We start from the raw sequence: 144,179 nt of genomic DNA on the forward strand, positions 1-144,179 counted from the left end.
CCCTAACCCCCCCAAACCTAACCCTAAACCTAACCCTAAACCTAACCCTTAACCTAACCCTAAACCTAACCCTAAACCTAACCCTTAAAGTAATGAAAAACGTAACGCTAACCCTTAACCTAACGCTAAACGTAACGCTAACGCTCTAACCCTAACCCTAACCCTTAACCTAACCCTAACCCTAACCCTTAACCTAACCCTTACCTTTATGTGAATCGGCTTGCTGTAATTTAATTTTTATTTCAATTTTTCGATTTTTCGTTGCGTTGTGATGACGTCACATACGCGATTTCGTCGACCGCGCTTTTGTGGAACGCGCTTTTGACGGGTCACGGCCAAAACACTAGACACAATGAGTCCTCCCCTCCCGTCCCTGTGCCATCACTCTGCTGAAAACCTAATTCCCACAGCACTGTCTTACACCTTGTTGTTGCTAGTTGCCAAGTTGTGTCCAACCCATCGCAACCCCACGGACAATGTTCCTCCAGAACTTCCTGTCCTCTATCGTCCTCTGGAGTCCATTTAAGCTCACGTTGACTGCTTCGGTGACTCCATCCAGCCAATTCATTCTCTGTTGTCCCCTTCTTCTTTTGCCCTCAATCTTTCCCAGCATTAGGTCTTACACCAGGGGTGGGTTCCTGCCAGTTCTAACCTCTTCTAGAGAAGAGGTTTCACAAATCTACAGTTCCGTTTAGAACTGGTTTCAGCTCCCTCCCCCGCCTGTCCGTACATCATCAAGCTGAAAGACGAGAGGAGGAATTCAGGGAGTTGAAGTCCACAAGTCTTAAAGCTGTCAAGTTGAACACCTCTGGGGTTTTTTTTCTAAAGGGTTAGGGGTGCAAGGGTCTTGTAACTTGACAGCTTTAAGACTTGCGTGCTTCAAATGCCAGAGTTTCTGAGCCAACATTTTGGTTGCTAAGCAAGAGCTTTGTTAAGTGAGTTTCACCACATTTTACAAGTTGGGCCATGCCCACCCAGTCACATGATTGTTAAGCCACTCCCACCAGGTCACATGGCCAGCAAGCCACTCCCACCCAATCACATGGCCGGCAAGCCACTCCCACAAAGCAGGCCGCACCTCCAGAAGAGGTTCTAAATTTTTTGAAACCCACCACTCTCTACACCTAAGGATATCTAATGTAGTAGGACTGTATTAATATTACCTTCTCATCCTTCTCATCTTCTCATGTTTACCTTTTCAACATTCCTACTAGCTTCTCCAATTGGTATTGATTAACAATTAATCAATGGAATAGATTAATTCCATTAATCTAAATTAATGGAATTGTGGAATACTAAATTGTGGAATGCTAAATTAATGGAATTGTGAGTGCTCCATCACTGGAGGTTTTCAAAAACAGATGGGACAATCATTTGACTGGGGTGGTATAAGCCACGTCTCCGGCCATGAGAAAAAGGTTGGACTGGGAGCTCTTTAAGATCCCTTCCAGCTCTATGATTCTGTTCTAAGTGAAGGATATCCATAGGATATGATAAAACATTTCAAGATGGGGGTCACAAGTGGGTTGCTACCAGTTCGCACTGGTTCAAGCGAACCAGTGGTGGAAATTGGAACTGGGTTGCAGAACCGGTAAGGACAACAGGCTGGCCACGCCCCTGAACCAGTTCCTGGTCACCCATGTCATTGCTGGCATGTTTTTTAGTCTTTTTATAACATTCTGCTCATGCACAAAACAATTTGCAGGCAACTGCGCATGCACCCACGCACGCATGCAAAGCACAAGCAAAGCCAACCGGCAGTAACGTTAGCAGCAAACCGTCGATGATGCCATCAAAACTCCTGTTTTTTATGCATGTTGATGTGTACATACAAGTTTTATTGGAAGTCTTTGAAAAGAAACATTGCAGAAAAAGGCGGTGGCAAACCGCTTAGGTATCATGCCAAAAACATTGCTTGAAGACACAGGGAAGCTGGACTCACCTTTAAACCAATTTTAAATCAGGTGTTTAGACGTTTTGGCCAGAGAAGGACAGGGATCTGTTCCTCTTGGGGGGTGGGCACCTTGGAAAAGATGCCCCCCCTTTAGTTTTGCACTCACCTTCCTGATAAAATTCTTTCATTTCCCCTCCCATCCAGCCCACCTAGTCTTCAGGGGCAAAGCCATAAATAAATATAATTATAGGCGAATCCTGAGCGGCAGGAGTGGGGTTATTAAAATTACAGTGTCTTTTGCTCTGATGATATGTGGTGAATTTTCCTTTAAGAGATTCCTGGCAGGAGAAGGCAATCCAGCGAGAGAGCTGGAGGTGGGGATGAGTCACCCAAATGAAAGGGGAAGAGAGAGAGGGGGGAAAAAAGAGAGGAGGCAGGAAAAATTATTCCCGAAGAAAATATGCAGCCGTCCAACCTGACGTCAGATGTCTTTAATAAAGCTTCCCCGGAGTCAAAGAGAATCAACTCCCATCTCCTGTCAACTCAGCAGCTGGTAGCTGGACTCCGCAAAGGGACTTGGATGCTGTCTTCCTCCAAGAGCTGCGTTCAATCCATGTCTTTCGCCCTGGCTCCCAGTGATGAGGTGGATTTTGCCTTGGCTTTTCGTAATCAGCAGTGGTTTGCAGGTAAGCACCCGACCTTGGTTCGGTTCGGTTTGGCAACTCGGGAGAAAGCGAGAGAAGAAAGCTCATTGCAAAAGTTTGAAGAGGGGAGGAGTGAAGGAAAAAAAAAGAACTTTCTCCAGGCATTTAGCTAACTGCAAGACAGAGGGATATTACAACAGAGGAAAAGACATTCCCGCTTGTAATGCCTTGGTAAGGACACAGTGTGGGATATTGCATCCAGTTTTGGTTACTACCAGAGTACTAAAAAGATGTCGGGACTCTGGAAAGAGTGCAGAGAAGAGTGACAAAGATGACGACAGGGCTGGAGGCTAGAATGTACGAAGAACTGTGGAGGAATTGGGTTTGTCTTGTCTAGGGAAAAGAAGGACGAGGAGGAGACAAAGCAATGTTCCAATATTTGAGGGGCTTCCACCAAGAAGAAGGGGTCAACCCATTCTCCAAAGCACCTGAAGGCAGGAGACAAAAAGGGAAGGAAATTAATCAAGAAGAAAGCTCATCTAGAACTAAGGAGACTTCTGACGATGAGATCGAGAACAAATAACCAGTGGAATGACTTGCCTTCAGAAGCTGTGGGTGCTCCATCACTGGAGATTTTAAAGAGGAGATCGGACAACCATTTGCTTGAAGTAATACAGGGTCTCCCGCTTGAGCAGGAGGCTTGGAGTAGAAGACCTCCAAGGTCCCTTCCAACTCTGTTATTTGAATTAATGACAAGGTGATCAGGTGAGGGCTGGAGACCTTGAAGTACAGTGTCCATATGGAAGTTATCCAACTGTTTGACTCAGTGGGACAATTGCAGAGTTGAGTAATGGGCTGGATGGTGGGGGCGAGGGGCGGGGGCAGAAAGAACCTGGAGAAGAGAATGAGGCTAGACATAAGGAACCACTTCATCTTGATTACCCCAGGTAGAGCTTCTGGTCTTGAAAATAAATGTGGGACGGCTTGGCTGAGGGACCAAGAAAGAAGAAGAGGCTGGGGGACCAAGGCAAGAAGAGATATTTAGAATAGAATAACAGAGTTGGAAGGGACCTTGAAGGTCTTCTAGTCCAAGCAGGAAACCCTATATCATTTCAGCACAAATGGTTGTCCAATCTCTTCTTAAAAACTTCCACTGTTGGAGCATTCATAACTTCTGGAGGCAAGTTGTTCCACTGATTAATTGTTCTCACTGTCAGGAAATTCCTCCCTAGTTCTAGGTTGCTTCTCTCCTTGTTAGTTTCCATCCATTGCTTCTTGTCCTTCTTCCGGTGCTGTGGAGAATAGCTTGACTCCCTCTTCTTTGTGGCAACCCCTGAGATATTGGAATATTTACAGATATTGAGATATTTACCAAGTGATAGATCAGCATCTCAAAGAAGTGGGGAGTCATGATATTCTATGACTGCTGAGGGATGAATCAGTAACTTAGGAGAAGTCACATGCAGCCGAACTGTCGGGATGAGGCCCTGGAAAATGCAAGCTTGGGAGAAAGATTGTGCTGCAAAGCTGGAGGTGCCCAAAAGAAAGACTGCTTTTCCAGTGGCAAAACAATCAGGGCCATAAAATGTATGGGCTTCCTGATTTTCTGTAGGCTGATCCCAGTAGGGTCCCAGAACTCAGCTCAGAAAGTGACCCATTGAAAGGGGGCTGGTTGGAAAGCTTGCATAAAGGAAATAAAAGTTAAGGGAAAAAATTCAGCAGAATTTTAAGCTGAGGCTTTTAAATCAGGAGTTGCCTCATTTGGAAGCTGAGTAGGTAAAGAAGATAAGATTTCGTAATTGCAGTATCCTCAACATTTGGATGTCATTGGCAGGAAGAGAAGGTGGGCAATGACTTCTAGGTGGCTATCACCATTCATACAGATCAACCTACATGGAAGGTTCAAATTATAAAAAAGGAAGGAAGGAAGGAAGGAAGGAAGGAAGGAGAGAAAGATATGGAAAGAAAGAAAGAAGAAAGAGAAGAAGGAAGGAAAGAAGGAGGGAGGGTGGAAGGAAGGAGAAAGATAGATGGAAAGAAAGGAAGAAAGAGGAAGGAAGGAAGGAAGGAAGAGGAGGAAGGAAGGAGGGAGGGGGGGAAGGAGCGTGGAAGGAAGGAAAAAAGGAAGGAAGGAGGGTGGGAGAGAGGGAGGTGGAAGGGAGGGTTTGAAGGGAGGGTGGAAGAAGGGAAGGAAGGAAGGATGAGGAAGGAAGGAAAGAAGGAAGGAAGGATGAAGGAAGGAAGGGAGGAAAGAAAGAGAGGGGGGAGGGAGGAAGGAAGACAGAAATGAGGAAGGAGGAAAGAAAGAAGAAGGATAAAGGAAGAAAGAAGAGAGAGGAAGGAAGGAAGGAAGGAAGGAAGGAAGGAAGGAAGGAAGGAAGGAAGGAAGGAAGGAGAAAGATCAATCTGAATCAATTTACTGCAGAATTAATTCAAGGTACTGATCAACCTTGTGAGACCAGACAAGGTATACCAACATGAGTTCCAGCTCTATCTTTATGATAAAGTTACAATAACAGCATCTTGCAAGTCTGAATGCGTTTCTCCCCATCCTCACCTTCACTTTCCAGAAAATGAAAGGTGAAGGTAAAAGTTTCCCTGTCCAGTTGTGTCCGACTCTAGGGACACCATCTCATCTCATCCCTCATCTCCATTTCTTGACCAAGGGAGTTAGCATTGTCCAAAGACATTTTCCATGGTCATGTGGCCAGCATGGCCATACACCAAAGGCACACAGGATGCTGTTACCTTCCCACTAAAGTGGTACCTATTCATCTACTCTCATTTGAGCGTTTTCGAACTGCCAGATGGGCAGAGAGCTGGGGTAGGTAAGGAAGAACAGGAGTTCACTCCATTGCGTGGAGCTCAGAATTTCAAACCCGGGCTGTCAGCTCTCCATCTGATAAGCTCCCAGTCTTTAACCCTTGAGTCACTGCACCCCTTCCAGAAAATTAGGGGGGGGTCAATTCCGAGATGCTTCCTACACCCCTTTTCCTTCTGTGGGCTCAGATACCTTTTCTCTGAAGGTTCTCCAACTCTTCTCCTGTCTCCCAAGGTTATTTCCAATACTATTATGACACGTGACCCAGTGCAGTTCGCAGAGATGGGTTCCTAAAGTTTGAACCAGTTCGGCCGAACTGGTAGTAACCTGGCAGCTGGGTTGCTGGAACGGCAGTGACCCAGGCCTGCCACGCCCCCAAACCGGTTCTCCCGGCAGTGCCTATGGTGCCGCCATCTTGTTTTTCCCTTCTGCACATGCACAAAGCAATTTTTATTGCACTGCACCAGGGGTGGGTTTCTCGCCCTGTTCCAACCGGTTCGGTTGGAACGGGGCCGGAGGCGTCCTCGTGCACGCGTGCGGCGCACGCATGCGTACTAGCATCTGTGCGATGCTCCAGCTGCTCCTGGAGGATCGCGCAGGTGCTGTATGCGTCCTGCGCATGCGGGAAGCACAGAACTCGTCAAAACCGGGTAAGGAGCGCGGCGGGTGGGTGGGCCCTTCGCCGTTCCCGGAAGTTACTTACTTCCGGGTTCGCCAACCAACCAGTTCGCAGGGACCGCCGCGAACCGGTTGAAACCCACCCCTGCACTGCAAATGCACGCACAGCATGCATCGAGTGTGCAGGGCACATCCCTGAGCGAACTGGCAGTAGCAGCAGCCGGAACCCACCCTGGCAATTTGGTATATTGATGTTGTTCCATTTTTCTACTTGAGAGAGAAAGTGACTACTCAAAGTTATCCAGCCAGCTTCTAGGTTTCTGCAAAGGCTGGGATCGTTTTTCCGACTCAGCCTTAACCGTTGGCCTGCTCTCATCCTTGCACTCACACAGAGGGAAAATCACCGGTTGATGGTATAAAGAAAAAAATATATTAGAGAGAAAATGCCTGGATTCTTTTCGCTCTTGTCTGCATGGCTATAATTGTTTAGCTTTAATTCCTGAGCAAGGCGATGATTGTGTGCTTAAAATGGGCTGGCACAGGGCTTCTCACTCTGTGTTTACACACTCTGGTTATAACGTGGTCTGTGATTTTTATGACCCCTTTGGACGTCTGCAAAGTACTTCTAGAAAGGGCACCATCGACTTGCACCTCCTGTTAGGAAGGGTCAGTTTCTTTTCCACTCAAGGGTGAAGGTGAACCTTCCATGATCAACAGTATCACTGTTCTGGGGAAATGCACAATTGTGCTCTTGTTCGGCAAATGCGTGTGACGCTGTGATTCTCCTGGTCGTTTTGGTTTGATTGTCTTCATGGTGCACCTGCTTTAGCTTGTGGTACATGTCCGGTCCATTGATCAGTGATGGTTCAAAGATTCCTGCCAGTCTTGAGAATCAATTACTCAGTGCCCTGGATAAGTTTGTTGCATGAACAGAAATAAAAGCTGGAAAGAACCTTTGAGATTATTATGTCCAACCCTCTGCTCATTGCAGAAATTTGGACTACAGCATCCCTGAGAGATAGATGATAGATAGATAGATAGATAGATAGATAGATAGATAGATAGATAGATAGATAGATAAGATGAATTGATAGATGATAGATGATAAAGAGATAGAAGATAGATGATAGATAGATGAATTGATAGATGATAGATGATAAAGAGATGATAGATGATGATAGATAGATAGACAGACAGACAGACAGACAGACAGGCAGATAATAGATAGACAGATAGATAGATAGATAGATAGATAGATAGATAGATAGATGAATTGATAGATGATAGATGATAAAGATAAAAGATAGATATAGATAGATAGATAGATAGATAGATAGATGATAGATAGATAGACAGATAAATAATAGATAAATGATAGATTGATAAATGACAGATGATACATTGATAGATGATAGGTAATGGATATATGGATAGAAGACAGATGTGATATATGATTGATAGATAAATGGATAGATAGATGATAGGTGGATGAGATAGATAGATGGATGGATGGATGGATGGATGGATGGATGGATGGATAGATGCTAGGTAGATGCTAGGTGATAGATGAGATTGATTGATTGATAGATAGATAGATAGATAGACAGACAGACAGACAGACAGACAGACAGACATCTACCTCTTTCCGTATAGATTATCTGTACTATTGAATTGTTCTTCCTTTCAGGAAACTTTTCCTAATTTTTGAATTAGACCAGCCATAAAACAGGAAAAAAAGAGCATTAAAAACAATATGTTATAAGAAGCTACAATGAGGAAAAGAAGTTCCAAGTTCCAGCCAGGAATATAAAATATGGAATGTGATTTCATACCCAAGATTTATGATTTGTTAACAATTTACAGTTTAGTCAACTGAGCGAGCAGGCTTATTCTTGCAAAAATAAAAACAAAATTCCCAGATGAAGTTGCTCCCAGCCTGTAGAACCCCGGTGATTTAAGCAAACTAAACAATTCCAACCAAAAATATGCAAAGGGTGGGAACTCAGTAAAACCAGGCTGAGACATAAATTAACCAAGGCCCCAAATCTTTCACCTAAAGATTTTAAGGGTTAAGTGCAGTCTTGAGCACCCACACCCAATTGCGCACATGCCTAAACAGGTAGTCCTTACAACCTGAACAGATTCACAGCTGTTCATTTAATAGCAATAGCACTTAGACTCATATGCCGCTTTACAGCCTTCTCTAAGTTTACAGAGTCAGCCTATTACCCCCAACAATCTGGGTCCTCATTTTACCCACCTTGGAAGGATGGAAGGCTGAGTCAACCTTAAGTTGGTCAGGAACTGATCAGTGGCAGTCAGCCCCTGCAATACTGTGTCCTAACCACTGCACCACCAGGCCTCTTAAGGACAGTTCAACGTTATAAAGGCCTCAGAAAATGTCACTCGCAACCCGTATTTGCACTTATAACTGTCACAAACTGTGGCATCAACCTCCTGGTTACACGCTCGCAATTCAGGTCCTTCAAACCAACTCCAAAATTTATGACCAGTTGCAGTGGTCATCCTGCAATCACATAATTGCGATTTGTGAGAGTTTTTTGCCATTTCCAGCAAAATAATAATAATAGCAATAGCATTTAGACTTATATACCGCTTCACAGTGCTTTACAGCCCTCTCTAAGCAGTTTACAGAGTCAGCCAATTGTCCCCAACAATCTGGGTCCTCATTTTACCCACCTCGGAAGGATGGAAGGCTGAGTCACCCTTGAGATGGTCAGGATCGAACTGCTGGCAGTGGGCAGAGTTTAACCTGCAACACTGCATTCTAACCACTCCGCCACCACGATTCTTGGTGGTGTAGTGGTGGCCAAAATCCACCATTGATGAAGCTGAGCCAAGGTGGCGCAGTGGTTAAATGCAGCACTGCAGGCTACTGCTAGATCAGCAGTTCAGCGGTTCAAATTTCACCGGCTCAGGGTTGACTCAGCCTTCCATCCTTCCGAGGTGGGTAAAATGAGGACCCAGATTGTTGGGGGCAATATGCTGACTCTCTGTAAAAACCGCTTAGAGAGGGCTGAAAGCCCTATGAAGCGGTATATAAGTCTACTGCTATTGCTATTGCTATTTAATAACTGTGTGATTCGCTGAACGACTGTGAGGACTTTAGGACCATTGTAAAAATGGTGGTAAAATTGGGTCTGAGCACGAGATGATTCCACTTATGAGGGCAACAGTTTATAATGGAAATTCCGGTCCCAATTGTGATAAGTAAGTTTAGGATTGCCGGTATGTGTAATTGTTTTGTGTTGATGATGGAGATGGCAAAGAGGAAGGAGGAAATGGCATGGATGATCAAAAGAAAAACTTGCAAAAAAAGTCCCTCTTTCTAATGTGAAAAAAGATGTGGAGACTCTAGAAAGAGTGCAGAAAAGAGCAACAAAGTCGATTAGAGGCCTGGAGACTAAAATATATGAAGAACAGATGCAGGAACTGGGTATTCTAGTTTAATGAAAAGAAGGACTAGGGAAGACATGATAGCAGTGTTCCAATATCTCAGGGGTTGCCACAAAGAAGAGGGAGTCAAACTATTCTCCAAAACACCTGAGGGTAGAACAAGAAGCAATGGGGGGAAACTAATCAAGGAGAGAAGCAATTTAGAACTAAGGAGAAATTTCCTGACAGTTAGAATAATTAATCAATGGAAGAACTTGCCTCCAGAAGTTGTAAATGCTCCAACACTAGAAGATTTAAAGAGGAGATTGGATAACAATTTGTCTGAAGTGGTCTAAGTTTTCCTGCCTGATCAGGAGGTTGGACTAGAAGACTTCCAAGGTCCCTTCCAATTCTCTTATTATGTTATTTGGTTAAACGTTAAGACTTTTATTTTCTCCCAAAATTGCTCTCTTTGTTAGTGGCAAAGTTTGGCTGGAACATGTGAGCTTGTAAATGTAAAACTCTGTTATTAAGTTGCAGCTATGGCTTTTGCCAGAATTGAGAAGACTTCTGTTTTTTAAAAAAAAAATATTAAAGTTCTTAATAAGTTTGGTAAAAAAGATGAATACAAACTAAAAAAGGAAAAGAAAAGTACAGAAAGTTAAGGGGAAAAAGAGAAAAGTAGAAGGCAACAAGGTAATACTGAAGAGGGGTCTCTCTCTTTCATCATTGCAATTATGAGCTAAAATAGAAACTTTTTGCTCTCTTGTAAAGTTACAAGCTTTATCTATATGGAATACAGGAACCATCATCTATTTAGTTTTAGTTTACAAAAATAAAAGTGAACTTATTTTGATTATTATCAGAGATAATAATAATAATAATAATAATAATAATAATATAATAATAATCGCAATGATTATCATCGCAATGATCCCACTATCAGTAATCTTAAAAAAAAATGAAATTAGGCTACCAAACAGCCAAAAGCTGAAAAAATTTCGTATTTACTATATATGGATGATTTGAAACTCTATGGAAAGTCAGAAATAGAAATCCAATCATTGACAAACACAGTCCGAGTATTCAGCACCAATATTTCAATGCAGTTTGGCATGGAAAAATGCACCACTCTATCCATAAAAAGGGGCAAAATCACTGCATGTGAGGGAATTGAAATGGCCAATGGCCAACTAATTAAATGCAACGAAAATGAAGCCTACAAACACTTAGGCATTCTGTAGTTGATAACATCAAGCATGGAGAAGTAAAAACTATTGTCAGGCGAGAGTACACCAACAGAGTTAGGAAAATTTTGAAATCTAAATTGAATGGTGGAAATACAATCAAGGCCATAAATACTGTACCTGGGCAATACCAGTTATAAGATACACAGCTGGTATAGTTAACTGGACACAAGCTGATTTGGACATTTTGGACTGAAAAACCAGGAAACTAATGACAATGCACTACAGTTTACATCCACGTGGTGAAACTGATAGACTATATCTGCCCCGAAAATCAGATGGCAGAGGATTATTACAAGTGAAGCAAACAGTTGAAGAAGAAAAACATGCACTGGCTGATTATTTAAAAGAAAGTCAAGAACATCTATTAATCGAAGTAAAGAACAAAAATCTACTGAAGGCCCAACAGACGAAACAAGAATACAGAAAAGATGTGATAAAATCAAGAATGGAGAGTTGGCAGAACAAAGCACTGCATGGCCAATTTCTGGAAAAATAAAAGATAAAGTGGACAGTGAACAAATTTGGTTATGGTTAACAGCAGGTACATTAAAGAAAGAAACAGAGTCACTAATCCTGGCTGCGCAAGAACAAGCTATCCGCACGAATGCCATTAAGGCCAAAATCGAAAAATCCTCTGATGATGCCAAATGCAGACTTTGCAAAGAAGCTGATGAAACTGTGATCACATACTCAGCTGCTGTAAAAAAATCGCGCAGACTGATTATAAATTGCGGTACAATTCAGTAGCACAAATGATCCATTGGAATTTGTGCAAAAATTATAATATTAAAACAGCAACAAACTGGTGGGAACATCAACCTGAAAAAGTCACCGAAAATCAGATGGTCAAGATCTTGTGGGATTTTCGTATACAAACGGACAAAATACTGGTGCATAATACACCAGACATCACATTGGTTGAGAAAAAGGTCACAATCATAGACATCGCAATACCAGGTGATAGCAGGGTCGCCGAGAAGGAACATGAAAAAATAGCAAAATACCAGGACTTAAAAATCAAAATTCAATGACTATGGCACAAACCAGCAGTGGTAATTCCAGTGGTAATTGGCACACTGGGTGCTATTCCAAAAGCACTGGAATTACATTTAAAACAATTAAAAATTGACAAAATCACCATCAGTCAAATGCAAAAAGCCGCACTGCTTGGATCTGCACGCATATTACGAAAATACATTATGACATCCTAGGCCCCTGGGTGGGGCCCGACTAGTAACCAATGCCAAATCCGGCGAAACAACTGGCCGCTGTGATACAATTGTATAATAAACACATAGTTTATTTTATAATAATAAACACTAATAGTCAGAATCAGAATAGAATGCAATCAATCAGAATAGAGCTGGAAGGGACAGATAACAGATTAACAGAATTGGAAGGGACCTTATAAGCCATCTGTCCATCCCTCGCTCAAGCAAGACACCCCACACCATTTCTAACAGATAGCAGTCCAGTCTCTTCTTGAAAGCTTCCAGTGGAAGCTCCCACAACTTCCAAAGGCAACTTCTGTTCCATGGGTTGATTGCTCTTACTGTCAGAAAATTTCTCCTTATTTCCAGTTTGAATCTCTCCTTGATCTGCTTCCATCCATTATTCCTTGTCTGACCTTCAGGTGCTTTGGAAAATAGCTTGACCCCCCTCTGTCCTCCGTGGCAGCCCTTCAAATATTGGAAGACTGCTATCATGTCTCTCCTGGTCCTTCTCTTCACTAGACTAGCCATGCCAGTTTCTGTAACCGTTCTTCATATGTTTTACTCTCCAGTCTCCTAATCATCCTGGTTGCTCTTCTCTGCACTTTTTCTAGAGTCTCCACATCTTTTTTTATAGTGTGGTGACCAAAACTGGATGCAGTACTTTATCTGTGGTCTTACTAGGGCTTTATAGAATGGTATTAGTACTTCACTTGATCTTGATTGTATCCCTCTGTTCAGAGGTGGGTTCCTACCAGTTCACACCTATTTGGTAGAACCAGCTCGTCAAATCTACCGAACTGATTAGAAGAGGTTCCACCAGTAGACCCAGAAAGCAGGTCACACCTACAGAAGAGGTTCCAAAATTTTTTGAAACCCACCACTGCTTCTGTTAATGCAGTTTAGGATTGCACTGGCTTTTTTTGAAGAAGCCTTGGAAATCTTCTAGTCTCATCTTCTGCTCAGGCAGGAAGCCTTATACCATTTCAGACAAAGGATTGTCCAGTCTCTTCTTAAAACCCTCCAGTGATGGAGCACCCACAGCAGAGGTGGGTTCCTACCAGTTCGCACCAGTTCGGTAGAACTGGTTTGTCAAATCTACCGAACCGGTTGGAAGAGGTTCTACCAGTGGACCGGAAAGCAGGCCACACCTACAGAAGAGGTTCCAAATTTTTTTGAAACAACCCACCAACACACACACAGAGAAGAGAGAGAGAGAGAGACTCACACAGAGAGAGAAAGAGAAAGAAAGGAAGAAAGAATAAAAAAAGAAAAAAGAAGAAAAAAGTGAGAGAGAGATGAAAGAAAAAAAAGGAAAAAGGGACAGAGAGACAAAAGGAAGGAGAGAGAGAGGGGGGGGACACATGGCCGGCAAGCCACTCCCACCAGTCACATGGCCGGCAAGCCACTCCCACAAAGGAGGCCACACCCACAGAGTAGTTCGAAAAATTTTTGAAAACCCCCACTGACCCCAGGTTCTGAAGGCAAGCTGTTCCACAGTTTAATTGTCCTTACGGTGACTTATGTCCCCACCATGACCCTGAGGAATTCTTCCATCCTCCACCATTCTGTTAGAATTGGGGAAAAAACCCTTCTTGGATGAGAAGTGAAACATCTTTGAGGGAAAACCAAGTCTGGCTGTCTTTTGAAAAAGCACCATTGGGACAGGCACTTTTGTGGGGCAAACAAAGGCCTTAACCAAGTCTAGTTTTGCATCCTCAACTCTTGACAGGACTGTGATCTTCCCCAGACAGAGACTTCAAAGGGAAAAAAAAGCCTCAGCTCTTAGACGGTGGTGGGATGATCAATCAGGAATGAGAACAATGCAAATGAAGATAGTGTGATTCAATGCATGTCTCTGTAGGGACAGATAATTAGGCTGGGTGTGGGAGATGTTTACCAAGGGAACTAGACCAGTCAATGTCTGATGTTCCATTTTGTGCCATTCCTTCCGAGCATGAGAATACAGTCATGACCAATTCTGAGACTCTCTGGACAAGTGCCATGGACAAGGTTTTTCAGAAGTGGTTTGTTCTTGCCTGCTTCCTTGGGCTGGGAAAGAGTGACTAGCCCGAGGTCACCCTGCTGGTTTTGTATCTAAAGCAGGACTAGAACTCACTATCTCCTAGTGATTGTCCCAAAGTCACCCAGCTGGCTTCATGCCTAAGGCAGAACTAGAACTCACCATCTCCTGGTGATTGTCCCAAAGTCATCCAGCTGCTTTTTATACCTAAGATCAATTTCTAATTTGATGCATTAATTACTACACCAAACTGGCTTTAAAAAGAAAGACCCCCCCAATATATTATATATATATATATATATATATATATATATATATATATATATATATATATATATATATATATAATAGATATATATATATATATATATATATATATATATATATATATATATAGTATATATATATATAGATATAGTCAGAATAACAGTTGGAAGGACCTTGGAGGTCTTCTAGTCCAACCCGCAGCTCAGGCAGGAGACCCTATATCATTTTACACAAATGGTTGTCCAATCTCGTTAAAAACCTCCATTGTTGGAGCACCCACACTTCTGGAAGTAAGTCGTTCACTTGGACATCTTCTAGGTCTAACTCCCTGCTCAGCAGATCTTATACCATTTCAAACAATTGGCTGTCCAATCTCTTCTTAAAAACTTCCAGTGTTGGAGCATCCACAACTTCTGGAGGCAACTTCTGTGTCCACTGATTAATTGTTCTCACTGTCAGGGAATTTCTCCTCAGTTCTAAGTTGCTTCTCTCCTTGATTAGTTTCCACCCATTGCTTCTTGTTCTGCCCTCAGGTGCTTTGGAGAATAGCTTGACCTCCCTCTTCTTTGTGGCAACCCCTGAGATATTGGAACACTGCTGTCATGTCACCCCTATCATGTCCAGCTACAGAACATGTGACTCTGAATGTCTATTTACTGCAAGATACCACATTTATGTCTTCTATCCTAATTATGGCTGGCGAAATGGAAACTTCAGGAAGTTTTCGGAACCCAGCAAACATCCTGAGAAGCTTGGAGTTTCCTTCCGAGTCTCTTGCTCTTCCATGGAATATGCTGCCTCTTCGCGGGTGCTGTCAGGCACCCTCGGAAGGCATTTTCCCCCATCTCCAAAGGTCATTCTCATGTACCATTTACACCTCAGCTTGCAAAAGAAAGCCAAAAAATGCAAGCCAACCCCAGTTGTAGCCATCTCCATTTGGCAAAACCATCTTGTTTAATGTAAATTGTGCTATCACCAAAATGCTTGAGAGGGTGAACATCCTGTCCACATTGGTGTTACTGCCCTGGAGCAGTTCAATACCACCTAACACCTAAGTTTCACATCCCAAAGGTGTTTTTTCAAGAGGCACCTGGACTTTCTGCTTTTTCTTTGGAAATGTTTCACTTCTCATCCAAGAAGCTTCTTTAGCAGTAACCAGATGGTGAGGAATGGAAGGATGTATACTCTTGCAGACAGCTGGTCCGTTTCATCTCTTTAGAGAGTCCTTGGGGTCACCTGGAGGTTTATCTGTGTCCTCAGGGTCTCCTGAGTGGTGCAAATGGATGTGGAGCCTTCTTGGAACTGTTGAAAGGACTGTGTTGTAGACTGGAGATAGATGATGTCATATCCCTCCCCCTCGGTTGAGAGACAGCTGCTCAATTTTGACATAGATGCAGGGGTGGGTTCCTGCCAGTTCTAACCTCTTCTAGGTTCCACAAATCTCCAGTGCCGTTTAGATCCGGTTCCAGCTCCCTCCCTGGCGCCCGTCGCACATCATCAAGATGAAGAGCGAGAGGGGAATTCTGGGAGTTGAGTCCACAAGTCTTAAAGCTGTCAAGTTTGAACACCCCTGGGGTTTTTTTTTCCTAAAGGGTTAGGGGTGCAAGGGTCCTGTAGCTTGAGAGCTTTAAGACTTGCACACTTCAATGCCAGAGTTCCTGAGCCAACATGACTGGAGGAGGATTCTGGAGGTTGAAGTCCACAAGTCTTAAAGCTGTCAAGTTTTGAACACCCCTGGGGGTTTCTTTTCTAAAGGGTTAGGGGTGCAAGGACCTTGTAACTTGACAGCTTTAAGACCTGCGTGCTTCAAATGCCAGAGTTTCTGAGCCAATGTTTTTGTTGCTAAGCAAGAGCGTTGTTAAGTGAGTTCACCACATTTTACAAGTTGACCACGCCCACTCAGTCACATGACTTCCAAGCCACTCCCACTCGGTCACATGGCTGGCAAGCCACTCCCACCCAGTTACATGGCTGGCAAGCCACTCCCACAAAGCAGGCCGCACCTACAGAAGAGGTTCTAAAAAAATTTGAAGCCCACCACTGCAAACCAGCAATCCTCTCTGTCCAAAATGTGGACTTTGCATCTTCAAGTAGTGGGTTTTGTCTTTAAATGCAGATGGGCTGCTGAATCTAGTTCCTTATGGCTTTATTGCATGCAGTTATGAAGTTTATGAAAAGAATGCAAATGACCAGGTGCCTGCAAGGATAAAAATCCTTCCATTCCCCACTATCCAGTCCGACCTGAAGAAGTTTCTTGGATGCGAATTCCTTCAAAGTAAAAATAGCAAGTCCAGTTGTCATTGAAAAGCACCTTTGAGAAAACCATGACCTGGATGACTGGAATCTCCATAGACTAAGCCAGTGGTCCCCAAACCCCGGTCCACGGGACCGGTGCCGGACCGTGGAGTACCTGGCAACCGGGCCCGCGCAGCGACCGGGGCCATGATCGCTGCAGCGGCCGGGGGCCATGATCGCTGCAGCGGCCGGGGGACATGATCGCTGCAGCACAAAGGCTCCTGGGCCCGTGCGCAAAAGCTCCTGGGCCATGCGCAAAGGCTTCCAGGGAAGAGAGCCCCGCGCAGGTACGCACAACGTGTGTGCCCAAAGCTGTCGTCGCGAACAACGCCCCCCACCCCTGCGCGCGTCTCAGCGGGCCACGGTAAAATTATCAAGGCTGACTGGTCCGCGGCGATAAAAAGGTTGGGGACCACTGGACTAAGCCTTCAAAATTTTATATTTTTCTACAGTATAATGTTCACAATAGAACTATTGCATTATAATTGTGAGGACTGGAGATAGTGTGCATCGACTATGTACTTTTGAGAACTTTACACACCCTGACTTCAAGATAAAAGGTGGCCAAGAGTACATATTTAAATCATATTCTTTTGGATCTCACAAGTAAAATTGGTGTGATTCCTGTTTCAATGCTGCCCCCTGATCTCTGATTTTAGATTACAAATAGGTTGAGAGACTGTGTTACCAACAACTGGATTTTAATTGTGAAATTCAGCTGTTGATAAACCCTTAGTCGTCTTCTCACACATCCCTCTTATAGCAGAGTTGGAAGGAACCTTAGAGGTCTTCTAGTCCAACCCCTATTCCATCAGGAGACCTAAACCATTTCAGACAAATGGTTTTGGGTGCACCGATACTGGAGGTTTTAAAAGAAGGGATTGGACATCTCTTCTTAAAACCTCCAGTATTGGAGCACCCACAACTTCTGGAGGAAAAGTTACTCTGCTGATCAATTGTTCTAACTGTCAGGATTTTAATTTTAATTCATTTTGGCATTCTCAAGAAATTGGCGGAGAAGTTTAAATGAGCTACATTCCTCAAAGACGGTTAGCATCCCTATTTGAGTATAAAGGAACAAAATGAAAATACATGTTATTTTATGAAGGAAGATCTATATAAATTCTTTTTTTTTGATAAATTTTTATTTTTATTACACAAACAATACATATAGACAACAAATAAAAAAGAAAAAAAAGAAAACACAGACACACACACACACACCACACAAAGCATCATTACATACAACATGTCGTTTGGTTATAGGTGTTTTAACATCCATATTCTCGAATAACATTTACCATCACAGATTTTCATCTAGGATAACTAAAACCTCACTTTCATTGTACAGTATACATTCAATTACGAAGTATTATTTTTTTTCCCAATAAATCATAGTTCCTTACATTCTTATTATCTATTTAATAACAGTATATCTTTATATTATCCCCATGTGGAAGAAAAAAAAAAGGATTTCTTTTTCCCCCCCTTCTTTTACCAACCATTTATATTTATATCACTATTTTCCTTTATACATAATTCCACCAATCAACTACGGGTATGCTTATGTTCATTGTTATCCTTGTACCTCATACCTTCAAATGGAAATCTTATTCCTTCATTTTTCAACAATTCTTAATGAAGATATTAACACCGGTTATAATATGATTTGCTTATTTATTGAAATCAGAAGTTTGATTAGATTTGATAATGCCAAATGTGATATTAATCTAAACTCAGTTATTTGACTTCTAGTGACCACAACAATATATTTTTTATGATACAAGAATAACAGAGTAGGAAGGGACCTTGGAGAGCTTCTAGTCCAACTTCCTGCTTAGGCAGGAAACCTTATACCCGTGGATGGCAAACCTATGCACATGACATGTGCCACATGGAGCCATTTGTCAGGGCAGGAGAGGCATTGCCCTGTCAGCTGGTCAGCATGCATACTGACTTCGGCCTTCTTTTGAGGCCATTTTTCGCCCTCTGGAAGCCTCCGGAGTGTGAAAAACTGACCCTACAGCAAACCTGAATTTTGTTTTGTCTCTCCGGAGCCTTCAGGGAAGCCTCCTGAAGTCCCTGAAGGCTCCGGAGGACTAAAAACGGCCCTATGGACAAACAGGAGTGACTTCCGGGTTTGCTCGTAGGGTCGTTTTTCCATCCTCCATAGCCTTCAGGGAAGCCTCCGGAAGGCCCCTGAAGGCTCCGGAAGGCTAAAACCAGCCCCACAAAGCAATCCGGAAGTCCATTCCTGAACTTCTGTTTTTTCCATAGGGTTTTTTTCGTGCTCCAGAGGCTTCAGGGAAGCTCCTGAGCCTCCGGAGGGCCTCTGGCGGGGGTGGGGGAAGCTGTTTTTTTGCCTCCCCAGGCTCCTATAAAGCCTCTTGAGCCTGGTGAGGGTGAAAAAAGTGTGCCAAAAATGGGGGGGGGGAGTGCTGGTCATGCATGCATATGTGCTGGGTGTTGTGCACATTGATTATGGGGTGTGGCACGCCCATGCACGACCCCTCTGCACGCCCCCACTTTTGGCACGGGAGCCAAACAAGGTTCGTCATCACTGCCCTGCACCACTTCAGACAAATGGCTATCCAATCTCTTCTAAAATCCTCCAGTGTTGGAGCCTCCACAACTTCTGGAGGCAAATTGTTCCACTGATTAATTGTTCTCATTGTCAGGAAATTTTTCCTTCGCTCCAGGTTGAGTCTCTCTTTAACTATGACCTGTCCCTAATTTGGTGTCCCAACAATGCACTCGTAATGACTTTGACTGAGAAAAACCAGGCGCCTGTAACTTCCAGATGTGGATAACTGAACACCAGAGCTACAAAGACCAGCACGGTGCAAATCATACGACAGTTTGTGGAAGTGGAACATTGGACTTTGAAGAAAAGAGGGTAGGAAAAGCATTGATGCTTTTGAACTTTGATCTTGGAGAAGACTCCCTAAAATGAGAGAAATCCGTGGCTCATCAAACAAATGACACCAGAATTCTCATTTCAGGAACAATAATACAATACAATAATACAATAGCAGGGTATGGAAGGGACCTTGGAGGTCTTCTAGTCCAACCCCCTGCCTAGGCAGGAAACCCTATACCGTTTCAGACAAATGGCTATCCAACATCTTCTTAAAGACTTCCAGTGTTGGGGCATTCACAACTTCTGGAGGCAACTTCTGTTCCACTGATTAATTGTTCTCCCTGTCAGGAAATTTCTCCTCAGTTCTAAGTTGCTTCTCTCCTTGATTAATTTCACCCATTGCTTCTTGTTCTGCCCTCAGGTGCCTTGGAGAATAGTTTGACTCCCTCTTCTTTGTAGCAACCCCTGAGATATTGGAACACTGCTATCCTGTCTCCCCTAGTCCTTCTTTTCAGTAAACAAATTGCATTGAAACTGGTGTCAATGGTTTCCATTGTTTTATAACCTTGGTAGCTTTAAGATATGTGAGTGTTATCTCCCAGAGTACCCCAGTCAGCCCTTTGGCTAGGGAATTCTGGGATTTGGGAGTCCACACATCTCAGTGTCACTAAGTTGAGAAACACTGTTCTTTTTTTAATATTTTTTTTATTTTATTACATAGACAACACATACACGACAATAATAGAAAACAAAACAAACAAAAAACAAAAAAAACACACAAAAAACCCCATCATCACATACAGCATGTCGTTTGGTTACAGGTGTTTTAACATTATCATTCCTATACATTTATTATTTCATTTAATAGGTTATAATATACTGTTTGGGTTGCTTTATTTACCATCCTTTCTTCCTGTTGTAACTGTAACAGCACCTAACTTTCCCTTTCTTTTCTCCCCCCCTTCCCTTCTCTACTTTCTTCCTTCCTCTTCTCCTGTCCCTTCCTTCTTGCCTGTACCTTTCTCCTACTTCCACTCTTCCTCTTCCCCTTCCTACCCTCTCTCCTCCTCTTTCTCTCCTTTCCATCCTCCTCTCCTTACCTCTTTCTTTTCACCCTTTTTCCCTTCTCTACTTTCTTCCTTCCTCTTCTCCTTTCCCTTCCTTCTTCCTGTACCTTTCTCCTACTCCTGCTCTTCCTCTTCCCCTTCCTAACCTCTCTCCTCCTCGTTCTCTTCCCTTCCATCCCCTCTCCGTACCTCTTTCTTTTCACCCTCTCTCCCTTCTCTACTTTCTTCCTTCCTCCTCTCCTTCCCCTTCCTTCTTCCCTTACCTCTCCTTTGCTCCTGCTCTTCCTCTTTCCCTTCCTACCCTTTCTCTTTCCTTTTCTCTCCCTTCTATCCTCCTTTTCTTTTCCCTTTCCCTTTCTTCCTCCCTCCCTTCTCTACTTTCCTCCTTCCTCCTCTCCTTCCCCTTCTTTCTTTCCCGTACCTTTCTCCTACTCCTGCTCTTCCTCTTCCCCTTCCTACCCTCTCTCCTCCTCCTTTCCATCCTCCTCTCCTTACCTCTTTCTTTTCACCCTCTCTCCCTTCTCTACTTTCTTCCTTCCTCCTCTCCTTCCCCTTCCTTCTTCCCTTACCTCTCCTTTGCTCCTCTGCATAAATTAATTTGCTGGAATATTGCCTTTAATATAGAAGATCACTCCTCTTTTCTTGCAGTTCGCCAGGAGAAACACTGTTCTATAGCTATTGCAATACAGGTAACTGGTCCTCAGCCATTTCAACTCTGAACATTGAGAGCCGACTTTTACCACCTGAACTCGCACTTTAAATTAATCAATTGCGCAATTTTTTAATTTCTCTCTCCCTTTCTTTCATCTTTCTCTTCTTTCTTTGTATGGATATGTTATGAGATATGTGTGAGATGAATGAATGGCCCACTTTATAACCATATTGTTGTAAAATTTTGTGTTTTTTTTAACTTTCACGTGGGGACTGCTTGGAAGAGTGTATGAGTACGCATGATTCGGAGGACCTGCCGGGAGATGCGGGGGCCAACGGGGGTGGTTGAGGGGACTAGAGACACGGGAGAGGGTCGGGGTATTACGGTCGTAACAGGGAGAGGCAGATACGGCGGGGACTTTAGGCAGGCCATTACCGGGGAAGGAGGGTTCGCTACATACAGAGATCCCTCCTTCCGGCCCTAGGAGTCCCACTCCGAGACCAGATGGCGTAAGCAGTCAGGACCCTGGTCTCAGGCTGTTTGTCGCTAATGCCAGGTCTGTTGTACATAAAGCTCCTCTCGTCCGGGACTTAATTTTAGACGAGAGGGCAGACCTGGCATGTATGTACTGAAACCTGGCTGGGCCCAGAGGGAGGAGTCCCCCTTGTAGAACTGTGCCCAGAAGGATTTCAGGTGCTACATCAGCCGAGAGCCCAGGGAAGGGGTGGGGGTGTGGCCGCTGTTATCTGAGAGTCGTTAGTTCCTCGTAGGGTCCCTGCTCCGGAGATTGTCGGGTGTGAGTCTTTGCTGTTAAAGTTGGACCTCAAGGGTCAAGTGGGTCTGCTGTTAATGTACCTGCCTCCCAACAGCGTTGCAGCAGCCCTCCCCTCGCTCCTCGAGTCGGTAGCCGAGCTGGCAGTTGAGTTCCCTAGGTTGATGGTCCTGGGGGACTTTAATTTGCCGTCGCTCGGTGAAAACTCGGAGGGGCGCAGGAGTTCATGGCTTCCATGACAGCCATGGGCTTGACCCAAGTAATTCGAGGCCCAACCCATTCGGCGGGACACATGCTTGACCTTGTATTTCTCTCGGAGCAGTGGATTTGTGATCTTGGTCTGAGGGGGAACGACATCATACCCCTGTCGTGGTCAGACCACTGCCTACTGAGGCTCGACTTTCGGAGACCAAAACCCCCACTGTAGGGAGGAGGAACCGACCAGGTGTTCCGCCCCAGGCGTCTTATGGAACCGTCAAGGTTCCAGACAGAGCTTGGGGTTATTCCTGACACTTTCGCCCACAGTCCGGTGGAGACTCTGGTTGCTGCGTGGCACTCGGCAGCATCGGAGACCCTCGACCGGATTGCGCCACTGCGGCCCCTCCGAGGCGGCGGATCCCGGAGACCTCCTTGGTTCACCGGGAACTCCGGGAGATGAAGCGCCGGAGGAGATGCCTAGAGCACCGTTGGAGGTCCGATAAGTCCGAAGCGAACCGAGCAATGGTAACCACCTGCACCAAGGAATACACCAGGGCACTTAGGGCTGCAAAAAAGATCCCATATAGCCACCTTGGTTGCGTCCGCTGAGTCCCGCCCGGCCGCCCTGTTTAGGATAACCCGCTCCCTACTGAACAAAAGGGAAGCGGGGGAACCCTTGCAGGGCAGAGCCGAAGAGTATGCCCAATTCTTAGCGGACAAAATTGCTCGGTTTCGGTCGGACTTGGACTCCACCCCTGCAGCTCCAGCCGAGGCACAGGAGGATCAATTTGAACAACTCTGGGTTGAGTTTCACGACGTTACCCCCGGGGATGTGGACAAGGCCATGAGGGCTGTAAGTACCTCCACCTGTGTACTGGATCCGTGTCCCTCATGGTTAGTTACTAACTGCAGTGAGGTGACACGAGGCTGGATCCAGGCGGTTGTCACCGCCTCACTTCGGGAGGGGAACTTCCCCGCCGCACTGAAAGCGGCGGTGGTGAGACCCCTCCTGAAGAAGCCATCTTTGGATCCAGCTATCCTTAATAATTATCGTCCAGTCTCCAACCTCCCCTTTCTGGGGAAGGTTGTTGAGAAGGTGGTGGCCTTCCAGCTCCAGCGGTCCTTGGAGGAAGCAAACTATCTAGACCCCCTTCCAGTCAGGCTTCAGACCCGTTACAGCACAGAAACCGCTTTGGTCGCATTGACCGATGATCTCTGGAGGGCCAGAGATGGAGGACATTCCTCCATCCTGTTCTCCTCGACCTCTCAGCGGCTTTCGATACCATCGACCATGGTATCCTTCTGCGACGACTGCGGGAGGTGGGAGTGGGAGGCGCCGTGTTGCGGTGGTTCTCCTCCTACCTCTCGGACAGGTCGCAGTCGGTGTTAGTGGGGGGGCAGAGATCGTCCCCTAGGCCCCTAACTTATGGGGTGCCTCAGGCTCGGTCTTATCCCCCCTACTATTCACATCTACATGAAACCGCTGGGTGAGATCATTCGCAGGCACGGGATTAGATACCATCAATATGTGGACGATACTCAACTGTATCTGTCCGCCCCGTGCCAACTCAATGAAGCGGCAGACGTGATGAACCGCGGCCATCGAAGCTGTTATGGACTGGATGAGGGTTAACAGCTCGTGCTCAACCCAGAAAAGACCGAGTGGCTGTTATGTTTCCCTCCCAGAGATTCGACCAATATTCCATCACTCAGGCTGGGGGGTCAAATCCTACACCCCTCAGAGAGGGTTCGCAACTTGGGAGTCCTCCTGGACTCACAGCTATCGTTTGACCACCATTTAATGGCTGTGACCAGGGGGGCATTCGCCCAGGTTCGCCTGGTGCGCCAGTTGCGACCCTACCTGAATCGGGAGGCTCTCACAACAGTCACCCGGGCCCTTGTGACCTCTAGGCTGGAATACTGCAACGTGCTCTACATGGGGCTGCCCTTGAAGAGCATCCGGCGACTTCAGCTAGTACAGAATGCGGCCGCGCGAGTGATTGTGGGTGCACCTCGGTTCACCCGCATAACACCTATCCTCCGCGAGCTGCGCTGGCTACCTGTCGATCTCCGGATGCGCTTCAAGGTGCTATTAGTCACCCATAAAGCCCTACATGGCAGTGGATCTGGATACTTGAGAGACCGCCTTCTGCCAATTACATCCCTGCGACCAATAAGATCACATAGATTAGGCCTCCTCCGTATACCATCGGCCAGCCAGTGTCGGCTGGCAACTACAAGGAGGAGGGCCTTCTCAGTAGTAGCCCCGACCCTTTGGAACGAGCTCCCCATAGAGATTCGCACCCTCGCCACCGTCCAGGCCTTCCGCACAGCCTTGAAGAACTGGCTCGCCCGTCAGGCCTGGGGACAAGGATAGTTCCCCTCCCGAATGATGAATGTATGTTGTTTACTATTTTATTATATGTCTTATCTTAATGTCTGTATTCCCCTTCCCCGATTTTATGTGAGCCGCCCTGAGTCCCCTCAGGGAAAAGGGCGGCCTACAAATATTATAAAATCAAAATCAAATCAAATCAAGGTAGCCCTTGACTTACAACAGTCCATTTAGTGACCGTAAGAAGGGCACTGAAAAAAGTGACTTATGATCATTTTCCACCCTTACGATGGCCCGTGTTCATGTTATTTCCATTCGGATGCTTGGCTACTGACTCACATTTATGACGGATGGAGTGTCTCAGAGTCACGTGATTCCCTTTTGTGACCTTCTGACAAGCAAAGTCAGATTTACTTAACAGCCGTGTTGCTAACTTAACAACTGTGGTTATTCACTTAAGAATGTGGCTAGAAAAGTTGTGAAGTGATTCAAAAGTCATTTAATAAATTTCTCACTTAACCACATACATTTTGGGCTCAATTGTGGTGGTAAGTTGAGGACTACCAAGAGCTGTAGGACAGTGTTTTTCAACCTTTTTTGTGCAAAGGCACACTTTTTTCATGAAAAAAAATCACGAGGCATACCACCATTAGAAAATGTTAAAAAAATTTAACTCTGTGCCTATATTGACTATATATAAAGTAATTTTCCCACGGCACACCTTACACTATGTCACGGCACACTAGTGTGCCGCGGCACAGTGGTTGAAAAACACTGCTGTAGGATACCAGTGGGCTGTTATTTTTTTTTTCTTACTACCATATTTTCAGAATATAAGATGCACCTTTTTCCGTCAAAAAAGAGGCTGAAAATCTGGGGCGTCTTATACACTGAATACAGCATTTTCTGCCTCCCGAAACCCCGCCCCCTTCACCAAAATGGTCATGCATAGCTTTTAGGAGGCTTGCAGAGTGCTGCTGGGGGCTGGGGAGGGCAGAAATGAGCAAAAAACAAGACTTTTTTTGCTCGTTTTTGCCCCTCCCAGCCCACAGTAGCACTGTACAAGCCGCCTAAAGGTTATGCATGCCATTTTTTGACAAAAAGCACGCCCATTTTTGCGAAAAAAAAAGGCTGTTTTTGGGAGGTCTGCAGAGTGCAATAACTTTTTTTTAATTTGCTTCTTCAAAATCTTGGTACGTCTTATACTCTGAAAAAAACGGTACTTTCCCCTTTTATTCATCTGTTTCAAAAGAGGACTAGAAACAACCTTAACGCAACAATGAAACAAAACAAAAAAAAACCCTTCAAAGGAATAATTCAAAACGAGACTACTTTTACAAAGAAAGGCAATTTGAAAAGCAAACTAGATTCTCCAATCCATCTGTTGGTTGAATTGGGAAGCTTGGTGCAGAAAGCTGTCAATAGTCTGATGACACACAGCAATGTTTTTTTCAGTCTCACCAAAAGAATACAATGCTTATTTATTTTATTTATTTTTGTCACGCATGCATAAGAACAACAGATATAAGTATAATCATGATTATGAATACATGAAATAGATACGAATAAGTGGGGACGGTAGGCACGTTGGTGGGCTTATGCACGCCCCCTTAAAGACCTCTTTGGAATGAGGGGAGGTCGACAGTAGACAGTTTGAGATTAAAGTTTTGGGGGTTTGGGGAAGAAACCACAGAGTCAAGTAGGGCATTCCAGGTCAGGTAGTTGCTCTCATTTCATTTCATTTCATTTCATTTATTAAAATTTATAGGCCGCCCTTTTCCCTGAGGGGACTCAGGGCGGCTTACAATCACAAGGGAGGGGGGTGCAGTATCAAAAAACAAAACAAAATGTGAACAAAGAAAAATAATAAAACACAACTTTCGTTCAGCAATCAAACACTCGGGCGGGTGAATTGGGAACCTATCCCCAGGCCTGCTGGGAGAGCCAGGTCTTGAGGGCTGCGCGGAAGGTCTGGATGGTGGTGAGGGTACGGATCTCAACGGGGAGATCGTTCCACAGGGTCGGAGCTGCAACAGAAAAGGCTCTCCTCCGTGTGGTCGCCAGTCGGCATTGACTGGCAGATGGGATCCGGAGGAGGCCCAGTCTGTGCGATCTGTGTCTCTGTCTCTCTGTGTCTCTGTCTCTCTGTCTCTGTCTCTGTCTCTGTCTCTCTCTCTCTCTCTCTCTCTCTCTCTCTCTCCCTCTCTCTGTTTCTCTCTCTCTCTCTCCCCCTCTCCTTTCTCTCCTCTGTCTCTGTCTCTCTCCCCCTTTGTCTTCTTGTCCCCATTTTGCTACTTAACTTTTAAAAATGTTTCCTGATGTTTAATAAATAAAAAGCAAGATACATTTGTTCTAGCATCATCGGAAGGGTGCGATAGGGTGATCTGATCTGGGCAAGGGACTATGGTCGTTGCCATCTAAACTGGAAATTATGCAGAGTAATCTTCCATCGATATTATGACTTCGATTAGGAAATTATGCAGAGTCATTTTCCATTCCCGTGATGACTTTGATTCCCCATATTCAAAAAAGAGGGCTGCAGTTGAAATGAAAATGGCACTCAACTTTTCACCCACTAGGTGGCTGCATAGGAAGGTGGAAAGGATGTACAGTACTGTCTTTTAGCTTTTTAATATATACATATACATATACATATACATATACATATACATATACATATACATATACATATACATATACATATACATATACATATACATATACATATACATATACATATACATATACATATACATATACATATACATATTTAATGATATATTTTTTTATTTTAAACACATAAGAACATCAACAAAAACAAACACATAACTTAAAAACAACATAGGAACAATAAGTTCCATCGTATATCATACCGCAGTTCCGAATCGGTTTCTTTGCAGTTAGTGTTTTCCCTACTATACATTTCTATCTTTCATTCATAATCTCCTTATTCGTTATCCATTTGTATGTACATTTCTTTATTTATTTAAACTTAGCTACTTATGACCAAATATTATTTACCTATATTATGCTTTATATTTTTACTGTCATTTATTCTCTTACATGCAGATTATAGATATACATTCACATAATTATTCTTTTTCTTTGCCATTCTTATATTATTATTATCCCATTTGGAAGGTTATAAGGTATAGTTTAGAACGCTTTGTTTACCATCCTTCGCACCTGCTAAGACACCACCTTGTTTTCTCTTTCTTTTCTTTTCTCCCTCCCTTCCTTCTCTACTTCCTTCCTTGCTCCTCTCCATCCCCTTCTTCCTTCCCTTACCTCTTCCCTACTCCTACCCTTTTTCTTCTCCTTCCTACCTTCTCTCCTTCTCTTTCTTTCTCTTCCTCCCTCCTCTTCCACTCTTAACTGCAATTCTTTCATCTCACCCTGGGAAATAGATTCCTGCTCTTCTTCCCGAACTGCTTGAAATTGGCTTTCAAACTACTTTTGGGGAGAATGGGTTGAGCTTGGGAGGCAGCAGAATGTGGGCTGGACTAGAAGACCTCCAAGGTCCCTTCCAGCTCTATTCCATTCATTTTAACACTTGCACTCAGCAGATGCTTGGGCCACAGAAAATTGTTCTGCTGGTCTTCTGAAGACGCCCCCCCCCCACACATTTTACAGTCAAAAACAAATTGAAAGGAATTTCTATTTGGGAATTCATGGAGGGCGCAATATAAGATCACTACACAGCAACATTTCCATGCATGCAAGGATGTAGAGCTGTTCCCCCCCCCCAACTTTGGCATCTTTAAGATTTCTGGACTTCAACTGCCAGAATTCCCCTGCCACCATGACAGGATAACAGATGTGACATATTTATTTATTTATTATTTTATTTATTTCGTCAAGCATGTATTAGATAACATATATAAGTCTAAACATGATTATGAATGCATGAAATGAATATGAATACAAGGGAATATTAGGACAGGGATGGTAGGCAGCAGGGGTGGGTTTCTCGCCCCGTTCCAACCGTCCTCATGCACGCGCGCGGTGCACGCATGCGTACTAGCGTCTGCGCGACGCTCCAGCTGCTCCTGGAGGATCACGCAGGGGCTGTATGCGTCCTGCACATGCGTGGAAGCGCAGAACTCGTCAAAACCGGGTAAGAACCGCGGGCGGGCGGGCGCGCCCTTCGCCGTTCCCGGAAGTTACTTACTTCCGGGTTCGCCGACCAACCGGTTCGCAGGGACCGCCGCGAACCGGTTGAAACCCACCCCTGGTAGGCACGCTAGTGCGCTTAGGCACGCCCCATACAGACCTCTTAGGAATGGGGTGAAGTTGACAGTAGACAGTTTAAGGTTAAAGTTTGGAGGGTTTGGGGAAGAAACCACAGAGTCAAGTAGGGTATTCCAGGCCTTGACCACTCTGATGCTGAAGTCGTACTTTCTGCAATCGAGTTTGGAGCGGTTTACCTTGAGTTTGTATCCATTGTGTGTTGTTGTGGTTGAAGCTGAAGTAGTCATTGACGGATAGGACATTGTAGCGGATAATTTTACATACTACGCTTAGGTCAAACCGAAGGCGGCATAGTTTTAAGTTGTCTAAGCCCAAAATTTCAAGCCTGTTGGCATAACAGAGGAGCAGAGGACACTTCTCGTGAATTATCTCTGGACTCGCTTGTGTTAAGGTCCGATATGAAGTGCGGGTTCCAGGCAAACGAGCTGTATTCGAGAATTGGTCTGGCAAAGGTTTTGTATGCAGTACAATATCACCAGATTACAATATTTACAATATTAAATGTTATGTTAGCTGTACAATATTACCAGAGAAGAAGCTACACAAGATTAGGTTAACAACTCTTAATGCCCTTTTTGGCAATGTTATTACAGCGGGCAATAACAATGTTATTACAATGTTATTATAGTGGGCTTGCACTGGGCATCGTCTCCTATGTGAAGAGCAAGGGTGGGTTCCTGCCAGTTTTAACCTCTTCTATAGAAGAGATTTAGAGAGATTTATTAATATTTGTAGGCCGCCCTTTTCCCTGAGGGGACTCAGGGCGGCTCACATAAAATAGGGGAAGGGGAGATACAGACATTAAGATAAGACATATAATAAAATAATAAACAACATACATTCATCATTCGGGAGGGGAATTATCCTTGTCCCCAGGCCTGACGGGCGAGCCAGTTCTTCAAGGCTGTGCGGAAGGCCTGGACGGTGGCGAGGGTGCGAATCTCTACGGGGAGCTCGTTCCAAAGGGTCGGGGCTACTACTGAGAAGGCCCTCCTCCTTGTAGTTGCCAGCCGACACTGGCTGGCCGATGGTATACGGAGGAGGCCTAATCTATGTGATCTTATTGGTCGCAGGGATGTAATTGGCAGAAGGCGGTCTCTCAAGTATCCAGATCCACTGCCATGTAGGGCTTTATGGGTGACTAATAGCACCTTGAAGCGCATCCGGAGATCGACAGGTAGCCAGCGCAGCTCGCGGAGGATAGGTGTTATGCGGGTGAACCGAGGTGCACCCACAATCACTCGCGCGGCCGCATTCTGTACTAGCTGAAGTCGCCGGATGCTCTTCAAGGGCAGCCCCATGTAGAGCACGTTGCAGTATTCCAGCCTAGAGGTCACAAGGGCCCGGGTGACTGTTGTGAGAGCCTCCCGATTCAGGTAGGGTCGCAACTGGCGCACCAGGCGAACCTGGGCGAATGCCCCCCTGGTCACAGCCATTAAATGGTGGTCAAACGATAGCTGTGAGTCCAGGAGGACTCCCAAGTTGCGAACCCTCTCTGAGGGGTGTAGAATTTGACCCCCCAGCCTGAGTGATGGAATATTGGTCGAATCTCTGGGAGGGAAACACAACAGCCACTCGGTCTTTTCTGGGTTGAGCACGAGCTTGTTAACCCTCATCCAGTCCATAACAGCTTCGAGGCCGCGGTTCATCACGTCTGCCGCTTCATTGAGTTGGCACGGGGCGGACAGATACAGTTGAGTATCGTCCGCATATTGATGGTATCTAATCCCGTGCCTGCGAATGATCTCACCCAGCGGTTTCATGTAGATGTTGAATAGTAGGGGGGATAAGACCGAGCCCTGAGGCACCCCATAAGTTAGGGGCCTAGGGGACGATCTCTGCCCCCCCACTAACACCGACTGCGACCTGTCCGAGAGGTAGGAGGAGAACCACCGCAACACGGCGCCTCCCACTCCCACCTCCCGCAGTCGTCGCAGAAGGATACCATGGTCGATGGTATCGAAAGCCGCTGAGAGGTCGAGGAGAACCAGGATGGAGGAATGTCCTCCATCTCTGGCCCTCCAGAGATCATCGGTCAATGCGACCAAAGCGGTTTCTGTGCTGTAACCGGGTCTGAAGCCTGACTGGAAGGGGTCTAGATGTTCCACAAATCTACAGTGCCCTTTAGAACCGGTTCCAGCTCCCTCCACCCGCATGTCTGCACATCATGAAGTTGAAGAGTGTAGCAAGAAGAAGCTAAGATCAATGTAGAGATGTTATTAACCCTTTTTTTAAACTACTTTTTTCTCAATATATTTTAGACTGTGTTTGTTAAAAATCTATACCATGTACGGGCTCTGGGAAGTCGGGGGGGGAGGTGGGGTGTTGGGGGGGAGGGTGGGGGGAGGGAGGGATATATACTAGGTTAGAGACGATGTGTTAGATTTCAATGTAATGCGACTTCACATGTATACCGTTTTTCTTTAATTTCTCGGTAAAAATAGGATAAGTTAAGTACATTGACATATAGTGGAAATACACCAAGGGGAGGAGGAGTGGGATAGAAGAAAGATGGGTAGAGAGGGCGGGAGAGAGGATGCGAGGGAGGGTGAGAAGGAAGGGAGGGAGTGGATCGGGAGAGAGGAGTGGTAGAGGGGGAGGGGAAGTAGGGTAGAGGGGGATGACGGAGGGAAGATAGAAAGTTAGAGTGATGGGCCCAAAACCACCCATTCCGCCTAAGGGGGAACTAGAACTCCCAATCTCCTGGTTTCTAGCCTGGAGTCTTAACTACTAGACCAAACTGGTTCTGATGAATCTCACATACATGAATATGAGATTGGGATGGAGCGAATATTGGGATGGAGCAAATATTGTGATGGCGTTGACACTACGTTCATGGTTTTGAGGGAATCATTGGATCCCAGAAATAGCTATGGCTCAACATTGTGTCAAAAGTCAAGATGGCGGTCACGACAGTGTATCCAAAGCTGCCATCTTGACTTTTTTGACACAAAGACAGACAGACACAAACACACACACACACACACACACACTCACGTCCCTGCTCTGAAAAGAATAAATAAATGTTAAGACTACAGAGTCTGTTTGGGCCAAAATGCTGTCTTCCTTTTAATCCAGCGCTCAGGATATTATCTAATGTTTTATCCTCAAATCACCCCATTCCTCTTGAAGGGAAGGTCGGCCATCTTGCTTTTATTCAAGCCAAAGACAGGCTAATGATTAGCCCAAAATATGGGACTGATCAAAAGAAACGGAATCGAATTGCACGGCGGTGGTGTGGTTTTTTTAAAAAACCTTTTTTTGCTTGACCTTAGCTTCCCTTTGGGCTTTCAAAGCTTTGATAAAATCCAGGGACTATGGCAAATTGGTTTTAAATGCCACGGACAAAGAGAATGGGCTGACCAGGCAGTGGGAAGTTTGGCCTCCTAAAACAGAAGAATAAAAACTTCTTTTCTTTGCCATTTGAAAGTAAACCAATTAACTTCCATTCCTGCTTGAAATGGAAACCGGTAAAGTAATTACGGCATTGTAGGTAGCCGGGACATTTTGAGGAAGAAAAAGCCAGTTGTTGACCCCCTTTTCAAAAAGGAGGATGAGAAAATGAGAAAGGGGCAGACAAAGTCTCTTCTGTAGGGCCTTGAAGAAGGGACATTTTAACTCAAAGCAGCAAAAGTTCTTGTTGTTCAGGCTGGGTTGAAATTTCATGAACGTTTCAATGGACGCATTATTATTATTTATTTCCAATCAAATTTTTATTTTTTTATATTCTTTATACACATCAATGTGTGAATGGTGCAGTAACTGGGTAACGTACATTTCGATATACATAAACATAGTCTTATTATTCCTAAATGTTACATTTCATTTCCATTATTTCATATTATTTATACATGCCTTTTATTATCACCCTTCCATTCTGAACCGTCTTTCTATCCTTTTTGGATACATATTATGTTAATATATAATTAATATGTTATTATATATTAACATATTAATATATAATTATTATTCCCCCCCCCACTATTTTCTATACCTATTTTAACTTAGCAGTTAGCAATAGCAGTTAAACATATACTTTCAGCCCTCTCTAAGCGGTTTACAGAGTCAGCATATTGCCCCCAACAACAATCCGGGTCCTCATTTTACCCACCTTGGAAGGATGGAAGGCTGAGTCAACCCTGAGCCGAACTGCAGAACTGCAGTCAGCTGAAGTAGCCTGCAGTGCTGCATTTAACCACTGCGCCACCTCGGCTCCCCACTTTCATATCACTATAATATTCAAAGATGTTTAATTCCACCTATTTTGTTGTTCATATTTCCTTAGTTCCATCCTTCATTCTTCTTCCATTATTCACTATCTCCTTATACAGTTTTAGTATCAATCGCAATCATTTATACAGTTAGGGTTCATATTCATATTCTTTCCAGTTCTTCAAGCCATACAATTCTACTATTAATACATATGTTTAGATTAAAATATATTTATATATATTTCCCTAATCGCCCCAATGGATGTATTATTGTAAAGCTTAGAAGAGCTAGCAAAGATTTGTAATGAAATAAATGCAGAAAAGTTATATGACATCATACAGGTGTTTACAGGGTTGAAATATTCAAGATGGTTGGCTCATTTTGGCAAAAATCTGATCTTCTGTTTGTGAAACTTGACATTGTTTGGATTGCCACAATGATGCAATCAACCAGAATACAGCTGGAAGGGACCTTGGAGGTCTTCTAGTCCAACCCCCTGCTCAAGCAACAGACCCTATACCATTACAGATAGGTGGCAGTCGAGTCTTTTCTTAAAAACCTCCAGTGATGATGCATCTACAATTTCTGGAGGCAAGCTGTTCCACTGGTTAATTTTCCTTAATGTTAGGCAGTTTCTCCTTAATTCCAAGTTGCTTCTCTCCTTGATTAGTTTCCTTCCATTGTTTCTTGTCTTGCCTTCTGATGCTTTGGAAAATAAGTTCATTTCCTCTTCTATGTGGCAGCCCCTCAAATAATGGAACACTGCTATAATGCCCCCCTTAGTCCATCTTTGCTCTAGACTGGCCATACCCAAATCCTGCCACCATCCTTCATATCTTTTAATCATGTCTCCAGGCCTTTAATCATCTTAGTTCCTCTTCCTTGCACTTTTCCCAAAGTCTCAACATCTTTTTTGTAACGTGGTGACCAAAACGGGATGCAGCATTCCAGGTGTGACCTTACTAAGGCTTTATAATGCAGTTACATTGTTATATTTGTATTTTTTCTTTGGATCAGAAATTGTTTCTTGACTTGTTAACTTGCAGCATGAATGCAGAACATGCAGAATTCACGTTCAATGAATTCAGTGAAGAATTAATTCTCCTCCAGTTCAAGGTTTTGGGTGTAGTTAGATGCTGGAAGAACTTGCCCCCTTTTTAGATATTTTGTAAGAAATATCCTTGTAAGAAAATGATCGAATAGAAGAAACTATAAGTAGCTTAGGGCTGAACCAGAGGTGGTTTCAGCTGTTTTTCTCCGGTTCGGGTGAACTGGTAGCGTGACTGCAGGAGGCTCTGCCAACCCACCCCAATGTAATGCACAAGGACTGCACATGTGCAGAAGGTGATGTGCATGCGCAGACACAGCACATACGAGTGAAGCGAGTGCATGCATAAGCACGCTCACATTTGCAAATGGTTAGGGAGAGTAAATGAATCCCATCGCTGGGCTGAACTGTGGAGACTTTGATATATGAAGCAACAAACCTTGGTTATTTCATTGCCCAACTAATGTTGGGAAGGGAGGAAGGAAGGAAAGAAGGAAGGGAGGGAGGGAGGGAGGAAGGAAGGGAGAGAAAGCGAGGGAGGAAGTGAAGGATGAAGGAGGGAAGGGAGAGAGGGAGGGAAGGAGGGAAGGGAAGGGAAGGGAAGGGAGGGAAGGAAGGAAGGAAGGAAGGAAGGAAGGAAGGAAGGAAGGAAGGAAGGAAGGGAGTTTCATTACCCAACTAGGATAACATCTTGACAACTGATGATGTTACATAGTTGGGCAATGAAATGTCTGCAAGAAAACAAACACATTCAGAAAGCATCAAAGACTCCACAAAAAAGTATCTATGCTAAAAAGGAGCAGAGTTTCAGTCATCATGGATGGTTTGGACATCTCACACAGCCCAGCAGCCCCCCCCCCCTGCCTACATGGTAACTGACTCTGTGTAGAAACTCCTGTTTTTCAATTTTTCCCTCCCATCAGCTGGCCTTTAACTAACCTATGTTGTAATTTAGGTAACTGATCCTTCATGGATTTATGCTATCATTTTTTTTACACCGTGAAGATGTGGTGGGACATAATCTGGAATTGTAGGGGGGAGGGCCTTTTCCCCCCCGAGGACAAAGAGTTCACAGAATATATCTAACAGTTATGTAGGTAAATGCTTTAATCTGGCAAGATTCTGTCTGTAGGTGAAAGGACAAAGAGTTCACAGAATATATCTAACAGTTATGTAGGTAAATGCTTTAATCTGGCAAGATTCTGTCTGTAGGTGAAAGGACAAAGAGTTCACAGAATATATCTAACAGTTATGTAGGTAAATGCTTTAATCTGGCAAGATTCTGTCTGTAGGTGAACAACTCCTCAGAAATAACTCCATGTGTCATTCTTGGCTTTTGGGGGGTCTGACAATTCAGTGTTTTTCAATCTTTCTCAACCTGGCAACTTTAAGAGGTGTCTCTTTGTCTCTTTGTTGCATAGGTCTTTCCCCAGAATGCCATCACCACTGTTACTACCACATCACCACCTGTCATCTCTTCAGTGACCGAAGTCTACACACGAACACAGTACTGTAAATGGCCATGCGAATGTCCAGCGACGGCACCTCTGTGTCCCTCTGGCGTCAGTCTGCTCACAGATGGATGTGAGTGTTGTAAGATGTGTGCCAAGCAAATCGGGGAGAATTGCACCGAGGTGGACATCTGTGATACTCACAGGGGGCTGTACTGTGACTACAGCAGAGATGCACCTAGGTACGAAATAGGAGTGTGTGCACGTAAGTGAAGTAAATATCTTCGTTTTGTTTCGAAAGGGCAAAGTGTTGGCTCACATACTAATCCAGTTCTGCTACTCCTTCTTTCGGGGAGTGACTCTGTGCTATAGCTCATCTATCGCCTCCATTTCTGCTCTTGTTTTGTTCTTCTAAACTCCTAAGCTACATCAAGAGCTACATAAGACCCGAGGTGGCTCAGTGGTTAGGGTGCAGTACTGCAGGCCACCTCAGCTGACTGTTATCTGCAGTTCGGCGGTTCAAATCTCACCGGCTCAAGGTTGACTCAGCCTTCCATCCTTCCGAGGTGGGTGAAATGAGGACCCAGACTGTGGGGGCGATATGCTGACTCTGTAAACCGCTTAGAGAGGGCTGAAAGCCCTATGAAGTGGTATATAAGTCTAACTGCTATTGCTATTGCTATCAACAAAGGGAGCAGTATCAAGATCACATAAAGTATTAGCACTTACCGTATTTTTCAGAGTATAAAATGCACCAAGATTTTGAAGAGGCAAATTAAAAAAAAAGGTCTTGGCACTCTGCACACCTCCCCAAAACGGCCCATTTTTAATGAAAACGGGTCCATTTTTTTGTCAAAAAAAGGGCATGCATAGCCTTTAGGAGGCTTATAGAGTGCCCCTGGAGACTTGGGGGGGGGCAGAAACAAGCAAAAAACAACCCATTTTCCACTCATTTTTACCCTCCTCAGCCCCCAGGAGCACTCTGGAAGCCTCCTAAAGCCTATGCATGGCCACTTCGGTGAAGGGGGCATGGTTTCAGGAGGTCCAAAATGCTGTATTCAATGTATAAGATGCATCCAGATTTTCATCCACATTTTTGAGGGAAAAGGTGCGTCTTATACTCTGAAAAATACGGTATTTATACTACACTGGTAAGACCATACTTGCAATACTATCTTTTTTTTTCTTTTTAAGTATATTTTAGATTGTTTTTGTTAAAGATTTACACCCTGTATTGGTTCTGGGAAGTCGGGGGGGGGGGGGGGCGGAAGGTTGGGGGGATTGGGGGGAGGGTGGGGGCAGGGAATTAAATATTTGTAAAAGTGTGTTTTTCAAAATTCTCATTAAAAAAAAAGACCATACTTGCAATACTATGCCCAGTTTATTTCATTTCAATAATTAATTTAATAATTAATAGTTAATCTAGTCCAGATGTCAGCAACCTGTGGCTCTGGAGCCGCATGTGGCTCTTTCATCCCTCTGCTGCGGCTCCCTATATATGTCACAACCACCAAAGTGCGATACCTGCTGGCACACAATTTATTGAGCTTTTCGAACCTCGTTAGGTCAACCATGGATAAATGCAAGAAAAGGACATTTTCAGAAGAAAACAGAATGTTTAATTCAACTACATATGCTAGTTTTGTGCCCACTCAGGAAATAGTCAGACATGGGGAAGGGTTTTGTAGCTCCGTGTGTTTTCTTTTCTGCGGGAAACGGGTCCAAATGCCTCTCTGAGTATTTAAGGTTGCTGACTCATGATCTAGTCCAACCTCCTGCTCAAGCATGAGATGTTAATGGGAGCATGCTCAAAATTGCGAACTGGTAGGGAAGGTAAGTGAATCCCACCTCTGGATGGGTGGCATGTAAGTTTAGTAAATAAATAATATTATAGTCCTTCCGTGGATAAAGCATCTCCCTGCCATTCATTAAAACTGCCACGTCATAATTCAGCCTTTTTCAGGAGCCTGCACAAAGATGCAGCTGCATTAATGAACTAAACAATGAAAGCAGGGCTGTTTTAATGAGACTTTTTAAAACAGCTGCAGCTTTTTCCAGATTCACATGCAGGTATTGTGCCTTTTATGTGCCAGCCCCAAACTACATCTGAATTATGTTTACTTCAATAATATATTATTCTTCATCGGGGCGATCATGAACGCGAGAGGTGTGGTGGCCTGGAGGTGGAGCTCTTACCTCACAATCAGGAGACTGTGAGTTCGATCCTAGGTAGAGGCAGATATTTCTCTCTCTAGGCACAATGAGAATATATCTGCTGAACAAAACTCCGCATTGGCAACAGGAAGGGCATCTGGCCAGTAAATACTCGCCTCCATATAGTTGCTCTGACTCCACCCCGCAAGGGATTAAAGGGTCATTAAACAACAAAGAAGACGATGGTTTTTATGAATGAAATATATTAACACCTAAAGCACAAAGCTTTCTAGATCGAGTGCGTTTCCAAGCAAGCCAAAGCATCGTCCTTCTCACCAACCCTTTTGCTGATGCTCCTTGTTGTCCTTGTAGAAATAGGCGGTGTGGGCTGTCTTCTCAATGGAATCAGGTACAACAACGGGGAGAGCTTCCAGCCCAATTGCAAATATAACTGCACCTGCATCAACGGGGATGTGGGTTGCATCCCCCTGTGTACTGACTCCAAGCCACCCCTCGTTTGGTGCCCAAACCCGAAGCAGATTAAGGTCAAGGGCGAATGCTGTGAAGAATGGGCCTGCGACTATTCAAAGAAACCCAGGAAGACATCTGCACGACATATCTCTTCGGCAGGTAAGGTGGGGTGAGGGAAGCCAAGCAACGAGCAAACTGGCTTGAGGCCTGGATGTGTTTGTCGACCATGGCAACGTGAAGAGGGGTGGACTTCAACTCCCAGAATTCCACCCATCTTCACGTTGCCAGGGTTGAGAAATACTGTCCCAAAGGATAGAATTATAGGCGGCATAAAAAGTGAGAATGGGTTGGTTGTAATTCGTATAAAATATTTTATTCAATTTTCACATTCCATTTGCAATCATTTATATACAGGGTATTTACTATAAGAAAAGAAAAAAAAAAAGAAAAGGGGAATAAAACGAACAAATAAAAAGGAAACACAACTCATCATTCACAACCCCACCTAACCCTTGCATCCTCCATACACCCCATCTACCCCCTCCAACTTTCCTTTCTCCCTCTAACACTCCCCTCCTACTTCCCTTTCCCCTCAAACCTTCCTTCTCCCCTTATTCCCCTTACTCCTTCCTTACTCCTCCCTCTTCCTTCCCTCTACCTCCCTCCTTGGTGTATGCCTTTATTCGAGTGTTGTTTGATCTGATAAAAGTAAAGTGAACCAAGGAAAATAATAATAATAATAATAAAAAAAAAAGAACCACCGTATATAAATACATTCTTGTTCTTATTAAAACTATATTAACACCCCCCACCCCACCCCCCACAATCCCCATCCCTAATCCTCCCGACTTCCCAGGGCCCACACCTGGCACTACCTTCTGTCTAAAATATCTTGTATACATATGGATTAAAAAATAAAAGTAATATATCAAAAAAAAAAAAAAAAAAAAAAAAAAAAAAACAAATAAAAAAAAAAAAAAAAAAGCAAAAAAAAAAAAAATAAAAAAAAAAAAATAAAAAAAAAAAAAGAAACCACTCTTTGTGTTGATCTCAGCCCCCCATCTTTATCTATGCTTAAATAGTATAAATCATTCTATCTATGTTTTATTCTCATCTCTTACTTCTTTGCTATTTACCCCGACCTTCTGTAGGCTCTCCCGTTCCCTTCCTAAACCTCATGATCCCTTCCAATAAGATTTAAGCAGCGTGGATCATGCCATATATTCAAATATAACTTTACAGACAAGTAATCAAACTTTCACTTCTAGTAAAATTTAAACAGCGTAAATGATCTTTCTTTACCCCTTTTTCAAACAGTAATTCAAAATAATCTAACCAGATTTCCCCTTCTTAGTAAAGTTAAGCAGCGTAGATCAGATATTACTTTACACAGGAATCAATTTCTATCTTAAGATAATTCCAACCGACTTCCCCTTCTAATAGAATTTAAATAACTTAGTTCATTCCACATGTATTTTACCCTCATCCCCCACTTGTCTGATATTTACCACTATCAAATTTATACTACCATTTGTTTAAAATATAACTCAGAGCGATTTGTAGCATAAATCATTCCACATATTCCAATAATACTTTCAGCAAGAATCAGTTAACCTTCTATTTTAAGGTAGTCGCTTCTAACAAAGTTTAAACAACATAAATCATTCCGCATTCTTTTTACAGTTATCTTAAAATAATCCCAAGCGGCTTCTTATTCTAATAAGCTTTAAACAACATAAATTTTGCCCTCTTCCCTTGCTTGTCTGGTATTTACCTCAAATAACGTAGTTCATTCCACATGCATTTTACCCTCATCTCTTGCTTGTCTAATATTTACCACTATCAAATTTATACTAGCGTTTATTTGAAATGTAACTCAAAACTATTACAACCAACTTTCCCTTCAAATAAAAGTTAAATAGCATGGATCATATTCAAATAATACTTTCAGCAGGAGTCAGTTAACCTTCTATTTTAAAATAGTCCCATCTAACAAAGTTTAAACAACATAAATCATTCCGCATTCTTTTAACCACTATCAAATTTATGCTAACGTTACTTTAGAATCTAGCTCAAAGTAGTTTCACCCAGCTTTCCCTTCTGATAAAAATTAGTCCACTTTTTCTACCGGAGAGAGGTCTCAAACCCCCATTCAGTCCTCAACTTTAGGAAGTCTTTTGAAGTATCTAAATTCTCGATCTGCGTTCTTCTGCTTCTCCGAGGGAGGAGGGGCTGCCCCCTCCATCTTGCAGCCGCATGGCCAGCCGTTTGCTTTCTCCTTCCGCTTGTCTCTCCTCTCTTCCAAGCGCGTTAGGAAGTCCCGCCTTCAGAATCCTAGAATAGAAATCTTGAGCCTCCGAAACAGAGTTAAGACGAAATCTTTGATTCTCAAATGTAACCGTGATGCCGGCAGGGGCCTCCCATCTGTATCGAATCTGTTGACTCCTAAGCTCTTTAGTTAAAAAAGTATATTCCCTTCTTGCTTTCAACATGTGGAAAGGTATATCTTTGAAGACAATCACGTCTTGGTCATCAACTCGGAGACTGTTATTATAAAACTTTTGCACAATCGCGTTTCTAGATTCTTTTGTAGAGAAATGTATAATTATGTCCCTCGGGAGCTGTCGCTGTTCCGCTATCAATGAGTTCTGGCGATAGATTTTCCGAATCTGCCAATCAAAGTTAAGTCCCGGGCTTCCCAGCGCATGGCTGAAGGCTTCAGCAAAGGTCTGTTTCAAATTCTCTTGCTCCTTTTCACGGAATCCTCTGACTCTTATTGAAAATGCCTTCCTATCAAAATTTAGCATCATAAGCTGTTCTTCGTTATTTCTAATTTTTTCTTGTAAAATTTGAATATTGGTAGTCAAATCAAAATTAGCCTTCTCCAGACTTTCCAATTTGTTCTCTATTTCAGCAGAGTAATCCGACAGGGCAGACACGGCTGCAAACGTATTCGCCTTCATTTGATTAACTTTAGATTTTAGATCATCATAAAGTTGCAATACAAATTCCTTAAGTTCTTGCTTAAAGGCATCAAAAATTTTAAAGAGATATTCCTGTGTTAAAACTTCTCCAGTAGAGGGCGTAGGAGACAAAGGCTGTATTTCCAAAAAAGATTCTTTAAATTCTTTAGATACATTTGTAGCAAGACGCTTCTTTGATCTGGGTGCCATAATAAATAAACAAGTAAGCAGCGCTTCGCTCCCCTCTATTTCCAAAGAAAAAGAATTTATTTTGTTAAGGAGCGGTCTGCAGGAAGATAAGCCCGGCTAAGTACATCCAGTAATCATCCACGGAGAGAAATCGCCATTTTGAAGTCTATTTAAACAAAGAAGTCTTTAAGACGAATGGTGCTGGTATTTAAGATAGTAATAAAAGCATAAATCTCACAGGGGTGGTACCCTCCCGTATCAAATCTAGCTTGAAAAAAACTTTGTTTTGTCCTGGGGGGGGCTAGCCTGTCTGGGGCTGCCAAAAAAAAAAAAAGGCAGCTGAGAAGAACTGGCCGGAGATAAAAGCTCCGCTTCGGCTGGATCTAATCTCTTCCACAGCCAAAAAAAGAAAAAGGCTGTGGCTTACGAATAGACCCTAGTCTACAGAGCTACCCTCCCTGCCCCTTTCTTAGCCAAAAAGGGGTGCTATCTATGATGTTATTTAGATATACAGACCAGATCTCTGAGGAGCTCGGTGGAGCCCTCCTCGGCAACAGGCCACGCCCCCAGGAAGCCCGGGTTGGTTGTAATTCATCACATTGTGAGAACTCAGACCTTGTTGTAGCACCTTTAGCGAACCAGATGATGCCATTAAGCCTTTGTAACAGCCACAGCAATAGCACTTAGACTTACTGTATTTTTCAGACTATAAGATGCACCGGAGTATAAGATGCACCATGATTTTGAAGAGGTAAATTTAAAAAAAAAAACGTTTTTGCACTCTGCAGGCCTCCCAAACCCTCTGCATGCCTTGTTTCCCCCCCCCCAAAAAAAACACCACGCAGAGCTTTGGGGTACTTGTAGAGTGCTCCTGAGGGCTGAGGGAGGGGGTGGCAAAAGCGAGCAAAAAATGGCTCATTTTCCGCAAAAACGGGCCATTTTTTGCAAAAAAAAAAGGGGGGGCATGAAGAGGTTTTGGGAGGCTTGTAGAATGCTCCTGGGGCTCGGGGGGGGCACAAACAAGTTCACCCCATTTTGGATGAGAAGCGAAAGGTCTTCACGCAAAAAGGAAGTCCAGTTGCCTCCTGGAAAAAGCACCTTTGGGGCAACCATGTCCTGGATGACTGAGATTCTTATTTATTTATTTTTATTATTTAATTAGTTTGTATGCCGCCCACTCTCAAAGAGACTCAGGGTGGCTTACAGGTAAAAAGGAAGGGGGGAACATACAAAACATTAAAGAACAACATTAAAAATTCTACAACATTCATAGCTTAGGATGAGGGCTGGATAAATCAACAGCCCCAGGCCTGCCGGAACAGCCAAGTCTTGGTCGCTTTGCTGAAGGCCGGAAGGGTAGTAAGGGTCCGGATCTCAACGGGAAGATTGTTCCATAGGGCCGGAGCAGCTGCAGAGAAGGCCCTCCCCTGGGGGGTCGCCAGCCAACATTGACTGGCAGATGGAATCCGGAGGAGGCCTAGTCTGTGCGATCTGGGAGGTAACTGGCAGGAGGTGATCTCTCAGGTAGCCAGGTCCGATACCATGTAGGGCTTTGTAGAACTTCTTGTAGACCTCGTCATAAGACCGGTAACGAAACTTCAACTAATCTCATCAATGCCTTTGCTTCTCAGTTTATGGAGGAGAAATTGACACATGGCAGAAGAACTGTATCCTGCAAACATCTTCCTGGAGCCCTTGCTCCAAGACTTGTGGAATGGGCATTTCCACAAGGATCTCAAATGATAATGCCCAGTGCCAGTTTATGAAAGAGAGCCGGCTCTGCAATCTGCGCCCATGCGAGGTGGACCTCACCAGGCACATTAAGGTACCTCCTATGTAAGACTAGGTCAACTGGGGGAATCGCATGCGACTTTTGGAGAGGAGAGGTCAGGGCTGCAGTGGGAGTTTGATCAGGGTTGGGAAACCCACCCAACCCCATGGGAAAGGTGGAGGAATCTGAAGGGACCCTGGAGGTCTTCCGGTCCAACCCACAGCTCAAGCAGGAAACTCTATACCAGTGATGGCTAACCTTTTTTGCGTTGCTTGCTAAACGGATGCATGCGTGCGACAACGGGAATGCGTGTCTGCACCCATAATGCAATGCATGCATGCAATTACCTTGCACCCCTTTGCGCATGTGCGTGAACCTTCCCCCCCAAGCTCCCCACGCCCTCCACACATGCATGCATGAACCCCCGCACCCCATTTGGGGACTAATAGGCCTCCCTGCAGCCTCCTGGGAGGAAAAGTGGGCCAAGGGGGGCATGCCCCCCCGCATGCATGCTTGACCCCACCCCTGTGCATGAATGCATGGCCCCATCCCCATGCATGCACATGTGACCCCCTTCCTCATGCATGTGCACATGTCTCTTGCATGCACCCCCCCATGCATACGCAGCAGGGACCCAAAAATCAGTGGCACAGTGGAGTTGAGCTAGAGAGAGTCTCTAGTCTCTTCTGTGTTCTGTTCTGTTCTATTCTTTTTTCTTTTCTTTTCTGTTGTTCTTTTCTTTTCTTCTATTCCTTTTCCTTTCCTGTTCTGTGTTCTGTTTTGTTCCATTCTGTTCTGTTCCTCTATTCTATTCTATTCTATTCTATTCTATTCTATTCTATTCTATTCTATTCTATTCTCCTCTATTCTATTCCATTCCCCTCTCCTCTCCTCTATTCTATGTTATGCTATTCTATTCCCTTTTAGAAAAGCTTGGTCCATTTTGGTCAACTTGATCAAATTTGCACCATGTCTGATCAATTCTCTTTCTGTCTCTTTCTCCCCTTCTTGTAGCCTGGGAAGAAATGCTTGGCGGTGTACAGAGAGGAGGCTCCCATGAACTATACGCTCTCTGGGTGCACAAGTAAGATCCGCTACAGGCCCAAGTACTGCGGCCTGTGCCTGGATGAGCGTTGCTGCAGCCCGTACAAATCAAAGACCATTGAAGTCAACTTCCACTGTCCGGATGGGACTGACTTTTCCAGGAAAATCATGTGGATCAATGCCTGTTTCTGCAACCTGAGTTGCAAGAACCCCAATGACATCTTTGCTGACTTAGCTCATTTTCACGATTACTCTGAAATTGCTAATTAACTTGATAGGAGTTGATGGGAGGGAGGGAGAGGAGAAGATCAAGAGGGAAACGGAGATACAGTGGCCTACAATGTATTACTACTCTGATTTTACAGAGGGTTAAAAATTAATAAAAGGTAGTTGTTGTTGTTGTCATTGCAATTGTTTCACCTGGGGCAGGTGAGAAGGAAGCTCCCAGCAGGCTTTGTTGATCTGTCTGTGTATGTTCCAGCATAACTGTGCAATGCCTCAAGCAATTTCAACCATACTTGGTAGACAGCTTACTTACCCTCTGGAAACTAATACTGTGGGGGTAAAACACCCCTAACACCTTTTGGGATGTGTGTGTTCTGCTAAGATACAGCCTGTTGGGCCTTACAGTGGCTTCTACTGTACTACCGTAAAATGGCTTCTACTGTGCAGCGCAGTCACCATGCTAACGGCTTCACAGTACTCCACAAGGGGGCTCCCTCTGGTAAGGGGGAAAATCCAACATTAGAAATTAAGGTGATATCACTTTTCTTAACACTTTTGGGGGCACAGGGAAAACATTTGGAACTAATTTAATTGTTGCTGAGATGCGGGCTTTTCCTGTCTATTACAGGATTCGGATTAAAAAAACACCTGGGCAATGCAGGGTTATCGACTGTCTTCACACGTTGTCCACAGCTGCGTGAAAGAGACATCATGTCAGGGTTCCAAATATCATCCAGAATTAAATCAGAGTTCAAGGCAGAGCTTTCCTCAAAGTTCCAATTTAATAAGAGAGACATGTTGGTACATCTGTGGGAATCCCGAATCTGAAAGCTTCCGGGGTTTCCCACCCAGTTGAAAGTTCATGATCTTGTCCCCACATCCACAAGTCCATTACATGGTCCAATCTTCCTCCGCCACGCTGGCATTTCCACCCATCTAGTTCTGGCCAGGTGCAGAGGTGCGGAGACAAAGAATGACCTTGGGCTTCTAGAAAGGAATGTTTTATTTTGACAACAACACATTCTACAATTCTACTCCTTACTATTTCCCCTCCCAATTACCCCACTAATGAAGCAGCATAGTAAAGAAAGAGAAAGAGTGTGGCAGGCCAAAGATCCTAAAAGGAATATGATTGCAGGCCTGACACGTCAGTTTTTAATATCCAGTTTCCGATCTATGAGGCACAAAGTTGTAATAAAGAAAGCCGGCATTGAGTATTTGCAAAGAAACGAATGAGATATTTAATGGTTGAATCCATTTGTCTTTCCTTTCTCTTACCAATTTCAGATAGTTCTGTTAATAGTGGCACTTCGCTTTGTAAAAATAAGCTCACCAAAAGCTACCAGCCTGTTGTTTGGGCTAACCAGGTGTGGGCTGAGACAGGAGAGAAATTACAGAGAAAAGCAGGGATTTTCTACCCCTGCAAAACTCTAACCTGCATTTCTGAGGCGTGCATAAAGGAGGGAGCGATGCTAGGGCTTCCCTGAACAGCAGGGGTGTCAAATTCAAAGCCCGGGGGCCAGATTTGGCCCACGAGATGCTTAGATCTGGCCTATGGGGCCTAGATCTAGAAACAGCAAGAGACTGGTCAATGGTGCCTCTGTTGGCGAAAATGCGCTCCCGAGCTCTGTTTTTGGCTATGACAGCCTCCTGCATTCTTCTGCATGCAGCCCTCCCCAGCTCCGTTTTCCTTGGCAGAGGGTTGCAGGAGATTGTCGCAGCTGAAAACGGAGCTCAGGAGCCCATTTTCGCTGGCAGAATGGTCAAGTCACCACAGAAGCCCCCGAGAAGAGTGACATTGAGCTGTTCACACACCCCTGGCCATCCCCCGTCCCTCCCCAAGGTCAAACACAACGAAATCAAGTTTGATACCCCTGCTGAACAGCTAAGAAACCGTCTTTTTCAACTTGAAGATGGCAAGGATTCCTTGGGAATTCTGGGAGACCGGTTTCCCCAACCTTTTTTCCCCCCACCGAGGACATTTCGTGGATGGGAATTTCTCCACAGACCAGGCAAGCAGGGAGAAGATAGTTTTGCACGCAACCGAGATCCCGTACGTGGGCAGATGAAATTTCATTCACTTGCTCACCCGCAGCTGTGTGGCCCGGTTCCTAACAGGCCATGGACCAGTACCAATCTGCGGCGCTGGGCTTTGAGACCGCCGTTATCGAAGCCTTTAAAGTCAACAACCAACTGGTTTCCCCCCAGAAGGGCCGTGTTTTCGAGTGGCAAAGACGAATCGGGGGACAGGGTGACCATGTCTTTAAGGCTACTAACCTCACATGCTTGGAATTGGCAAGTCACCAATTGATGCTCAAGAAAGAAAGAAAGAAAGAAAGAAAGAGAAAGAAAGAAAGAAAGACAAGGAAAGGGAGGGAGGGAGGGAGGGAGGAAGACAAACAGGTTTTTAAAGTTTTTTTAAAACTTTAAAAACTTTTTTATGCTCATTCAGTTATTCTAAATAAAAATAATTATTCTTCCCCTCTCCCTAACATTCTTTTTTCCCCCCCGTGTAAATGTGTTTTTATTTTACATTTTCATTTTCGTACAGTCACATATATACTGTGCATAACCGGGGCCATATAACATTAAACAATAAACACAGCCATTCCTCTTGTCAACAATACCCCCAAGAATAGAAACCCAATATACCTCTTCGACCCTCCATACACCCTTTCTTTCGCCCCCCCTCCAACTTTCCATCTTCCCTCCATCATTCCCCTCTACCCTACTTCCCCTCCCCCTCTACCTCTCCTCTCTCCCGGTACACTCCCTCCCTTCCTTCCCACCCTCCCTCCAATCCTCTCTCTCACCCTCTCTACCCCTCTCCCTAACACTCTTATCACTAGTCTGGACACAGAAATAAAACCCACAAACACTGCAAAGTTACAAATTTATTTTGTTTGAAATAAATACAAATAATTCATTAATAAACTCCCCCCCCCCCAAAAAAAATAATAGGCAAGTGGAGCCTCTCTATTACAATCTGCTATTCTTCATTAATAAACTTTCCAGGAAACTTTTGAAGTTGTCATTTGAAGAAAAAAAAAAAACAAGAGCAAACCCAGGTAATTAACCTAGGGTAAAAGAAATCAGTTCTCGTGAAATAACTCAGATATTCAGCTCCGGAGATGCTAAATGATGCAAATGCTCATTATCCAAAATTTATTAGCTATATTAAAGTTTTGTGAAGTAGCAAACAGATCAAGCCAGTGGAAAAATAGATATAATTATGTTCCAATAAAAACTAGAATTCTCGTCTATGCTAGAAACCTGTTGAGCTATCCTGCTCACTGCTTCCCTCCCTGTAGCGCTGCAGACATTGGCAAAGTAGCTTTTCAATTGTAGAATCAATATAATCTACTTTTACAATCATCAGACTAAATCTCTATTACAGCCTTGCCTCTTGCCTCCAACATTTTGCAAATATTTATAGTTTTCAGTAATCACTACACACGATTTCCACTGTCTTAATTTACTGCTAGTGTCAATTCAAGAATGAGATGCTTGTTACTTCTGCCCCCAAATTATCGGGGAAACAAAATATTGGGGAGGTGAGTGAGTGAGTGGGTAGGTGGGTGGGTGGGGGGAGGGTATCCCTGCAGGAAAACCTGCAACACCAAAAGTGGTTTAATTACAATAAAGAGAACAGCTTTACTTATCCGTTGCTGCGGCTTCTTAAAAAGGCCACTCGCAGAAATGCAAAATTTAAGACCAAATGTGGTGCATTTCTAAGAATCCTGAATCCTTACTCTGGTTTAATTAAGCAGCATGGAAAGACCGCAGCCAGATTCTCAGGTCTGCCTGAAAGAGATTTCAGTGGGGTTTTTTTTAATTGCCTCCAGGTTGTATCAAATGCCCCCTTTTTAATGTTGTGGTGTAGCAAGTAAGATGCTATCTGTGAGGCCAGTCACCCAATTCCCTTTGGAGGAATAGGTATGGGTCAGAGCTGAGGGTGAAGAGTTTTAAAAATCTCCCATTGTTCTCTTTTCATCCTTCCCCATCTCCCCCCGCCCTTCCATAATGAAGCCTTAAAATCAGATGGGAGGGGGGGATACTTTGTTTTTAGAACCGGGTAAAAGGGAAGCATAGAGATGACCCACAAGCTTCAGGCAATCGCTTTCCAAAAAAAGACAGACAGGTTGAAATCTTGGATCTTTAAATATATATATATTTATATATATATATATATTAGATCAGTGTTTCTCAACGTTGGCAACTTGAAGATGTCCGGACTTCAACTCCCAGAATTCCCCAGCCAGCATTCGCTGGCTGGGGAATTCTGGGAGTTGAAGTCCAGACATCTTCAAGTTGCCAACGTTGAGAAACACTGTATTAGATCAATAACTGGATGAGTGTTAAAGCCATCTAGGAGAAGCTGGAAAGATCAGCCATTTGATTAGGGAAAGAGAGGAACTGAGATGAGTTGTTTTTTTTTAAATTGGTCCCTGTGGATTTGGGGAAGGGAGGGGCAGAGATCCATTTGTTATTAGGTTAATTATTGCAATGTGCAAGCTTCTGCTTGATCTTGGGTTTTGGACGAGGGCGCCGCCGTTTTAACAGGACACTTCCATCGACTTGGGGCTCGGCTGTCCACTGGTCGTCTTGGCAGAATTAGAACTCAGCTCGATGTCCGTGGCAGCACGGTTCCGGGGAGCATCCCCAGTTGGGGCTCTGCTTCTGGGCCCTTCGCCTGTATGGGACCGACTGCGGGCCCCTTCCCCAGTGTGGGCTCTGCTCCTGTTGCCTTCCATGGAGGTGACGCTGGAACCGGAAGCTGTGCGGGACCGCATGAGTCTGGTCATGCTCGCCGAAGGCACTGCCAAGGCAAAACTCGGGGTTACGAGAGGCACACTCATTTGCAAGGACCACTATTTAAAAATGGAGAAGGGGGGACGTGCGTCTCTTGTGTATGCATTGAGTGCGGGGTTTTTTGTTTTTTTTTGAGCCAAGAATCAAATTAGGTCGAGGATCGAAGAGTGAGTAAGATCAAGATAAGAAATACATTGCTTTCTTTGCCTGTTAACCGATCTTATTGTCAGGCATCAGAGATCAGGTCCACATGTGAAGAGCCAATTACTGTATTTTTCGGAGTATAAGACGCACCAAAGTTTTGAAGAGATAAATATAAAAAAAGGTTTTTTGCACTCTGCAGACCTCCCCAAAACGGCCCGTTTTTCACGAAAATGGGCCCGTTCCCCCCCCCCAAAAGGCATGAATAGCCTTTAGGGGACTTGCAGAGTGCTCTGGTGGGGGGGGGGGAATGAGCAAAAAATGGCCCATTTTTCTTTTTAAAAAGGGCATGGGCAGCCTTTAGGGGGGCTGGGTAAAATTGAGCAAAAAATGGGCTGTTTTTTGCTCATTTCTGCCCTCCCCATCCCCCAGGAGCTCTCTAAAAGCTTCCTAAAGGCTCTGCATGGCCATTTTGGTGAAGGGGGCGGGGCTTCGGGAGGCCAAAAATGCTGTATTCAGTGTATAAGATGCACCCAGATTTTCAGCCTCTTTTTTGAGGGAAAAAGATGCGTCTTGTACTCCGAAAAATACGGTAATCTGATTTATCACTAGTCATGTATAGGAATCTCCTCAGCTAGTGGTTACTACCTTCTTGGAATTAGATATGAGGTCAAAAAAATCCAAGGGGGTTTGGACAGTGTGGCTACATCAGAGGTAGGTTCCTACCGGTTTGGACTGGTTCGGCTGAGTAGTAGTAACTCAGTTGCCCACGCACCCGAATTGCTTCTATTGTCGGTGGCGCCATCTTGATTTTTGGTTCTGCGCATGCACAGAACAATCTCCATTGTAGAAATGTAATCCCCCCCCCCTTTTCTAACATTTTGCACATGTGCAGCCCTTTTTAGGTGAAATGCACGTGTGCCGAACATTTTTTTTTGGCGTGCCGAACAGGCAGTAATGCCGGTAGCAACCTACCCCCTGGGCTACATAGAAGTTCTAGATCAGTGGTTTCCAACGTGGGACCCGGGTCCCACAGCGGGGAAATTTGATTTTTAATGGGGGCAATTTCAACCTTGTTTAGACCAGTGTTTCTCAACCTTGGCCACTTGAAGATGTCTGGACTTCAACTCCCAGAATTCCCCAGCCAGCGAATGCTGGCTGGGGAATTCTGGGAGTTGAAGTCCAGACATCTTCAAGTAGCCAAGGTTGAGAAACACTGGTTTAGACCATGTTCATGGCCTTTTGGGCTTCCTCCGCCTGAGTAGAGTTCACTTTTTGAGTAAAGTAAGAATTATATGTCACGGGGGGGGGGGGGATATAAGGATTTTAGAAGTGCTTAGGTGGGGCGTGGCCCAAAAAAGGTTGGGAACCATTGATCTAGAATGATCCCTCTTTTAACTCCACCCGAAGTTAAAAGTCTGAGAGATTCTCAGCCATCCAGGTCCTGGTTGTCCCAAAGGTGCTTTTTTCAGGAGGCAACTGGACTTTTGTTTTTTATTTTGAAGACATTTCACTTCTCATCCAAGAAGCTTCTTCAGCTCTGACAGGATAGTGGGGAATGGAAGGATTTATATTCCTTGCAGACAGCTGGTCGTTTGCATCCTTTCAGCAGGTCGCTGAAGCACTTGGAGGTTTACCTGTGTCCTCAGGTCACAGGAACCAGGAGGACTACTCAGGTGACCTTGAAGACACAGATAAACCTCCAAGTGCTTTAATAAGCCTTTGAAAAGGATGCAAATAACCAGCTGTCTGCAAGGAATATAAATCCTTCCATTCCCCACTATCTAATCAGAGCTGAAGAAGCTTCTTGGATGAGAAATGAAATGTCTTCAAAAGAAAAACAAAAAACAAGAATGTCCAGTTGCTTCCTGAAAAAGCACCTTTGATCCATCCCCACTTCTGCCACTCCTTCCGCTAACTCTTACATAGTTAACAGAATTATTTCCCTTGTTTATGATGGCCAACTTTTATCGTGTTAAAAATGATATACGGAGAGGCTCTGGAGACCACAGCCAAGGCTCCAAAGAATAGGATTTATTTGTGTGCCCTCTGATGCAGTTTTTCTACCCGACAACCACAATAGAATCCCACCCCCAAGACAAAAAAGAATCTACCGATTAGAAGTGTTTTGCAATTAAGGAAATAATTTAGAAAGACAACAGGGGGAAAAGAGGACCACAAAACCTCCAGAGACAATAACGACCAAAGCAGACTATCAGGCGGATCAAACGGGACTTCTAGAACAAAAGCAAATATCCACCTGGCTACAGAAAGTTAGCCAATTATTTTTTTTAAAGCCAACAACTACTTACTGTATCCCATTCCCTGGATGAAGTATTTGAAAGCTTCAGCAAGTTTGGCAGGCTGTAAAAAAGAAACGCAGCATGTGAATGTGATAATTACCTGTTATTAAATGTTCCCCAAAAAAGGAGATTGGACAAAGAGCAGACAAAACAAAAGATCTCAGATCCATTCAATATGTTTAGAGCAGTGGAAGAACTGCCAGCTTAATTATCTCTGCAACTCAACCCTAAAACCTTTGAGGAGGTCTTCTTGGTATGGTTACACATTACTGAGTCTGGTTAATTAGTTGGCTGTTCTGTCCCCCCAGCTGGTTTTCATGGTTATGATGGGACTAGAATTCAAAGCCTCCTGGTGATTGGCTCAAAGTCATGCAGTCAGCTTTCATGGCTAAGGCAGGATTTGAACTCAGCCTCCTGCTTTCTAGCCAGGTCCCTTAACCACTTCCCCAAAAAGGCTCTCAATTCTACCTAGGGAATTTGGCTTTCCATCTCAGATGGTGAATACAAATAAATGGATTTGGTTTGCAATAGGCCAACATTTTGTGAAATTCTCCTCAAGACTCATTATCTGTTGCTGCCCCACATCAATTCTCACCTGGGAAACCTGAGGAAGACCACCACAATCAGCCATCTGCAAAAGAAAAAGAAATAGTCAGTAATGCTTTAATTTAAGGGAAAAAAATCCTACTCACTCAACAACAATACCATCTTACTTGCCCTGACTCGCAATTCAAAACTTGATTCTACAACCATATACACGGGAAAAATGGATTTTATCATTGGACTGTGAGAAGCACAAAAGATTTCTGGATTTAATGCTCACTTAGAAGTCTGTTCAGAAGAATTTTAAGGGAGGTTTTTTTTTTTAAAGTAATATTCCATTTCAGCTGCAGATTCCTAATGTTTGCTGGTAAAAGGGTAGGGAAGACACTTATTTGCTAAATGGAATAATTAGTAGTGAAAGTTAGGTCGTATTAAAACCCATGTTTTTTTTCATGGTGACCACTAGCTCCGAATGTCCAAAAGTTGACCCATCACATCAGTCCTTCAGATACGTTGGCCTTCAACTCCCAGAATTCCACTCAGCTGCTTGGGAATTCATAGGCAAATACATCTGAATGGGTGGACACTAAATTAGGAAGGCTACTCTCTACCACAATTCTGCTGAATGAATATCTCTTTTTTTGATTTAGTCACCATCTCTTTGTGAAGATGGGCAAGTTACTAGCTGAAAAAAGGCATATATACCCGTGATGGCACATGTGCCAGAGGTGGCACGCAGAGCCCTCTCTGCGGGCACAGGCACCGTCACCAGCTGCTCTTCTGGTGTTTGGTGTGTGCATGCATGCCAGGCAGCTGGTCTTTGTGTGCGCTGGAGTACCAGAAATCCTAAGACCAGCTGGACCATGTGTGCACCCACCAGCTGGTCTTCGGGTCTCCAGTTCCCTGGTGTGCATGTTCTGGTTTGTGCACTCGGTGCCGAAAAGGTTTGCCATCACTGGCATACACTTGCTAAATTAACAACAACTGGATTTGAAATGCAATTCTTGTTTGGAATTACACCATTTACGGTTTGAGAGAAAATTAAGGACAATCAATTGTTGATTTTGCTGTTGTCAAACATCCAAAACAGAACTGAATCTCAGGTTCTACAATCCTTCGAATCCATCAGCCTTTTTTTGACTCATGGCCCAACTCCTGAACTAGACAGAGAGAATCCTCTTTCCACCATTTGCATGAGCGGGAAAAATTTGGAAGAGCCTTCCACCCACCAATGGTTTGTTGTTCTGTCCACCTTGCCAGATCAGGAAAGAAGGAAAAATTGTAATTCTAGAATATAGTAGGAAGGGACCTTGGAGGTCTTCTAGTCCAATCCCCTGCTTAGGCAGGAAACCCTACACCACTTCAGACAAATGGATATCCAACATCATCTTTAAAACTGGTTGTTCCACTAGTTAATTGTTCTGTCAGGAAATTTCTCCTTAGTTCTAAGTTGCTTCTCTCCTTGATCAGTTTCCATCCATTGCTTCTTGTTCTACCTTCAGGTGCCTTAGAGAACAGCTTGACTCCCTCTTCTTTCTGGCAACTCCTGAGATATTGGAACACTGCTATCATGTCTCCCCTAGTCCTTCTTTTCATTAGACTAGACATACCAGGTTCCTGCAACTGTTCTTCATGTGTTTTAGTCTCCAGTCCCCTAATCCTCTTTGTTGCTCTTCTCTGCACTCTTTCTAGAGTCTCCACATCTTTTCTACATCGTGGTGACCAAAACTGGATGCAGTATTCCAAGTGTGGCCTCACCAGGGCCTTATAAAGTAGTTCAAACTGTACCTTCCATCAACAGTATGACATGACACCCCCCCCAAGACTAACTATAGAATGAGGGATGTGAACAAAGGCTTTGAGTTCCAGAAAAGTCTGGCAGCACTCATAATGCCTGGATAAACTTCTCAACCCCAGAATCTTCTTAAGTGTTTACTGTATTAAGCTTGACATGGGTCAATAAAATGGGGCATGTTTACCACTTGAGCCTGCACACTTCCCTCCGAGCAGGATTAAAATCTATTATGGGATGAATTTCTAAACATAGTAGTACTATCTACTGACCCCTAATTACATTTAAGAACCCTAATGCTTGGCCAAAAATATAGGTCAGTGATTTTTGTCAGTCAAGAAGGAAGAGTGACTTCCATACTTGTAGCCTTCAGCTTCCTACCTCTCTTTGATTTCACTACTATTTGCTTAGTGTAGCATATCTCTCAGCCAGTTGCACTGCTCTAAATACTAACACCTGGATCAAAACACACTGTTCTCCAGGGGTGTCCAACCTTGGCTACTTCAACTCTCGGAATTCTCCAGCCAGTCATGAATTCTGAGAGTTTGACGTCCATAGGTCTTGAAGTGGCCAAAGCTGGACACTCCTGCTCTAGTCCTTTTCACAAAAATCTGAACTCTTCACACCAACCCCAAGAGCTCCGCTTTGGGCCAGAGGTGGGTTACCTTTAAAAGCGTGGTCTTTGTTGGGTCAAGTTTAGCATTGCAGTCCACCTGTGAGGAAAGGGAAGAGACAGAAGGAAAGAAAAGCTGACATCACATCACATTTTCAGAAAATCGGATTGTATGAAGTTTTTAGAGGGTGGAGGCCTACTTGCTTTAAGGATAAGTCCCATACTTATCTGTCACCTAGTGAAGGGATTCCATTACAAGCAGACTCCAACTTACAGCCATTCTTTTGGGGTCATTTGATGTTACAGTGGTATTGGAAAAAGTGATTTACAACCATCATGTTCTGACCTAGGCTTCATCAAATCACGAAGCAGACTCTTTGTCCCGATAAAACCCCTTTTTATTAAGCTCATGTGAACTCCTCTCATTCACATCCTGCAAAGTGTCTTTCAAGAGTGAATTGACAACCACAGACCTTATCAGGCTTGGAGAGCTGCCAGGCCGATATCTTCCAAACACAACGCTGTAGGCAAGGAGTCTCTGAGAGTCGCAAACAAATCTTCACACTAATTAAACGAACAAGTTGTCTCCTGCAAATTCCACTCCCCTTTCGCTCCTTTATTCCCTATGGGAGGGGCCATTCACCATCCAACTGTGCCTTTACTTCCGAGTCGGCCCTTGTTCCTTAACTGTTCCCTTCTCCTGGCAGCTTTGAGCATGCGCACAGCGGAAACAGGCTCCAGCTGTTCTTCTGCCCCACTGATCTCTGACTCTGAAGGCAGCTGATGACTGTCATACGGCCCTGGCCCCATCTCTGCCTCCAATGCAGAGCCCTCATCAGAGCCTTCCCCAGACTCTAGGACTGGCCCATGTTCCTCCCCAACCTCCTCTCTGTCTGAGTCTGCCATCAGCTCCACTGGCGGGCCACAACACATACTTGCATTGATGACTGTTGCAGTGTCCCCACGGTGACAACTGTGATTTGGATCCTTGTCAACCAACACACATTTACCACAGTTGCAATGTCCTGAGGTCACGTGGTGACCGCTTGTGGCCTTTTCAGCCAGCTTCCAACAAGCAAAACCAAAGGGGAAGCCAGGATGAGGTAGCAATTTGTGATCCTGTGGTGTCTCACTTAATGACCGCACCACTTAATAATGAATTTTCCGATCTCTATTATGGTCGTAGGTCAAGAACTACCTGTAGAGGATTTCAGGAAGTCGCTAGCGAAATTCTGGATGCTAAAAAGCACCGTTTGATATTCCATTATTTTTTTTCTGATGCCTGACTGGTCCATAACAGGCAGGAACGTGAATTCTGTTTTCCCGTTTTTACAAATCTATCTTGGGGGTGCAAAAGTTCAAAGTTCGCAGCAGCACCCAATCATTCTCCTTTCCTCTCCCCATTTTCCCCTTTTGCTGATATTCCAAAAACGGGACTTCTGAAATTATGCCTTAAACTTCCAGGTAGCCCGAAGACCAAAGGTTATTTATTTACCCCAGGTTTCTAGACTGTCAGCTATGGAAGGAATTTAATCCCTCTCCTTGGCTCTCCAACAGCTGTCAGGATGCTTTCATCTTGATTCCTCCTTGAACAGAAGGCTGGAACTAATATCCAAAGGACCAGCTTCCAAACCTAGTCTATTATTTAGATGGGGGGAGAAACTCTGATTGTAAGTACTGCTTTTAATTCCTGTAAGAACTAAATTGCCTAGTAAGAATTTTTCACTGAAAATGAGGGGCAAGAAGATAAGGCTGTGATTAAGTGTGTTAACGATTCTGGTAATGAACTGGATCTATTTTTGTTTTTTGAGTCCTCCATTTGAAACGACATAAAATACTTTTCGTGTAGCTTGTCCCCCGAGATCTGTTTCTTGTATACCCCTTCCCACGCTTTGGCTACTTCATCACAACATCCCCAACGTTGTTGTAAGCAGCTCTTACTTCTCACAGCTCATACCTAATGGCTGCCACCTTAGTCCAGGAACAGACAAACCTGTTCACTCCCTCATTTATCTACGAAGCTTAATGAGTAACTTCAACTAAATCATTACTCTTCAATCTTATATCTGATTTGACCCAAAACGGGTCAGGAATACAATGGTTGGTATTATTTCCAAGGTACCCGCCTGTGATGGCTAGTCTACCTTTATCTCCGAAAGTTAGAAAGATACGATAGCAATAAACTCATAGGACTGAATTATCTTGACCCAGGATCCAGAATTCCAGGTGAGCTCTATTTAATATTTTAATATGTAAGCCTGAGGAACTGGTACAATATTAGGGTTGGGCTATTAGGCCTCGATAAACTGCCATTTCCCAATCTTAGTTTTTCCCTCCAATCTTCAAGTAACTCCAATGAACTGTTAGGGACATTGCCCTGTTTTCCCCAAAATAAGACCTCTCTAGATAATAAGCCCAATCAGGCTTTGGAGCGCACATGCTAAAATAAGCCATCCCCTGAAAATAAGCCCTCCCTGAAAATATTGCAACACAGCAGAAGCCATGAGCTCGCCGCCTCCTACACCTCAAAAATAATAAGACCTCCCCGAAAATAAGGCCAAGTCCATATTCCGGGGAGGGTGAATTTTCGGGGAAAACAGGGTACGTCCCTAACAGTTCATTGGAGTTACTTGAAGATTGGAGGGAAAAACTAAGATTGGGAAATGGTAGTTTATCGAGGCCTTTGCTATTATGTACTTACCACAGCATCAACGGCAGGAGAGCTGTCTCCAACCACCAACAGAGAAGGGCACCTGAAAGCAAACAATTGAAGTAAGATTCAGTGGCTTTGCACTTCGTTAAACTGTTATCAGAGACAGGCCGAGGTCGTTGCTCCACCAGTTCAAACTCAAGGTGTTGACTTGTCGAGAAAGATGAATCCATTTCAATTTTGGGAAAAACTAAATACAGCCAATTTTTTAAATTATTTTTTTTTTAATTATTCTCTTACATACCGTTACAGAAATACTTTCACATAGTTATTATTCTTATTTATCTTTATCACTTTTACGTATTTGTTTTTCCATATAAAAAGGTTAAAATATACATTCTGGGTTGCTTTGCTTACCGTCCCATACATCTATTTTGTATTATTACCACCCTATTTTTTCTTTTCTTTTCACCCTCTCTCCCTTCTCTCCTTTCCTCCTCTCCTTTCTTTTTCCTTCTTCCCTTGCCTCTCCCCTACTCGACTGTTCCTTTCCCCCTCCTACCCTCTCTCCTTCTCTTTCTATCCCTTCTATCCTTCCTTTCCTTTCCTCTTTCCCTCCCCTTCCCTCTCTTCTACTCTCCTCCTTTCCTTTTCTAATACAGCTGAATTATTACGGTCATCCTTAAGTAGGATCAAAGTTTACTTAGGACAATTTGAGTCATGCTCGGGTTTTTTTTTTTCTGCCCCTGAATACATAAAGGGGATTGCAAAAGCGATGATTATGCTGGCTTTAATAGCTGCCCTTTTTGCTCAAAGGATATAAATCAATAACAATATAAAATGAATGCTTGGATCACTGGAGCAGCTCTCACCACCTTCCTCCTTCGTTGCTGCCATGACGGGCTGAATCTTTTCATTTTGCACCGCAGCAGAACTGGAAGTATGGTTGGAAATCTAATTTAGCCCCAGGGACCACATGGTTGGGCTCCAGGATCTCATTTCTATTTAAGAATGAGTTTTCTTCTGCTATCACTCATTCTTGGCTTCTATGGGTGCTTTAGAGTCAGTGTAACAGGAGTGGTGCAGTGGCCTAGAGGGGGAGCTCCCGCCTCACAATCAGGAGGCTGGGAGTTCGATCCTAGGTAGAGGCGGAGATTTCTCTCTCTGGGCGCACTGAGAATTTATCTGCTGGATAAAATTCCGCACTGGTGACAGGAAGGGCATCTGGCCAGTAAACATTCTGCTAGCTCCATTCAGTTTCCCAGACTCCACTCCGCAAGGGATTATGGCAGTGGTGGGTTCCGGCTTTACCCTCATGGACACGTGCAGTGTGTGCATGCGTTGTACCTGCCTATGATGCCTCCGCAAGCCAGCTGCTTGGCGGAGCGTTGCGCAGGCGCTGTAGGCACCATGCGCGTGCGTGGAAGTGCCAAAGGCTTAAAGGACAGGTAAGGAGCTCGGGCGGTGCTCCAGGTAGGCTCTGGTATGCCTGTACCAGGCCATACCATCTGCAACTCACCACTGGGTTATGGCAGTGGTTCCCAAACTTGGCAACTTTTAAGACTTGTGGACTTCAACTCCCAGAATTCTCCAGCCAGCAGAGCAGCAGAGCTGGCTGGAGAATTCTGGGAGTTGAAGTCCACAAGTCTTAAAGTTGCCAAGTTTGGGAACCACTGGGTTATGGGATCATTTAAAATGAAGATGATGATTAGAGTCAGTGTTAACTCCTGGTGAATGCTTGAACAAGTCCCTGCAGTTTTCTGGGCAAAGTTTTTCAGGAGTGGTTTGCCATTGCAAACCAAGCTTCCTTCCTAGGGCCGAAAGACAATGACTGATCCAGGAGCACCTTAAGAACACAATTCATTTCTTAAATTCGTACACTCCAAGATTTAAGTAGAAACTGAGAAGGTAGCTTTATAATCTTCATCAAAGCTTCAGTAAGGCCACAACGCAGACTGCAGATGGGACCCCCAATAAGGAGTCAGGCAATCTTTCTACATTGTAGACTCCCCTTTGAGCCACGGTGCCACAGTGGTTAGAGTGAGGTACTGCAGGCTACTTCTGCTACCTGCCTGCCGGCTGCCTGCAATTTGACAGTTCAAATCTCACCAGGCTCAAGGTTGACTCAGCCTTCCATCCTTCCCAGGTGGGTAAAATGAGGACCCAGAATGTTGGGAGGGAAATAGGCTGACTCTGTAAACTGGTTAGAAAGGCCTGTAAAGCACTTATAAAGCGGTGTATAAGTCTAAGTGCTATTGCTAGTTACCGTCATTTTCAAACTATAAGACTCACCGGAGTATAAGATGCACTATGATTTTGAAGAGGTAAATGAAAAAAAGGGGGGGGGTTGCACTCTGCAGGCATCCCAAACCTTCTGTATGCCTCATTTTTTGCCAAAAAAAAGGGGGGGGCATGCATAGCCTTTAGGAGGCTTATAGTATTCCTGGTGGCTGGGGGAAGAGGGGGAATGAGCAAAAACGGCCCGTTTTTTGCTCATTTTTGTCCTTCCCAGCCCCAGGAGCTCTCTGAAAGCCTCCTAAAGGCTATACATGGCCTTTTTTCAGTTTTGTTAGGCCAAAAATGCTGTATAAGACACACCCAGATTTTCACCTTCTTTTGGCAGGGAAAAAGATGCGTCTTATACTCTGAAAAATACAGTACCTGCTCTTATCATTGGCCTTATCCACTAAAGCTCACTTTTGGGAAGATCAACTAAAAGCTGCTGATGAAGCCTACTTTAGCTAGGGGCTGTTAAAACATGTTTTAGTAAGCCAGCATTTCCTTTGTGTGTTTTGCAATGGGTTGATATCACCAGGATCTTTACCATTTGCAGAAAGATGGAAACACTTACGTCCCCTTTTCCAACATTAAAAGGATGATTGTGACAAAAACTTACTGTAGAGTAATCACATTTACTCCTGGAACTGGACGCTCGATGTCTAGATCTCTTCGGCTGCAAAACAAACAGGAGACGATGGTGAGGAGTTATCACATATGCAATTTTCAAAGCCCATTTCCCCAAAAAGGTGGGAAGAAGTTATCAATATGAGACTTGTGTAATAATGTGTATTCCCAACTAAACGAGTAGATGATTAGCGGGACTGCTAATCCGGCATTCTAGCTTTCAATTAAATTCTGAGTACAGGTAGTTCTCGACTTACAACACTTCATTTAGTCGTCATCTTCATTTGATAACTCCATCATCCCTTGTGGGGTGAGGAGTCTGGGCAACTGAATGGAGTGTTTTAATGGCCAGATGCCCTTCCTGTCGCCAATGTGGAGTCGTGTTCAGCAGATACTATTCTCAGTGTGTCCAGAGAGAGCAATATCTGCCTCTACCCAGGACGAGTTTGTTTAGTGACCATTCGAAATTACAACAGCACTGAAAAAAAGGATTTATGACCGTTTTTCATACTTATGACTGTTGCAGCATCCCTGTGGTCACATGATCAAAATTGATATGATTGGCAGCTAGTTTCATATTTATGACAGTTGCCTTCTCCCAAGGCCCTGTGATCACCTTTTCCGACAAGCAAATGCAATGGGGAAGCCTGGTTCATTTCACATGTTACTAACTTAACAACTGAGACAAGAAAGTTCATAAAATGTGGCAAAACTCACTTGACAGGTGCCTCAATTAGGAACAGAAACTTTGGTGCTCAATTGTGGTTGTAGCTCAAGCACCACTTGAATTCAGTGTTATTTCAAAAAGTTAAAAGCACAATGCCCGGATCTGAAAATCCCACTCAACACTCTCCCTCTCTCTCTTGCAATCCTCCCAAAAATGCCCCCCCCCCAAAAGCATGAATATCCTTTAGGGAGCTTGCAGAGTGCTCCTGCGGGGGGGGGGCAAAAACGAGCAAAAAACACCCCATTTTTTGCAAAAAACGGGCCCGTTTTTTTGTAAAAAAAAGGGGGGCATGGCTAGCCTTTAAGAAGCTTATGGAGTGCTCCTGGGGGCTGGGGGGTGTACAAATGAGCAAAAAATGGGCCATTTCTTGCTCATTTCAGCCTCCCCAGCCCCCAGGAGTTCTCTGAAAGCTTCCTACAAGGTATGCACAGCCATTTTGGTGACGGAGGCGGGGTTTCGGGAGGAAAAAACATGCTGTATTCGGTGTATAAGACGCACCCAGATATTCAGCCTCTTTTTTGAGGGAAAAAGGTGTGTCTTATACTCCGAAAAATACGGTACTCATCAGAGCTGGGTAGTAAAATCTCCAAAACAATCTCAGATCCTCTTACTGATTCGCCCCCTGAATAGCAGAAGGAGATGTTTTCCTAAATGTTCTGAAAAGCTCAGTGGCGTTATTACCTGTTGTAAGAGTTGACAAACAGATGGAGGTTGCTTTGGTTCATGTCATTGATGATGTGCTGGCGGTAAGTATGGATCAAATCGTGGCTGCTGTGAATCTCCTCCTAGGTTTAAGAAACATTCTCATCAAATATCAGTTAAGACCAGGAAAGGGAGAACATCAAAGGTGGCATTCAGCCGGTTTGGATCGGTTCACCCGAACTGGTATTGGAAATCATGGTTGGGCCTGTCCACCTACTCCCGGCTCTATGCGGTCCTGTTTAGGCACGTTTTTGAGGTTGGGCACATGCGTGGAAGGTGAACTGGTGGTAAGAAAATATGAAACCCACCACTGGAGAACATCTGAAAGAGCAACGATGACTCAGCAGGATGTTTTTGCAAGCTTAAATAGGAGAGCTTGCCAATTTATTTATGAATGGAAAGTGCTAACTATGTCATATTAGACGTTCACATACGCATGACAGAGGTGGGATTCAGCAGGTTCTGGAGAACCAGTAGCGGAAATTTTGAATAGTTCGGAGAACCAGTAAATACCATCTCTGATTGGCCCTGACCCCATCTATTCTCTGCCTCCTGAGTCCCAGCTGATCGGGAGGGAATGGGGATTTTGCAGTAACCTTCCCCTGGAGTGGGGAGAGAATGGAGATTTTACAGTATTTTTCCCCTGCCACGCCCACCAAGCCATACCACAGAACCAGCAGTAAAAAATTTCTGAATCACACCACTGAGGCATGTGTACAAGGTCAGAGATGAACTTGCAACGAGAGCCTAATTGAGGAACTACAATGCACACTCCCACCAATACTGGCATGGCAAGCAGTTTGTGTATATAAACAGACAGCAAACCCTGCTCCCTTCTAGCACTGATGATGTTAGCTAGTTAGGAAATGAAATGCTGGAAGCAAATAACTAAGTTCAGAGGGCATCCAGGACCCCACAGTTCAACCCTAAGCTGCAAATATTCTCTTTTATCGTATCTACCATTTGTCTGAGATGGTATGGGGTTCCTGCTTGAGCAGGGGATTAGACTAGATGATGTCCAAGGACCTTTCCAACACTGTTATTCTTCAGTAATTGTAACTTTACATACTTAGGATGGCCCATTTGTGAATATGCAGATGTTCAAAACATGAAAACAATCCCAACACATAACTATCCCAATATTTCCTAGTTTACAGCAGCATACAAAGATTGTCTTTCCCTCATAGCCCACAAGCTTTTTAGATGGATGGATGGATGGATGGATGGATGGAGAGAGAGAGAGAGGGAGGGAGGGAGGGAGGGAGGGAGGGAGGGAGAGAGAGAGAGAGAGAGAGAGAGAGGTAAAAGTTCCCCTTGCACATATGTGCTAGTCGTTCCCGACTCTAGGGGGTGGTGATCATCTCCGTTTCAAAGCCAAAGAGCCAGCGCTGTTAGAAGACGTCTCCGTGGTCATGTGGCCGGCATGACTAAACGCCGAAGGCGCATGGAATGCTATTACCTTCCCACCAAAGGTGGTCTCTATTTTTCTACTCGCATTTTTACGTGCTTTCGAACTGCTAGGTTCACAGAAGCTGGGACGAGTAACGGGAGCTCACTCCGTTAGGCGGTGCTAGAGATTCGGACTGCTGAACTGCGGACCTTTCTGATTGACAAGCTCAGAGTCTTAGCCACTGCAGCCTTTCCATGAAATAGAGATCATCAATTGTATGGATGGCATCCCTTGGCTACAATCAATTCTTAGCATCCTGAGCAGAGAGGAGTGAGATGAAGGTTGAGCTTTATATTTTAATTGATGATGGTTGAAGAAGGCGGCTTACCTTGCCAAAAAGATGTGAAATGACCATGTCTGGTAAAGCATGAGCCCATCCAGAAATCTAGACATTGTTTAAAAAAAGTATGTTAATTCAAATACTGCAGGGATCATGTACCTCAGTCACGTTAACACTTTGGCATTCAATATAGTCTTAAGTATAGTCTTTATTGTCATTGTACAAAATAAATACAACAAAATTACAAAATTGTAATACAACGAACACAACCAGCAATTTTCTTACAACAGTTCGTTTAGTGACTGTTCAAAGTTACAACGGCACTGAAAAGATGTGAACTTATGACCGTTTTTCTTAGTTATAACCTATACAGCATCTCCATGCTCAGGGGATCAGAATTCAGATGCTTGGAAGCGGTTCATATTTATGACGGTGGCCGTGTCCTGAGGTCACGGGATCCCCTTTTGCGACCTTCTGACCAACAAAGTCAACAGGGAAGCCAGATTCACTTAACAACCAGTTTCCTAACTTATCCGCTGCAGAGATTCACTTAACAACGGTGGCAGGAAAGGTCGTAATACAGGACAAAGCTCACTTAACAAATGAGCACTTAGCAACAGTCATTTGGGGCTCAACTGTGGTCGTAAATCGAGGACTACCTGCACATCAAGAGGTGCGTTTTCTTCCCCCATTAAATGTATGGCCCTGAAAGGATACACTGAACTCTTACATTTTACGAGTCCCTTCGCTCCACAGCAGTGATGGCGAAGCTTTTCGGCACTGAGTGCTCAACCCAGAACGTGAGCACGCATGTGTGCCAGAGCATCAGCCAGCTGGTCTTTGGGTTTCTGGCACACATAACACTTGGTCTTTGGGTTTCTGGCACTCCGAAGTGCGGGAAACCCAAAGACCAGATGGCCGGTGCACACATACCACTTGGTCTTTGGACTTTTGGCACTCGGAGTGCGGGAAACCCAAAGACCAGCTGGCCGGTACACACATACCACTTGGTCTTTGGACTTTTGGCACTCGGAGTGCGGAAAACCCAAAGACCAGCTGGCCGGTACACACATACCACTTGGTCTTTGGACTTTTGGCACTCGGAGTGCGGGAAACCCAAAGACCAGCTGGCCGGTGCACACATACCACTTGGTCTTTGGATTTTTGGCACTCGGAGTGCGGGAAACCCAAAGACCAGCTGGCCGGTACACACATACCACTTGGTCTTTGGACTTTTGGCACTCGGAGTGCGGGAAACCCAAAGACCAGCTGGCCGGTGCACACATACCACTTGGTCTTTGGATTTTTGGCACTCGGAGTGCGGGAAACCCAAAGACCAGCTGGCCGGTGCACACATACCACTTGGTCTTTGGGTTTTTGGCACTCGGAGTGCGGGAAACCCAAAGATCAGCTGGCTGGTGCACACATACCACTTGGTCTTTGATTTTTGGCACACACACACGCGCCTGAAAGCTGGTTTTCATGTATGCCAGCTGGTCTTCAGGTTTCCAGTGCTCCAGCAAGCGAGAAGACCAGCTGGCATGTCAACGATCCAAAGACCAAGTGGCATGTGTGTGCCAGCCAGCTGGTGCACATGCGCACACTGGAAACCCGAAAAGCAGCTGGCGACAGTGTGTGCATCTACAATGAGGGCTCTGCATGCTACCTCTGGCACGCATGCCATAGATTCGCCATCCTGGCTCTATAGTTTCAAAGGATGAAGAGAGATTAAGAACAACAATAGCTTGGCTTCGAAGTCCCAGATAAAGCCAAATGTTTATTTCTGTAATCCCTGCACTTCTAAACACACCTTGGGCTGTTTTAAGGTAAGTTTACACAAATGATGTCTTTACCTTGGTCGCGGCCCAGTCCATCCACCCTTCAGCACATGGATTGACGTTGATAAGAACGAGTCCTTCCACCATATCAGGGTAGTTAAGCTGTGGATTTAAGAGGCACATGAGCAAACAGCCAGATATGATGTGGTGGGGTCTGAGGTAAAAAATTGGGGACTTTTTTTTGAGGAGTTTGCCCTATCATTTGGGAAAAGAAATACAGCCCTACCCATATCATCATTCTGAAGATCTGTTGGAAGTGGACATTTTTATTATTATTAAATAGATATGGCCGCCCAGTTCATACTCAGTGACCATCTTATTTAAAGATAATTTTACTGTCTTCCAGGGCAAAAACCGTGTCATGCGGAGGTCTGTTTCGGGAATCATTCACGTCAGAGGGGTATTGTCACCCACAAATTGTGTTCTTCAGTTGTAGTTGGGAATATATGAGAAATTGCCACGGGCAGAAAAATCAGGAGTCCAGGCAGTTCAGATGAATGTGTAGGTTTATCGTATGCTAAAGGTCTCTAAAAGAATCTGAACGACTAACAGTCAAAGCCAATGGGAGGTAGATAACAGTCAATGGAATTCAAGGTGGGCTGGACTTAGACTTCTGATGGGCACGAAGGGACTCAAGACTAATGACACATTTGACCCCTTCCTCAGGCTCAGCCTGATCACCTCTGACAGAAATATTGTGAAATATTTTCACTCTGTACTTTGGCTGCTCACATCTCAGCCATTCTTTGTGGCACAGTGGTTAAATGCAGCACTGCAGGCTACTTCAGCTGACTGCAGTTCTGCAGTTCGGCTGTTCAAATCTCACCGGCTCGAGGTTGACTCAGCCTTCCATCCTTCCGAGGTGGGTAAAATGGGGACCCGGATTGTTGTTGGGGACAATATGCTGACTCTGTAAACCGCTTAGAGAGGGCTGAAAGCCGTATGAAGCAGTATATAAGTCTAACTGATATTGCTATTGCTATTCTTTGCTGAGGAAGAAGTCAGGTCACCTTTTGATTTTTGTTTGTTTTGATACTGGATGCCTGCTATTCAATTAAGGTTAAGCGGAGTAGAAGATGCGAAACTGAAAACAGTGTATTGTACTTAAAGTTTATAGTAGCTATACAAAATGTGCAACTACCCCTGTTCTCAACTTACAGCAAATCGGGTTAAAATGTAGGCCCCAGCTCCAGTTCCCATTCCGATCACACTTTTCAATCTAAAAAGAAAAAAAAAACCCAGCAAGTTAGAAATAAACATACATACATACGTACATATTTAAAAAGCCGTTTATCGCCGTTTGAATCGCAATAGCCCTAGCGACAGCCTACGCACCCTGACTGGGTTTAGAGGCTCAGACCCCTCCAAAATCACTGTCCCACGAGGGGCTTTGATACTGGGGTCACTTTCCGGCACTCCCTATTATTTACCCACAAACGCCCTAATTTAACCTCCAACGCTTTTCAATCCACATCCAACGCTCTTTTAAGATGGGAGAAAGCGATGACTGAGTCTAAAGCTGGGTCTACCGAGCAACAGGGGCATGGTTTAACAACATTATCAGACCCAGTCCTTGCGATAAGTGGATGAAGGTTAACCCAGTCTGGATGCTGTTTCCACCACTAGGGAGAAAGGAATGTGAAGTTGTGTATTGGTTTCTAATGCTTTCCACTTCTGGATATTCGATTTCACATTCAATATGCATTCAGCATATTGTTCCATGTCCATAGAGAAACAGAATGGGGGTCATTTGGACAAAGCATCTCCATCCCAACTATTTCCCACTCCCTCGACAAAGAAGCAAACAGAAATTGTTGCAGCACAAGGCCTTAAAGATGGCATGAAGATTTAAGAGTTGACCTCGTGTTCTAGATATGTCAGGGTAAATAGTTCAGTCTTAGCTCCCTGTACACAAATATTTGCTTCAATCATATTGACTAGTTGAAAGATCAGCTCTGCGAGTTTTAGACTTCTTCATAAAAGAACAGATTTTACGCAACTCAACTAGAAAGAAGATTGCTTTCTGCTAGAAGCTGAAAGAGGCTGCTGGGCAGGAAAGCAAACAGTTAAATAATACGGACTTTTCCTTATATTGAAATTTAGACTATAGAATGTAGAATAACAGAGTTGGAAGGGACCTTGGAGGTCTTCTAGTCCATCCCCCCGCTTAGGCAGGAAACCCTGCACCACTTCAGACAAATGGTTATCGAACATCTTCTTAAAAACTTTCAATGTTGGAGCATTCACAACTTCTGGAGGCAAGTTGTTCCACTGGTTAATTGTTTTCACTATCAGGGAATTTCTCCTTAGTTCTAGGTTGCTTATCTCCTTGATTAGTTTCCACCCATTGCTTCTTGTCCTGCCCTCAGGTGCTTTGGAGAACAGCTTGACTCCCTCTTCGTGTGGCATCCCATGAGATATTGGAACACTGCTATCAGGTCTCCCCTAGTCCTTTTTTTTCATTAGACATACCCAGTTCCTGCAACCGTTCTTCATATGTTTTAGCCTCCAGTCCCTTAATCACCTTTGTTGCTCTTCTCTGCACTCTTTCTAGAGTCTCCACATCTTTTTTACATCATGGCGACCAAAACTGGATGCAGTATTCCAAGTGTGGCCTTGGAATTTAAAATAAACATATTGCTCAATAACCAGTCAACACTTTTAATTCAGAAACCTACCACACAATCCAGAGGGAGTTTATTTAATTTCTCCGCCAGTGGAATTATATCAGAATAAAATATATTTTGGGGATGGTGGCAGCTTCTGAAAGAAGAAGGTTCAAGCCATCTACTGCTATTACGGCCCTCAGATGTGAATGTTTTATTTTCCCAATTAACCAGCCCAATGAGAGAGATGTGGAGTCCTTTAACCATTAGTGCTCCAAAATACAATGGATTCTAACACCTCTTCAGTTCTAATAACCACTGAGAAAACAAGACAGATATGTTACTGTTTTCTAAGATATTTGGGGGATGCTGTGAGGGAACAGGAAAATGGTTTCTTCTAAAGCCTGGTTGGGAAAAAAAACTTGAGATATTCTATTCTACTCACCCAAATTGTTTTAGAACTCCGGGAAGCGTCTCAGACAGCTGGTCCATAGAAGGATACATGTACCTATAAAACAAATGTTAAAAAGATGTAACTCGTTTTCCAAAACATGAGAAGTAGTTGTTCTACATCATTCTGGGTTGATCACCTCAAACCTGAAAGGAAGGCAACAACAACAAGTGGTATAAATTGTATAAATTCATATCACTAGAGTTTATGCACACACACATACACATATATGCACACACATATATACACACACATACATACACACCCCAGCGGTGGGTTTCTATTTTTTTTACTACCTGTTCGCATCTGCGCGCGCATGCACACAACACTTCTGTGCATGCGCAGAAGTGTCCGGGCAGGTGGGCGGAGCCCGATCCTGGCCGAACTGGGAGCAACCCACCTCTGATACAAACACACACACATACAACAGGTAGTCCTCCTTTTTATGACAATTGAGTCCAAAATTTATGTTGCTAAGTGAGAAATTTGTTTAGTAAGTTTTACCCCAAAAATAAGACTTGGGAAATTAAAAATTATGCTTCAGAAACCACAACAACAAAACTTGGCCAGTAGAATACCCCCCCCCCCCCCCCCCCGCTTTCCCATATGAATCGTTTCGGAACTGAGGCTAAAACCTCCTAATTAAAATCCACAGAGTTAGTAGGGGCTACTAACCCAGGCGGAAAGGAAGGCGCTCCGTCTTGCTGTCCGGGGGCATCCACATGGCAGACTGCAAAATGTTGTGTGATTTCCTGCATGTCCTCATTATTGAAGAGGGGGTTGAAACACGTCTTGTCTTTGGAGGGAAGCAAAGGAGAAGGTGCCACGTTATTAAAACAGGCAAAACTTGGGGAAAAACAGACATTCTAACTGCACAACAGAGCCCTTGCAACTTTATCGCACAGCGAAAGAGACAGGCAATTGTAGGTCCGATTGTGACCATCTAAGCACATTAGGAAAAGAGAGACATTTACATTCTAGAAAAAGTCAGCCTTGGCTTGATGGGACCCATTTAGGAAAGGCAGTTTTTCATAGAAGAGCGAGCCCGTATAGATGCCTGCTTTATTTCTCTGCATTATTTTTTTTTTTGCAACTCAGATCTGAAAAAGAGCTTTTCTTCAGAGTGTGAATATATGGACTACTATCCCAAGTCAAGCTTTTCATCAATTTTTCATCCATTTGGGTCTGCAATTTGCAGAACGCTCATTTCTGGTTGAAGAGACCCTTGGCTGGATGAAAAGGAAAAAAATAAATCTCAAAACCATTTTCTTGTAGTCTTTCTAACACATCTGTTTCGCTGTACAAAAATGCAGTAACTATTTACAAGCAACATTTGGCCCTCTGCTAATGTGCAGCCACATGCAAAATGGACTTTGCTATAGCAAAGATTTAATGAGAGATTCCTCAAATTTTAAGTCCTGCACGTTTAGCATGACCAATTCACAATCGTTCTGGTTCAACAAGGAATTTCCGCCCGTCGTGAATTATTGAGCGACTCACAAAAATTAATAAAAACATTTGTTGAATGGACTTCCTACTGTGTTATCCAAACTATAATGAAGTGAGCATATTGATTTTCAAACCCTTTTTTTGTCATGCCACTGTAGCTTCTTCAACAATTGAAACAAGACATAGTTTAGTGTTCTGACCCCCTCCTCCGTCCAGTAACAAATGCCGAGACAAGCTTAGCTGGAATGCCACAACACTTTATTAGCAGGAATATAAATCTTGGTGGCTGAAAGCCCAAACACGAAGGAACAGATAGCCCAGCAACCCAGACTCCGACAGATACAGATAACAGCTTCTCCAGCGTTGATAATTAAGTTGAATCCTGCAACCAGCCTCCTCACAAAGTCCCTCCTTATATACTGTCTTGAGAGGAGCCTAATTACAACTCCCTGGGTTCAATTATCTTCTGTATCTGCGTAGTTGTTCTCTACGTTTATCTGCCCACCGTTGCCGGGCATCCAGGATCAACTCCCTTGTCTCCTCCCCACTGCTCCAAGGCGTGACGTCAGGAGCACACTCCCTTTGGCTTTCACTGCTGCTCCATGCCTCAAGCGCCTCCTGGCGGCCAACCAGCCTCTCTGATCCCTGCTCAGAGTCGGAACCCTGTCTAGGGTCCTCCACATCTTCCAGAGCAGACTCATAGGGCCCCTCACTGTCGGAGTCTGTTTGCAGCTCCAACGGCTCCTGCTGAGCCACAACAGTTTAGCATATGTGAACTCAGCCAATGTTGCATTAACACCAGCCGTTCTAAATGTTTACTCTTCAGGTATGTCAGGACTGCATTACCCAGAATTCACAGGCAGCTTGGAAAGTGGGTGAGAATCCTGGGAATTGCAGTCATATAGATTTGAAACCAGAGATATTTTTGTTGGTCATTCAACCTGAGACGTATGATAAAAAGACCACATAAATACTTGACCTCGCATACCTTAACCGCAACTAGAATTGTATTTGTGCAAAAGTGGAAAGAGGAGGAGATCCCGTCTGAAGGGAATGTGATCAAGAAAATTTTAGACTGCGCAGAAATGGATAGATTAACTCTTTCTAATAAGGATAAAGAAGAAACGGAATGCTTTTTGATATGGGACGTATTTTATCAATGGTTAAATCATAGAAGTTGGAAAGGAGGAGATACAACTGGAGGAAATGGTAAAGAGGAGAGTTGTTAAAGAAGATTTATTTATTTTATTTAGTTTGTCAAACGTGCAAAAGATAACAGGTATAAGTGTAAACATATGAACATAGTAAATGGGTAGGAATAAATGGAGATAGTAGGACAGGGATGGTAGGCACACTGGTGCGCTTATGCATGCCCCTTACAGACCTCTTAGGAATGGGGTGATATCAACAGTAGACAGTCTTAGGTTGAAATTATAATATTAATTATATTAAGAAATATTAATGTTATGATATTATTATGTTATTATATTATTAATATGATGGAAAGGAATTATAACAACAAAAATGTATAATATGATTACTTAAGCACAACTGTACCCAGAACACACACTATTTGATGAAAAATGGATGTTATATAAATGAAACAAATAAAACTTTTTTTTTGGGGGGGGGGGGAGAATCCTGGGAATTGCAACCCCATCATACAGGATGGATACCTCATTCGGAAAAACTACATTAGATCATAAGGCACAAAACAAGATTAACTAAGCCAGAAAGAAGAAATTCTCCACTGCAGGGTAGATATGAGAATGGGAAAGACAACGCAAGAGGACACACTTACGATTCAACCCAATATCATGGTATGTTAGAATAGCAGGTCTGTTTCCTCGGGGTGTTCCACACATGGTCACATGGACTGACCCATGGACCGTCTCAATGTCTTGTTCCTGTGGGAGAAAGGCAGCATTAGCCATCTGCACCTCAACAAAAAGGCTTCTGAACCCCACCAAGTATTTAACATTCAACAACTGTTGGCCCCAGTCAAAGCTCCTTTTAGTAGTTCTGCTGGATTCTATTCACAAGATCTACAAGCGTTATCGTTCAAAAAATGACAAATTATCAATTTGTACTTACAAGGGCAAAAGAAATCCTTGGTAATGAGCCATTTGGTCAGAATAAAGAAGAGTAAAAATTAAAGAGAGGATCCAACTCGGAGTTGAGATGACCACCATTTCTTCCTTGGTGTTCTCCGAGTTTGATTGTTTTCTTGAAGACGTCCCATTACCCAACTAGGTAACATCATCAGATTTCCAATTCAATCCTGGGCAGATGGGCTAAGTTTAACCCATGCTTGGACTTTCCACAGGAAAGTCCACAGGAGACTAGGGACTTTGCGCAGTAGACTAGGGCCCTTCTAGCCCTGATGATGTTACCTAGCTTGGGTAATGAAATGTCTGCAAGAAAACAACCAAATTTGGAGAGCACCAAATAACCAGCATTTCAACCCTGTGTCAACTTCAAAGTGTGGTTTTGCTGTTGCAGCCATTGCTGCTTTTCAGCTTGCCACAACAATAGGAGGGAAGGAGAGCCACCTTTGGCATGCCAGTTCCAGGCGGCGGCAAGAAATCCTCCTGTAGGAACCAAGGTCACCTAACCAGATGTTCAACAAAGACTTAGCCAGTTTCCACGATACTTGGCCGTCTAATTGGACAATGACACCTGCACTCATAGGGGGTGGGAGATTCTATTCTTTAATTATGTGAAAGCCACGGGAATTAGGTAGAGTTGGTTTTGCTTTCAATCTGTGCCGATATGATGCACTCAATAAAGTTTTGCATTCAACAATCGGAACATCTCAACAGTTGCCTTGCTCGGTTGGGTTCGTTAGTTGGAACTTTTGATGCCCTGAGCTACAAATATTCTCCTTTATTGCTACGATTCTCTGCAAGTTTACTGCATGATTTCATAAGATTGCCAACTTCTATCAAGAGAAAATCGACCGATTCTCTCTTTCCCACCATCTAGAAAATATCGGGGAGACACAACCCAATCTTTGCCAGATGTTTGGGAAACTGTGTGTTCCATAGTATCTGTCTTTGGTCATATCAACAGGCTGAAATTGTAATGCCTGAATGAAAGCATTATGAGCCAATCACTTTGCTGAAGCAAAATGGCCTCAGTACATTTGATCAGCGCAGGGATGTTATCAATATCTGAAGAAATGCAGAGGGCTAAAAAAAAACACAATGGAAATATTTGCCCATCATTTTGCTTCCTTGCAGAATTCATATGATTAGCTACATGAATGCTGGCTGTTAAACTTGCTAGAATTGCTTGGGTACTAGAGAATTAGAGAATATACATGAACAATGGGTCACAGTTGTTTACTCTGTGAGTGTGTAATTAAAAGTTTTAAAATGAACACAAAAACTTCCAAGAACTAATTCAGGAGACAACAAAGAAAGAGAAAGGACAGGGGGGGGGGGGGTTGTCAACATGTAGAAAAAAAGGATAAAAAGAAATAAAAAGAAGCAGTTTCTAATTTGCTTTGCTGCAAATATAACTAGAATAGAATAGAATAGAATAGAATTCTTTATTGGCCAAGTGTAATTGTCTTTGGTGCATATGCTCTCAGCGTACAAAAAGAAAAAGAAAATAGAATACATTCATCAAGAATTGTAAGATACGACACTTCGTGATATTCATAGGTTATTTAATAAGCAATCAAATTATACTAGGAAACAAATAAAACAATATAAATTTTAAAGTTACAAGCAACATGGTTTAATCATAAGTGGAAAGAGATAGGTACTAGGCAGGAAGAGAATAATAATAATAATGATGATAATAATGATAATAATAATAATACACTTTTAGTAGATAATTTGACAGTGATGTATGATTAACTATTGTAACTATTTTGTATGATTATATACTATTATGTTATATATACATAATAGTATATATAAAAATACATACTATTACATATGATTATCTATTGATTACAAAGTTATCGCTCATACAAAGAATTACAAAGAAGCTCATTTTTTCCTAATATCCCTTTTTTCCCAATCATCAAAGCCACGTCATGCATTTTTCTCTCTTATGCAAAAAAATATATCCTAAATGTTTCTGGCAGTCATAAAGGTAGATACTGTCATCAGGAATCAAAGACAAGATAAGCTTCCAAAATTTACCACCACCACCCTGCCACTTTGAAACTCTAAGCAATAGTAACAACAATTTTGTTTCCTTTTGTTTCTGGCTTTCTATATTCCTTTTCCTTCCCAAAATACTTACAGCATTGCGCAACAAATAGGCCGTGTCTTCCACATTGAGCACCATTTTTAGGAAGTACAGTTTGAAGTTAATCGCAACGAGTCCAGCGAGAAAAATAAATTATCAGCTTTGGTTTGGGATCTGGGCAGCAAACTGGTTTTTATAGCACAGCGGCTGCCTTGTCTAAGCCCTGAATCCCAGCAAGGAAACTGTTGTGCCACATCATCCTTAAATCGGACTTAAAGTCGGCTTAACACTAGGAATCTGGGTCCTGCCATCCAGCAAACACTGTGCGCACGTGCGTGTTGCAAAGGATGATAATCATTGTCCAGACAAGCCCATCTCACAAGTACAGCAGGGTGCTTTGCGTATTTTAATCTTTGTAGTGTTTTTAATTTCATCAGGGTTTTTAAAAATATTTTTATGATGATTGTGTTATACTTGTTGTTTTCTTGATTGTTGTACGCTGCCAGAGTCGCTTCTTGTGAGATGGGCAACCATATGTGTTAAGCAAATAAGTAAATTTAGGCTACAGACTCATAGTAGCTTAAGCAATAGCAATAGCAATAGCAGTTAGACTTATATACCGCTTCATAGGGCTTTCAGCCCTCTCTAAGCGGTTTTACAGAATCAGCATATTGCCCCCAACAATCCGGGTCCACATTTTACCCGGAATAATGAGGTGCCTCCAGTGCAGATGCAATGATGAAGCTTTAAACAGCTTCTCACTGTCGGTTAATTTCTCCTTAGTTCCAAGTTGCATCTCTCCTTGATTAGTTTCCATCCATTATTTCCTTGTCCTGCCCTCAGGTGCTTTGGAGAAAAGGTCTCAACCTATTCTTCGTAGGTTCAACCATGAGTTACAGATGTTCTCTTCTATCAATAAGTATTTTTTCATGTCTCACTTTTAACCTCATCGTTAAAAGAGTTAAAATAAATTCATGGTTCATCTGAGGGTGTTGATGGTTGTCCAGGAAGTGCAGCAGTGGTGGGTTGCAGGCGGTACGCCCCGGTACGGGCGTACCGGTGCCTCCCTGGAGCACCGGGTACTGTTTCCTGTACGATGCTCCGGAGGGCCCACCCGTTTGCCCGAGCTCATCATCTGTATTTGAGCTCTTCGGCGCTTCCACACACGTGCACGGAGCGCACGGCACCTGCGTGACACCCGCCGAGCAGCTGGAGTGTCACGGAGGCGTCACAAGAGGTAAGGACGCTGCACACATTCACGTGGTGGACACTGGACCCCATTGCAGCTGTACTGATTACAGCAGGATCCATAACCCACCACTGAAGTGCAGTCTATGTACCCAATAGAGGAATGAAATTAAAACGATATACATAGGACTTTGGAAAAAGTTCAGAGAAGAGCAACTACCGTATTTTTGGAGTATAAGCCGCACCAGTATATAAGACGCACCAAGATTTTGAAGAAGCAAATTTTAAAAAAAAGTTTTTGCACTCTGCAGATCTCCCAAAAACGGCCCATTTTTCGCAAAAACGTGCCCGTTTCCCCCCCAAAAAAGGCCATCAATAGCCTTTAGGAGTGCTCCTGGCAGGTTTGCGCCCCCCCCCCAAACAAGCAAAAAACGGCCAGTTTTTCACTCATTTCTGCCTTCCACAGGCCCCAGGAGCACTCTGGAAGCCTCCAAAAGACTATGCACAGCCATTTTGGTGAAGGGGGCGGGATTTCAGGAGGCAAAAAATGTTGTATTCAGTGTATAAGATGCACTCAGATTTTCAGCCTCTTTTTTTGAGGGAAGAAGGTGCTTCTTATACTCTGAAAAATACGGTAAGATAATAAAAGGCCTGGACAGTTGCAGGAACTAGATATGGCCAGTATAGAGAAGAAAAGAACCGGGGGGGTGACATGAGAGCAGTACTCCAGTCCTTGAGGGACTGCCACAAAGAAGAGAGGGTTAACTCATTTTCCAAAGCACCAGAAGGGCAAGACAAGAAACCATGGATGGAAACTAATCAAGGAGAGAAGCAACCTGGAATTAAGGAGAAACTTCCTAACAGGGAGGACAATTAGATCGCACAGGGTCGGCCTCCTCCGGGTTCCATCCACTAGCCAATGCCATCTGGCTACGACCCGGGGGAGGGCCTTCTCTGTTGCAGCTCCAGCCCTTTGGAACGAAGTCCCCGCGGAGATTCGGACCCTCACCTCTCTCCCTGCTTTCCGAAAAGCCGTTAAAACCTGGCTGTGTCGGCAGGCCTGGGGTTGATGAGCTCCCTTCCCCTCTCGACAGGTGTGGTTGTTGGTCATTTTAAATGTCTATTTTGTACTTGTATGTTTCCCTTTCCAGTTTAAGTTGTTCGCCGCCCTGAGTCCCTTTTTGGGAATAGGGCGGCATATAAATAAAATAAAACTTAAACTTAAACTTAAAACTTAACCAGTGGAAGCTCCATCACTGGAGGTTTTTAAGAAGAGACCGGACAGCCACTTGTCTGAAATGCTACAGGATCTCCTGCTTGAGCAGGGGGTTGGACTAGATGACCTCCAAGATCCCTTCCAGCCCTGGTCTGAATTGAAATCGAAATATTTATCAAAAGGCACTTCTAAGGACCTCTTCCATAAAACACTCTTTCCTGCTGGAGGCGCAGAAGGCATGCTGGAAAATTTTTTTGGCTGCCTTGGAAGAAACTCAGTAAAGGCTCATCTGAATTCCCAAAGAAGGGATGGCGACTAAGAAAGTCCTTTTCTGTGGTCCCTGATGGAGGACGCTCCTTTGGAAAAGGGACTCAGATATAACCTTTTCTTCCAGATTTTAATATCAACATCCCATAGAAAAATCTACCTTCCCCAAACATACAGGTTGTTCTCTATGAGACCAGTAAACTTTCAGGCTGCATAGAAGCTTGGGAGATTATCCATGCCACGATAGCCACTACTAGACAAGGATTCGGATCAAATTTAATAAATGGTCCACACTGATGTGGCCTCCAATCCTTGGTCTAAGCCAGTGTTTCTCAACCTTAGCAACTTGAAGATGTCTGGACTTCAACTCCCAGAATTCCCCAGCCAGCAAATGCTGGCTGGGGAATTCTGGGAGTTGAAGTCCGGACATCTTCAAGTTGCCAAGGTTGAGAAACACTGCTCTAAGCCCTTCGGCACACGACTCCGCCGCTCGGCTATCTCCACGCTGGCCGGTCATCTCTGAGTGAAATCTGTGGGGGTTGCAGTAGGCTTCCCCCAAGAAAAAAAACAGATGGCGTCTCATCCTAATGAACATCAAATTTTACCGCTAAGAGTTTCTTTGGTGACAACCCTGGGCTTGCAACCCTCCCTTTGGCCATAGAAATATCCCAGGTACACGCGCTAATCCGATTGGAGGCTGAAGATCAACCTGCCATCTGGCGCCTTGCAGAACACACTGGGGGTGGGTGGGCTGCAGAGTCGGCTCTACGGCTGCACGTAGCCAGGGGAGACACACGTCCAAGGAAAGAGGTCACCCTTCCCTGGAATCCAGCAGTGAACAGCTGTGCTGTCAATCCTCTGCCTTAAGAGAGAGGCCTTTTTCTATCTCAGCTCCGCAAAAGCAGAGCGTGTTCCAGCCCAGGCAGCTGGGCTGCATTTTGAGATTCTTACTGCAAATTCAAATCGGCGGGAGGTTGCCTAGTGGTGAAGACTCTCGCCTCCCGCTCGGAAGGTTGAGAGTTCGAACCTAGCTGTAGATGTTTCTCTCTCAGTGCTTCACTGAGAACAGTTTTAGCATCTTTTGCTAGTAGACCAGGATCTCCACCCAGCTCAAAGGGAGATCTTACATTTTGCAAGGACCCTGACAAACAGTCTCTCTGTCCTTGTGGTATTGGTGAAGTGGAGGAAATTACTAAGCCGGCCTTTCAGAATGATTTAGAAAGCCTTCTTCAACTTTTGGGTTAAATCAGGGGAGCTCCAACCTTGGCCATTTTAAGACTTATGGACTTCAACTCCCAGAATTCCCCAGCCAGCGGTCCCTGGTTTAAATTAATCCGGAGATGCTTACTTGCTGATCAAACTCCCCCCCCCCCCCCAATATTTCTAATTCATGTGGGAAGATCCCTGATTTCTTTCTTTCTTTCTTTCTTTCTTTCTTTCTTTCTTTCTCTTTCTTTCTTTCTTTTTCTTTCTTTGTTTCTTTCTTTCTCTCTCTCTCTTTTTCTCTCTCTTTTTTCTCTCTCTTCCTTCCTTTTTTCGTCTGTCTGTCTATCTATCTATCTATCTATCTATCTATCTATCTATCTATCTATCTATCTACCTACCTACCTACCTACCTACCTACCTACCTACCTACCTACCTACCTACCTACCTACCTACCTACACTATATTGCCAAATGTATTCGCTCACCCATCCACATAATCATACTCAGTTGTGAGCGAATCCTTTTGGCAATATAGTGTATCTATCTATCGCTATTTCTGAGGATTTGAAGGCTTTGGAAAACAACACTGAAGCCAGAGTAAATACAAACATTTGAAAAAGCACACGACAAACTTGGTAACTTCTTCAGCTGCCAACTTTAATCAGAAATTTGCTTTTCCAAAAAACCCTTTTCTCTGAGTGCTTCTGTGAATCATTCATGTTATAACTGATATTATAGCTAGCGGCTGTCCCCACTGGACCACCTGAAGAGAATCGACTATATTTCCTTAGATGCCTATGGCAATATTTAACCAAGGTAAAGTCTGTTCTACCACACTTACTTGAATGTCGACATCGATATCAGGAAGGAGACGAGTGATGGCCTAGAAAAGAAAAGTTACAAGAGGGTTACAAGATCGAAAGCGCCAAAGATTTTCATTTCTGAAATAAACGCTGTGGAGATTTATTAGCTTTGCCCCCTTTATGTAAGTTTAATGAAACAGGATTTCTGCGATGTTGTCGGGTTTAGAGAGGATCTCGCCAAACCAATGGGGCAGAAGTTGCAGGGGTCATTGGAAAGCCCATTGAGTGACCCTAAATAAAAACAGCCTGGATCCGATCCAGAAATAACTTAAGGACTGCCCTGGTGAATACAGACGCTATTCACGTCATCGTTCCTCCTGTTGGAAGTTAAAACCCACCCCGCTCCGAGAGAAATGAAATATTTTGGGAAATATTAAAGGGCAGAAAAGGCGAAAGATTTATACGATCTGAAGAGAAACCAGAGTATTGGGCAGAATATTTCCTCTAAATGGGAGGAAGAAACTCAGCTCCCCTCCCCCATCTTTGTCAATGGGCCATTAAGGCCTGAGCCAGTCTATTCTACATAACAAAGATCTACCCCCCCTTCCTCTAGCAAACAGAAACTCACCACAAGGCACCTGGGAAAATTACATCACTCAGCAAGTTAAGCAAGCCTGGGAGACTGGGTTAATGCTCAACCAAACTTGGACTCAAAACGCAGCCTACAGGGGTGCCCCTTCACGGCCCCATGGGAGTTTGACAACCAATCAGAATACAAGCTCAAATTCAAAAGCCCAGAGAGAGCATTAAACTCTCAGTATCTCTGCCCTTTTTTTTTTCCTGTTCAGGACCTTAAGCCTTGCGATCCTGTCCACCATTAAAACCATCTTTCCAAGCAGCCTCTATGTTTCCAGTGTCTTTTCCCCCCACTTGGAACTGAACCCAGAAGGACATTTCTTCCAACACCACTCCCATAAGTGGAAATCTTATGATTCTTATCATTTGCAGATCCCGAGTGAGTACTGGGGAGGATTATCCTATAAATGCTGCCCCTACTGTACTGCAGAACAGGATCTGTGATTTGAGAATCTGGAAGATTTGGCAGTCTTTCTGGTGCGGTTATGCAAACTTAGCTCTTAAGCTGACAGCAAACCCCGCTTCCTTCTGGCACTGACGATGTTACTTAGTTGGGTAACGAAACGTCTACAAGAGAACAACCAGGCTCACAGAGAGCACAACTTACCTCTTCTTTGTCTACTAAAGGTTTCTGCTCTGCCACACGGGAATCCGGACCATCTGACGACATGGTCAGCAGTTGGTACCTAAGAAAAATGCAGAAATGTTCAATGTTCCTTAGGGTCAGAATGTACTACACACGTATCTACCAAAAGAAGAGAATATTTGAAGCCCTAGGTTGAACTGTGGGGTCCCTGGTGCTCTCTGAGGTTGGTGGCTTTCTTGCAGACATTTCATTACCCAACTAGGTAATTTAATTAGTGCTGATGTTACCTAGTTTGGGAAAGAAACGTCTGCTAGAAAACCACCATGCTCAGGAAGCACCAAGGACCTCACAGATATCTGCGCTTCTGCAAAATTGAGATTTTTTTCAAAGCCAAAAGCGTAAAGCTGAGAGTTGTGGCCCACCAGTGGCCAGCAGAGCTGGCAGCAGTGAGGAGGTTGGGGAGGAACATGGGCCAGTCCTGGACTCTGGGGAAGGATCTGACAAGGGCTCTGTGTCGGAGGCAGAGAGGGGGCCATGGCTGTCTAACAGTTATCAGCTGCCTTCGGAGTCAGACATCAGTGAGGCAGACGAACAGCTGGAGCCTGTTCCCACTGTGTGCATGCGTAGAGTTGCCAGATAACGGGAACAGCTAAGGAACAGGGGGTAAGGCCACAGGTGGATGGTAAATGGCCCCTCCCAGAGGAAATAAAAGAGGAGCGAAAGGGGAGTGGAGTTTGCAGGAGACAATTAGTTCATTCCTGCATTCTTGCCAAGTATTGCGGCGTCTGAAAGATATCGGCCTGGCCACTCTCCAAGCCTGAAAAAGGTCAGTAATTGTGAACTATCTTGAAAGACTGTGGGAGAGGAAACTTTGCTGGAGAGGAATTCACTATAAATTAAATAAAAGGGGTTTATCGGGACAAGGACACGGCTTCGTGCTGGTGGGGAAGCCTTGGTCAGAATGCTGAATAGGCCTCTGCAAAGGCGCCCGACAGAACATGGCTCGATGATGCCATGAGATGTTTCAGGCAGCAGAAGGCCTGCCTTCCAGAATTCTCTTGACTGAACGCTCAGCAGCCAAAGCTGACCGTTGCCTGTGTCTCACTTTTGCAAAATCAGCAGGGTTTCAGATCCGGAACAATAGCACCAGTGCCGGTTGGCTTTTCAACCCTGCAAATCCATTCACTTAGTTAGATGGGAGTAAAGCAGGAGAGGCAGAATAACCCGATGAAGGAGGCTCGGTGTGTTTCCTGCTAGCCTTGCTGATATTCCCTTCTTAAAAGGCAATGTTTCTCAACCTTGGTCACTTGAAGATGGCCAAGGTTGAGAAACACTGTTATAAAGCTGATGAAGCTGGGATGGTTAGACAAAAGTAAGGGACAATGAACATTTCTTTTCCGTTTCAAGAGTCAGCCGGAAAGGGTGACTGGGCAGGCCAACCCCTTTGGACAGGCTCACACTGGCAAGATAGAGCCAAGGTGGCGCAGTGGTTAAATGCAGCACTGCAGGCTGACTGCTAGATCAGCAGTTCAGCGGTTCAAATCTCACCGGCTCAGGGTTGACTCAGCCTTCCATCCTTCCGAGGTGGGTAAAATGAGGACCCGGATTGTTGTTGGGGGCGATATGCTGACTCTGTAAACCGCTTAGAGAGGGCTGAAAGCCCTATGAAGCGGTATATAAGTCTACTGTTATTATTGCTATAAAGCATGGGGAACTATCAGCAAAAAAGCATTTAAAATAACCAGAGTAAGTAAGTAAGTAAAATCTTTATTACGGTCAAAGACCAGCAATACACATTAGTTTTTACACTATATTAAAAAATACTAACATTAAAAAATAATTAAAAAGTATTGACATTAAAAGTGGATAATAACATAATGGTCCAAAGATTGTTAAAGGTATGTCCAGATAATTGGTACTATACTTCTGTAGCCAATTTTTTTCTTATGGACATTGCAGCAACACAGAACTTTGCCACTGCATACGTGGTAACCGGGTTAGTGTCCTGGAGGAGAAAGCCTAGATAAAAATGGTCTGCCCTCCCTGGCAATCTCTCTAACGAGGGGAGAATATGTGCAGACCTACAAGCTCTGTATAGCTCGCAGTGTAATAGAACATGTGAATTATCTTCCACTTCTCCTTTACCACATATACAAACCCGTTCTGCTATAGGTGTTCTCTTATACCTGCCCTGGAGGAGTGCTGAAGGAAGGAGGTTAAATCTGGCTCTGAAGAAAGCTATTCTTTGTTTTGGGGAGATCAGGTCATTTAGATATCTTGCCGATTCCCACACACCCTGTTTGATTCTGTCCCTACTGTGGAGAGGCAACCTATTTAGTTCTTCTTGGAACTCCCATGTCCCTCATTCTGTTAATTACTACTTGCTTTACTTGCTCAAAGCCTAAGGACATTAAGAATAATGGTGAGAGCCCATAAGAGCCCAGCTTGTGATCAATTGCTTGTTTCCAGAGGGAAGGGAAATTGTCAGTCAATAACCAATTATAATATAATGAGAATAAACACATCATTTGTGATTTTCCCAAAGGTGCTTTTTCAGGAGGCAACTGGACTTTCTTGGTTTTTTTTTCCTTTTGAAGACAAAAAAGTCCAGTTACCTTCTGAAAAAATGCACCTTTGGGACAAACATGACTTGGGATGACTGAGAATAATCTCTACAGACTATTATTTGTGATTGTCTTCGAAAAGGCACAGAGGTTCGAATTTTCCTCACCACGTTAAGCAAGGGATTTCTGACCATGCAGAAAAGACCTTCCCAATGGTTGACTTGGTTAACTTCTGAATCAAATCATAAGATTTACATAATGACAGAACTTATCTCGGTGGTTAGAATTAGACAGCAACGTTATAGATAAAAGTAAGCGACATATCTTAGGACAGGGTTGACTCTCATTATTCTCCTCCGGGGCCTGTAATAATTGGTGGATGACCAAAATAGAAGAGAATCGAATATAGAATTCTTTATTGGCCAAGTGTGATTGGAGACACAAGGAATTTGTCTTTGGTGAAAATGCTCTCAAGTGTACATAAGCAGAATAAAATACATTCATCAAAAATAAAAAGATGCAACACTTAGTGATAGTCAAGGTTACTAATAAGCAATCAAATTATACTAGGAAACAAAAAAAAACAATATTAATTGAAAGATACAAGCAACATAGTTATAGTCATAAGTGGAAAGAGGTAGGTACTAGGAGGGAAGAGAATAATAATAATAGTTCAGTCTTAGTAGATAATTTGACAGTGTTGTTTAGCAGAGTGATGGCATTCGGGGAAAAACTGTCCTTGTGTCTAGTTGTTAGCAATAGCAATAGCAGTTAGACTTATATACCGCTTCATAGGGCTTTCAGCCCTCTCTAAGCGGTTTACAAAGTCAGCATATCGCCCCCACAGTCTGGGTCCTCATCTCACCCACCTCAGAAGGATGGAAGGCTGAGTCAACCTTGAGCCGGTGCGATTAGAACCGCTGAACTGCAGATAACAGTCAGCTGAAGTGGCCTGCAGTACTGCACCCTAACCACTGTGCCACCTTGTTCGGGTGTGCAATGCCCTGTAGCGTCGTTTTGAGGGTAGAAGTTGTAACAAAGTAGATGGCACTGAGCCAAGGGCCCAACGGGTTAATAATCAGCAATTCTAACTGACGTTCAAAGTACAAATAATTAAATTGCACCAATATTGCAACTCAGCAGCTAGTTACCATAATAGGACCTTCTTAATGACCGGAAACCAGACCTTCTGTAGGAAATATATTGAAAGAATGGTCTAGGTCAGGAGTTGGCAAACTTAAACACTCAAAGAGCCATTTGGACCCGTTTCCCACAGAAAAGAAAACACCGGGAGCCGCAAAGGTCCTAACCAGAAGCCCCCTGTTCAATTCTGGAGCTGACCGGAAGTTCAGTTCCCCCACCATAGAGTCTCCTCCTAGCGCGGCGTCCTTTTTCCTCTACCTGTCATAACTGAAAGCCCTATCAATTGTGGAGACAACTGGAAAACCCTCCCCTTGCCATAGAGTCTTCTCTTGGCGCACTGTGCTTCCCCCCCCCCCCCCACCGGAAGCTCCTCTCAAAATTGTGGCACCGACCAGTGATGGAGCCACAGCAGAGGGTGGAAAGAGTCACATGCGGCTCCAGAGCCGCCATTTGCTGACCCCTGGTCTAGGTGGGTAACTTTGAGGAATCCATTGGAATATCTGACATTTTCAGTTTATATGCTGGTGTTTTCACCATGTGATGGTCAGAAGTGACTTGACCAGTCACAAAACACACATCAAAGGCAAATAGCTTGTCCGCCCTCCTGCATGTTTCAGTCCAATTTTATCATGGTGTTTACTTCCTCTCCTCTAGAAGCCTTGGACACATTTCTGAACAAGGCCTCCCGGAGTAGAGGAAACCCAACATTTTGGCTTCTAAAAATGCCAGGGCTGCCTTCTGTAAGCCTCAAGAGACGTCCTTGTAAACAAACTGCAATCAGTGAGGCTGTATCACAGCAGGAGAGGCCTCCACTGTATTTATTTTGATTTAAATAATCTAAAATAAAACAAACGCAGAGAGGAAGCAACTTGGTGGTCACCCAAGGTTAGGCTCAAGATCTCCAGGCTATCGAGAGTTTCCCCATCGACATTCTAAGAGGAGGACAGATGATTAGAGGTTACCGTTATCAAGGGACATTACTCAAACCATAAAGCCAAGTCATGCCGGAGTTTTGATTTCACTTCCCTAACTTAAAGAGAATCCGGGTGAGGATTGAGTATTAGAAGAACTCAATGGAGGTCTATGAGCCAGCAGCGTGCAGTGGCCAATGCAATTCTAAACTGCATTAACAGAGGGATACATTCAAGATCAAGTGAGGTACTAAAATCACCCTATAAAGCCTTAGTAAGACCACAGCTAGAGTACTGCGTTCAGTTTTGGTCACCACACTATAAAAAAAGATGTTGAGACTCTAGAAAGAGGGCAGAGAAGAGCAACCAGGATGATTAGGGGCCTGGAGGCTAAAACATACAATGAACGGTTGCAGAGACTGGGCATGGCTAGTCTAGCGAAGAGAAGGACCAGGGGAGACATGATAGCAGTCTTCCAATATCTATGGGGCTGCCACAGAGGGGAAGGGGGTCAAGCTATTTTCCAAAGCACCTGAAGGCCAGACAAGGAACCACGGATGGAAATTGAACAGGAGAGATTCAACCTGGAAATAAGGAGGAGCTTTCTGACAGTGAGAACAATCAACCCATGGAACAGAAGTTGCCTTCGGAAGTTGTGGGAGCTCCATCACTTGAGACTTTCAAGAAGAGACTGGACTGCTCTTTGTCAGAAATGGTGTAGAATCTCCTGCTTGAGTGGGCGTGGAGGAGGGGGTTGGATTAGATCAGTGGTCTCCAACCTTGGCAACTTTAAGACCTGTGGACTTCAACTCCCAGAGTTCCTCAGCCAGCAAAGCTGGCTGAGGAACTCTAGGAGTTGAAGTCCACAAGTCTTAAAGTTGCCAAGGTTGGAGACCACTGGATTAGATGACCTATAAGGTATCTTCCAACTCTGTCAATCTATCTTAAATCTTGAGCTGAGCATGTCAATTCCTTCAAGTAAATCACATAAAATGAAGGAACGAAACCAGGGGAGGGACTGTATTCCTACTGTTTTACAGCAGGGGGTCTGGAAGCCTCACAGAACAAGTTGGTCGACTTGCAAAACACATAATGAACATCCGGCCGCAGCCAGCTTGGGGTCAACTGACAAGTTCTCTCATTAGTTGTCCTTCAAACAGTCAAAGTAGCCTTTCCATCCGGAGGTCGGACTGATTCAGGCATCCAAAACAGGATCCCGTCAATTAAGCATGCTTAGAAATATTGATAAGGGTTTCTTCTTCGACAAAAAAAAAAAAAAATGTTTATGCTTCGTTAAACTAAGCCAAGCTATCTAGTCTGCCTTCCTTCCTTCCTAAAGAGGGGTGGGTGGGAATGAAACCCTAGTCATAACAGAATAGGAAGGGACCTTGGAGGTCTTCTAGTCCAACCTCCTTGGAGGTCTTCTAGTCCAACCCTGTATAGCGTTTCAGATAAACGGCTGTCCAGTCTCTTCTTAAAAACCTCCGTCTCATCATAAAAGGACGGGGAGGGGAGGAGGAGTGAAGAATTGACCGCACGGATGGCTCCCGTCTGCCGACTTATCTCTTGCCTCCAGAGGGAGTTCAGGCCACACCGAGAAACGACCCAGAGCTCAGGCACCTTCAAAGAACCCAAGGGCAGAGTTCCCTCACGGCTGTTTCCGGCAATATAAATCACATGCATGCCTTGTAAATTCAGCTTGTGACTAATATGGAGAGCACGTACACAAGATAAGACTCCTACCCCCCGCCCCCCCCTTGCATAAGAATACCTCATAAAATAAGAAATAGGTTTTTTTAAATAAAAAAAATCCACGTGCAACTTGTTCTCTCCTGTTCGCCTTTCTGATGGAAAGAGAAGCTGCACGCCCATCGTTTACGTGCACACAAGCGTACACACCAGTGGTGGGATTCAGCCGGTTCGCACCACTTCGGGAGAACCGGTTGGTAACTTTCTAAGCAGTTTGGTGAACTGGCTGTTGGAAGAAATCATTAGGGCAGAGAAACGGTTGTTAAATTATTTGAATCCCACCACTGGTACACACACACACACGCGCACACACACACGTGCGTGCACACACACACACACACACGGAGCATGTCGCTTTGGGCAAAAGTCATTTGCTACCTTCTGCATCTCAGGGAGACAGGCACATCTGTAGCTCAGTTTAGCCCTTTCAAACTGGGGACGATTCTCAAGAAAGCATGAAAAGGCATAGCTGCCAATGTGGACCAGGCATCCCTTTATTGATTGAAAGAGATATAGCAGCTGAACCTTGCAAGCAACGGGTGGAAACTAATCAAGGAGAGAAACAACTTAGAACTAAGGATACATTTCCTGTGGGTGAGAACAATCAATCAATGGAACAGAAGTTGCCTCCAGAAGCTGTGGGTGCCTCCATCACTCATGGTTTGAAAGAAGAGATTGGACAGTGATTTGTCTGAAATGGTATAGGGCCTCCTGCTTGAGCAGCGGGTTGGACTAGAAGACCTCCAAGGTCCCTTCCAACTTTGTTATTCTGAATGTGCTTCCCTCCTTCCTCTCTTTATCTTTGTGTGAATTAGGGAGGGGCTTGTCCGATATGTTTTCTCAAGTTACTTTCTTGGATTGGGCACTAGCTTCTCTTATCTGGTTTAGTAATAGCTCTTCTTCCTTCCTTCATGGCCATTCCCTCTGGCCTCCATGTAACCTGACCTGCAGATTTGGAAGCTGAATGTCCAAGTCTAGGCATCTGCAGGATGCAGAAGGTTACAGCCTATGTGTCCACCACTTCCTCCCTCCAGAATCCCAGCTAACAGAGTGGAGGTGTCCATGCTGGATAATACCGGTGGGTGCAACACTCAGAATTATGTGCCAGACCTGTTCGCTTAAGCAGCTTTCCGTGCCGAACAACGTTCAGCTGAACAGCCCACAGCCATCACATAAACACATGCTTTGCGCTTCGGAACAGGATCCATGTTTTGCACGAAGAGAATGGTGGCTTCTTGATTCTGTTTCTGTGGTGCAAGCAGCCCCAGTGATGTGCCAACTGCTGACAACAGTGCATGAATCCAACTAGTGGTGGCTTGATTAACAAACCTTGCTCAAGCAAAAGATGACTTGCTATCCTGCATGAATCTGGGTAGTCAGCCCAGGCAGATCACACCATGCCCCACCTTTTGAGGGTGCCTTTACAGATTGCATCATGAGGGAACTCCCCCAAAACATTTGGGGAATGGAATTAAATAAGCAAGCAAGGCTTGCTTATTTACCGTATTTTTCAGAGTGTAAGACGCAACTTTTTCCCTCAAAAAAGAGGCTGAAAATCTGGGTGCGTCTTATACACTGAATACAGCATTTTTTGCCTCCCGACACCCCGCCCCTTCACCAAAATGGCTGTGCATAGCATTTAGGAGGCTTTTAGAGAGCTCCTGGGGCTGAGGAGGGCAGAAATAAGTGAAAACAGGGCTTTTGCCCCCCAGCCTCCAGGAGCACTCTACAAGCCTCCTAAAGACTACGCATGCCCTTTTTTGACAAAAAACGGGCGCGTTTTTGGAAAAAAATGGCCTTTTTTGCTCATTTTAGGGGGGGCAGCCCCCAAGAGCACTCTACAAGCTTCCTAAAGGCTATACCTGCCCTTTTTTTTGGAAAAAAGACCTGTTTTCCCCCAAAACGGGCCATTTTTAGGAGGTCTGCAGAGTGCAAAAACGTTTTTTTTTTAAATTTGTCTCTTCAAAATCTTGGTGCGTCTTATACTCCGGTGCATCTTATACTCCGGTGCGTCTTATACTCCAAAAAATACAGTAATTCCTGAGCAAAGGGGGAGATGATATATCACAGAGGGCCAAGAGAATAGCCCAGCTGGGCAAGCTCAAAATGATCCATTTCTTAAGCAATTCAATACTTCCCCCCTCCCTCCCGCCATATATACGTGATGTCTCTCTATGTCACATGTGTGTGTATATGCATAATGGTTATCTTTTGAGAGCGGAATGCAACGAAATTTCATTTTAATGCATGCTGGTTAGAGTACATTTCAAGAGATAATAAAATTCTATTCTTATTCCTATTCCCATTCTATTCTGGATCCTCCCAAGGATCAGGAGATTTCGCCATTCATTTCTAACCGCAGGAAAGAAATCGCTTGAATTATATACTACAGATCTTTTTTCTCTCTCACAGCTGCAAAGCTGATTGTCTGCAATGCAGTATATTCGGGAGTGGCTGCCAGCTTCGGCCTTTGGCCTCCCAACGCAACTGCTGCACCATTTCCCGCCATTTTAACGCAAAAAGCCCAGTAAAGAACATGCAATGTTCTTTTTGTCCTTTAAAAAAGAAAATGCAAAACAAACTTCCCGCTATAAAGAAAGATTTTTTTTAAAAAAAAATCCTGACTTTTTCCACACGCAGGGCAACCACATTGGATCCTTGCCCAAAATGACTCATCCTCCCCTAATGTGTAAAATGTAAACTGTGCCCAACACAAACGTGTCGAAACATGGCTTAAGCGGGGTTAAAAACACCCTCGACAGATCAATATATGACGTTTTGTCAACAGTGTATAGAAGTGACCTGTTAATGCTTTCCTTCTACAGGTAGCCCTCGAGTTACAACAGTGATCATTCAAAATTACCAACAGTACTGAGAAAAATAAAGCCCACATAATGGGGACTTACGACCGTTTTTCCCACTTACGATCATAGCAGAATTCCCCTGCTCACGCGATTCAAATCCAATCCCTTGGCAACTGACTCATATTTATGACGGTTGCAGTGTGCCAGAGTTACGTGATTTCCCCTTTTGAGACCTTCGGACGAGCAAAGTCAATGCGGAAGCCAAGCTCACTTAACAACTGTGTTACCATGATCTCCTCGGTAGAGAGCCGAGGTGGCGCAGTGGTTAAATGCAGCACTGCAGGCTACTTCAGCTGACTGCAGTTCTGCAGTTCGGCTGTTCAAATCTCACCGGCTCAAGGTTGACTCAGCCTTCCATCCTTCCGAGGTGGGTAAAATGAGGACCCGGATTGTTGTTGGGGACAATATGCTGGCTCTGTAAACCGCTTAGAGAGGGCTGAAAGCCCTATGAAGCGGTATATAAATCTAACTGCTATTGCTATTGCTTAACCACTGTGGCAAGAAAGGTCATAAAATGGGGCAAAACTCACTTAACAACCATCTTGCTTAGCCACAGAAATTTCAGGCTCAATTGTGGTTGTAAGTCAAGGACTACCTACCAGTATACTGTATATATTTTTTTTAAGTTCCCAACTTTGTGATGATTGCCTGGTGGTCTCCCATCCAGTTACTAACTTGACTTCACTTAACAACAGTGTTACTAACTTTTAACAATGGCAGCAATTTGCTTAACAATTGCGGCAAGAAAGGCGGTAAAACTCATTTAACTGTCTTGCTTAACCATAGAAATCTTGGGATCAAGGATTACCTGTACTTTAAAAAAAAAAAAAAAAAAACTTCCCAACTCTGTGATGGCCTGGTGGTCTCCTATCCAGTTATAAACTTGCTCCAACATTGTCATTGTATTTGTTTTTAAATTGTATTTGTTCATGAGCCACGTGTTTAGAGTGCAGGACTGCAGACTATACTTCTGCTGACTAGTTCAAATCTCACCAGGCTCAAGGCTGACCCAACCTTCATTCTTCTGGGGTGGATAAAAGGAGGACCCAGATTGTTGGGGGCAACAGGCTGACTCTGTAAACCGCTTAGAGAGGGCTGGAAAAGCACCGTGAAGCGGTATGTAAATCCTAAATTGCTAAAGATCAGCCGATGCGCTACATTTATATACAGCCCAAGCGGCTCTCCTTTGTCTAAAATATCACAACGTGAAATGTTGAGACCCATTTCCTCTCCCTTCAGCCATCTCACAAGGGCCCCAAAAAACCTTGTAGCATAATCATGTTTCCCACAGCCTTAGCAAGCTTCCCTCGGCTTCAATCTCATTAAATAACAATTCTTGCCCTGTTTCGTTAAGGATTAACGCTTGACTCTGTCACGCTCCTTACGGAGAATGGGCATTAATTATGCCGCAATTGTTTTCCCGCAGGGCAAGGAGAACGGCAAGGCTAAAGCAAAGCCTTCGGCAGCGAGGTCACCCCCTCCTGACCTGTTGAACATCCTTCTGGGTGGGTTTTCTGGGCATTTTTCAAAGGGGTTGCAAGGAGGGTGACACAAAGTGTGGGCTTAATGCGCCTAATTCCTGGCTGCTTTCAAAATGAGAGATCTGGACAAAATAGTAGAGAAGGCAATTTTAAGAGGTGTGGATTTCAACTCCCAGAATTCCCCAACCAACCAGGGGAATTCTGGGAGTTGAAGTCCACACCCCTTAAAAGTTGTCAAGGTTGGGAAGCACCAAGGTAGACACTCATTTTCTACTGTTAAATTCCCTTAAGATCTGAGTCAAGAAGGTGCTACCTCATTTTTGTTTTGCAGAGCTAATGAATGCAGGTAGTCCTCGACTTGCAACAGTTCATATAATGACCGAACAATACTTACTCTCTGGAAATAAATACTGTGGGGGTAAGAAATCCCTAACATCCCTCGGGGGTGTGTGTTCTGTTAAGATACAGCCTGTTGTGCCTTAAAATGACATCTACCGTACTGCCTTAAAATGGATTCTACTGTCCAGCGCTGTGGAGTTGCCATGGTAATGGCTTCACAGTACTCCACAAGGGGGCTCCCTCTGGGGAAATCCAACATTAGAAATTGCAGCGACGTTCATGGAAGGAGGGTTGGGATAAATACCTGGGCAGGCAGCGCCGGATTATCAGATAGTGTTTAATATATATTTGAATATGTTTATTTAAACTGGATATCAGTTTGTGTCTAGGTGCCACTCAAATTGTAGTAATAACTTAATATGGCCGTAGATGACTTGAGGACAGAATTACCTGTAGGACTGCTTACTCTGTATCTTTGCTCCCAGGCTCGGAGGTGATGTATGTATTATGGTTGGTGTAGGTCCCTATCTTGTTTAATTTTTGCTTTCTGTAAAATTAGTCATGGCATCTGGCCCTCTCAATTCCTGGCAGATGGGGAAGAAATGGAGGTAGTGACAGATTTTATTTTCCTGGGCTCCAAGATCGCCGCAGATGGGGACTGCAGCCAAGAAATTAAAAGACTCCTGCTCCTGGGGAGGAAATCTATGGCAAATCTAGGCAGCATACAAAAAAGCAGAGAGACATCACCCTGCCAACAAAAGTGTGTATAGTCAAGGCTGTGGTTTTCCCAGTTGCAATGGATGGCTGTGAAAGTTGGACCATAAGAAAGGCTAAGCGCCAAAGACCGGAGGCCTTTGAACTCTGGTGCTGGAGAAGACTCCTGCAAGTCCCTTGGACGTCAAGGCGATCCAACCGGTCAGTCCTAGAGGAAATCAACCCTGACTGCTCTTTAGAAGGCCGGATCCTGGAGATGAAACTCAAAGACTTTGGCCACCTAATGAGAAGGAAGGACTCACTGGAGAAGAGCCTCACGCTGGGAACGATTGAGGGCAAAAGAAGAAGGGGATGACAGAGAAGGGGGTGGCTGGATTGAGTCACTGAAGCAGCCGGTGTGAGTTTAAATGGACCCCAGAGGATGGTAGAGGACAGGAAGGCCTGGAAGAATATTGTTATGGGGTTGCAATAGGTCAGACACGACTTTGCAACTAACAACAAGAACAAGGTTAGTTCAGCTGGGCTCTCTCTTTGGCTTAATGTTTTTATTTGCTTTTATGGCATGCTCCCCAGACTCCACTGAACTTGAATAAATGTCCTTTCCCTTAAGAATTCCCACAATACAGGGTTAGTGCGAGGGTATTTGGAAGCAAGTATGCTCTGGCAATGCTCCCTATGATAACAGAATAACAGAGTTGGAAAGGGACTTTGGAGGTCTTCTAGTCCAACCCTTTGCCCAAGCAGATGTCCCTATACTATTCCAGACAAATGGCTGTCCAGTCTCTTCTTAAATCCTCCAGTGATGGAGCACCCAAAACTTCTGGAAGCAAGCCATTCCCATCGATTAATTTTTCCCATGGTTAGGAAATTTCTTAGTTCTAGGTTGCACCTCTCCTTCATTAGTTGTTGGTTCATAAGATTCGGTTGATTCAGTCAGTTTAGAAGATCAGTCAAAAATTTAGTTATTAGAGCAGTTGTTATAAGATGCTTCTGAAGAGGTCGCTTATTAATATTCTCCATGTTGCATATACGATTGGAAATCATTTCTGTTTGGATTTGATTTTGATTAAAGCAACAGAAGATCACTCGTAAAGTAAAACAATATAAATATTGGCTATCACCTCACACTTCCTTGTGCTTCGTGGTGACAGTCTGCCATAGACTCTGGGGTGGGGTGGAGGGATGGGAAGGGGGAAAGCAAAAGTAACGGCTGTATCTCCCCGAGGTGCTGCTTCAAGGTCACCCGGCTGGTAGAAGAAGGTAGCTGCATACCAACCTATGCTTGAAATGACCATTTTGAAAACATCTTGCTTGAACCTGATTGGTCATGGGGTGGTCAGCGATGGGAGGCAGTTAAGGGAGGGAGAAAAGCTGAACTTGGGAATTTTGGCGCACAATTCTCAGTTCTGGCTATGCACTACTGCAGGGGTGTCAGGCTCAAGGCCCACGGGGTGCTTAGATCTGGCCCGCAGTGCCTCTGCCAGCAAAAACGGAGGTCCGTTTTTGCTGGCATGAGATTGCAGGAGGCAGTTGCAGCCGAAAACGGAACTCGGGAGCCCGCTTTCACTGGCAAAGTGCTCGGACCACCAGTGACGCCGAGCTGGCCAAGCCCACCCTGGTCCCACACACACCATGCCCCCCCCCAAAGTCAAACACATCCCTGATGTAGCTCTCAATGAAATCAAGCTTGACATCCCTGCACTACTGCAATATCCTTGACTTTTAATAAAACCATACCTTTCTGAACAAGAGGATGTTGGATAACCATTTGTCTGAAATGGTATAGGGTTTCCTGTCTAGGCAGGGGGTTGGACTAGAAGACCTCCAAGGTCCCTTCCAACTCTGTTATTCTATTCTATTCTATTCTATTCTAAATGGAGCCAAGGATCATGTCTATTTAGAGGTTTAAGTGGTGGTAGGTCTAATAATAAACATGTTTCCTTGAATCAACCCAGAGGGTTGAAAAGAAAGTTAAAAAAAAAAACCTAAAGTCCTAACTTGTTTCTTTATGCCACCCACCATAATTGTTTGAGGGAAGGAACTCTACCAAAGAAAGCAGGAAATGTGCAATTTACAGTTTCGCTGAAGTCTGCTGCTTGCAATATAATTTTTTGGAGCCCAAGGCAGCCCTGGACTAAAAAAAAATCCCATTCGTAGCATGCTAAATAAAACATCTTCCAAACATCTGATTTCTTCTTTTAAAAAAAAAATCTGCCTCCAGGTTAACACACTACAGTGCAAATCTATTTATTTTTTCTGCAATTAAATAATATTTCTTTAGGACTGTATCCTTTTATGAGGGACACAGAAGACAGAAGAATGCAAAAAAAAACAAAACAAAACAGTTCTACCTCTACCCATACACCTAATAAATAGCAGTTTATACATGCAGAATTTTTGGACTCTCCCAAAACAGCCACCTTTTAAGCTCTGTACTGCTGATACTTCTAGGGAAATAAACAAAAGTCCATTGTTTCCCAGTGTTGATTTCTGCATCTGACACAAAGTCCATTCATCTTTGATGGAATCCATTTTCAGAAAGTGTTTAACTCTTAATAATTTTTCAAATGCATCAAAAGATTTCTTAGTTTACCTTCTTGGGGTGGATGGGGCGTTAAACTCTCGCCTCCAAAGAGAATGGCAAATATTTGGTGGCTTTATGGTTTTTGAGGGGTGTGTGTGTGTGTGTCTGGATGTCAGGAAGTTGTTTAATGATTGAAAAGTCTTATCAAGGAACTGAAAAGCAAGCAACATTTAGTAAACAGAAGTTTTAAGACTTTAGGAACACAATCAAACAGCAGAAATGTTATATGCTCTCAACAATCTGGGCTATCGATGCTGCATTTATCCATTTTTTTAAAAAAATTGCCAATTGCCTTGACCACCTTTAATGTCAGAAGGCAGACCAAGAGATTATTACAAAATGGAATAAATTTCAAGCAGAAAAAAAGCACACTGGATTAGAAATAAGTCTGAAGACTTTGGCCAAATTTAGCTGCAGTTGGTTTCTGTTTACCAACCTCAATGCAGAGCACATTCTGCAGCAACCAGCCTCTTTCTCCATGTGCAGAAGGGGCTTTACTACTTGCACTTGGTCAGACCGCTGATATTTACAAGTATTATTTTTTACAAGCTATTACAAGCTATAACCATTGTTGCTTGTATTTTTACAATTTATATTATTCTGTTTGTTTCCTGGTATGATTTGATTGCTTATTTGTCACCTATGACTATCAGTAAGTGTTGCATCTTATGATTCTTGATGAAAGTGTTTTCTTTCTTTCTTTCTTTCTTTCCTTTTTCTTTCTTTCTTCTTTCTTTCTTTCCTTCTTTCCTTCTTTCTTTCCTTCTTTCTTTCCTTCCTTCTTTCCTTCCTTCTTTCTTTCTTTCTTTCCTTATTTCTTTCTTTCTTTCTCTTTCCTTCTTTCCTTCTTTCTTTCTTCTTTTCTTCTTCTTCTTCTTCTCCTTCCTTCCTTCCTTCCTTCCTTTCATGTTCACCGAGAGGATATGCACCAAAGACCCCTTTGTGTCCAATCACACTTGGCCAATAAAGAATTCCAATTCCATTCTATTCTATAGGAAGTTAGCACCCACCCCTTTCCTAGAAAAATGAGATATATTAGGAAATATTAAAAGGATAGAATATTTCCCCTAAAAAGGGAGGCGGAAACTCACCCCCACCTTTGTCAATGGGCCATTAAGGGCTGAGCCAGTCTATTCTACATAACAAAGGTCTACCTTCTTCAGGCAGAGCCATAATAGGAATCCCAAAGTCCTTTCATTACATCATCACCCAGCAAGAATCATCCAAGCTTGGGACTCAGGACAGCCTACAGAATTGCCCCTGCATGGTTCCATGGGAGTCTGACAACCAATCAGAATACAAGCTCAACTTCAAAAGCCCAGAGAGGGCATAAAACCCAGGCACTCTCATCATCGCTTCCCTTTTCTCCCAGGACCTCAAGCCATGTGATCCTGTCCACCATTAAACCATCTTTCCAAGCAGCCTCCATGTTTCCAGTGTCTTTTTCCCCACTTGGAACTGTGGAAAGTTACCACACCAGCCCTCTCCCAGGAAAATGAAATATCCTAGGAAATATTGAAATGGCAGAATATTATATTTCCCTGAATGTGAAAAGGAAGAAACATGTTTTAAAAAGACAGAGTAGCTCCCTGCAGCTTCCTGCCCCCACCCACTTTGTCAATGGGCCATTAAGGTGGCCAAGCCAGTCCCTTTACATAATAAAGAGTTCTCCCCTTCAGCTCCAGGGGGGTGGGATTAAGGCATGATAATATTGGCCCTTTACCCAACTCTCCACATGGCATCTGAGAACTCAACCAAACCTGCATTCAAAACGCAGCCTAGAGAGTTGCCCCTGCATGGGCCCATGGGAGTCTGACAACCAATCAGAATACAAGATCAAGATCAAAGGCCAGAGAGGGCATAAAACCAGGGACTTTCAGCATCTCAGTCTCCCTTCTCTTCTCCACTAACATTGAAGCATGTGATCACCTTTTCTGTTCAGGACTCAAGTCACGTGGTCCTGTCCATCATTAAAACCATCTTTCCAAGCAGCCTCCATGTCTCCAGTGCCTTTTTTGCCACTTGGAGCCGAACCCAGAAGGACATTTCTTTCAACAATTGAATCCAGAAGGACATTTCTTCCAACAATTCTAGTCTATTCTCTTTCTGAATTAATCAAGGTGAGTTCATTTTAGCAGCCTCGGTGTTTCCTCTAAAACCCAACCGCTTTACAGAGACTCCGCATTGCTCTGTTGAGAGAAAAATGCCAAACCATTCTCTTAGCAGGAGTATATCTCAGTGCAAGCTCTCCTTGGGCCAACGTGAGCAAATATCACTTTCTAACCTTTGTAAACATGACCTAGATGCAGGCTGCAAAGGTTTAATGAGCCTGAACGCACCCACTGCACCAAACAATTCTGGCTGTGGGTGAAATTGATCAGCACATTTTCCTTCTCTGGGCAAAGTTCAAAAGCCCTGTTAAAATTAAGGACTTTGCCTGTCACGTGGACATCTGGGCAAGGAGGCCTTTCTACCTAGAGTCAAATGAAGCCACATCGATTTGGTCGTCTCTCCTGAGGCCGGCTAAATAAACCGGGACACACTGAAATCAGTGGCTTTAAGAGCATTGTCAAACTATGCTATCTCTTCGCCTTGAGAGAGAGAGAGAGAGAGCGCGCAATCAAACCCAGATTAAGGCAAATTCCAGTTCTCAAACCGTGGTCACCACGCAAGTGTTTCTCAATCATTGAGACGCGTGGACTTCAACCTCCAGAATTCTCCAGCCAGCATTCTGTCGAAGTTGAGAAACACCCTAGTCTACGCTATATTTAACCAGCGTAGAGGAGTCGACGTTAAGGCTTGCGAAATCTAGCTTTCCCTCCCCCGCTTCTTCGAGGAAGTCAAGATGGATCATCTAAAAACCAGATACAAAATGGTGTCTTGAGAAGGGGGCGCATTTGTGTTATGAAGCAAGATTTCTCTACGTTGATGGAATGCCGAAAAGGGAGCGCATGCACAAATGCGCTCGTCTGAGCCACAACCTGGAAGGGGAACTGCCCAGGGGGCATGTGTGCATTGGAAAATGAACTTACAGTTTCTGGAATGCACATGCGCCCTGCCAGCTAGCCTTCCAGTTACTATCGCACATGCATGCGCGACGATCAGCTGGCCAGCATGCATGGTCATGCCGGAAATCAGAAGACCACTTTTTTCCAGTTTACGGCACTGCTGCACACATGAAGATCAGATGATCGTTGCACGCACATGCATGCAGGAAACCCAGAAGAGGAATGGGCGATGCCGCACATGCCAGGCAACATGGTTCCACATGCCACTTTGGGCACGTGTGCCATAGGTTTGCCATCACAGACGTAAACTCTCAAATCAAGGCAATACATCAAGCCACGGTTTGAAACCAAATGTCCTTGATCTCAGCCCTAGAAGTACAGCACCGGACTTTCTGTTGGGTGATATTTGCTCAATGATTGGGGTCAGAAATCTGATCTCATCCCATCCAGCAGAGATCCGAAGTCTGCAAAAGCCACCAGGTGCCCACATAATTAACAGATTGCAAATAGTTTTATCCTGCATTCCACGCTTCTGAAAGGAAGATAAGGGTCCCAAGCTCCCAGTCCTACAGCGAATGTTATTTCCAGTCATTGATTTGCAAATCAGATTAACCCAGATTTTAGTTCAATGAACACTGGCCCAAAACACCCAGAAGCAGAACCTTCCTCTGTTGGCGTTAACCCTGGGATGATTTTAATTCTGTTATATGTTATCTCTGCCGTGACACAATCTTTCACATTCACAACATGGGAATTACAGCACCACCTGGTTTCCCATCTTTTTTATAGTAGATATGATCGTGAATCAAGACTTTCTCAACTGGAAAACTTTTAGACAAGTAGGATCCCACAGCCATCATGGAGACGGTTCGGGAATTCAATCCCAACACAATTGGAACACAACAAAAATTGTGCCGTGTGTGGTGTAGTAAAATAGTTGGGGAAGAACCATTCTGGTAAGCAAAGTCACAGAAATCAGCAGGAAAATTTCTCGTTTTGCTTTGTTTAAATTTTTATTTTTGATTCATGACTAGCCACGAGAAAAATATTGTATGAAAAAAAATTCAAGCTACCAAAAATGGGTAGCTTCATTTATAGAATATGAAGTTCTGCAAAGACATGTCCAAAGTATGAATTTTTTTTTGATAGGATGCCACATCTGTACATCTGATTCTATAAAACTCATGCATTCTTTTAACTCGACTGCAGCCACGGCGTCCAAACGTCACAATTTTCTTGCTCAACAAACGCAAAATTAATCAAACTCCTTTAACCTCGCCAGTAAGTTCTGCCTGTTCCAGTCTAGGAGGCCACCCGATTAAATTTTTCCCAGGCGGGTCAAAGTTGAAGTTGCAAGAGTTAGGTAAGATCTGCAGCGTGATGTTAATTGTAATTTAAAAAAAAGCCATTTGCTGCTCTTCAACCATAATTAAAAATTGCACGAGAACACAGCACAAGCGTCTCCTGGCTGCCCTCCGGAGAGTTGGGAACTTGCATTTCATCCACAAGGAATGGTAAGAAGGCACCAGGAAGGCCTGAGGCTGAAATGCTGAGACTTACATAAACTGCAGGTGCTCAACATTCCCGAAAAGTTTCAAAAGGGTCGGATTCAGGATAACTTCAGCAAAGCATTGTACAAAACTGCTTTTCCAATTGGTGATGTAGCCAATCAGGGGACAGGTTGTTAAAGCAAGTGGCTGCATGGGCTGGGACACACACACACACACACGTCTGGATTCAGCCTAACAGGACCTTTTTACATGCCTGATTCGGTACTGTTGGAGTTCCTTATGGCACTTATACCACTCAATAAAGCCTTAGGAAGACCATACGTAGAATACTACATCCAGTTTTGGTCACCACACTATAAAAAAAGATGTTGAGACTCTAGAAAAAATGCGGAGAAGAGCAACCAGGATGATTAGGGAACTGGAGGCTAAAACATACAAAGAACAGTTGCAGGAACTGGGCATGGCTTGTCTAGTGAAGAGAAGGACCAGAGGAGACATGATAGCAGTCTTCCGATCTCTCGGGGGCTGCCACAGAGAGGAAGGGGTCAAGCTATTTTCCAAGGCACCCAAAGGCCGGACAAGGAATAATGGATGGAAACTGATCAAGGAGAGAGTCATTTTCTGACAGGGAGGATAATCAACCAATGGAACAGAAGTTGCCTTCGGAAGTTGTGAGAGCTTCATCACTGGAGGCTTTCAAGAAGAGATTGGACTGCCATTTGTCAGAAATGGTGTAGGGTCTCCTGCCTGGGCAGGGGGTTGGACTAGATGACCTACAAGGTTCCTTCCACCTCTGTTAATTGGTAATTTAAATTATGCTATTACTTCGTTACTAAAATTGATCACAACACGATCCTGACCCAGAAGGATTGAGCATGCACATCGACAGGCTACCAAATTAAAACACAACACAATGTATGGCAGCTTCCTTAGTGCCCTCTGGTCTCGGTGCTTTACTCGCAGACGTTTCATTACCAAACTAGGTAACGTCATCAGTGCTAGGCTAGGCTAGGACTGATGAAGTTTCTTAGCTGGAAATGTCTACAAGAAAACCCCCAAGCTCTGAGGGCACCAAGGACCCCACAGTTCAACCCTGAGCTACAAATATTCACTTCTACCAGTACAAAGCCCAGCTTTCACAAGAGCCAGGATTTACAATTCTGATGCTAAAGGGACCTGACACATTTGCGTAACTACTATAGGCAGGGGACCAAGTAGACTATGTTATTCTGCTTAAGAAGGTAAGAGAAAACAGAGCCATCCATTTCCCCGGGACAGATTTTCTTCTCCCAGGAATACATTCCTTCCCATCCGTCACATTAAAACACTGGTGTCAGCAAAAATCGCCTAGTAAGACAATTAAGCTGGTAATATCTGTAGCTACAGATAAGGGCAGAGCCTCAGTGGTATCTGCCAATCGAAACACGGCCCTGAGCTTTCACCCTTGTGCAACCCAGGTCTTAGCTCTCTCTGATAGGATCTGGGCAGAGATGGGAGAATGCTCCCTTGTCATTTTTCAGGGGAAACAATAGCCGTGTTGTAGAGATAATCTGACATCTCTTGTTCCTTTCGTATGCACAGAGGTCCTTTTATCTGTTGGATTTCCAAAGCACCCAGGAAAACTTTCGACTTGAATGAATGCGGACGTTTCATAACAGTTTATTCCTTGTGAGACAACCGTTCATCTCTGCCCCAATGGCCAAAATCAACTGGCTATTTCTTATTCTGGCAGGAGTTAAGGATCAACAGTGCGGAGCAATAGTCAGCCATGTTCATCACAAGCGTCTTTTTTCACTCCTTTTCCAAATGGCATTTATCTTGATTTCGCACCCGTGCTCGTTTTAATGCTCAGTCCCACATCCAAGCATGCACTTCCATGCCCAAGATATCCAAACCTATTGCCTCCGTTGCCCAAATGAAAAACAAGGAGCTGAATTGTCATGGAGTCATAACCCTTTGGAAGAGCAATTGATCGTGCAAATAAACCCAGCTTCTAGCACTCAATAAATTTTGGGGAGATGCTTCTGAATGAGCATTGATCACCTTGGCTGATCTCAAAACAGCACAGATTTAGATAGTTAACTGTTTATTCACAGATTAATACATCTTTGAAAACATACCTTTGTTTTAAATGAAACTAAGTAATAATCATAAAAGTAACACAAGAGTTCTGTTGATGTAAGAAGGAAAGCAGTAGTAGCTACTATATCTAGCTATGTTTGTGTATCTGCATATACTATCGTTGTTAAATGATTTTGTGGTGGTGGTTCCGAGTTTCCTGAAGATTGATTTTTCATCTGGGATATCTTTATAAATTGTTTTTGCTGTTTTGGTAACTTGCTTTTATATGTGCTGTGGCAATTTCTAGAGTCACTCTGGTGAAATGAGAGGCTCCTATATGTAGAATAAAATAAAGGCTTCTTTCTGAAATCACAAAGGGAAATTTTTGTTGTTGTTTCACCAAAACAATCTCCTTCTCTGGTCTCTCCTAATTCCCAGAATCCTTTGTTACAATGCCAAGAATCTCCTTTCTGACCAAGAATTATGGGAACAGAATCTATATCACACACCTGGAAACGTCATGCTTCAGGTTTCTTCAAGTTACATACAGAACATGAAGTCATATCCCCGAAGTCATATCTGCTCATATGAAGCGCCTGAGAAATTCAGCGCTATTCCAAAGAATTCTCTTCGTTGAACTGTTTTACTCCACCTAAAATTTCTTCATAGTTTGGCTTTCTTTTCATCTATGGGTATGAACAACACAACTTAAATAAAGAGCTTTTTGCTTGCTGGAAAAATAATGCTTAATTAGTCTGCTAGCCTAACAAGAAAAGTTGATAATCAAGGTATCAAACCACGTATGTGTGCCGATTTATCCCCAGCTTTTGCTTCTCAACTTAGATTGCTTAAACCTAAAGATTTAATTTTTGAAGAGGACCAAGCCATCTATCACTCATGGAATTTCTCTTTTGGAATTCCTTCACAAAGGATAAGCAAAACTAAAAGTGGTCTGATCCAATGAAATGTCATCAAAGATACATTTATGCAAAGGTAGATATTGGCTTCTGGGTGCAATTCAAGATGCTTGCTGTCACTTATAAAGGCCTCCATGGCAGGGGGTGTTGATAATTGAGGACTACCTATCGTGTTTCCCCAAAAATAAGACAGGGTCTTATTTTCTTTTGACCCCCAAAATAAGCACTTGGCCTTATTTTCAGGGAGGTCTTATTATTTTTGAGGTGCAGGAGGCGGTGAGCATGGTGGCTGCTGCTGTGTTGCAATATTTTCGGGAAGGGCTTATTTTAGCGCATGCGCTCAAAAGCCCGATTGGGCTTGTTATCCGGGGAGGTCTTATTTTCGGGGAAATGGGCTATCTCCCATATCATCTGCCCGCCCAATTCGCTCCAACATACTGCACTTAACAGAACTAACAGAGCTGGAAGCGATTTTGGAGGTCTTCTTAGTCCAATCCTCTGGTCAAGCAGGGAATCTTTAACCATTTCAGACAAAATCTTTTCTGAAAAGCTTTCAGTGTTGAAGCATCCACAACTTCTGGAGGAGAGTCTTTTCCATGGCTTAATTGTTCTGTCGGGAAATTTCCCCTTAGTTCTAGGTTGCTTCTCTCCTTGATTAGTTTTCACCCATTGCTTCTGGTTCTGACTTCAGGCGCTTTCCTGGGACTTATCCTGGGTCCCTCCAATTACCCAATGTCACCTTACGAGACCCAGGAGATGACCTTCTCTGTCATTGCCTTCCAACAGTCTCCTTGGGAATCAAGAAGGTTGCATTTTGTCTACCTTCTGGAGATCTTTGAAAATCTGGTTCTTTACCCAAACCTGGGCCAGGTCTTCTTTTATAGTGGGCATAGGACATAGTTTGGAGCTTTTGGGGGGTCTCTCTCCATACACCAGTTGTGTTTTGTTGTATTTGGTGGGTTAGTTTTGGTATATATAACTGAGTTTTAATTTTAGGAAGTTACTCAAAACAGTTCTAGATACGGGTAGTCTACACATTTGACTAGCAAAAAAAAAAAATTGTAAGAACTACAACTCTCAAGTCCACAATATGTAGTAACTAGGATCAATGGCAGCGATGGGAAATCTTTTCGGCCCAAACCAGAACACATGTGCATGTGCATGCACCGGAGCCACAAAGACCAGCTGGCCACCACATGCATGCCTGCTTTGGGGGCATTTTGTGGGCTGTTTTTCACAAAAACAGCCTGAAAACGCCCCGAAAAATGCCCGGAAACAGCCTGGGTTTTGGCCATTTTCTGGTGCTCCAGCACCTGTGAAGACCAGCTGGCCAGCATGTTCGTGTGTGCCATAAACCAGAAGAGCAGCTGGTGATGGCACGTGTGCCCACAGACAGGGCTCTGTGCCATAGGTTCGCCATCATGGATCTATGAGATTTGAGGACTGAGAGTAACAGGATACGAAAGGCTCAACTTTAAGCACATAGAAAGCCGCCTTCTCTCATTTGGTAGGCATAAAAATATTTTTGTTCCGCACACTGGTTTTTGCAGAGCAGAGCAACACACTGATAATTCAATTCCAGAAATGGAATTAAGGCACACTTGTTTCTTTTGTTTTAACAAGAAACGATCTGGGCACAACTCCTAAGGCAGCTCATCACAAAAGCAACGGAACCGGGCCAAGGAACAGCCCATTGCCACAACTTGTTGCAATTGCAGGAAGAACCTCCCACAGAGATCTAGCCCTCTTCCAAGGCCAGCCCAACTTGCCAGAGGAATCCAGCTGTTTCATGTGTTTATCCAAGAAGGGCAAAGGAGACCTTTTGCTGTCGAAATGGGAATGGTGAGCACTGACTCTCTCGTGGCCATCTTTCCCAAGTCAGAAAATCAGTGAGGAGCTTTGCAGGACCCTCTTCTTACAAAGGTTGAGGGACACGGATCTATGGCTCTCCGGGAATTCTCCCTTGAAGGATTCACCAAACCCAAAAGCAAATTCTTCTTCACATATTCAGAACATGCAACCCCAAGAGAATCCGGTGCCACCTACAAGGGCAGGGATTAGTGCTGCAGCTGGAAATGCAAACGCAGCTGGGGACCTTCCAGAAGTAAGCCCTTCAACTCCCAGAATCCCTGATCCACCATGATCACCCTGAGTTGAAGTCCATATTAACAGAGTTGGAAGGGACCTTGTAGGTCATCTAGTCCTGTCCCCCACTCCCAAGCAAGAGACCCTACACCGTTCCTGGCAAGTGGCAGTCCAGTCTCTTCTTGAAAGCTTCCAGTGATGAAGCTCCCACAACTTCCGAAGGCAACTTCTGTTCCATTGATTGATTGATTGTTCTCACTGTCAGGAAATTTCTCTTTATTTCTAGGTTGAATCTCTCCTTGTTCAGGTTCCATCCATTATTCCTTGTCTGGCCTTCGGGTGCCTTGGAGAATAGTGTGACCCCGCTTCCTCTGTGTGGCAGCCCCTCAAATATTGGAAAGCTGCTATCATGTCTCCCCTGGTCCTTCTCTTCACTAGACCAGCCATGCCCAGTTCCTGCAACCGTTCTTGATATATTTTAACCTCCAGTCCCCTAATCATCCTGGTTGCTCTTCTCTGCACTCTTTCCGGAGCCTCCACATCTTTTTCATAGTGTGGTGGGAGGGTTTCCAGGCAGCTTAAATTCATGCAGTTGAAAGTTCCCACATGCTTCGTCTTGAGAAGCTCTGCTGATTTACAGCCTAACTTCCCTCCCAGTCATAGTCACCCTGTACAGATAGTCCTTGACTTACAACAGTTCACATAGTGAGCATTCAAAGTTCTAACAGAACTGGGGGGGGGGAAGGGACCATTTTTCAGACTTGGGGCTGTTGATGCATCCTCAGCCACGTGATTTACATTCGGATGCGTGACAACCAGTGGTGGGTTTCAAAAATTGTTCGAATCTACTCTGTGGGTGTGGCCTCCTTTGTGGGAATGGCCCATGTGACTGGATGGGAGTGGCTTGTTGCCCATGTGACCGGATATGAAGATGCCGACAACACTTGTCAGAACCACCTTAAATTACCTCACACCCAGCACTGGCATGCATAAGAATATGATGTAAACTTGTTTGTTAAAAGGCATCTTTGGTTTGCGTTAAAACAACTTCAACACATGCAATGTTGTGATTGCACCACAAACGCAGTAGTCATCCTTACCTTTCACAGAGGCACTGAGTTTTATAAATATGAGCATGATAGTCTAGAATAATCATATCCAAGGACCAGTGGTGGGTTTCAAAACTTTTTGGAACCTCTTCTGTAGGTGTGGCCTGCTTTCCGGGTCCACTGGTGGAACCTCTTCTAACCGGTTCGGTAGATTTGACGAACCGGTTCTACCGAATAGGTGCGAACTGGTAGGAACCCACCTCTGGTGACAACTGACTCATATTTATGACAGTTGCAGTGTCCCCGAGTCACACGATCACCATTTGTGACATTCTGACCAGCAGAGTCAATGGGGAAGCCAGTTTCACTTAACAACCGGGTTGCTGACTTAATTGCAGTGATTCACTTAACAGCTGTGGCAAGAAAACTTCAAATAGCAGTTAGCAGCAATAGCAGTTAGACTTATATACCGCTTCATAGGGCTTTCAGCCCTCTCTAAGCGGTTTACAGAGTCAGCATATCGCCCCCACAGTCTGGGTCCTCATTTCACCCACCTCGGAAGGATGGAAGGCTGAGTCAACCTTGAGCCGGTGAGATTAGAACCGCTGAACTGCAGATAACAGTCAGCTGAAGTGGCCTGCAGTACTGCACCCTAACCACTGCGCCACCTCGGCTCTTGCCATTTGTTAAATGAGGCAAAACTCACTTAACAGATTCCTTACTTAGCAACATACATTTTGGGCTCGGTTGTGGTCATACGTTGAGGATTATCTTCTCATCTGATGATTCTTTGCCTGTATTATCTAAGCAACAGCTTTGGCAATTCAAGGAAATAAATTGCGACCACACCAGTTTGAAAAATCCAACTACACCCTCTGGCTAGCTAGCGAGATCCCAGAGGAATCATTCAGCTGCAATTAAAAGTGTCCTTTGACCAAAACAAAAACAAAAACAGTTAGAAAGACTTTCTAATCTGATTTTTTTACAAAAGTTCAAGATATTTAAAATCATGTTCCAAGCTATGAGATTCACCCTTGAATCTGCCCTGCTTTGTCTTCAAACTCTATTCAGCTGATGCAATGGATTACAATCCATGCAAAAACCTCTGTCTGCAAAGCCTAACAGGTTAACAGTTTATTCCTCTCAAATGTGTACTTTTAAATTCTGCCGTGTTAAAAGAATTTCCACACGACGGACTCCAAACGCTAAAAGATTGTTGGCAGAAAGTGCACACAGTCTTAGCCGATCTTGGGAAAGCTAATAGGATCCAGACAGATGCAAGTTGGATGGGACACCACCAAGAAATGCTACAGGTACAGGCTATATGGGGAAGATGAAAAACTCTGGAAGAAAATAACAGCAAATCATTCCCTATTTGTTGCCAAGAAAACTACAGAGATCGAAACTGAATACAAACTCAAGGGAAACTTGATATTTGCATGCTGGTGTTTGGAAAGCAATAGAATCCTACTGACTTTTTAATTTTCTTTTTATACAAGATGCTAAGCTTGAACAGTGCTGGGTAGTTAGAGACTCAGCCATTGACAATGCCTTGTGTGAACAGACCCACAGTTTTAAGACGGCAAGCAGCTAGTCCATAGCAATGCCATGTAAACCTACCACATTTTTGCTAATTCAAGTTTAGCGTGTTTGTGGGAATATTTTCAGCCTTCCCACCCTATCTCCTACCCTATTAAACAGATAAAGATGGCCAAATACTACAAGAAAACCTAGTCATCTTAACTCTTAACGCCTAGTTCAGGGAATTTTCACTTTGATTTTTCAGAAAATCAACTTGTGGGGTCCTTGGTGCTCTCTGTGCTAGGCTGTTTTCTTGCAGACATCTCATTTCCCAACTTAGTAACATCATCAGTGCTGGAAGGGAAGTGGAGTTTGCTCTCTAAATATATATGCAAAGAGCAAATCCCACTTCCTTCTAGCACTGATGATGTTATTTAGTTGGGTAATGAAATGTCTGCAGGAAAACCAACAAGCACAGAGAACACCAAGGACCCCACAGTTCAATCCTGAACTACAAATATTCACTTCTGTTGCTATTCCTCTCCTATGCTGTCATTCAACAGGGTGAACAGATTGATATAAGTCAGCTCAGCTGGACTTTTCAAAGTTAAGGCAAGAGTCATTTAAAATCAGGGGTTCTCAACCTGGATGTATGGATTCAACTCCCAGAATTAAGGAATCTTAGCCACATCTTAAGTTGCCCCAAACACTGACCTAAACTCCCACCATTTCAAAAATTGGACAATCCGAAATAAAACCATCATATTGTTTCGGAAGAGGTGAATTTGCTTGAACATTCTGCAACTCCGGACGGGGAGAGGGGGGGGGGGGAAGCAGACTTAAGACTTAGAATGAACTTTTGAAAGCCAGTCAATTTTAGATAGATGATAGATAGATGTTAAATAGATAGATGATAGATACAGCTAGATAGATAGATGAATGTATGGATATGGATATGGATATGGATATGGATATGGATATGGATAGAGAGAGAGAGAGAGAGAGAGAGAGAGAGAGAGAGAGAGAGAGAGAGAGAGAGAGAGAGAGTGTCTCAAACCCACAAAGCAATCTGGGAGATGAATTCAGGCTTTAGGAAAAGAGAATCCATTCCGTATAAATTCTGCCAGCCCATCAAAACAAGCAGGCTCATCCGGGGTCCCCCATAATCCATCCTGGGAAATTGGTGGTCCTCAAAACCTAGCTGACCAGAGAAGGCACTCCCCCACCCCATTTACTTTGCTTTTTTTTTTTAAAGGAAAGCCTGAATTAGTCCATTTCTTCCTATATCGCCAAATTTCCAATGAACGGGAAATTTAACCGCTAAGCAAGGAAAGCAAGCAAACTTCTCGGGGTATCCAAGTGTCCACATTGGCAGAACAATGAGGGGAGCAAAAAAAAAAAAAAAAAAGCCCAACTGCAAAAGAAAGCCATCTTTGGGAGGGGAGTGAAGTGGGTCAGAAGCTCAAGTCCAGTATAGGAGAAGAGTTGGGGGGGGGGGGGGCAAAACTTTTGAAAGTTTTTCCAAACTTCTCTTTTTGAAAGAATGGGGCAGAGTGGGAGGCGGGAGGGGGGGGATCAAGTTTGTTTGGCCTCGTACCTCCCCCCATTCCTTCTACTTGGTTCCCCCCCCCCGCCCTCACAACAACCCGGCGAGGTCGACTCAACAAAACGCGCACCGGACCCAGCGCTCGACACCGTTTCACATCCTCCCCAGCCAGTCCGACCACCCCCGTTTCCTCCCCCCCCCCCCACAGCCCAGAGCTTTCCCCACCTCTCCCCACCAGCCGGTCGCAGACGACGGGAGCAGCCGCTCGCTCAAAGACCGACGGAGTGGGCGTAAAAAAGTGCGACGGCTCTCACCTGGGGCGGGGCGGACAGAAAAGCCCTTTCAGACGCTGCCCGGAGTCGAGGACCCCACGGAGCTGGGAAGGAGAGAGAGAGAGAGAGCAAAGGCTGCTTTGAAGCACGGAGACCCCCTCAGCGCCTCGTTCTCGCAAACGGTCTGGAACAACGGACGCTGTCGAAGCGCAACAAACCACCTGGACCCACGCGACCCCGCACGCCTCTCCTCAGCCCGGCGCCGCGGGAGGAGTATTTATAGGCAGGGTCCGGCGGGCCACGCCCTGGCCCTCCGAGGGGGGCGTTTCCCTCGGCCACGCCCCCCTCCGCCTCTGCCCAGCCGAACAGGCTGGACCACCCGCGCGCCGCTCCCCGCCCAATTCGGGCTCCTCCCACCCCACCCGCCCCGCCCCCCCGAAAAGGGAGCCCGAGGGGAAGGCGCTGGGTCCCGGGGAGACGGCCAAGTGGGGGAGCCAGGCGAAAGTCGGTGGGGCGAGAAAGGAGCGTTGTTCGACCGGAGCAAGAAACGGCGCAACGCAGTGCAGGGCCGGCTTTACCGGACTGGCGGCATTCCCCAACATTTAGCGCCCTCCGGATACAGGAAGGCGAACGTCCATCATTATGGGCTGGCTGGAAATGAAGGGGAAGATTCCCTTAAGGCTGAGAAACGCTAAACAAGGCGAGAATGGATAAATGGATAGGATGGATAGAGATAGGATAATCATCTCGTGTGTGTGTGTGTGTGTGTGTGTGTGTGTGTGTGTGTACACAAATACATGTCTATCATAGATAATCTATTTCTATCTCTGATTGACATATAGAGATATATTTGCATGTATAGTGTACACACAAACATATGCTCCATATATACACACCCATCTATTGGATAGATAGACATTGTGATAGACATATACATTGTTTATGTGTTGGTGTATACACACACACAAGCATACACTATAACACAAGTATAAATATATTCTATGTCTCTTATAGACATATACTGCATTCAATTTTAGTCGCCATGGAGACTCTAGAAAGAGTGCAGAGAAGAGCAACAAAGATGATTAAGGGACTGGAGACTAAAACATGAAGAATGGTTGCAGGAACTGGGTATGTCTAGTTTAATGTAAAGAAGGACTAGGGGAGACATGACAGCAGAGTTCCAATATCTCAGGGGTTGCCACAAAGACGAGGGAGTCAAGCTATTCTCCAAGGTATCTGAGGGTAGAACAAGAAGCAATGGGTGGAAACTAATCAAGGAGAGAAGCAACTTAGAACTGAGGAGGAATTTCCTGACAGTTAGAACAATTAATCAGTGGAACAGCTTGCCTCCAGAAGTTGTGAATGCCCCAACACTGGAAGTCTTTAAGAAGATGTTGGATAGCCATTTGTCTGAAACGATATAGGGTTTCCTGCCTAGGCAGGGGGTTGAACTAGAAGACTTCCAAGGTCCCTTCCAACTCTGCTATTGTATTCTTGTATATATGGATATGTTTGTGTGTTTGTGTTTCTATATGTACGAACACCCTGTATACACATATTGTTCTATACACACATACTGTATATATGCACACATGTCTATCAGATGGATGGATGGATGGATAATCTCTGTGTATTATATGTGTTCCCTGGGATGGGAGGCCATCTGGTGATCCCAGGTCAGCAGGCTGGTCCAAGAAGTAAAAAAAAAAAAGGTATTCTAGAAGGTAATGACAAAGTCAGAATTGAGAACCAAATTTTCTCATTTTGAAATACATGGATTTCAGCAAGTAACTCATCCTTCAAGGATCAAACACCCTTTTCTTTACAGGGAGGTGTCATCAGTGTTGCCAAAATATTGCTACAATACTTTAAAAACACAACTGGCAAACACAGAAGAGATACTCTAATGCTCCACACCCCTCATTAAAACCCTGTAATTGCTGTTTAAACTTTGGCAAGAATAGAGGAGATAGACCTCCATCGTATTTACCTGATTTTCAGCAGAACGCACCATTTGTGAAAAAAGCTAGGGTGAAGTTCCTGAATATCCTCAACTAAATGCTGGCAACTCTAGTTTCAAATGCCGTTAAGTGGGAGGAAGAAAATGCACAAAACTTTTGCCAGAGTTTAGTGTGCGATTCTGCATAATCCACAATTGGGTGTAGATTCATAATCCTTAGGAGTTACAGAGGCCCAGATTTTTGCTGAAGCTATGCAAACAAACCACAGTATTGGCTATGGACGGTAGAAAAGCTCAAAATGTTGATACAATAGGAGATATTCAAATTTTACTTGGTTACTTTCCTTACAAGAAGTTCAGGCAGGCTTGCAAGGAACCACAACAAACACCAACTGCTTTCTGTTTTTAAACTTAAAAACAATAACAGTAGAGAGAAACTGAAACTGAAGTCAAGAGAGAGAGAGGAAAAAAAAATCTCAAAACCAAAATCTACATGAAAACAAAATGTTCTTGCAAGAAGTTATCAGAATGCTGGTTAGCAGCATTCTCAGTAGCTGGGCCCCTACAGATGAGTTAACCATCAATTCTCATCCGGCAATCAAAATTAATGGGATTTCAGAAATATTTCCAGAGGTCCAGATTGTAGAAGAACACCAAAGAGTCTCTAAGATTGTCGGTTCACCATCGCTGGAAATTTTTAAGAAGAGATCGGATAGCCATTTGTTTGGAATGGAATAGGGCAGTGTTTCTCAACCTTGGCAACATGAAGATGTCCGGACTTCAAGTTGCTAAGGTTGAGAAACACTGGAATAGGCCCATGATGATGAAAACGTGGCCCAGCTGGTCATCTTGTTTTCAGCGCTCTGGTGCACATGCCTTCCAGTTTGGGCACATTGTGCCTAAAAGGTTAGCCATCACTGGGATAGAGTCTCCTGCTTGGGCAGGAGGTTGGTCTAGAAGACCTCTAAGGTCCCAACTCCCATTATTCAGCATCCAAGCTTTTTATGCCATGTGACCATGGAAGACCATCCTTCATTGGATATCGCTTAGAATTTTGTATAAGATGGGTGGCTATATAGCAATAGCAGTTAGACTTATATACTGCTTAATAGGGCTTTCAGCCCTCTCTAAGCGGTTTACAGAGTCAGCATATTGCCCCCAACAACAATCCGGGTCCTCATTTCACCCACCTCGGAAGGATGGAAGGCTGAGTCAACCCTGAGCCGGTGAGATTTGAACCACCGAACTGCAGTTAGCAGTCAGCTGAAGTGGCTGCAGTACTGCACTCTAACCACTGCACCACCTCGGCTCATATAAGAGAGAGAGAAAAAAAGAGAGAGAATGAGAGAGAGAGAGAGACAGAGAGGGAAAGCATATGGTGCAGAGGTGGTATTCAGCCAGTTCTGGGGAACCGGTAGCAGAAAATTTGAGTAGTTCAGAGAACCGGCAAATACCACCTCTGGCTGGCCCTGCCCCCTATCTATTCGCTGTTCCGAGTCCCAGCTGATCGGCTGGGTCTTCTTTTGTTGTTCTGCATAGGAGAACAGAGCTGGTGAGGTGTGGAGGGAAAGGGGATTTTGTAGTAACCTTCCCCCAGGAGTGGGGTGGAAATGGAGATTTTGCAGTATTCTTCCCCCAGGTGTGGGAAGGGAATGGGGATTTTGCAGTATTCTTTCCCCAGGTGTGTGTGGGGGAATGGGGATTTTGCAGTATCCTTCCCCCACCACGCCCACCAAGCCACACCCATGGAACCGCTAGTAAAAAAAAATTGAATCCCACCACTGCTTTGGTGGCTGAGGAATTCTGGGAGTTGAAGTCCACATATCTTAAGAAATTGCTAAGGTGGAAAAGCCCTGTTTTAAAGGATTGCTATCCAATCTGTAGAGACTTCTGAATTCATAACTGGTAGGTAACAAATACAATTAGGAGTCTGTTTACAAACTCTTCACTATTCAGCCCTATTCAGAGATGGCTGAATTAGCTTTTACTCCAAGCTCAAGAGATAGTAAGGGTTATAGAAACTAGGTTTTTTCAGATGCTACTGAATACAGTAGTGCTTGGTGGCCCAGCAGGAAATCCAACCACAGAACCTTAAATTTTATGTCAGCTGCTCTGGCTACTGGCAAGTTTCCAGCTCTAATTTAGACCGTCTTAATCTTGATTGGGTGGAAACCTTTGTTCCTTTGTTTTGATTAGAAGAACCATCTTTCCCCATATATCAGGTGGGGGAAATATGGGAGTTCTCCACACTTCTTCAAGTTGCTAAAGTTGAGCAACGCTGGTTCAAATCTCCTATCTCGAGACAGTCTGTTGCAATGCAATATTTCCTTAATCATTAACAGCTTTGACCTCAATTGCTAGTTCGTTTCAAGCCTGCTACGTTGCATGAATATTTATTTTATTTTATCAATTATGGTTGTTAAGACCCCATTTCTTGGTTCCTTGGACAGTTGCTGTTGAGCTCCCCAAATTTCCTCCCCTTCATGTTGGATTAAAAAGAAAAAACCTCACTGACCTCTACAGTTTCCTGAAATAAATTATGTTGTCAGCTTTTCTAAGTTTTCTGCCACAAAAAATAGCAACAGCAACAAAAAAAAGGAGACAATTTTCAAAATAATAATGATACACATGATGGACAACTTTAAGCAAATGTGTTCTTCATAAGACCTTTCATATGTCTGGCAAAACATGTTGCTGTCTATAATCTGCAGAGAGCATTTCATAAAAAAAAAACATTTCCCCAGCTGCAACAATACTTTTTAAAAGCAGCCACATTGTTCCAAATCTTGACGGTATGATCTGCCTTGGACCAAGTAATTTTGAAGCTTTCTGCGTATTCTTAATGTAATTGCGTTTTTTCTTTAAAAAAAAAAAACCAACAACCTCATGTGGCATTTTATAAACCAATGATGGATAACCTTTTTGGTGCCAAGTGTCGAAAGTGGCAAGCGTGTGCAACAGCCAAATGCAATGCAAACGCCCCCCGTGCATGTGCCCAGCCTCACTGCCTGCGCATACCCCTGCCTGCGCATCCCCCTGCCTGCGCATCACCCCTGCCTGCGCCCCGCCCCTGCTTCACCCATTTTTGGTTTTCAGGCTGGTGCAGGAGGTTTTCCAAGCCCAAAACAAGGAACGTGGGGGTGTGCATGGCAATGCGCCCCCCTGCAATGCGCTCTACCTGGGGCAGCCCTTGAAGAGCATTCGGAGACTTCAGCTCGTCCAGAATGCAGCCGCGCGAGCGATTGTGGGTGCACCTCGGTACACCCACGTTACACCTATCCTCTGCGAGCTGCACTGGTTACTGATTGGTCTCCGGATACGCTTCAAGGTGCTAGTCGTGACTTATAAAGCCCTTCATGGTATTGGATCTGGGTACTTGAGAGACCGTCTGCTGCCAATTACCTCCCAAAGACCCATTAGATCACACAGGGCAGGCCTCCTCTGTGTTCCGTCTACCAGCCAATGTCATCTGGCTACTACCTGGGGGAGGGCCTTCTCTGTGGCAGCTCCGGCCCTTTGGAACGAACTCCCCGCAGAGATTCGGACCCTCACCTCTCTCCAGGCCTTCCGAAAAGCCGTTAAAACCTGGCTGTGCCGGCAGTCCTGGGGTCGATGAGTTCCCTTCCCCTCTCGATTCGTGTGGCTGTTGGTTGTTTTTAAATGCCTTGTATTTGTAGTTTTTGTGTTTCCCTTTCCCTCCTTGTGTTTGTGCGCCGCCCTGAATCCCGCAGGGAATAGGGCGGCATATAAATAAAATGAAACCTAAACCTAAACCCCTGTGCCCCATTTTGGCTTCCAGGTTGCTGCAGGAGGACTTCCAGGCTCAAAACAGAGCATGAAGGGGTGTGTGCATGTGATTGAACCACCAAAATGCAATGCAAGCACACCTGCGCATGCGTGTGCAGACCCTGCACATGTGTGCGCACGTTCCCCACATGCACCCACATGCGTGGCAGAGACCCGAAATCCACCTGGCCAGGGAGAGGCATGTGCACATGCACCCTAGAGCTAGGCTGGGGCGATGACTGGTGTGCCCACAGAGATGTGATCAAAATTTGGATGCTTATTAACCAGCAGGTATTTTCAACAGCTGTAGCATCCAGGTGATTCCCATTTGTGACCTTCCCACAAGGAGAAGAGGGATTCACTTAACGACCACATGATTCACTTAATAACTGCAGCGATTTGATTAATAACCATGGCAAATAGGTCATAAAGTCGGGTGTGACTTTTGTTGCCTCCGCCTTGCTTAGCAACAGAAGTTCTGGCCTCCATTGTGGTCATAACTCAAGGGCTACCTGTAATACATTGCTGTTTTTAGGGACTGATGGGTGATGGGACATAGAAAGTTCTAGAAGCTACTGCTTGCAAATTGGCCATTTTATTCCACCACACATGTATGTACACTCCTCACATATTTCCAAAGTCGTGTCTTAGCAAACATTTCCTTTAGTTATAAACTAAACCATGCAGGCGAACCTATGTACCAGAATGGTATCTGGTGCTCTGGGTAGGCTCCGGTACGCATGTACCGGGGCGTATCGCCTGCAACCCACCACTGGCTCTGCCATGTGAATCAGCTGAGCTAAAAAAACAAGGGAATATCGCACAGGAAACGCGGGGGGCAGGAGGGCAGGGCCAACCAGATATAAATGCCAGTTTGGGGCAAAACTGTCATAAAAATGTGGTTGGGGAAATGATGGGATAGTGCAAATGTCTGCAAACGGAAGCCAGTTCCCAGGCGCCCAACCCGAGGTCATGTGACTAGAGGGTGGCAGCCATTGAAACTTCAGGACTTGGTCAGCCTAAGGAAGACGTGTCCTAGGTTGCAACGGTGGCAGAGCGATCAGTCGTAAGTCAGTAACTAATCTTATATGGCAAACATTTGGTTCATATTACTGTTAGATCAAGTAGCCTCTGCTCAATAACTGCTTCAGAATGTTGTTGTATTTGGTTATTGGTTTCCATTGGTATGTGTGTGAGAGAGTGTGTGTATATGCTATATTGGATATATATATATATGTTTTCTGAGGTTTTCGCGGGTGTTAGTATGTAGGTCTCTAGTTATTCAGGTATTCTCCTGCATAGAATTGGAGATGTCTTGGCGACGTTTCGACGAAGTCTCATTCGTCATCTTCAGGCTGCTTCAGGCTACTTCAGGCTTGGTGAAACACCATATATATTGTGTGTGTGTGTGTGTGTGTGTGTGTGTGTGTGTCTGTGTCTGTGTCTGTGTCTGTGTCTGTGTGTCTGTGTCTGTGTCTGTGTGTCTGTGTCTGTCTGTGTCTGTGTGTCTCTGTGCCTCTGTGTGTGTGTACTGTATATATACTGTGTATGTGTGTGTGCATCTATCTATCTATCTATCTATCTATCTATCTATCTATCTATCTATCTAATCTATCTATCTATCTATCTATCTATCTATCTATCCATCCATCCATCCATCCATCCATCCATCCATCCATCCATCCATCCATCTATCTATCTATCTATCTATCTATCTAGATATAGATATACAGCTATAGATATAGCTATAGCTATAGATATAGATATATAGACATATAGTTATATATATTCTGTGTATACAAACACACGCAGAGAGGGGGAGAAAGAGAGAGCAAGGGAGAAAGAGAGTGAGGGAGAGAAAGAGGGAGAGAGAAAGAGAACATGAGGGAGAGAATGGGAGAGAGAAAGAGAGTGAGGGAGAGAAAGAGGGAGAGCAAAAGAGAGTATGAGGGAGAGAGTAGGAGAGAGAAAGCGAGGGAGAGAGAAAGCGAGAGGAAGAGAGAAAGAGTGAGGGGGAGAAAGAGGGAGAGCGAAAGAGAGTATGAGGAAGAGAGTGGGAGAGAGAAAGAGAGGGAGGGAGAGAAAGAGGGAGAGTGAAAGAAAGTGAGGGAGAGAAAGAAGGAGGGTGAAAGAAAGTATGAGGGAGAGAGTGGGAGAGAGAAAGAGAGGGAGAGAGAAAGAGAGAAAGAGAGAGGAAGAGAGAAAGAGTGAGGAAGGGAGAGAAAGAGAGGGAGAGTGAAAGAAAGAGGGAGAGAGAAAGAGAGAGAGGGAGGGAGAGAGAAAGAGAGAGGGAGAGGAGGAGATAGAGGGAGGAAGAGAGAGGAGGGGGAGAGAGAGAGGGTATGTGTGCACGAGAGAGATCTGTTTAGATGCAAACTCTCTGAACCAGATGTTGCTTTAGGGAAGTTGGCATGCATTCCCTAGATGAGTTGTCTTTTTGGCAAACAATATTAGCAGGTTTGCAATGCACAACTTTCCGTGTTCAGTGGGAAAGGCTTAAGTGAAATAAGTACCTTTGTACTGGCAGTGATTGCATGCCAGCTCCGAGTCAGAGGCTCACCTGCTTCTACTCACGTTCCTCAAGACATTCCCAAACCCACCTACGCTATAGAAACCTACCTGGCCTTGTAGTAGGTTTTCTAAAGACATTTAAGGAATAATTAACTAATAGGAAGAAAGGGCTCCCTGCTTCCATACGGACTCACATTTAGTTTAGAAAAGAAAAGAAAAATTGGGGTGAGGGTGATGATTCTTCAGAAGGACTGTTGAAAGAAATGTTCTTCTGGGTTCAGCTCCAAGTGGGGAAAAGGACACTGGAGACATGGAGGCTGCTTGGAAAGATGGTTTATTGGTGGACAGGGCCACATGGCTTGAGCCCTGAACAGAAAAGGTGATCACATGCTTCAATGTTGGTGGAGAAGAAGAGAAGGGCTGAAGGAGGGGCTTGCTAGGCTTTTTATAACCTGTTTAGTCCCACCTCTCTGTTTCCTGTTCCTGTGTAAGAAATGTATTCTGATTGGTTGTCAGACTCCCATGGGGCCATGCAGGGGCAACTCTCTAGGCTGCGTTTTGAATCCAGGTTTGGTTGAGTTCTCAGATGCCATGTGGTGAGTTGGGGCCAATATTATCATGCTTTAATCCCATTCCCCTGCAGCTGAAGTGGAGAAGCCTTTATTATGTAAAGGGACTAGCTTGGCCTTCTTAATGGCCCATTGACAAAGTGGGGATGGGCAGGAAGCTACAGGCAGCTATTCTATCTTTTAAAACATGTTTCTTTCTTTTCACATCCAGAGAAATATTCTGCCTTTTCAATATTTCCTGGGATATTTCATTTTTCTGGGAGAGGGCTGGATGATAACTTCCCACAGTACAAACCCTTTAACTTTGGGAGCTCCTCTTGGCTTGGATAAATGAGGGCCTTTGAACCTAAAATGAAATGGAATCATTGAAAGGCTCACTGAGATAACTACGTAATTGAGGACATCTTCCGAAATCAGATAGCTAAAATGTTCAGGAAATATGCGGCTGCGCCAATGGAGGATTACAATTACAGGCAATCCTGAACGGAATAACAGCAATAGCAATAGCAATAGCAGTTAGACTTATATACCACTTCATAGGGCTTTCAGCCCTCTCTAAGCGGTTTACAGAGTCAGCATATTGCCCCCAACAACAATCCGGGTCCTCATTTTACCCACCTCGGAAGGATGGAAGGCTGAGTCAACCCTGAGCCGGTGAGATTTGAACAGCCGAACTGCAGAACTGCAGTCAGCTGAAGTAGCCTGCAGTGCTGCATTTAACCACTGCGCCACCTCGGCTCTTTTAACAGAACGTTAACAGAGTTGGAAGGGACCTTGGGAGGACATCCAGCCCAACTTCCTGCTCAGGCAGGAAACCCTGTACCATTCCAGAAAGAAATGGCTGTCCAGTCATTTATCGTAAAACACCAGAAGTGTTCATCGATCTGTAGGAAGTTAGCACCCACCCATCTCTTGGAAAAATGAAATATCCTGGGAAATACTGAAAAGGCAGAACATTATATTTTCCTGGATCAGAAATGGAGAAACATGTTTTAAAGCAGGAAGCAGACTCACTCTTAATAGTCCACACCTTTGTCAATGGGCCATTTTAAAAAATACCTGGGCCAGTCTATTCTACATAACAAAGATCCCCAGCTACAGGGTGATGGGATTAAGGCATGATAGTATTAGCCTTTTACCCATCTCACCACAGGGTACCTGGGAAGAAGCAATGCTCAACCAAACTTGGACTCAAAACGCAGCCTAGAGAGTTGTCCCTGCATGGCCCCATGGGAGTCTGAACAACCAATGAGAATACAAGATCAAAATCAAAGTCCAGAGAGGGCATAAAACCAGAGCATCTCAGTCTCTTTTTCTTCTTCACCCAACATCTGGAATCATGGGATCCCCCTTTTCTGTTCAGGACCTCAAGCCTTGCGATCCTGTCCACCATTAAACCATCTTTCCAAGCAGCCTCCGGGTTTCCAGTCTCTCTTTCCCCACTTGGAACTGAACCCAGAAGGACATTTCTCCCAACAGATCTAAATCAAATACTGTCTTTCCAACTTTGTGCTCTTCTTCCGTGACCAGAATTCTCCAGCCATGACTGTTGACTGAAAATTACTAATCCAAATTGAGAAACATCGCAAAATCAAGGTTAGCTTGAATGAAAAACTGTAGCTGTGGTTTTTATGACAGAAAGCATAACAAAGCACTCCTCAGTTAGTGCCGGAGCTACATTTACATCCTGTCTTGTGCTTTACAGACTTAAAATAGATTTTTTAATAGCGTGGATCAGTCAACAAAACCCAAGGCAATTTTTGAGATTATGGAAAAGCTACTCATACTTAACACACCAATTTTACCCAAAACCACATCGGGCAGCAAGCCAAACCACAGTTTAACACACCAATTTGGGCCTGAGTGAAAAAGAGAACTCAAAAGTTCATCACAAATACAGGTTTTTTCAAAAAGGAGGTATAGAGAAGGCTAGCTGGAAATTATTTCCAATGAAGGATTTTAAGGAGGAGGAGGAGGAGGAGGAGGAGGAGGAGGAGGAGGGGGAGGAGAAGGAGAAGGAGGAGAAGGAGAAGCAGAAGGAGAAGGAAGGGGAGGAGAAAGGAGGAGGGGAGAAACAGAATCAGAAGGAGAAGGAGAAGAGGAGGAAGAGGAAGATGAAGAAGAGGAGGAGGAGGAGGAGAAAGGAGGAGGGGGAGAAACAGAATCAGAAGGAGAAGGAGAAGAGGAGGAAGAGGAAGATGAAGAAGAGGAGGAGGAGGAGGAGAAAGGAGGAGGGGGAGAAACAGAATCAGGAGGAGGAGGAGGAGAAGAAGAAGAGGAGGAGGAGGAGGAGGAGGAGGAGAAGAAGAAGAAGATTATTATTATTATTATTATTATTATTATTATTTTAGGAAATATTAGAAAGGCAGAATATTTCCCCTAAAAGAAGGCAGAAACTCAGCCCCTGCCCTCACCTTTATTAATGGACCATTAAGGACTGAGCCAGTCTATTCTACATAACAAGATCTACTTCCTTTAAGCAGAGCCATAGGAGGAATTGCCCAAAGCCTCTTCGGTACATCATCACCCAGCAAGGCTCAACCAAAACCTGGAACACAGCCAACCTACAAAGTTAACCCCTGCATGGTCCCATGGGGGTCTGACAACCAATCAGAATACAAGCTCAAATTCAAAAGCTCAGAAAGGGCATAAAATTGGGGCACTCTCGGGATCTCTTCCCTTTTTGCCCAGGACCTCAAACCATGTGGTCCTGTCCACCATTAAACCTTCTTTCCAAGCAACATCCATGAATCCAGGGTCTTCCCCCCCCCCCCAAACTTGGAACTGAACCCAAAAGGATATTTCTTCCAATAAAGTAAGCTTTACTTTTTGCGCAGGGGGCCACCCTTGTAGGTGCAGAAAAGCTTTTGACTTACTTATGCTGAGGTCACTCTAGTTCACACCTTCCTTTTGCCATTTCAAAAGCAGTCATGGGGTTTTGAGTCATCATCCCATTAAACAGGATTTTCACAGCAATTGCACCAAATTGCCTCAGCTTTGAAGGAGTGTCTGTGTTGCAGACGGCAAAGTTAAGACTTGCAGGCTCCAGTGATTCACTGGTGATTCCTAGCAAGGAGGAGGAAAAAGGACAAGCTGAAGAAATGCTTCAAAGCTGAGACATTGAGGAGATGCGTCTTGGCTCGTAAGGCAGAGTGTATTTTATTTATGCCTCCTTAGGAAATACTGCCGAAGCGTACCAATTTAAGAATGAAGCATACGCTTGAAAAAACAACAACTCACCAGACATATATAAAACTTGCTGTCGTGATTGTAGTCGTGGATTCAATCTGGGAGAATCATTTATGATCCAGGTAAATGCTCCTGGGGAGGAAAGCTATGGCAAATCTAGACAGCATACTAAAAAGCAGAGACATCCCCCTGCCAACAAAAGTGCGTATAGTCAAGACTATGGTTTTCCCAGTTGCTATGGATGGCTGTGAAAGTTGGACCATAAGAAAGGCTGAGCGCCAAAGAATGGAGGCCTTTGAACCAGAGGTGGATTGCTGCCGGTTCGGCCGAACCAGTAGTGGCCCAGAGCAGCGGAGAGAAAATCAGTACGGTGGCTCTTTTGGTCCATCCGTCCGCCCACGCATTATACCTGTTTTTATGGCAAAAGGCAAATTGCACATGCGCAAACAGCATGCAGCGCTTGCGCGAGCTCTGACAATCAGCTGGTTGTCGCAGAGGTGGTGGATTGCATGCGTAGCGTGAGTCAGGCATGCGCACGAATGGAATGCATGCACACGATCAGCGAACCAATAGTGAAGATAAGTGCAACCCACCTCTGCTTTGAACTCTGGTGCTGGAGAAGACTCCTGTGAATCCCTTGGACTGCAAGGCGATCCAACCGGTCAGTCCTAGAGGAGATGAACCCTGACTGCTCTTTAGAAGGCCAGATCCTGAAGAGGAAACTCCAAGACTTTGGCCACCTAATGAGAAGGAAGGACTCACTGAAGAAGAGCCTAATGCTGGGAAAGATGGAGGGCAAAAGAAGAAGGGGACAACAGAGAATGAGGTTGCTGGATGGAGTCATTGAAGCAATAGGCGTGAGCTTAAATGGACTCCAGAGGATGGTAGAGGACAGGAAGGCCTGGAGGAACGTTGTCCGTGGAGTCACGATGAGTCAGACATGACTTTGTAACTAACAACAATTTTCAAGTGTGGTACAAATAGACGTGTGATATAATGATGAGTTTCACATCCACACACAGCAAAAATGGCTCCAAAGTGTTTAGGGCATTAAACCAACATCTGGCTGTTTGATAAGGGATTAGCATCTTTTGTGAGGTTCTTTGTGTTCTCTGATCTTGGTTTAAAAAGGTAAAAATCAGGGCGACTGCACCAGATTTTATTAAGCTGAGACGTTTCGTTACTCATCCAAGTAACTTCTTCCGTCAAAACAAATATAAAATAGGTTAGGCAGAGAGTCATCGGAAGGTACTAACTCTTGCCCTACCAATTGCAGGAGTTTCTCCCCAAAATGTATTGCAAATGTAAATGAAGACTCAATCATCCAGGCCAAAAACATCTACATTTTTTTTTAAAAAATGTAGATGTTAAAATGTTTGGATGAGTAACGAAACATCTCTGTTTAATAAACTTCGTTTTGGTTGCTGTGATTTAACCTTTTTAGATGCTTTTGGGTTGGATGATTGAGTCTTCATTTTTTTTAAATCTGATCTTGGTTGTTTTCTTGCCGACATTTCATTACCCAACTACCCCAGAACAAGCCCAGAATAACACAGTTGGAAGAAAATCTGAGTGGGATGGGATAGGGTTAGATTAGGATGGGATGGGATGGGATGGGATAGGATAGAATAGAATAGAATAGAATAGAATAAAGACTAGACTGGACTGGACTGGACTGGACTGGACTGGAATAGACTAGAATAGACTAGAATAGACTAGAATATAATATAATAGAATAGAATAACAAAGTTGGAAAAGATCTTCAAGGTCTTCTAGTCCAACCCTCTGCTCAAGCAGGAGACTCTATACCAAATCCAGACAAGTGACTGTCCAGTCTCATCTTAAAAGCCTCAAATGACGGAGTACCAGAGATGGTGCTCCCAATCTGGCTGAACCAGTATTGGAATTGGGGCCTGGATCGCAGAACCGGTAGTGACCCAGATTTGCCATGCCCTCGAACTGGTTCCTCAATCTCTTATGCCATTGTTGGCATGTTTCTGCACATGTGCAGAACAATTTTTAGTCAATTGCAAAGCGATCGAACCGGTACCGAACGGCACAGGAATCCACCCCTGTGGCGCACCCACAACTTCTGAAGGCAAGCCTTTCCACTGATTTATTGCTTTCACGGTTAGGACGTTTCGTCTTAGTTCTAGGTTGATTCTGTCCTTGGGTTAGTTTCCATCCATTGTCCTTTGTCCATTTGGGTTCAGTTCCAAGTGGGGAAAAAGACACTGCACACATGGAGGCCGATTGGAAAGATGGTTTAATGGTGTAGCACAACTACCAAGCACGTGTGGTTCAGGGTAGCTGACCACATAGAGTTGAGAGTGAGGGTTATTTGTACCTTCGCTTGGGCCTTGCCCTTGAGCTCCTGTTCCTGTGCAAGAAATGTATTTTATTGGTTGCTGTCAGACTCCCATGTGGAGTCAGGTTTGAATCAAGTTTGGTTGAACCTTGGGCTGATGTAATGTATTTCCTATTGTGGCCTTTAGCTATTCATTAAAAAAAAATCTTGGCTTGGTGCATTTCATGAAGTGGGTTGGTGGGAGCAGATCAAGCTTCTGTTCAGCCTGTTGTTACTGTGGGTATAAAACTGGAGGGAGAGATATTTCAACTGTGCTCCTTATTGTATTGAATAGAATAAGAATAACAGAGTTGGAAGGGACCTTGGAGGTCTTCTAGTCCAACCCTCTGCTCAGGCAGGAAACCCTATGCCATTCAGACAAATGGTTGTCCAATCTCTTCTTAAAAACCTCCAGTGTTAGAGGATTCACAACTTCAGGAGGAAAGCTGTTCCACTGATTAATTGTTCTAACTGTCAGGAAATTTCTCCTTAGTTCTAAGTTGCTTCTCTCCTTGATTAGTTTCCATTCATCGCTTCTTGTCCTGCCTTCATGTTTTTAAGAAAGGACTGGACAGCCATCTATCTGAAATGGTGTAGGGTTGAACCAGAGGTGGGTTCCTACCAGTTCGCACCTGTTCGGTAGAACCGGTTCGTCAAATCTACCGAACCGGTTAGAAGAGGTTCCACCAATGGACCAGGAACACCTATAGAAGAGGTTCCAAATTTTTTTGAAACCCACCACTGGGTTGAACTAGAAGACCTCCAAGGTCCCTTCCATCTCTATTCTGATTGATTACATGTGTATTTGAGAGAGGGGGGAGGGAGGGAGAGAGAGAGAGAGAGAGGGAGGGAGGGAAGCAAAAATATTCAAGACTGATAACCTGGATGATCAGGTCTGTCTACATAACTGGGCCGTTCTAGAAAAAGAAAAAGCTTGAAGAATTTACTTTTGCAAGGTGGGGAACAAATTTTTCATGCTCCCCCTCCCTCTGTGGCAAAATGAGCAGTACAGATAATCCTCGACTTATGAACCCAATAGGGAGCAGAATTTCCAATTTGAACCACCCTGCTCCCTAAGTGAGTCAGACAAATTGTGTAACCTTTTTTTTGCCACCGTCGTTAAGTGAACCACTGCAATTATTATATGACTGGTGCGGTTGTTAAGCCACCCATTCGACCCCTTGACTTTGGCTGGGAAAGTCACCAATGGTCACGTGATTCCTCAGGAGGCTGCATCCATCGCAGAGGTGGGTTCCTACCAGTTCGCATCAGTTCGGTAGAACCGGTTCGTCAAATCTACCAAACCGGTTAGAAGAGGTTCCACTAGTGGACCCGGAAAGCAGGCCACACCTACCGAAGAGGTTCCAACATTTTTTTGAAACCACTGACACACACACACGGACACACACACACAGAGAGAGACTCACACAGAGAGAGAAAGAGAAAGAGAAAGAAAGGAAGAAAGAAAAAAAGAAAAAAGAAAAAAAGAAAAAAGAAAAAAGAAAAAAGAAAAAAAGAAAAAAAGAAAGAAAAAGTGAGAGAGAGATGAAAGAAAAAAGGAAAAAGGGACAGAGAGACAAAAGGAAGGAGAGAGAGAGAGAAAAAAACACATGGCCGGCAAGCCACTCCCACCAGGTCACATGGCCGGAAAGCCACTCCCACAAAGGAGGCCACACCCACAGAGTAGGTTCGAAAATTTTTTGAAACCCACCACTGATCCATCATAAATACACGCTGGATTGCCAAGCATCTGAATTTTGATCACATGACCTTGGGAATGCGGTGACAGCCTTAAGTGTGACGACTGGCCGTAACTTTGTATGGTTGCTAAACAAGGACTTTCTGTATGTTGTAACTATCACCTAATTTCAGAGTATGTCCTCCAGGTGTGTTGGCCTTCCAACTGTTTGCAGTCTCAAAGCAAAGAGAGACACCTAAGAGGGACAGACTTACTTGGAGAAGTACCATATTTTTGGAGTATAAGACGCACCCTTTTCCCTCAAAAAAGAGAGTGAAAATCTGGGTATGTCTTATACAGCAATTTTGGCCTGCCGAAACCCCTCCCCCTTTGCAAAAATGGATGTGCGGAGGGTTTGGGAGGCTTGCAAAGTGCTCCTGGGGGCTGGGGAGGGTAAAAACGAGCATTTTTGTTCATCTTTGCCCCCACCCCATCCCCCAGGAGCACTCTACAAGCCTCTCAAAGCCTCTGCATGCCCCTTTTTGTGCAAAAAATGGCCTATTTTTTTTTTTGCGAATAATGGCTCATCTTTTGCTCATTTTTGCCCCCTCCCTAGCCCCCAGGAGCACCCTACAAGCTTCCCAAAGCTCTGCATGCCACTTTTTTTTTTTTTTTTTTTTGCAAAAAACGAGGCATGCAGAGGTTTTGGGAGGCCTGCAGAGTGCAAAAACTCGGGGTGGGGGGGAGGGGGGAGGGAGGGATCTTAAAAGCTGACCCTTGCATCTAGCACTTCAGCATTTCAGAGGCTCTTGGTATGATGTTTGACTTGTCTTATCTGAGATTTACTTTTGGAATTGTCACTCAACATGTGAAAATACATTTATGAAGTCTTTGGGACCAAATTCTGTTACTCGGGTCTTCTAGCTCTGAAAAGGGAGGGAGGGAGGGAGGGAGGGAGGGAGGGAGGAAGGAAGGAAGGAAGGAAGGAAGGAAGGAAAGAGAGAGAGAGAGAGAGAGAAAGAAAGAAAGAAAGAAGGAAGGAAGTAGAGAGAGAGAGAAAGGGAAAGAATGAAAGAAAGAGGGGGAAAGAACGAAAGTAAGGAAAATATCTATCAAAATTTTCACTCATCCAGGTCATGGTTGTCCCAAAGATGCCTTTTCAAAAGGCAACTGGATTTTCTTGGTTTTTCCTTGAAGATGTTTCACTTCTCATCCAAAAAGCTTCTTCAATACCTATCTCCTGTTTACAACACAGCTCTTTCAGCAGTTCTAAGATGGTTTCCACACCCAATTGCACCATTCAGCTGACCCCAAGGTGACAGGTAAAGCCAGGAGTAGGATTCAGCCAGTTCGGACTGGTTCGGACAAACCGGAGTTAATTTTACATCTGGTTCGCCAAACCGGTAGTTCCAAGGACTGGCTGGCCCTGCCCACCCCACTCCGCCCCTCCTGGAGTTTCCTCGCGGCCCGTTTTGGATGCCAGGTAAGTGCAGAATCCCACGTGGAGGCTCTGGGAGAGCGAAAAATGGGTCACCTGGAAGTTCCGGAAGTCCGGAAACGGCCCTGTTTCCGGCCTCCTGAGATTCTCTGGAACCCAGGGAAGGCCATTTTTGCCTTCCCGGAGGCTTGAGGAAAGCCTCCAAAGCCTGGGGAGGGAATAAAATGGGCCTCCCAGAAATTCCAGAAGTCCATAAACATGCCTGTTTCTGCCTCCGGAGGGTCTCTGGAGCCCGGGGGAGGCTATTTTCGCCCTCCTGGAGGCTCGAGGAAAGCCTCTGGAGCTGAGGAGGGTGAAAACGTCTTCCCACCATGGTGCAGGAGGCCGAGTAGGCCACACCCACCATGGCCACGCCCACCCAGCAACCAGGCAGAAAACCGGTTGCTAAAAATTTTCAGTCCTACCCAAGTAAACCTCCAAGTTACCTCAATGACTCTCACAGAGAGTACTAACAACCAAATGATTGCAAAAAATATAAGTTCTTCCATTCTCCACCATTCTTCTCCAGAACTGAAGAAGCTTCTTGGATGAGAAATGAAATGTCTTCAAGGAAAAAAAACAAAGAAAATCCAGTTGCCTCTTGAAAAAGTTGCCTTTGAGAAAAGAAGGAAGGAGAGAGAGAAAAAGAAAGAAAAGCAATGAAAGAAAGGAAACATAGCTTTCAATTCATTATTTTACTGCTGTTCTTGAATCCAGATGAATTCCATTCCAATTCACCTTGCTTACTGTTTTTTTTTAAAAAAAAACCTTGACTTTGTCACCCAATCTGGGCTTAATGAGACCATGCGTTAGTTATATTAACTTGTGACTTGTATATCTTCTTTTACCTTGGCAGAGTTTTATCTACATGGCTTTGTGGGTTTTCCCCTCATTCTTTAAATGCTTTTGTACTTTTTAAAACATTGTTAGCTGCCTAGAGTCATGAAACCAAGATGGGTTACCCTATAAATTGAAACCATAAATAATAAAATGAAAGAAGTAGATCCTCTCCCTTTTCCTTACTGTCTTCAGTACTGCTTTATTTAATAAGCTGGGGTGAGAGAGGCAAGCTTTATCTATCATGTCAAATCATGATTTATTCAATCATGGTTTGTTAAACAATTGACTAGATTTGGGTTTGCACAATTCATTAAACCAGGATTCTCCAAACTTAGCAACTTTTAACACTTATGGATTTTAACTTCCAGAAATGAAAAGCTGTGGCATTCCGGGACTTGCAGTCCAGAAGTCTTAAAATTGTCAAGTTTGGAGACTCTCACATTAAATCATGAACTACGATATAAACCACACTCTTAGAATTGTAGATCTTGTTAAGTCAACACAAGGAACAAGGAATCATCCATCCAAACTTGCTAGCAGTTCTGTGACTTAAATTTATGGACATCTTCTTTTTCCTATCTTTCCCCTTCCCACCCCGAAGTTATGACCAACAAGTATCCCATATGAATTATCCTGAAATCATGCTTCTCTATTTTTAAACCATTTTTTGTGTATATCTTTCCAGTTGTTTATATGGTTTACAGGGTTCTTAGAGAGCAATGGACTCTTGAAAACCAAGAAGCTGGTTGTAAATATTTATGTCAAGGAACGGATTAAATAAACCACATTTTAACTCATTGTAAAGAATAAATCTGGTCAGAGAGGAAAACCCGCCAATGTGATTTGTCTGTGGGATTGCCGAGAGGGGAGGGGGGAAGGCTCTTCCCGCAGACCCTTCACTGGAGGAGCCAAGCCTGTAGCTAGGAAGAAAACTAGATTTTTCAAGAAAACGCTGGTGGTGGGGCAAACGTTTTGAAAGTTCTTCCTAGTACAGATGGTTCTCGAATTACAAATATTCATTTAGGGACCATTCAAAGTCACTGTTGTGGCCTGCCAGCGGCCAGCAGAGCTGTTGGCAGATTCAGACAGTGAGGAGGTTGGGGAGGAACATGGGCCAGTCCTGGAGTCTGGGGAAGGCTCTGATGAGGGTTCTGTGTCGGAGGCAGAGATGGGGGCCAGAAGAATCTGACAGTTATCAGCTGCCTTCAGAGTCAGACATCAGTGAGGCAGACGAACAGCTGGAGCCTGTTCCCAGTGTGTGCATGCGCAGAGTTGCCAGAGGAAGGGAACAGCTAAAGAACAGGGGTCGACTTGGGAGTAAGGCCACAAGTGGACGATGAATGGCCCCTCCCAGAGGAAATAAAAGAGGAGTGATCACTGCCATCATTTGACTGTGTTTTATGATGGTTTTGTTTTAAAAATCCTGCATTTTTTTTATTTTCATCCAAATCGTGCCCATCGCAACCCATCGTTTTGCTTAATGACCGTGGTGTTTGCTTTACAACTGGGACATGTGCTTAATGACTGCAACAGAAATTATCCTAAAATTGGATCATTTACAATCATTATAATATACACCACAATAGCAATAGCAATAGCACTTAGACTTATATACACTTTACAGTGCTTTATAGCATTCTCTAAGTGTTTACAGAGTCAGCCTATTGCCCCCAACAATTTGGGTCCTCATTTTGCCCACCTTGGAAGGATGGAAGACTGAGTCAAACTTGAGCCTGGTGAGATTTGAACTGCCAACTTGCAGGCAAGCCAGCAGGCAGCAGAAGTAGTCAGCAGTACTGCACTCTAACCACTGCGCCACTGTGGCTCAATGGTCATAGATCGAGGGCTACCTGCATGTCAATCAATCAATCAAATCATTAATCCAAAAAAGAAGAAAGAATGAAGAAATTGCATTGCTGAATTTGAATTTGAATTCAGCCTTATCTAATTTGGGATTTTGGAACCATTGCAAAGCAAAATGTTGAAAAGTGTTTGACCTCTTCATGTCTCCCAAATACTACTCTGCAGTTGGCCAATAATAATTAAAACCTATAATACTGAAAAAAGTCTGTCCAGAAGTGGTTTATGTCAAAAAATGACCTTCAAGTGGCCTCAAAGACTCTCTAGAAGGATGCAAATGGCCAAGTGTCGCATTGGTATATAAACCCTTCCATTCCCCACTATCCAGTCAGAGGTGAAGAAGCTTCTTGGAGGAGAAGTAAAACGTTTTCAAAGAAAAGAAAAGCAGAAAGTACAGTTGCCTCTTGAAAAAGATCCTTTGGGATCATCAAGGAATGACGTTGCAAAAATAGTGCATTGTAGGCAGAATTGCAATCATACAAGCATGTCTCTGAAGAAGCATCAACCAATCTTTTATGTATACAAAAATAAGAAAAAAAGTAGACAAATTTTTAGCTGAAATTTTTTTTTAAAAAAAACAGCCCCTGTTTACTTATTTCCAAGGGATGTTTCTGCAAACGTTGTAACTAACTCTGTCTTAACGCTGATCTTTACGGAGTCCGAAAAGCCAACAATATTATTCGCAGAATAAAAGGACAGATGGGGGATCAAGAGAACAGATAGAAGGAAAGCTGGAAGTTTAAAATATTTTTTTAGTGTCCGCAGAATAATGGCTGTGCCTAGGAGAGAGGTCAGTGGAGAAATTGGAGTAATGGAATGAAAATAGGATATTCCAGAGAGAGGACATGACTCAGTGGTCTACAGCGCAGATTTTGGTTGCAAATTCTGTGGGCAGGCATTGTGTGCGTGTAATTCTATTTCTGCTTTTGTCCAACAGGAAACCAAAAATGACAGTTGAAAGAAGCAACCGTTTCCAGGAGAGAAAACACACCCTATCTTTCTCCAGCAAATTTAAAGATGTACTCCTTCATCTGATGTCTGTGGAGATTCTCAGTCATCCAAATCATCGTTGTCTCAAAGGTGCTTTTTCAAAAGGCAACCAGACTGGGGTTTTTTTTTCCTTTCAGGAAGAAGAAAAAGATGTTTTGGTTCTCCTCCAAGAAGCTTCATCAGTTGTGATGGGGTTCTGTCCTAGGCTTCCCCAAAAAAGCACGAAGCAGATTCCTGGTCCCGAGAAAACCCCTTTTCTTAGACGAATTTGGATTCCTCCCATTCACAATCAGCAAAGGCCTAGCAAAGAATTTTTCAAAGGCGAAGTTATGACCACAGACCTTATCTAGCTCAGGAAACTGCCATGTAAATATTTTCCAAATGCAGTGCAGTGCAAGGAAAGACTTGGCACAGAGTCTCTGAGATTCACGGACAGATCTTCACATTCCTGAAATGAATGAATGAACAAAGAAATTGTTTCTTGCAAAAGTCCCCTCCCCTTTCGCTCCCCTTTTATTTCCTATGGGAGGGGAGATTCACCGTCCACCTGTGGCTTTACTCCCAAGTTGACCCTGATTTCTTAGCTGTTCTTTTCTTCTGACAGCTTTGCTCATGCGCACACTGGGAACAGGCTCCAGCTGTTCCTCTGCCTCACTGCTAACTAGCTCCGACCACAGCTGAGAACCGCCAAACAGCCTTGGCCCCATCCCTGCCTCTGACGCAGAGCCCTCATCCGAGCCTTCCCCAGCCTCCAGGACTGGCCATTGTTCCTCCCCAACCTCCTCACTGTCCGACTCTGCTGCCCGCTCCATTGGCCACTGGCAGGTCACAACAGGTGATGGGATGTAAGGATCAGTTCTGACAGGAATCCATCATCCAACTTTCATCAGTTCCTTGACTCTTTCATGTGATGCCTAATTGATAGCCTTCAGGGGTGAGTTGCTTCCGGCATTACTGCCGGTTCGGTGCATGCAAAAGTTTTGTGTGCGCGCACTTGCTTCGCTTGTGCTTGCGCATTGGCACATAAACAGGTCTGCACAAGCACAAAACATTAAAAATGGGGGGGGGAATTACATTTGTGCAATGAAAATTGTTCTGCCCATGCACAGAATTGAAAATCAAGAGGGCACCGCTGTAGGAGAACCGTTTCGGGTGGGTGGCAGGCCTGGGTCGCTACCTGTTCCAGGCCACCAAGTTACTACCGGTTCAGCTGAACCGGTCTGAACCGGTAGGAACCCACCTCTGATAGTCTCACCCAAAATGAGGTTTTCATGTTTGATTTGTCAAAATTTATTCTTTTTTTTTTTTGCATTAGCAGTAGCAATAGCAGTTAGACTTATATACCGCTTCATAGGGCTTTCAGCCCTCTCTAAGCGGTTTACAGAGTCAGCATATTGCCCCCAACAATCCGGGTCCTCATTTTACCCACCTCGGAAAGATGGAAGGCTGAGTCAACCTTGAGCCGGTGAGATTTGAACCGCTGAACTGCAGATAGCAGTCAGCTGAAGTGGCCTGCATTCATTTAAATGTATTTATTTCTTTATCGAAATATTCCAATCCCAGGTAGAGGTAGTCCTCGACGTACAAAGGTTTGTTTAGTAACTGTTACAATGGCACTGAAAAAAAATAACATGGCCTTTTATTGACACTTATTTTCGACTCTTGCAGCCTCCCCGTGGTCATGACATCAAAACTGAGATGTTTGGCAACTGACTCGTATTTACGACCGTTGCCGTGTTCCGGGATCATGTGATCCCCTTTTGCGACCTTTTGACCAGCAAGGTTAGTAGGGAAGCCTGATTCACATCAGAACCGTGTTAGTAACTCAACCACTGCAGTGTGATTCACTTAACAACTGCGGCAAGAAAAGTTGTACAATGTGGCAAAATTCACTTAACAAATGTCTTACTTAGCAACAGAATGTTGGGTTCAGTTGTTGGGTGTAACACGAGGACCACCTGTATGTTGCTTGTTCATCTTTAAATACCAACACTGTTTCTTAACCAATTGCTTGTATTCCGGTTGCACTAACTACCCTGACTCTATACTCCAGTTTTACACTCCCAGTTAATGAAGGAGTAATGAAAAGAAGGACTAGGGGTGACATGATAGCAGTGTTCCAATATCTCAGGGGTTGCCACAAAGAAGAGTCAAACTATTCTCCAAGGCACCTGAGGACAGAACAAGAAACAATGGGGGGAAACTAATCAAGGAGAGAAGCAACTTAGAACTGAGGAGGAATTTCCTGACAGTGAGAACAACTAATCAGTGGAACAGCTTGCCTCCAGAAGTTGTGGGTGCCCTAATTTTGGAAAAGAAGCTATTGGATAATGACGTCTGAAGTGGTGTAGGGTTTCCTGCCTGAGCAAGGGGTTGGACTAGAAGACCTCGAAGATCTTTTCCAACTTTGTTATTCTATTCTGTTCTGTTCTGTTCTGTTCTGTTCTGTTCTAGTCTAGTCTAGTCTAGTCCACTCTAGTCCAGTCTATTCTAGTCCAGTCCAGTCCAGTCCAGTCCAGTCTAGTTTTTATTCTATTCTATTCTATTCTATCCCATCCCATCCCATCCTAATCTAACCCTATCCCATCCCACTCTTATCCTACCCTATCCTTTATTCCTTATTCCTTATTCCTTATTCCTTATTCCTTATTCCTTATTCCTTATTCCTTATTCCTTATTCCTTATTCCTTATTCCTTATTCCTTATTCCTTATTCCTTATTCTATTCTATTCTATCCTATCCTATCATATCCTATCCTACCCTATTTCATTCCATCCCATCCCATCCCATCCTAATTTAATCCTATCCCATCCCATCCCACTCTTATCCTATCCTATCCCATCCCATCCCATCCTATCCTATTCCATCCCAATGCTATCCTATCCTGCCCTAACCTACCCTAACCTACTTGACATAATATTATGGGGAAGGAGGAAAATTCTTTTCTTTCCCAACAGTATGATTAATGCTAGTTTAATAGCTAATAATGCTATTGCAACCACTGTATTTTGAAAAAGAATTTTTTTCTCTCTCCTCTTTTTAAAAGCAAACAAAGACCTGTATCTGGGCAAAGGGTCTAGGAAGAAATCCCTAGCTATCCAAACAAGCCAGGTACTAAAGTCCAGAAATGGCCAGAATAAGCTCCAATGCTGTTATTTTATAAAAAAATCTAACATTTGCTGGCTGATCATTTTGGTCCAAGTCAAACGTAAAAAGCCACTCAATGGCTGGAGGAACTTAAAAGAAAAAAAAAGAGGGACACTATAGGACTTTCAACGTTCACCATGCTCTGCAGAGGTAGCATTCAGCCGGTTCGGATCGGTTCAGGCGAACTGGTAACAAAAATTTTAAGTGATTTGGAGAACCGGCAAATACCACCTTTGGCTGGCCCTGCCCTTGCCCGCCCGGTCGCTGCTTGCCCTGCCCACTTGCTCACCCCACCCAGTCACTCCTCACCTCCCCGGCATAGCACACTGTGTGTGGGTCCTTGCTTGTGCATGCTCACAGTCTCTGCTCTGCAGCTTGCCTGCATAAGCTGCCTTCCTACCAGTGGTGGGATTCAGCCAGTTCGCACCTATTTGGGAGAACCAGTTGGTAACTTTCTAAGTAGTTCAGAGAACCGATTGTTGGAAGAAATCTCCTTTTGTTTTTTCCCACTTTACAGGGCTAATCCTGTAAGGAAAGCAGAAAGGAAACATTCTGGTGTTGTTTCTAGCCTAATCTTTATTGCCCTGCTTACAGAAACTGCCTCTCCGGTTAACCCTTATTACATTGTAACAGCTAAGGCGAAGCGCCCATCGACATGAGTGACCTTGGGTTGGCCACGCCCACCAGTCACATGACCACCGAGCCCCACCTACCAGATGGTCATTAGGGCAGAGAACCAGTTGTTAAATTATTTGAATCCCACCACTGCTTCCTACACAGGGTCAACTTAATTTACGAAGCACCAGAAGGCACGACAAGAAACAATAGATGGAAACTAATCAAGGAGAGGAGCAACCTGGAATTAAGGAGAAACTTCCTAACAGTGAGGACAATTAACCAGTGGAACAGAAGTTGCCTTCAGAAATCATGGACGCTCCATCACTGGATGTTTTGAAGAAGACATGGGCAGTCACTTGTCTAAAATAGTACAGGGTCTCCTGCTTGAGCAGAGGGTTGGAATAAAAGACCTCCAAGGTCCCTTCCAGCTCTATTCAAATCAAGCTGGGGTTCTCCTTCAAGATGCAAATGGCCAGGTTCTAATTATGCTACTTTGGACACCTCTAGTGAAGACCTGGTTGTATAGAGAAGTCCATAATGCTGGGAAAGGTGGAAGGAAAGTGAAAAAAAAGGGTGGCCAGCAGCAATGTGGTTGAATGCCATCACAACGGAGATAGGTACATCATTAAGGACCACGTTAGGGGCAGATCCTCCTCCTGAAAATCTATCTACATGATCCCTGAGAGTTGACTGGCTTGATGCCACATAAACAGATTAACAGAGGTGGAAGGAACCTTGTAGGTCAGGGATCAGCAACCTGCAGCTCCGGAGCCGCATTTGGCTCTTTCATTCCTCTGCTGCGAGTCCCTGTCACCAATTGGCGCCACAATTTTGAGAGGAGCTTCTGGTTGTGGGAGGGAAACACAGTGCGCCAGGAGAAGACTCCATGACAAGGGGCGGGTTTTCTGGTTGGCTCTGCAATTGATAGGGCTTTGGTTAGGACAGGTAGAGTAAAAAGGACACCGTGCTAGGGGGAGACTCTATGGTGAGGGAACCGGATTTCCGGTCAGCTCCAGAATTGAATGGGGGGCTTTCGGTTAGGACGTTTGTGGCTCTTTGCGTGTTTAAGGTTGCCGACCCCTGTTGTAGGTCATCTAGTCCAACCTCCTCATCAAGAAGCAGGAGACCCTACACCATTTCTGACAGATGGCAGTCCAGTCTCTTCTTGAAAGCTTCCAGTGATGAAGCTCCCACAACTTCCGAAGGCAACTTCTGTTCCATGGCTTGATCGTTCTCCCTGTCAGAAAAAAAATATCTCCTTAAAATAATCAATCAATCCATCCATTTTGAATACCACTCGTCTGAAACAGGAAACAGCAAAGCCAAGTCGTCACAGATGATATTTTCAAACACGCAAATATGTTTAGTTTCTCCAGCTCATTGATTCATTAACTTATTATTAATGGGGGCTGTTTGTTGATTCAGAGATACATATAAGCAGGGTTCTTAAGCTGGGCCAGTGGGACCCTTGGGAGTTGAACATGCTTTCCTTGGCCATGTGACTTGACTCTGAACAAGGCAAGCCAGGTTAAAGAAGTTAAACTGTAACTATGTTTTATAACCTGCCTTTTGCCTCGAGGAAAGCAAAACATGCACCCCACAACGGAGGAGGAGGAGGAGAGATCAAAGGCCCATACAGTAAACATTAATGGCAGTTACATATTTCAATGTTTATGGCTGTTGGGGCGGCAGAGGGAGTGGGGGAGGGAAATCCATAGAGGAAAAACAGGGCTGGGGTTGCAGTGCAAAATAAATGGGGTTAACCTAGCTAATAATTTCCAGGTGATGTTTACTTGGTCAGACCTTATCAAGGAAAGACTTCAACGGTTTTCATGATTGAGGTGGAATTCTGACCCTGCCAAAGTCAAGGTGGGTTTTGTTGTTGATTTCAGTGGGTTAGCAATTCATTCTGCCACCACCTGCTCCTCCTCTTCCTCTTCCTCCTCCTCCTCCCTTGTATTATTGTAGGTTAGTCCAGGCCTCAAGCAATCCGAAAACAATCCAAACCTTTGTCAATACACCTTCAGATTTACATATTTCTGATCGCCATTTTGCAACCTTCACGTTGCAAAAATTCTGGTGGACGTATTGAAAGATCTCGGGGCCCAAGTCCAAAACTCTTCAGCCTAGGCAGTGTTGACGAATCTTTTCAGCACCGAGTGCCGAAACGGGGGGGGCGCGTGCGTGCGTAAGCACGTGGCGGAAACAGGAGTGCATGTGCACTCCGCGCAACTGCTCTTCCGGTTTCTGGCATGTGCATGCACACCAGCCACTTGGTCTTCTGGTTTCGGGTGCGCATGAACGTGCACAGATTAGATGGCCAATGTGCACACATGCGCCAGAAACTTGAAGAGTGGCTGCCCGGTTGTTCTTCGCGCATTCATGTGTGCCAGAAACCAGAAGACCATGTGGCCAGTGTGCATCCATGTGCTGGAAACTGGAAGAGCAGCCACCCGGTGCATGCATACGCATAAGAGCCGAGGTGGCGCAGTGGTTAGAGTGCAGTACTGCAGCCACTTCAGCTGACTGTTAGCTGCAGTTCGGCGGTTCAAATCTCACCGGCTCAGGGTTGGCTCAGCCTTCCATCCTTCCGAGGTGGGTGAAATGAGGACCCAGACTGTGGGGGCAATATGCTGACTCTGTAAACCGCTTAGAGAGGGCTGAAAGCCCTATGAAGCGGTATATAAGTCTAAAGTCTAAAGAAGCAAGCAGACGGCTCCTCTTCTGGTTTCTAGTGATTCCACACATGTGAAGTCCATCTGATCAGTGCGCCAGAACTCGGGAGAGCAATGGGCCCAGAAAGGTGGCTCTGTGTGCCACTTCCAGCCCATATGCCATAGGTTCACCATCATCAGCCTAAGGCAAAGGAAGCCCAGAGGCTCACTCATTCAGCAATAGTGCTTTGTTAAAAAAAAAGCAGGGATGTTCTAAGTAGAAGTTGCCTCACCTGGGCACAGAGGGAGGAGCACAGTGGCTCTCATGGTTAGGACACTGGGATGGAGGTTAGCAAGCCCATGTTTGAGTCCCAAATGCTGCCATGGGGCAGGGTTGAGTGTTGTGGCCCAGCAGGAGCCGTTGGAGCTGCCACCAGATTCCAACAGCGAGGGGCCCTATGAGTCGGCCCTGGAGGATGTGGAGGACCCTGGACAGGGTTCCAACTCTGAGCAGGGTGCACAGAGACTGGTTGGCCACCAGGTGGCACCTGAGCCTTGGATCAGTGGGGAGGAAACAAGGGAGAGTGATCCAGAAACCAACTGTGAGTTGTTCCGGGATGCATGCCATCGAAGGGCTACTCGGTGTCAAGAACAACTACGTAATTACAGGAGGTAATTACGCTCAGCTGATGGTCATTAGGCTCTTCTCCAGACTATAAAAGAGACTGCTTGTGCCACGCCCTTCTTGCAGAAGTCAACTCTTTGACTAAAGAGAAACAGACTTGGCAGGCTGGATTGCTGCCAGAGTTTGTCTGAATTGCTGCCAAAGTTCATTGGACTTGCTGCCAAGGTCCTTATCTGTTTGTTTATTTGGCTTTCAGCCACCGAGAGTCTGGTCTTGTTATTAAAGGACATTCCATTTTACGCTTGTCTCGGCTTTCGTTACTGGACAGAGGAGGAGGTCAGAACAGTTGAGCTTCCGTCCTTCTCTCCAGCTCTCCTGCCGGGAACATGAAAAGAGTCCCCAACTGGTTGTCCCCTGGTCGACGGTAATGTCACCTGCTAATCCTTTCAACCTGGAAGTACCTCCGTGCTTCTGACACGAGTGCAAAGCTGGACACCTACATGACCACAGAAGCTGATAGATTTTCTTTCATCAAACTGTCAAAATACTGCTTACTACAGCGTTCTATAGGGTCACGGTGGCTCAGCGGCTAAGAAGCTGAGCTTGTCGATCAGAACGGTCGGCGGTTCAGCGGTTCGAATCCCTAGCGCTGCATAACCGAGTGAGCTCCTGTTATTCGTCCCAGCTTCTGCCAACCTAGCAGTTCGAAAGCATGTAAAAAATGCAAGTAGAAAAATAGGGACCACCTATGGTGGGAAGGTAACCGTGCGCCTTCGGCATTTAGTCATGCCAACCACATGACCACGGAGACGTCTTCGGACAGTGCTAGCTCTTCGGCTTTGAAATGTAGAGGAGCACCGCCCCCTAGAGTTGGGAATGACTAGCACATATATGCGAAGGGAACCTTTACCTTTACCTTACAATGTTCTAATATAATGGTTGTGTTTTTTCTTGTTGCTTGAGGCCAGCTTTGTTTTCTAGGGTCCAAAATTACCCTGCCTATCCAAATTGTAGAAATTATATGCTGGTGAACATTTATTGCTCTGGAGTTTACTGACTGAATTGGGACAGCATAACCATCCCTTAGAGAGGTAGTTGATGTAGCAAACGAGGGGACGGACTGGGATTTGGGAGAGCTAGGAACATATCCACCTTCAGCCATGGAGAGCCGAGGTGGCACAGTGGTTAGAGTGCAGTACTGTAGGCCACTTCAGCTGACTGCTATCTGCAGTTTGGCGGTTCAAATCTCACCGGCTCAAGGTTGACTCAGACTTCCATCCTTCCGAGGTGGGTGAAATGAGGACCCAGACTGTGGGGGCAATATGCTGACTCTGTAAACCGCTTAGAGAGGGCTGAAAGCCCTATGAAGCGGTATATAAGTCTAACTGCTTAGCTGCTTACCCACTGGCCCAGCTACTCTGGTCTCGATACCCACAGCAATAGCACTTAGACTTATATACCTCTTCACCGTGTTTTACAGCCCTCTATAAGCGGTTTACCGAGTCAGCCTCTTGCCCACAACTATCTGGGTCCTCATTTCACCGACCTCGGAAGGATGGAAGGCTGAGTCAACCTTGAGCCTGGTGAGATTCCATCTGCCAAACTGCTGGCAGCTGGTGATCAGCAGAAGTAGCCTGCACTAATGCACTCTAACCCCTTGGCCAGCGTGGCTCATAATTTGGGGGAAGAATGGAGAAGAACTTGCTAAGCATATTGCTTTTGAGTTCACGGAGGGAAAAAAAAGAATGCACATTTACAAATAAAGGTGATTTGCCTGATTCTAGTGTAGCGTACCAGCCACTGCAGTTTTCAAATCACAGCTTGTGGTTTAGCTTGTGTGCACACATCTGCAGAACAAACGGGTAACTCTAATGTGCAAAGCCTAGCTGTTATTCTGGATAAACCATGGCTTATAGCTTAGCCCTGTGGGTTAAATTCAACTCTCAACTCTGGCTTCCTCGGCCAAACCTGGTCAACTCCATTTGTGCAAACCCAAATGGCAGTGAAAGACAATATGCAGGCCACAGGATTGGCTCCGAGACCAAAGGAAAGGAACCGAAAGCATTAAACACACAATTTAGGTTCAGATCAGGACTTTCTCCAGCTTATTTATGCAATTGCGACACACAGAGATTCTGGCATGTTAGCAGGCAGGGTGGCTGTGTTCCTGGACCTAATATTGCCCCAGACACTCACAAACTTGGCTAAGACATCGGAGTTGTCCAACGACACCGTTAAAGCAAGACTCTTCCACGAGGTTGAAGAGCTGGGCAGGATGGGGGAGTTATGGGAAGGAGAAGGATTTTTGCCCTCTCTCATCTCTTTGGCTTGCTGAGAAAGGACTTCAATGCTGCAGCAGGAACGGTGTTTGCACAGAGAGGTCAAGGCGCGCCAGGCTCCAGTTGCACAGCACCATCGTTGGCCAAATCAAACAGAGATTCCTCAGCTGCCAAGATTAATTTTGTAGTTCAAGTGTCCTGCTTGTTTGAAAACAGACTGAGGAGGTTCCCTATGGAGCTCTACACAATCACACACCTGATTGTGTATGTGACCTTTTTTCAGTGTTGAGGGGACTCAAGGGGAGGTTGGCTGGGATCCTGTAGAAAGTTAGCACCCACCCCTCTCCTAGAAGAATGAAAATATTTTGAGAAATATTAAAAAGGCAGGGTAAAATATTCCCCCTAAAAGAGAAATAGAACAGCACTTAGCAATAGCACTTTGACTTATATACCGCTTCATAGTGCTTTACAGCCCTCTCTAAGCGGTTTACAGAGTCAGCCTATTGCCCCCAACAATCTGGGTCCTCATTTTACCCACCTCGGAAGGACGGAAGGCTGAGTCAACCTTGAGCCTGGTGAGATTCGATCTGCCAAACTGTTGGCAGCTGGTGATCAGCAGAAATAGCCTGCAGCACTGCACTCTAACCACTGCGCAACTTAAGGGAGAAACTCAGAGCTCCTAGTCCCCAAGCAGATACTAAGCCGAATCCAGCTGTGTTGGGAATCCACTACTCCCTGCAGCAAGGTCTGAGCAAAGGTAGGGTGAACCCTCAGCCACAATAGGAATTGGCAAACTTCATTGCACCAGCCAAACTTCAACCAAGCTTAGCTCAGACAAGCTCCTAGGATTTGTACATGGCACACCGGGAGTCTGGCAACAGCCAATAGAATGCACGTTCCTGCACAGGAACAGGAAGCTCAAGTGCGAAGCCCAAAGAAGGTAAAAATACCCCTCGCTCTCAACTCCGCGTGGTCAGCTACCCACATGTGGTTCTGCTTCCTCAATAAACCATCTTTCCAATCAGCCTCCATGTTTCCAGTGTTTTTCTCCCAGCTTAGAATTGAACCAGGTGGATATTTCTCTCAACAATCCTACACATCTTTACTAGATGGTTAACCCCCCACCGAATTTAGTGGGTCTGGCTGCTGAATCATAGTCACCTGTGTTTGAGCAGGTCTGAGGAAGGTAAGAGAACCAACCTACAAGGAAACAAAAGGAGTAAGGACAATATTTGCTAATCCGATGAATGACTACTTAGATGTCAATGAAAGTTGATTTTTAGGGCCAATGGTAGTTATTAATTATTAGCAAATAGTTTTCTGTACCTAGTTTTCTACTATAGGATACTCAGAATGGGCCTCCAGAATGAAGCACCCACTGTAATAATATCATGCAACAGGTATGTAATGAATTAATACTGCGTAATGTAATGCAATGACAGGGCTTAGAGTTCCAGTCCATTTCATAGAATAACAGAGTTGGAAGGGACCTTGGAGGTCTTCTAGTCCAACTCCCTGCCCAAGCAGGAAATCCTATATCATTTCAGACAAACGGTTGTCAAATCTCTTCTTAAAAAGCCCAGTGTTGGAGCACACACAACTTCTGGAGGCAAGCCGTTCCACTGATTGATTGTTCTCACTGTGAGAAAATTTATCCTGAGTTCTAGTTGTTTTCTTCTTGATTAGTTTCCACCCATTGCTTCTTGTCTTGCCTTCTAATGCTTTGGAAAATAGGTTGTACCTCTGTGACATATGTCAAATATGTCTGTCCGTCTGTCTCTCCTATCCAGTCTTACTATTTATCCAGAATTTTGTTAAGATTCCTTCCTTCCTTCCTTCCTTCCTTCCTTCCTTCCTTCCTTCCTTCCTTCCTTCCTTCCTTCCTTCCTTCATCCTTCCTTCCTTCCTTCCTTCCTTCCTTCCTTCCTTCCTTCCTTCCTTTTTCCAGCTTTATTCTGAAATGTCTATGTAATTCTATGTGCTGTATGTTGTCAAAAGCCAGATGTATGTATGTATGCATGTATGTTTCATATTTCGCCCATCTCCTTCAAGATTTATTTATTCAGAAGCGAGATTTTGTTTTGTTTCAGTTGATCTTACTCTATTGCAAATCTTTTTAGGACTATAGCCTTCAGGGAAAATAAAATATTCTTTACAAGAGATCATTAGAAAGAAGAAAAAGAACACAGAAATCAGACAAAATTAAATATGGAATTAAGACACCAGCCAACTTTGAGATATGCAGTACCATTCTAATACACACACTCACATACATATGCATACATACGTACATACATATACATACATCCCTCCCATCCTCCAGGGAGGAGAAGACATGCAGTTCATCCACAACATAATTCTCTTCTGCACATATATATATATATATATATATATATATATATATATATATATATATATATATATATATATATATATATATATATATATATATATAGCTTTTCTATATAGTCATTTTTATGGGACAGAATTTATGGTAGCTCTTAAAAAGGCAGCTGGATAAAGCAGCAGAAATTCACACCTCAAATGTACACTTTGATTGCCTTGAGCAGTTAGAATTGTTTTGGATTACTCAAAACTTAAGTTGTGCATTTGAAAAAGAAAAGAGTGAACGACACAGCAGAAATTCAACAGGTAATGCTCTCCCCAATGACTTCAATCTAAGGCAGTGAAAAGCTGCCTGTAGATGGATTTCTTCCCCAGCTGGGAAACTTGCTCCAACTATAGCAGAGAATTGCCACCACTTTAACTTGAATACACACAACAACAATTTCTTTGTACCCATCTGAGCCGGTTAAAACAGGAAAATTAATAATGAATATAAAGAATTATTTGTTACCGATATCAACCACCCACTGGTCTTTATTTTTTTACCTGGTGGTCAGTCCTGCATGCATTGATCAGCAAACAGTATCCTGAGCTTTCTTCCTTGGCTTATGATTTTCTTTAAAAAGATGGCTAGTCCCAGAAATTGGTATCTATAAAAGCTGGCTTGCTTGGAGAAAAGCTACAAATAAAATAAGCGATGGAGTTTGTAGCAATTCATCTGATTTTGCCAGGCATCAAGGTCACTTCCCTCCCATCCTCCAGGGAGGAGAAGACACGCCGTTCATCCACAACATAATTCTCTTCTGCACATAATTCCCATCAAAATGGAGCTGCTTAGAACAGCTTACAAGACGGCATCTGTTCAGCTGCAGATATTCAGGTCAAGCTGGGAGCTTTTAGAGGGGTGGGAGATTACAGTGAATGGTGGTATAGATGTGAAGCCATAGAGAAAAGGATGAAAGAGATGCTTCTTGTAACAGTTACTCTTGGCTCCTAATCTGAAGAACTGCAAACTTGGAGGTCCATTGGGTAGCAGAATAACAGAGTTGAAAGGTGCCTTTGAGGTCATCTATCTGTCCCCCTGCTCAAGATCCTATACCATTTCAGACAAATAGTTGTCCAATCTCTTCTTAAAAACCTTCAGTGTTGGAGCATTCACAACTTTTGAAGGCAAGTGGTTCCACTGATCGTTCTCGCTGTCAGGAAATTTCTCCTTAGTTCTAGTGTAGGAAGTTAGTGCCCACCCCTCTCCTGGAAAAATGAAAATATCCTGGGAAATATTGAAAAGGCAGAATATTATATTTCCCTGGATCAGAAATGGAGAAACATGTTTTTTAAGGCAGGAAACAGACTCACTCTTAATAGCCCACACCTTTGTCAATGGGCCATTTAAAAAAACGCCTGGGCCAGTCTATTCTACATAACAAAGATCCCCCAGCTACAGGGTGATGGGATTAAGGCATGATAGTATTAGACCTTTCCCCATCTCACCACAGGGCACATGGGAAGAAGCAATGCTCAACCAAACCTGGACTCACAGCCTACAGAGTTGCCCCTGCATGGGCCCATGGGAGTCTGACAACCAATCAGAATATAAATTCAAGATCAAAGGCCAGAGAGGGCATAAAACCAGGAACTGCCTCCTAAAGGCTCTGCATGGCCATTTTGGTGAAGGGGGCGGGGTTTCAGGAGGCAAAAAATGCCATATTCAGTGTAAAAGACACACCCAGATTTGCAGTCTCTTTTTTTGAGGGAAAAAGGTGCGTCTTATACTCTGAAAAATACGGTAAAAGTAAAAAAAAATAGGTTTGATGCTATTCTCTTATTGTCCTTTATCAAAGGGATTCGGAAGTCAACGTCTTTACTTTCCTCTTCCTCTTCTCCCTACACTTTTCCCTTCCCTTCTCCCTCCCCTGTTTTTTTTATACTGTTTCCTTACTGTTTTCTTTTGCATTTTATTTTATAAACTAATTAAAAGAAAAAAGAAAAAGTCTGTTTCAGTCTGGGGAATGAGGTGAATTAACAAGACAAGCAATAACTTGAACTGGCTACAAACGTTTTCTTTGGAAGACGAAAATCACCCTTAAGCCTATGATGCAATTGTCAGGATTTCTCATGCAATCATAAGAAATAATTTTTTTTAAAAAGCAGACGTGCAGAGAGTCACAGAGTCATTTTTTTGCATTCACTCAAGCTCTGCACACACACACACACACGTGCGCACGTGCACGCGCGCACACACACACACACACACACACACACATACACAAACCCACAAAAACATACCCACAACTGCACACAGCCCCCAAACTAACTCACCCCTCTGGCAAAGGGAGTGAGTCACATTTGTGTTTGCTTTTGAAAGAGGCGATAAAGGAAGCAAACAAGAATGAAATGATTTTTTGACGTTGCAAAGCAGAAGCAGAATGAGCAAAAGGCGCCGAGCAAATTGTAAATAAATCCTCACAAATGTTTGTTTGTATCTGCTTTCTGGGGAGGGGGTTTGTCCCCCCGTTCTCTAGTTTTACAGGTCGGCCTCGCCTTATGGCCACAATCGAGCCCCAACATTTCTGTTGGTAAGAAAGACAGTCTGTTAAGTGAATTTTTGCCCTATTTTATGACATTCTTGCCACAGCTGTTAAGTGAATCACTGCAGTTGTTAAGTTAGCAACACGTTTTTTTTAAAAAAAAGTTTTTATTGAACATTTTCAAGTTTAAAAACCACAAACACAAGAGGACGTACAAGAACAAATTAAAAACAGATAAAAATACAAACAAAACAACATAACCATATAATATAATTTTACAGCAGTTGTTAAGTTAGTAACACGGTTGTTAAGTGAATCAGGCTTCCCCCATTGACTATGCTGATTGGAAGGTTGCAAAAGATGATTACATGATCCCAGGACATTGCCAATGTCGTAAATACAAGTAGTCCCCTACTTACAACAGTTTACTTATTGACCGTTCAAAGTTATAACATCACTGTTTAAAAAGTGACTTGTGACCATTTTTCACAGTTAGAACCCTTACAGCATGGCACGACAAAACCGCGCTAGTCAAAATCGCGGTGATAAAATCGCAGCGCTAAAGCCGCGACGTCATCACCGTGCGTCATCACCGCCGTGGCAATAGCGCGGCAACAGAAGGGCGCTTTAAAACGGCGCCGCGCCAGAAAGCCGACTTCGATTAAGGTAAGGGTTAGGATTAGGTTTAGGGGTTTGTTTTAGGGTTAGGTTTAGGGTTAGGTTTAGGTTTAGGTTTAGGTTTAGGTTTAGGTTTAGGGTTAGGGTTAGGGTTAGGGTTAGGGTTAGGGTTAGGGTTAGGTTTAGGGTTAGGTTAAGGGTTAGGTTTAGGTTTAGGTTTAGGGTTAGGGTTAGGGTTAGGGTTAGGGTTAGGTTTAGGGTTAGGTTAAGGGTTAGGTTTAGGTTTAGGTTTAGGTTTAGGTTTAGGTTTAGGGTTAGGGTTAGGGTTAGGTTTAGGGTTAGGTTAAGGGTTAGGTTAAGGGTTAGGTTTAGGTTTAGGTTTAG

At 44.2% G+C, this 144,179-nt stretch overlaps 2 protein-coding genes across 2 annotated transcripts; one reads left to right on the forward strand and one right to left on the reverse strand.

Moving 5' to 3' along the window:
* The first annotated feature begins 2,406 nt into the window (after positions 1-2,406).
* Positions 2,407-44,349, forward strand: CCN4 (cellular communication network factor 4). The gene is made up of 5 exons (XM_032223041.1): positions 2,407-2,580; positions 35,236-35,530; positions 37,792-38,049; positions 42,674-42,867; positions 43,828-44,349. Exons 1-5 carry the CDS (start codon positions 2,533-2,535, stop codon positions 44,125-44,127), a joined length of 1,095 nt encoding a protein of 364 aa, XP_032078932.1. The 5' UTR covers positions 2,407-2,532; the 3' UTR covers positions 44,128-44,349.
* Positions 44,350-48,511: 4,162 nt separating this feature from the next.
* NDRG1 (N-myc downstream regulated 1) lies at positions 48,512-108,017 on the reverse strand. Its single transcript, XM_032222526.1, has 16 exons — positions 107,813-108,017; positions 79,473-79,551; positions 78,268-78,309; positions 71,145-71,250; positions 68,570-68,690; positions 67,889-67,951; positions 65,996-66,056; positions 64,853-64,939; positions 63,048-63,104; positions 61,249-61,352; positions 59,833-59,889; positions 56,988-57,039; positions 54,339-54,386; positions 51,934-51,969; positions 51,348-51,399; positions 48,512-48,901 (listed from the first exon to the last, which is right to left on the reverse strand). Exons 2-16 carry the CDS (start codon positions 79,533-79,535, stop codon positions 48,639-48,641), a joined length of 1,212 nt encoding a protein of 403 aa, XP_032078417.1. The 5' UTR covers positions 79,536-79,551; positions 107,813-108,017; the 3' UTR covers positions 48,512-48,638.
* Positions 108,018-144,179: the final 36,162 nt, after the last annotated feature.

The sequence above is a fragment of the Thamnophis elegans genome, chromosome 8 (genome assembly GCF_009769535.1).
Source record: "Thamnophis elegans isolate rThaEle1 chromosome 8, rThaEle1.pri, whole genome shotgun sequence".
Taxonomy (NCBI): Eukaryota; Metazoa; Chordata; class Lepidosauria; order Squamata; family Colubridae; genus Thamnophis; species Thamnophis elegans.

Coding starts and splice junctions, on each gene's coding strand:
- CCN4 (XM_032223041.1), top strand. CDS start 2,533: ATGAGGTGGATTTTGCCTTGGCTTTTCGTAATCAGCAGTGGTTTGCAG. Junction 35,531..37,791: donor CGAAATAGGAGTGTGTGCAC/GTAAGTGAAGTA, acceptor TTGTCCTTGTAG/AAATAGGCGGTGTGGGCTGT. Junction 38,050..42,673: donor ACGACATATCTCTTCGGCAG/GTAAGGTGGGGT, acceptor TTTGCTTCTCAG/TTTATGGAGGAGAAATTGAC.
- NDRG1 (XM_032222526.1), bottom strand. CDS start 79,535: ATGTCGTCAGATGGTCCGGATTCCCGTGTGGCAGAGCAGAAACCTTTA. Junction 59,890..61,248: donor TTTGTCAACTCTTACAACAG/GTAATAACGCCA, acceptor TTTGTTTTGCAG/CCGAAGAGATCTAGACATCG. Junction 51,400..51,933: donor GTCTTCCTCAGGTTTCCCAG/GTGAGAATTGAT, acceptor TCTTTTTTACAG/CCTGCCAAACTTGCTGAAGC.